We start from the raw sequence: 141932 nt of genomic DNA, 5'->3' as shown, positions 1-141932 counted from the left end.
GGATCATTTTTCCAGAACATTATTTCGCATGTGTCTTTCCTCTCCTCAGGTCGCCCCCTCCTCAATGGTTGCCCACTCTGCTCTGGTTCAAGACAAAACTCCTGACCGTCAGCTTCCCCGACTCCTACCTCTTCCCTGGTTCTTCATTTATTCAATTGTATTGATTGAGTGCTTACAGTGTACAGAACACTGTACTAAGCAGCACGGCATAGTGGATAGAGCACAGGCCTGGGAGTCAGAAGGTCATGGATTCTAATCCCGGCTCCGCCACTTGCCTGCTGTGTGGCCTCGATCAGCTCACTCCTTCCTACTTATATTGTTGGTATTTTTTTAAGCACTTACTATGTGCCAAACACTGTTCTAAATGCTGGGTAGAAACAAGGTAATCAGGTTGTCCCACACAGGGCTCACAGTCTTCATCCCCATTTTACAGATGAGATAACTGAGGAACAGAGAAATTAAGTGACACAAGGTCACACAGTGGACAAGTGGCAGAGGCAAGATTAGAACCCACGATCTCTGACTCCCAAGCCCGGGCTCTTGCCACTAAGCCACGCTGCTTCTCACCACTGCTTCATGCTACCTACAGTAGCTCCAATCCCACAGTGCCCCAGCTTGAATTCCTCCTTTCCCTCCAGAACCCACTCACTGGACCTTGTTCTCATCCCTCTCACCCATCTCTTGCTTTTTCATTTTTCAGAATGGTATTTGTTAAGCTCTTCCTATGTGCCAGGCACTGTTCGGAGCACTGACGAAGATCCAGGCTAATCAGGTTGGACAGAGACCCTGTCCCACATGGGGCTCACAGTTTGGATCCCCATTTTACAGACGAGGAACTGAGACCCAGAGAAGTGCCCACCGTCACCCGGCAGACAAGTGGTGGAGTTGGGATTAGAACTCAGGTCCTTCTGACTCCCAGGCCTGTACTCTATCCACTAGGCCATGCTGCTACTCACACCCTCTCTTCTCCCCTCCACATCTGGCAGACCCTGTTCTCCCCAAAACATGAGGCCCTTCTGAAATCCCATCTCCTCCAGAAGGCTCCTTCTGACTAATCTCTCATTTCCCCTCTCTAGTGACACTCTCACATCACCTAAGGACTTGGGCACTCACATCTTCCTCCACTCAGATCTTCCTCCCACCCCCTGTAGCACTTAGGTGAATATATCTTTTTACTCAGTTGCTTCCCTACCTGTTATCTATTTTAATGTCCATCTCCCCCTCTAATTTGTAAATTTCTTGTAAGAAGGGATTTTGTCTAATAAACCTTTGTACTCTCCCAAGTGCCCAGCAAGTGCTCTGTACAGACAGAAGGAGGAGGAGGAGGAGGAGAGGAGGAGGAGGAGGAAGAAGTGAAGGAAGAAGGAAAGAAAAAAAAGAAGAGGAGGAAGAAGAGGAAAAGAAAGAAAAGGAAAAGGAGAAAAGAAAAGGAGAAGGAGGGGAGAGGAGGAGGAGAGGGAGGAGAAGAGGGAGGGGAAAAAAAGGAGAAGGAGGAGAAGAAGAAGGAGAAGAATAGCCTAGCAGGTAGAGCACAAGCATGAGAGTCAGAGGACCTGGGTTCTAATCCCAGCTCTGCCACTTGTCTGCTGTGTGACCTTGGACAAGTTACTTACCTTCTCTGTGCCCCAGTTCCTTCACCTGCAATATGGGGATTCAATACCTGCTCTCCCTCCCGCTCAGACTATGAGCCCCATATGGAACTTGATTATCTTGTATCTACCCCAGGGTTTAGTACATTGCTCGACCCATATATTCGTTAAGTAAGCACTTAACAAATATCACAAGTAATTATTATATATTAAGCACTTACTACATACCAAGTACTATACTAAGTGCTGGGAAAGATAAAAGATGATCAGATTGGACACAGTCCCTGTCCCATATGGCACTCAGAGTCTTAGGGGGAGGGAGAACAGTTATTGAATTCCCAATAAACATTATCAATGAACAGTTCTCAATATACACTATCACTCCATCAGTGGTATCTATTGAGTGCTTAGTGTGTATGGAGCACCCAACTAAGCACTTGGGAGAGTACAGTAATAATAATTGAGGTATCTGTTAAGTGCTTATGTGCCAAGGACTGTTCTAAGCACTGGGGTGGATACAAGGTAACTGGGTTGGGTGCAGTCCCACTTGGGGCTCAGAGTCTTAATCCTCATTTTACAGATGAGGTAACTGAGGGACAGAGAAGTGAAGTGACTTGCCCAGTGTCACACAGCAGGCAGGTAACAGAGCCGGGACCAGAACCCAGGTCCTTCTAACTCCCAGGACCATGCTCTATCCATTAGGCCACACTGTCTCTCTAATGCTTTCCGTGACTAATCTCTCATCACCCGACCCCATTTCCCTTTTCTAGTGATACTCCACTGTTTCTCTAATACAGAAGAATAGGGAAGAGTAGGAATTTCTAGTCTAGACTGTCACCTCATTATGGGCAGGGAACGTTTCTGCTAATTCTGTTGTACTGTCTTCTCCCAAGCGCTTAGTACAGTCCTCTGCACATAGTAAACACATAATAAATACCATTGATTGATCGATAGAGGTCACTCAGTATTGCTTGCTAATTGATATAGGTCACTCAGTATTTCTTGACTGATGGATAGAGGTCACTCAGTATTACTTGACTGATTGATAGAGGTCACTCAGTATTGCTTGACTGATTCCTGGCCCAGCAGAGGATTCCAGTGGGGAAAGGAAGCAGCCTCAGAGAGTTTCAGAGAGTGAGGTTTCTGAGCCAGTTTTTCCCACCCCACAAGAAAGAAGTGACTGCAAGCCAAATCAGTCGACCAGTCTTGTCTTACGCCGTCGAGTCGTTTTCGACCCATAGCGACACCACGGACACATCTCTCCCAGAACGTCCCGCCTCCATCTGCCATCGTTCCGGTAGTGGATCCACAGAGTTTTCTTGGTCAAAATCCGGAAGCGGTTGACCGTCGTCCCCTTCCACGCAGTCAGCTCGAGTCTCCGCCCTCGACTCTCTCCCGTGCCACCGCTGCCCAGCACGGGGGAGTTTTGACTCGTAGCAGAAGGCCCGCCACTCGCTAGCCACCGGCCAAGCTGGGAATGGACCGGACAGGCCCCTGCTTGACTCTCCCTCCCGTAGCCGAGACTGGTAGAGGACTGGAAACTCTCCAGGTGCCACCCTGAAAGGGGCCAATCATCCAGTAGTAGGAGGGAAGTAACATAGTAATAATGCTGGTATTTGTTAAACGCTTACTGTGTGCCAAGGACTGTTCTAAGCGCTGGGGAAGATACAAGGTAATCAGGTTGTCCCAAGTAGGGCTCACAGTCTTCATCCTCATTTTGCAGATAAGGTAACTGAGGCCCAGAGAAGTGAAGTGACTTGCCCGAGGTCACGCAGCTGACAAGTAGTGGAGCGAGGATTAGAACCCATGACCTCTGACTCCCAAGCCCGGGCTCTATTCCACTAAGCCACGCCGCTGTAGTAGGGTAGAAGGAAGAGTGCTAGTAGAAATAAAAATAATAACTGTGGTATTTGTTAAGTGCTTAATATTTGCCAGGCACTGTACTAAGCACTGGGGTGGATGCAAGAAGTAATAATAGAAATAATAATAATAGTTATGGTGCTTGTTAAGCGCTTACTATGTGCCAAGAATTGTTCTGAGTGTTGGAGTAGATACAAGTTAATCAGGTTGGACACGGTCCCTGTCCCACGTGGGGCTCACAATCTTCATCCCCATTTTCCAGATGAGGTAACTGAGGCACAGAGAAGTGAAGTGACTTGTTCTAAATTAAGTGACAAGTGGCAAGAGCATCATCTGTAAGATTGTGAGCCCCACGTGGAACAGCGACAGTGTTCAACCCGATTTGCTTGGATCCAACCCAGTGCTTACTACAATGCCTGGCACATAGTATTCATTCATTTCAATAGTATTTATTGAGCGCTTACTATGTGCAGAGCACTGTACTGAGAGCTTGGAATGTACAAATCGGTAACAGATAGAGACAGTCCCTGCCCTTTGACGGGCTTACGGTCTAATCGGGGAGACGGACAGACAAGAACAATGCAATAAATAGAATCGAGGGAAGAACATCTATTAAACCAATAGCAATAAATAGAATCAAGGTGATGTACATCTCATTAACAAAATAAATAGGGTAATGAAATAGGGTCATAGTAGACTGTGAGCCCATATTGGGCAGCGGACTGTCTCTTATCTGTTGCTGAATTGTACATGCCAAGCGCTTAGTACAGTGCTCTGCACCTAGCAAGCACTCAATAAATACTATTGAATGAATGAATGTTTAACAATACCATTATTATTATTACTGAGTGCTTAGTATGTGCAGAACACTGTACTAAACTCTTGAAAGAGTACTGTGTAACCGAGCTCGTCGGGGACAGGTAATTGTCTGTTTATTTTCATAATAATAACTCTGGTATTTGTTAAGTGCTTACTATGTGTCAGGCACCGGGGGGGAATATAAGCAAATAGGGTTGGACACAGTCCCTGTCCACGGGACTCACAGTCTTAATCCCATTTTTAAAGATGAGGTAACTGAGTCCAGAGAAGTGAAGTGACTTACCCAAAGCCACACTGCAGACAAGTGCAGAGCCGGGATTAGAACCCATGACCCTCTGATTCCCACACCCATGCTCTATCCACTACGCCATGCTGCTTCCTCTAGGCAACTGTTGTAGGTCTGCACTGTTATATGTCTGTTTATTGCTGTATTGTACTCTCCCCATGCACTTAGTACAGTGTTCTGAGTGCTCAATAGATACAACTGAATGACAGAATTTGTAGACCCACATCTGTTTCACAAGTTTACAGTCTAGAGGGACTGTAGGTTACAGATGGGAGGAAGGAGAGGGGTTGAATCAATCAATCAGTTGCATTTATTGAGCGCTTACTCTAACCAGACCACTGTACTAGCTCTTGGGAGAGCACAGGCCTGGGAGCCAGGAGTCATGGGTTCTAATTCTGGCTCCGCCACCTGTCCTGTTGTGTGACCGTTGGACAAGTCACTTCACTTCTCTGGACCCAGCGACCTCATCTGAAAAATGAGGATTGAGACTGTGAGCCCCATGTGGGACAGGGACCCAATTTGCTTGTTTTCAACCCAGTGCTTAGTATAGTGCCTGGCATATAGTAAGCGCTTAACAAATACATAATTATTATTATTTTTTACAATATACAAAGAGTCCGGTTTTTACACATTCCTTGTCCATAATGAGTTCAGAATCTAGAGTTGCCATGTGTGTTAGGGTTCAAATCCACAGTCCTGTTAGAGGCAAAGCCAACCTGGAGGGAGGCCTGGGAAGGAGGCTGAGGGCAGGGGAAGCTGGGGGGGAGAGTGGAATCAGGCAAGGGCTAGAATAATAATAATAATAAAGTTGGTATTTGTTAAGTGCTTATATGTACAGAGCACTGTTCTAAGCGCTGGGGTAATACAGAGTGATAAATAAAAGGTATTTGTTAAGCACTTACTATGTGCCAAGCACTGTTCTAAGTGCTGGGGTAGACACAGGGGAATCAGGTTGTCCCACGTGAGGCTCACAGTCTTAATCCCCATTTTCCAGATGAGGGAACTGAGGCACGAGAAGTTAAGTGACTTGCCAAAGTCACAACAGCTGACAAGTGGCAGAGCCGGAATTAGAACCCATGACCTATGACTCCAAAGCCCTGGCTCTTTCCACTGAGCCACATCAGGACACTATGCATCCATAGAAACAGCAGAAGGGAAACAGTGTGACCTTGTGTAAGAGCACGGGGTTCTAATCCTTGGACCTTGGCAAGTCACAACTTCTCTGTACCTCAGATTCATCATCTGTAAAATAGGGATCAATACCTGTTCTCTCCTTCCCCTTAGACTTTGAGCCCGGGATGGAAGAGAGACCAGGTCTGATCTGAATATCTCATATCCACCAGCACTGAGCGCAGCGCTTGGTTCACGGTAAGCGCTGGACAAATATCACAATCACTGGTACTATGAGTAGTGATCATTTTTTGCAAAAGGCCTAGCCAGATATATAGTTGACCCCGCAGAGCAGAAACAAAGTCAGGCTGCCCGATAAAGTACAGCTAATGGTGATAATCGGAGTATTTGTGAAATGCTTTCTATGTGCCCGAACTGTATTAAATGCTAGGATACAAACAAGATGATCCGGTTGGACGCAGCCCCTACTCAGAGAGTGCTCACAGTGTAAGTAGAGGGAGAGCAGGTATTGAATCCCCATTTTACAGATGAGGCCACTGAGGTACCAAGAAGTTAAATGGCTGGTCCAAGCAGTAGGCAAGTAGTGGACTCTGGGATTAGAACCCAGGTCTTCTGACTCCCAAGAGCCATGCTCTTCCTCTGGACACAGTGCTGCTCACAGAAGTGAGCATGACTTTACTTGGGATAGTATGGGCGTGCTCGGGAGAAGCAGCTTGGCTTAGTGGATAGAGCATGGGCCTGGGAGTCAGAAGGACCTGGGTTCTAATCCCGGATCTACACTTGTCTGTGATCTGGGGCAAATCTTGTCACTTCATGGGCCTCAGTGACCTCACTCGTAAAATGGGGACTAAGACTGTGATCCCCATGTGGACAGGGCCTGTGTCCAACCTGATTCACTTGTATCTACCCCAGTGCTTAGAAGAGGTTTGGATCATAATAAGCGTTAGCAAGTTACATAATTCATTATTAATTATTGGAAGTAGGCACTCTGTTGAGAGATCTTCCCTCTGGATGAAGCTTGGGTACATGGACTTTGCAGTCAGATAATCGCTTGCTTAAGTCTTTCAGACTCCTCCCATCTCCTCCAAGAGGCCTTCCCAGATTAAGCCCCACTTTTCCTCATCTCCCACTCCCTTCTCCTCACCCTGACTTGTTCTTCCCCCCGACCCAGCCCACAGCTCTTATGTACACGATCTGTCATTTTATTTATTTATATTGTCTCCCCACTCTAGACTGTGAGCTCATTAAGGGGGGGGATCGTCACTTTCGTTTTTATATTGTGCTTCCCAAGCGCTTAGTAACAGTGCTCTGTACACAGTAAGCGCTTAATAAATGTGACTTACTGACTGAATGAATGCATTATTCATTCATTCATTCAATAGTATTTATTGAGCGCTACTATGTGCAGAGCACTGTACTAGCGCTTGAATGTACAAATCGGCAACAGATAGAGGCAGTCCGGCCCTCTGACGGGCTTACAGTCTTCTGATGGCAACCTGCTTCTAAACAGAAGCATTATCCTCACAGTCATCAACCCCTTCCGCTCCTTCCTCTCTTCCGTCTCTCTCTGGGCTCAGGCACAAGGAAAAAATGAGAGAACAGGAATAGAATCTGGATTTTCTAAAATATCCAAAAGAGTACATCCACACCCCTCAAAAACCTGCACTGGTGTGTCCCATTGCTTCTTGAATGAAATAAACACAGCCCTCAATGGATTTCCATCAGCTGGCTCCTCTTACCTACCTAGTCGCTTCTCCCACCACAACCCCAGCTTCACCTCCTCCTAAGCAAACCTTGATTTTACTCTTGATTTTCCCACCTCCAGCCCCGACCTGGAATGTCTTCCCTCCTTCATTCAGCCAAATCTTCTTCCTAATAAGTCCTCTTAAAAATCCCCTCCTCCAGGAGGAAGTCCATGATTCATTCCTGCAATTTACCCGTCATGCCAACTCCCCAGCCACCCCAATACTTGGGTGTTTAATCAGTTTATTTATTCAACTGGGTCTATGATTTGATTTAGTTGCCATTGTTTTTACAAGATGTTCTTCCCCTTGACTCTATTTATTGCCATTGTTCTCCGTTCTGTCCGTCTCCCCCGATTAGAACCGTAAGCCCGTCAAACCAGCAGGGACTGTCTCTATCTGTTGCCGACTTGTTCATCCCAAGCGCTTAGTAGCAGTGCTCTGCACATAGTAAGCGCTCAATAAATACTATTGAATGAATGAATGAATGAATTTGATTGATAATGATGATGCCTATTTGTCAAAAGCTTATTATGTGGTCCAGCTCTTTTCTAAACACTGGGATAGAAATAAGCTAATCAGTTTGGATGGAGTCTCTGTCCCACATTGAGCTCACAGTCTTAATCCCCATTTTACAGATGAGGTTAACTGAGGCACAAGGAAAGTAAAGTAACTTACCCAAGGTTACACAACAGACAAGTGGTGGAGCCACACCATTTTCTTCCCCTCTATTTAGACTAGGATCTGTGACCCCTTTGATATTCACTCCCCACCCCCAACCCCACAGCACTTCTGTACATCTCTTTAAATTATACCATTATAATTATTTATTCGTACTAGTGTCTGTCTCCCCTCTAGAATGGTAGCTCGTTGTGGCAAGGAACATGTCTGCTACTTCTGTTGTACTGTACTCTCCCAAGCGCTTAGTACAGAGCTCTGCACATAGCAAGCCGCTCGATAAATGCCATGTGAATTGATAGATTAATAGTCCGTAAGCCCCCACATTGTGTCGACCCCAGTTCTTAACACGGTGTTTTGACGCATAGTAGGTGTCACATAGATACACAACTATTATTATTAATTTTGAACTGTTGGGTTCTTAGGCCTCATAGAAAACCACAAGTTCCCAAGAGAGTCTTGGAGCTTGGGATTTCCATAGGGAGGGAAAGAAAATGCTATTCCTCCTCCCCTCCTGCTCCTCTCTCCCCTGGTCTTCCCCAAATAATCTAGTTTCCCAGAAAACCAACCAGACCCCAAGAGTCAGATCTTAATCCTTTCAAACAGAATTAGGTTGATCCTGTGAAGTACCAGGCAGTTTTCCTTCCAATCAAAATGGGTTTCAGTTATAGCAAGAGAGACTCAGGTTTGGTCATGGGAAGAACTTCCCAGCTATTAGGGGATAAAACACTGGAAACAGAGAAAGGGAATGGAGTCCCTGTCTCAGAAGTCTTTAGTGAAAGATGAGATGCTGGTGGTAGGAGTTGTCCAACAAGACTTGTTGAGGTCAGTCAGTCGATTGTATTTATTGAGCTCTTATTGTGGGCAGAGCACTGTACTAAACGCTTGGGAGAGCACTATATAGCAATAAACCGACACACGCCCCGCCCACAATGATGGGCAAACTTACGGTCAAGAGTCTCGGCCCCTTCGAGCCCTGAGGTTTTCTGGATTGAGCTCATCCATACTCCACTGAGGATCGACTAATCCCACTCCATCCCACCTGGGAGGCACGCATCCCCAAAGCCAAGCTCCACACATGTCCATTCCTCACACGCTGAGGCCAATGCCCTAGAGATGCAAACAGTTCACCGGGGCCCTGAGTCCTCACTCTTGCCCAGGCCTCGGTCAGGCCTGCCTCAGAGAGCATGTTCTTCAGGGTTCACTGAGGGAACTCACTTCAGGAATCCAGCCTGGAAGTCTACTCTGGAAATCCACCCCAAGTATCTGTTTCGGGATCCAGCCTGGAAATCTACTCTAGTAATCCACCCAAGTATCCACTCCAGGAATCCAGCTGAGATAGCTAATCTAGTAATCTAAACCAAGTATCACTGCAGGAATCCAGCCTGCAGTTCTAGTCTGAAAATCCACCTCAAGTATCCACTCCGGAAATTCATTCATCGTCCGCGTTTATTGAGCGCTTACTGTGTGCAGAATACTGTATTAAAGCACTCGGGAAGGAAGAAGGAAAAGTCCTCTGACTCTCAGGCCCGGGCTCTTTCTATTGGGCCCCTTACTTCACTTCCTGCTGTGTGAGCTTGGATAAGTCACTTCACTTTTCTGTGCCTCAGTTTTCTTCTTCCGTAAAAGGGAGATTATAACCCTGTTTCTCCTTCCCGCGTTAGATGATTGCTTCATGTGGAATGGGGATTGCGTCGGACCTGATCATCTCGTATCTGCTCCGGTGCTTTAGTACAGCGCTTGGCATGTAACAGGCGCTTAATAAACTACCACCCTAGTCATTATTATAATCACTGAGACCCTGAGAATGGACTGCCAGCTGGTTCTCAGCCCAGCCCAGGTGCTTAGTGTAGTGCTTAGCATCCAGGAAGCACTCCATTAATACCACTGGTTGATGGATTTGAGCAGCTGGAGCGGCTGCTGTCTTCCTGTCCCTGTGCTGGACAAGCAGCTTGGCTCAGGGGAAAGAGCACAGGCTTGGGAGTCAGAGATCATGGGTTTGAATCCTAGTAAGCGCTTAACAAATACCCAACACTATTATCATTATTCATGGCTTAGCACAGGGCTTGGCATATAATAATGTTGGTATTTGCTGAGCGCTTACTATGTGCCGAGCCCTGTTCTAAGCGCTGGAGTAGATACAAGATCATCGGCTTGTCCCACGTGAGGCTCCCAGTCTTCATCCGCCATTCGACAGATGAGGTAACTGAGTGAAGTGACTGGCGCACAGTCACACAGCTGACAAGTGGCAGAGCCGGGATGGCAAAGCACTAAGTAAAATGTCACACGTAATGAGTGTAAATATGAGCATGAGAGAGAAAGAGAGAGTGTGTCTGTGTGTGTGTCTGTGGTGTGTCTCTGTGTGTGTCTCTGTGTGTGTGTCTGTGTGTGTGTCTGTGTGTGTCTGTGTGTGTGTCTGTGTGTGTCTGTGTGTGTCTGTGTGTAACAGAGACCTCTGGTGGCCAGAAAGATTAGAAGTGGCTAAACAACTCTACAGCGGCGCCACTCCACTGACCTGTGGGGATCCAGGGTCAAACACAGTGTCGGAGAGAAAGAATAACAATATGATCATAACTCTGGTATTCGTTAAGCGCTTACTACGTGCCAGGCACTCACTAAGCACTGGGGTGGATACAAGCCAGTCGGGCTGGTCCCAGTCCCCGTTCCCGCGTGGGGCTCTGAGTCTTAATCCCTGTCTTACAGATGAGGTAACGAGGCACAGAGGAGTGAAGTGACTTGGCCAAGGCCACCCAGAAGACAAGCCCGGAGAGCCGGGGCTAGAACCCATGACCCTCTGGCTCAACGCCCGGGCTCTGGCCGCTACGCGCGAAACCCAGATGGCCCCGTTCGCCTTGAAGGGAGTTAGATGTGGAAGATCTCTCAAGGTTGAGTGGTGTTAACTGGGCATTTCTCTGCCAGTCCTAGCGGGGCCGTGCAGACGTTGGGCCACCCAGGGGGTTGGGCGGGGGTCAGCCAGCCACCTACTCGTTTCCTTTGACTACGCGTTGGCTAGCCGGCCCAATTTCCCCAGATGCGTGCTCTCTCTCACCCTTTTCCTCTCTCCCCCCTTCCCTTGGTCCCTGACCTCCACCTCCCTCTCCTGCAGACACCCACCCCAGAGGGTGACCCTGAGCATGGAGAGTGGGGAAGATGAGTGTCTAGAAGGGGGTGAGGGCTACCCACTCTCAGTGCCTCAGTGTCCCCTTGTCTTCTGGATGGCCTTGGATAAGTCACTTCTCTGCCTCATTTACCTCATCTATTAAATGGGGATTAAGACTAAGAGCCCCATGCGGGACAGGGACTGTGTCCAACTCGATTTGCTTGTATCCACCCCAGGGCTTAGTGCAAAGAGTTATTCCTGTCCTTGGACATTAGACGGAGGGAGTTCCACACTCCCTGCTCTCCCAGTAGACCGGGGAACCCCAGTGACCAATCAAGGACCCGGGACTGGAGGACTTTTTAGATCCTACCGGCTGACGTGCCGGATGTATTAAAGTCCCGGCTCCAAAAGTCCATAGAATCCCATAACCTTAAGGGCTTTGAGAGGTCCATCGGGTCCAGCCCCCTGCCCTGAGCCAGTGAAGACAAACCGATTCTTTCCTCCTTAAAGATCTAAGGTGTGGGGACCCTAGACTGTAAGCTCGTTGCGGACAGGGAAACGTGTCTACCAACTCTGTTATGATAACAATGATGGTATTTGTTAGGCACTATGTGCCAAGCACTGTTCTTAGCGCTGATAATTGTGCTTAGTACAATAGAGCAATATTACAAGTGTTAGTAAGTGCTCTGCACACCGTAAGTGCTCAAACAATAGGATCAGTCGATCGATAGATTGTATATCATACTGTTCCAGTAATCCCACCCGACCCGGACTAGCAGAAAGTTCTTCCCTATGCCCAACCAAAAGCTTCAGGTTCATTTCCCTCTTGCTCGGGATGTGGAGAGTAAATGATCGGCAATCCTCGGTCTGTGAGTCCCATAATGGGACAGAGACTGCTGAACCGATTATCTTCCGTCTTCCGTAGTGCTCGGCGCACAGTGAGCGCTATCAAACACCCCAGTCGTTACTACTCAATCAGTGGTATTCTATTGAGCACATACTCTGTGCAGAACCCTGTACCGCGCAGCACTCGGGAAATGTGATCCTGTCATTCCCCACGCTCAGCCTTCTCTTCTCCAGGCTCCCTTCTTCTCAGAAGACCTATATTCCATTCTTTCCATCATTTTCATCTGCTCTCCTCTGAAATTCTTAACTGTTGCTATTGGGGTGATCAAAAAACTGGAATTAGGATTCTGTTAAGGGTTGAGTCCAATGCAGAACAAAGACGGGGATTTACTTTCTGGCTCTTGCACATCTGGAGAAGCAGCGTGGCGCAGTGGAAAGAGCATGGGCTTTGGAGTCAGGGCTCATGAGTTCAAATCCCAGCTCTGCCACTTGTCAGCTGTGTGACTGTGGGCGAGTCACTTAACTTCTCCGTGCCTCAGTTCCCTCATCTGTAAAATGGGGATTAAGACTGTGAGCCCCACGTGGGACAACCTGATTCCCCTGTGTTTACCCCAGCGTTTAGAACAGTGCTCTGCACATAGTAAGCGCTTAACAAATACCAACATTATTATTATTATTATCTTATTTCTCTCGGTTCATCCCAGGATCACATTGGCTTTTCAGTGTGGCCAAATATCATCAACACACTTTCAGCTTGCGGTCCGCTCTGTCTCCCCCATTAAACTGTAAGTTCGTTGTGGGCAGGGAACGGGTCTACCAATCTGTTGAATTGTACTCTCCCAAGCACTTAGCACAGCGCTCTGCATACAGTTAAGCACTCAATAAATACCACTGTTTGATGGATTGCCGCCCAGGTGATTTTTTTTTTTAACCATACCTAACTAGCCTTGCCTCCATCCAGTTCCTGTGCTTCATATTTCTTTCCTAATGGTACCACTTTCCCATGGCCCTATTAATTCTGGGTTTTTTTTATTTTTTAAATGATATTTGTTAAGCTCTTACTATGTGTCAGGCACTGTTCTAAGCGCTGGGGTAGATACAAATCAATCAGATCAGACACAGTCCCGCATGGGGTTCACGGTCTAAGTAGGAGGGAGAGCAGGAATTGGTTGTAAAGGAATGTTTCCTTCTGTGCCTGGATCACTCATAAAAATAATAATAATGGTACTTGTTAAGAGCTCTCTATGTGCCGAGCACTGGTTCTAAGCACTGGGGTAGATATGAGTTAATCAGGTTGGACACAGTCCCCTGTCCCAGATCGGGCTCACACTCTTAATCCCTATTTTTTACAGATGAAGTAACTGAGGCACAGAGAAGTTAATTGACTTGCCCTAGGTCACACAGTAAGACATGTGGTGGAGTTGGGAATGTCCTGGGAATCAGTCATCACTCAGGAGAGGCAACCCACAGACTGTTGGGAGAGAAGGGAAAGAAGTCGGGGAAGACTCCAGACACTTGGGTTTGTATAGACTGAGGAGAGTAATAATAATAACAATAATAACTGTCATATTTGTTAAGTGCTTAGAATGCACCAGGCACTGTACTAAGCACTGTGGGGGAATACAAGCAAATCAGGCTGGACACAATCCCTGTCCCACATGCTCACAGTTTTAATCCCCATTTTACAAATGAAGTACCTGAGGCACAGAGAAGTGAAGCGACTTGTCCAAGGCCACACAGCAGACAAGCGGCAGACCCGGGATTAGAAGGTTTCCTCCCGGACTTGCTCCCCATTGGCATTCCCACTCTCTAGCCCCTAACTGACCTGTAAAGCCCGGAAGCGAGGGTCTCACCGGCCGGACCCTGGGAAATTTTTGTCCCAAATCTGCTCTGAATCTTATTCAGAGTAGCAGCAGCGTGGCTCAGTAGAAAGAGCCCGGGCTTGGGAGTCAGAGGTCATGGGTTCTAATCCCGGCTCTGCCACTTGCCAGCTGTGTGACTTTGAGCAAGTCACTTCACTTCTCTGTGCCTCAGTTACCTCATCTGTAAAATGGGGATTAAAACTGTGAGCCCCACATGGGACAACCTGATCACCTTGTATTCCCCCAGAGCTTAGAACAGTGCTTTGCACATAGTAAGCACTTAACAAATGCCACCATTATTATCTCTGCTCAGCTTAGGGTCACCTGCCTCCTGGATGAACACGCACTCAGTTCTTCGGTCCCGCTCACTGGTAAAGAATCTCAGGTCTTTACAGACCACTAGTAAAAAACAGATCGGGCTCCAGGAGAGACCGTTGTACCGCACCCTTCCCCTCAAGAGGGAACCCCCAGGATGACCATTCATTCAATAGCATTTATTGAGCGCTTACTATGTGCAGAGCACTGTACTAAGCGCTTGGAATGTACAAATCGGTAACAGATAGAGACAGTCCCTGCCCTTTGACGGGCTTACAGTATCCGGGGGTCTTGAACCCGGCTTTGCCTGTCCCCTACATCTCCGGGCGAGACGATGAGGTGTGGAGTCGGAAGCCCCAGCGTAGTTTAGGATGAAGGATCCCCTCTCTTGCTTCTCTCTTGCCCACGTAACCCATCACTGTCTCCCGGGAGGAGATGCGAATTGTCTGGCACACTATTCCGCACAAGTCCACGGGTCCCTGAACTGGTAAAGCCTCCAGGGCGACTTTCCTCCGACTCCTGGCATCGGGGTAGGAATTCACCAACCCCCATCCATTCGGGTGATAGAAAAGCTGACTCTTCCAAGGGGGATTTTTCTCCCCGTGCCTTCACCTCGTAGCTTCCTCAGCATCTTTCCAAGCGCTTAATACAGTGAGTAAGCGCTCAGTAAATACGATTGAACCAACGAATCCTACAGAGGGAAGGCGTGTGGACCCATCTCTCTGATCAATCGATCGATCAATTAACGCTGAGAAGCAGTGTTGGCTTAGTGGAAAGAGCCCGGGCTTGGGAGTCAGAGGATGTGGGTTCTAATGCCGGCTCAGCCACTTGTCTGCTGGGTGACCTTGGGCAAGCCACTTAACTTCTCTGTGCCTCAGTGACCTCATCTGTAAAATGGGGATTAAGACTTTGAGTTTCTTTTGGGACAATCTGATTACCTTGTATCTACCCCAGCACTTAGAACAGTGCTTGGCACATAGTAAGCGCTTAACAAATGCCATAATAAAAATAAAAATCGATCAGTGGTGTTTATTGAGCACTGACTGTGTGCAGAGCACTGCCCTAAGAGCTTGGGAGAGCACAACATCACAGAGTTGGTAGACATGCTCCCTGCCCACACCAGATCCCAAATCTTCCAGGTGACCCTCAGCAGAATGTCCGGCGCTGCTTCTTCCACAGTGCCCTTTCAACCCCTCGCCCTCCATGTTTTGCCTCCACGGGAGGATGGGGCAGGGCCAATTTTCCCATAGAGAGGGTCAGGGAACCGGATTCAAGTCTCTCTGCTGTCTCTCGTATCTGCCCCGAAGTGCATAATGCTGGATTCCGAGCTGCCCCTGACAGGCGAGGGGAGATTTGGGGTGACCCCCTTCCCAGGGGGAGGAGACTGTCTGACAGGCTGTGCTTTTAATAATAATAATGATGATGATTATGGCATTTCTTAAATGCTTCCTAGGTGCCGGAGACTGTACTAAGCGCTGGGGTAGATACAAGCAAATCGGGTAGGACACGGTCCCTGTCCCACGTGGAGCTCACAGTCTCAGTCCCCATTTTACAGATGAGGGTACTGAGGTCCAGAGAAGTAAAGTGACTTGCCCAAGGTCACACAGCAGACAAGTGCCTGCTGTCCGACCCAATTATCTTGTATCTACCCCAGCACTTAGAACAGTGCCTGCCACATAGTAAGAGCTTAACGAAAACCATAGTTATTGTTATAAGTGGCAGAGCTGGGATGAGAACCCATAACCTTTGTGAGCATTCGATCCCCTGACCCGGCCTCTTCCAGGACGGTCTCCCATTCCACCTTTCGTGTCCCATCCCGTCCCCTCCCCAACGCACCTGCTTCCCTTCTCTCCCTCCCTGCCCATCGTACGGCCAGCTCCTTGGCATCGTCGGCAGACTGACAGTTATCCCCCTTCCGATCTGGGCAGAGAGAGCCAACAGCTCTCTCCAGGGCCACCCCCAATTAACTCCCCAAAGCCCCCCATCATCTTGCCGGTTTTCACCCTCTCTGCCCAGTTTGATGCCTACCCTCCCCGCCCATCGCCCAGCTCAGAGCAGATGCCCCTTGGGCACAGACCCGTCCGAGCCTGCCTGCTCACCTCGGCTCGTTGCGGGAGGGGAACGTGTCCGTTATATCAGCGTGGCTTAGCGGAAAGAGCCCGGGCCTGGGAGCCAGAGGCCGTGGGTTCTCAACCCGGCTCCGCCACTTGTCTGCTTTGTGACCTTGGGTAAGCCACTTAACTTCCCTGTGCCTCAGTCACCTCATCTGTAAAATGGGGATTAAGACCGTGAGCCCCACGTGGGACAACCTGATGACCTTTATCTACCAGCGTGGCTCAGTGGAAAGAGCCCGGGCTTGGGAGTCAGAGGTCATGGGTTGGAATCCCGGCTCTGCCACTTGGCAGCTGTGTGACTGTGGGCGAGTCACTTCACTTCTCTGGGCCTCAGTTACCTCATCTGTAAAATGGGGATTAACTGTGAGCCTCACATGGGATGACCGGATTCCCCTGTACCTACCCCAGCACTTAGAACAGTGCTCTGCACATAGTAAGCGCTTAACCAATACCAACATTACCCCAGCGCTTAGAACAGTGCTTCACAGATACCATCATTATTATTATAATATCGGAGTCTCCCGAGTGCTTAGGATAGGGCTCTGCCTGCGGTAAGCGCTCGGTAAAAGCCACTGACTGACCTCAAACACCTGCTCCACAGTCCGTCCTCCTCCACTGGGCAGCCCACCCCTCTCAGCAGGTGGCAGAGCGCTCCTGGGGCCGCCGATCCACGCCGGTGGACCAAGACGGACGGCCGCAGCCGCCTCCGACCCCCCCACCTCCCGTCCCCTGCCTTCAGCGGCCCAAGCCGGGCTCTCTTTCCTCCACCCGATCCCCTTGATCGTGGTATCTGTTTAAACTCTTACTATGTGCCGGGCACGGGGATGGACCCAAGCAAATCGAGTTGGACCCAGTCCCCGTCCCACGCGGGGCTCACCGTCCCGATCCCCCTTTTCCAGCTGAGGTCGACCGAGGCCCAGAGAAGCGACTCGCCGGAGGTCACCCAGCCGACGAGCGGCGGAGCCGGGGTCAGGATCCCTGACCTTCCGAGGCCCGGTCCCTCGCTCCGTCCACTAGGCCAGGCTGCTCCTCTGCCTCCCTCCCCCCCCCCCCCGGCATCCCTACCCGTCCGGCCCCATCCTCGGCCCTTCGGCTCTCTCCTCTCCTACTTACGGGCTCGAGCTCTGGCTTGGATCTCAGAGGCGATGAGGAGAACCGAAAAGCCCAACAGAAAGGACACTTCTCTCAGTTCAGCGATCATGCTTCCGTCCGACGGAGGCCGGGGGGACGAAGGAAGAGAAAAAGAAGAGGAGAGGGTGGGGGGGGGGAGAAGAGGCTGGGGCAGCAGCAAACTGGATGGCAGCAGTAGTAAGAGCCGCAGCAGAGAAAGCGTGCGAACACCCCCACCCACACAAACACACACACACACACCCGCTGTGTGTATGACACACTCATCCACATGCTCTGTCTAATTTGTACTTGGCCGCCGAGCGCCCAGAGGCGGTTTGTTTTACTTTCATCCGAGGCGCCTCCTTTAGGGAAAGTGAAGAACTTTGTTTATTGTTAGCCAAGGAAAAAAAAAAAGTTTTACATCCCACTTTTTTTTTTTCTTCCTGGTTTCTCGAAATTCCTTGGGGCTTCTCTGGATGGGGAGGCCGGAGGGACCCAAAGTGCGGGGCGCCGAAACGGTTTAACCCCTTCCTCCCTCCTTTTTCCTCCCGAGTGGACAATTTGCAGGGCGGCGGGAGAGGCTGAGGTGAGACTCTCCTGGGAGGGAGTTGTGGGATCCCTTTCTCATAAAAGAGAGGGGACTTTTTCAGCGCTGACTGTAATAACGGCTGTGGTACTTGTTAAACGCTTACCATGTGCCAAGCACTGGTCTAAGCACCGGGCTAGATCTTCGCTCCCCGCCCCACAGCGCTTCTGTATATATCTGTAATTTTATTTATTTGTACTGATGACTGTTTACCCGTATTGATGTCTGTCTCCCGCCACCTCCCGCGCTGCAGACTGTGAGCTTGCTGTGGGCAGGGATCGTCTCTCTTCGTAGCCGTACTGTACTTTCTAAACCCTTAGTACAGTGCCCTGCACAAAGTAAGCGCTCGATAATACAAATGAATGAGCAAATAAGCGTGACTGAAAGTTAAACAGGTTGGTCACAGTCCCTTACCTACGTGGGGCTCACAGTCTTAATCCCCCTTTTTTACAGATGAGGTAACTGAGGTCCAGAGAGGTGAAGTGACTTGTCCAAGGTCCCACAGCAGACAAGTGGTGGAGCCAGGATTAGAACCCATGACTTTCTGACTTCAGGCCCGTGCTCTATCCACTACACCATGCTGCTTCTCTATGTGCCAAGCACTGTTCTAGGCACTGGGGTAGATAGAAGTTAATCGAGTTCGACGCAGTCCCCGTCCCACATGGGGCTCACACTCTTAATTCCCATTTTACAGATGAGGTAACCGAGGCCCAGAGAAGTGAAGTGACTTGCCCACAGTAGATGTGGCAGAGCCAGAATTAGGATCCAGGTCCTTCTGACTCCCAGGGCCGGGCTCTAGCCACTAAGCCGTGCTGCTTCTCACTAAGCCAACGCTGCTTTCTCTGGAGGGATTTAATGGCCAGAGAGATTCTCATCGGCGTGGGGAATAGTAGGGGCCGTCTAGCGTGAAGGCAGGGGAACGGTTGAGACGATTCTTCCACCTTGAAGAGCCTTTATTTCCAGGGTCTCCCCTTTATCCCGCCCTCTCTCTGTAATGCATCTTTCTGTTTTCCCTTTTCTAGTTGTATCTTCTTCTTGCCTCTCTGAGCTGGGTTGGCTCAGGTCCTGCACTGCTGGGAAAGCCCTCCCCACCTGCATTCAGCAATCACAACCGAGAGCCGCCCCCCACATCAAAGTCTCCTACGACCCCAGCTCCTTCAGAGGGCTTTCGTCACTGATTTTCTGTCCCCGAGACTCCCTTCCTCTACAATCCCTACCCCACATATTCCCCAACACCCCCTCACCCACCCACCATACACAGACACACACACACACTGTGAGTAGAGTCATTAATATTCATTCATTCAATAGTATTTATCGAGAGCTTACTATGTGCAGAGCACTGGACTAAGAGCTTGGATGTACAATTCGGCAGATACAGACCATCCCCGCCCAATGACGGGCTCACAGTCTAATTGGCAGAGACAGACGGCAGAGCAAAGTAGAACAAAACAAAAACAAGACAACTTTATCACAATAAATAGAATCAAGGGGATGTACACCTCATTAACAGAATAAATAGGGTAATAAATAATATATACAAATTAGCAGAGTGCTGAGGGAAGGGGAAGCGGGGAAGGGGGAGGAGCAGAGGGTGGAGAGGGAGCAGAGGGAAAAGGGGGCTCAGTCTGGGAAGGCCTCTTGGAAGAGGTGAGCTCTCAGTAGGGCTTTGAAGAGGGGAAGAGAGTTAGTTTGGCGAACATGAGGAGATCACCAAATGTATTTTTCACACTGTACTAAGTGTTTGGGAGAGTACAAGCAACGTGGCTTAATGGATAGAGCCTGGTCCTGGGACGCAAAGGGACTCTAATCCCAACTCCATCACTTTTCTGCTGCGTGAGCTTGGGCAAATCATTTCGCATATCTGGGCCTCAGTCACCTCATCTGTAAAATGGGGATAAGAGTGTGAGCCCCGTGTGAGACATGGACTGTGTCCAACCTGATTATCTTGTATCTACTCCAGTGCTTAGTAGAATGCTTGGCACTTAACAAATACCATAACTATCATTATAATACAACAGAGTTGGTAGACACATTCCCTGCATACAATCATATTTATTGCGCATTTACTATGGGCAGAGCACTGTACTAAGTGCTTGGGAAGCAGCAGGGTAGAGTGGATAGAGCACGGGCTTGAGTCAAGGGGTCTTGAGTTCTAGTCCCAGTTCCTCCACTTGTCTGCTGTGTGGATTTGGCCAGGTCACTTCACTTCTCTGTGCCTCAATTCCCTCATATGTAACACGGGGACTAACACTTTGAGCCCTAGGCGGGACAGGGACCGTGTCCAACCCGATTTGCTTGTATCCAGTCCCATTATCTACCCCAGTGCTTAGTACAGTGCCTAGCACATAATAAGTGCTTAACAGATGACGTACTTATTATTATTATCATTATTGGTAAAGGACAATATAATAATATAACAGCCAGATTCTCTGCCCACAACAAGCTTAGTCTAGAGGAGGAGAAGGCTACAGTTTAGTAGTCAGAGCAAGGAGGAGACCTCATCTCTGTCCTCAAGGCAGATCAGACGTGGCTCAGTGGAAAGAGCATGGGCTTAGGAGTCAGAGGTCATGGGTTCTAATCCCGGCTCCGTCAGCTGTGTGACTTTGGGCAAGTCACTTAACTTCTCGGTGCCTCCGTTCCCTCATCTGTAAAATGGGGATTGACTGTGAGCCCCACATGGGACAACCTCATTACCCTGTATCTACCCCAGTGCTTAGAACAGTGCTCTGCACATAGTAAGCGCTTAACAAATACCAACATTATTATTATCAGCCTCAGCCCCCAGACACAGGAGAAATAGAAAACACAAATAAAACAGACTAAGAACAGGTTAGGCTGTAAGCTCTTTGCAGGCAGGGAATGTGTCTGCTAATTCTGTTGGATTGTGCTCTCCTGGTGCTTAGAACAGTGCTCTGCACGTAGTAAGCACTCAATAAATACCATTGATTGATTGATTGGTAATAAAGTGGAATTTACATAGTTTAGCTCACATTATTGTTAGTCATATTACATTCTGATCACTCTAAGTCTGTGCTTCACCAAATTAAACTGTGAGCCCCATTTGGGAGTGGCGCTGTGTGTTTGTTCATCTTCCTGTATTTGCCCCAGCACTTAGTAAGAGTGCTTTGCACATCGTTAGTGATAATAATAATAATAATGGTATTTTTTAAGTACTAACTGTATGTCAAGCACTGTTCTAAGCGCTGGGGTAGATACAAACTAATCAGGGTGGACATAGTCCCTGTCCCACATGATGATGATGATGATGATGTTGGTATTTGTTAAGTACTTACTATGTGCCGAGCACTGTTCTAAGCGCTGGGGTAGATACAAAGCAATCAGGTTGTCCCACTTGGGGCTCACAGTCTTAATCCCCATTTTACAGATGAGGTAACTGAGGCACCAAGAAGTTAAGTGACTTGCCCAAAGTCACACAGCTGACAGGTGACGGAGCCGGGATTAGAACCCATAACCTCTAACTCCTAAGCCCAGGCTCTTTCTACTGAGTCATACTGCTTCTCTGGGGCTCACAGTCTTAATCCCCATTTTACAGATTAGGTAACTGAGGCTATGAGAATAATAATAATAATAATATTTGTTAAGTGCTTACTTTCTGCCAAGCACTGTTCTAAGAACAGGGGTAGATACAAGGTAATCAGGTTGTCCCACATCGGGCTCACAACCTTAATCCTCATTTTACAGATGAGGTAACTGAGGCACAGAGAAATGAAGTGGATTACACAAGGTCACAGAGCAGACAAGTGAAGGAGCCGGGATTTGAACCCACGTCCTCTGATTCCCAAGCCGGTCCTCTTTCCACTAGGCCAGTGAAGTGACTTGCCCCAGTTTACACAGCAGTTGAGTGGCAGAGCTGGGATTGGAACCTAGGTCCTTGGTAATAACACTTACACACTACTGAATAATAATAATAGTAATTTTGGTATTTGTTAAGCACTTACTATGTGCCAAGGACTGTTCTAAGAGCTGGGGTAGATACAAGGTAATCAGGTCAGGCACAGTCCCTGCCCCACATGGGGCTCACTGTCTTAATTCCCATATTACAGATGAGGTAACTGAGGCACAGAGAAGTGAAGTGACTTGCCCAAGGTCACACAACAGGCACGTGGCAGAACTGGGATTGGAAACCACGTCCTCTGACTTCCAGGCCCGTGCTCTTTCCACCCTGCTTCTCGCTCCTTCTGAATCATTTTACTCAAACAGCCTGGCCGGGAGGAGTACAAGGCTGGGATTCAGAAGATCGGGGCTTAGACCTGGCTCCTCCACTCATTTGTTGCGTTACCCTGGGCAAGTCACTTAACTCTCTGTGCCTCATTTGTAAAATGGGGATTAAGACTGTGACTTGGGGAGACATGGATTGTGTTCAACCCAACTATCTTGAATCTCCCCCACCGTTAGTGCAGGGCCTGATGCATAGTAGTGCTTAACAAATACCATAAAATATACTCTTACAAATGTATAGACAATTGCTAAAGGGGGAGCTGGAGTAATTAAAGTGATCGGAGTCTCGCGGAGTTAACCGGGGAAGACTTTCTGGAGAAAGAAGGCCATTAACAGAATTTAAAAGAAAGGAGGGTCAAGTTTTGACAAAGAGAAGGAGCAGAGCATGTTTAGTAGCATGGGGTAGTGGGACAGTGAGCCGAGTGGTTTTGGTGGGTGCTTGGGCACAGGTACAGAAGGGGCTGAGGGATGAGGTCAATCGGTCGATCGTCTTTATTGAGCGCTTACTATGAGCACTGTACTAAGCACTTGGGAGAGTACAATACAACAGAGTAGGAAGACATGATCCCTGCCCCAAAGAGCTTATACTCTAGAGAGGAAGGACAGTCATTAAAATAAATTATGGCTACGTACATAAGTGCTGTGGGGCTGAGGAAGGGGTAAATAATCAACTGATGGTATTTATTGAGCACTTACTGTGTGCAGAGCACTGTATTAAGCGCTTGGGAGAGAATAATACAACAGAGTTGGTAGACGTGTTCCCTGCCCACAACCTGTTTACAGTCTAGAGGGAAATAAAGGTTACAAATCCAAGTTGAGAGTGATGAAACAGAGAGGAGCAGTAGTGGATAGAGCCAAAAGGATCAGGGTTCTAATCCTGGCTCTGCCACTTGTCTGCTATCTGGCCACGGGCAAGTCACTTAACTTCTCAGTGCCTCAATTACCTCATCTGTAAAATGGGATTAAGATTGTGAGCTCCACGTGGGACAGGGACTGTGTCCAATCTGATTTACTTGTATCCACCCCTACTGCAATTCTTTTTTCATCAGAGGGTCCATTCCAACATCTCTCTATTTAAGGCTCTTATTCACTAGTGAATTTAGTATAATTAGTGAAACAGCATGGCCTAGTGTGAAGCAGCATGGATATCTAGCAGATAGAACTTGGACCTGGGAACCAGAAGGGCCTGGAACCTGGAACCTGGACCTGGAAGCGCTTGGAACAATGCCTGGCACATAGTAAGCGCTTAACAAATACCACAGTTATTCGGTAATGGCATCCCGCTGTTAGGCTTGGGCTAGGGAATTTTATTTCCACTCCTGGCAAGCGGTCATTCTCTCACCCATCTGTTTACCCCAGGTGAGCCAGAAATGAGGGCTTATTGGGGGAAGACTTCTTGGAGGAGATGGGGTTTTAATAAGTCTCTATTTAAAGGTACCTGGGGGTCTCTGGGTGGGAGCTTTGTCCTGGTTAAAACGATGAGCCAGGCCCATATCGGCTCTTTACGGGCCTTGAATTTTGAGCAGAGCTCAGCTGGGACTTTAGCATGGCTGCTGTTGGTCACCTCCCTTCCGAAGCCCTAGACCAGCTCCTGTCCAGGCATGAGGCAGGGAGCCTCTTGGGCCCGAAGGACGGCGGGAGACCGGATGCTTGGTCAGTCAGTCAGTCAGCTGTATTGATTGAGCGCTTACTGTGTGCAGAGCACTGTACTAAGCGCTTGGATTGTACAAATCGGTAACAGAAAGAGACAGTCCCTGCCCTTCGATGGGCTTACAGTCTAATCGACTGTACTAAGCGCTTGGGAGAGCACAATATAACAGACGCATTCCCTGCAGAAGGGAGTTGAAGAAAAGGAAAAGAGGGCTTAGTCAGGGAAGGCCTCACGGAAGAGATGCACTTTCAGTAAGGTTTTGAAGGTGGGGAGAGGAATTGTCTGTTGGATATAATAATAATAATAATAATGTTGATATTTGTTATGCGTTTACAATGTGCAGAGCACTGGTCTAAGTGCTGGGGTAGATACGGGGTCATCAGGTTGCCCCACGTGAGGCTCACAGTCTTAATCCCCATTTTACAGATGAGATAACGGAGGCACAGAGAAGTGAAGTGACTTGCCCACAGTCACACAGCTGACAAGTGGCAGAGCAGGGATTCGAACCCATGACCTCTGACTCCCAAGCCCGTGCTCTTTCCACTGAGCTACGCTGTTTCACATATGAGGAGGGAAGGTGTTCCAGGCCAGAGTCAAGACGTGGGTGAGAGGTCGGCAGTGAGATAGACGAAATCACTTGGAGACATTGGTCGGGTCCCCGTCAACTAAGGCCAAGATCTCTTGTGCAGTGCCCATGGGCCTGGCAGCCTTGGCTACTTACTGTTGGAGATCATAAGCTTGCTGTGGGCAGGGAATGTGTCTGTTAATTGTTATATTGTACTCTCTCGAGTGCGTAGTACAATGCTCTGCATATAGTAAGCGCTCAATAAGTGCGATTGAATGAATGAATGAATGAATGAATTTATGAATGAATAGGCTCCTCTTCTGCTGTGCCTCAAGGGAGATCAGGACCCGTGCCTTGAGAAGTACCGTGACCTAGAGGAAGGACTATGGGCCTGAAAGTCAAGAAACCTGCCTCTGGCCTGGAACACCCTTCCTCCTCAAATCCAACAATTACTCTCCCCACTTCTGAAGTCTTATGGAAGGTACATCTCCTCCAAGAGGCCTTCCCTGACTAGGCCTCCCTACTTTCAACTTCTCCCACTCCCTTCTGCGTCCCCCTGACTTGCTCCCTTTATTCATCCCCCCGCTCAGCCCCACAGCACTTACGTATATCCCTGCAATTTATTTGTGTGTATTGATACTGTCTCCCCCCATTAGACGTTCGTTGTGGGCAGGGAAGGTGTCTGTTTATTGTTGTACTGAATTCTCCCCAGGGCTTAGTACAGGGCTCTGCACACAGTAAGTGCTCAATAAATTTGATTGATTGATTGACTGATTAAGCACCATTGAGAGTACAATACAACAATAAAAAGACACATTCCTTGCCCACAATGAGTTTACAGTCTAGAGGGCCTTCTCTCCCATTCTTTTTTTAACGGCATGTGTTAAGCACTTACTATCTGCCAGGCTCTGTACTAAGCGCTGAAGTAGATACAAGATAGATAATCATGTTGGACATGACCCTTTCCTTTATGGTATCTGTTACACGCTTCCTACGTGCCAGGCACTGTACTGAGTGATGGTGTAGATACAAGCCCGCCAGGCACGGTCTTACTCCCCCTTTTACAGAGGAGGTATCTGAGGCCTAGAGAAGCTAAGTGACTTGCCCAAGGTCATGCAGCAGACAACTCGAGGTGGCAGGATTAGTACCCAGGTCCTTCTGCCTCCTGGGTCCAGGTTCTACCCACTAGGCCACACTGCTTCACTTCCTCCCCTCCACTGGTCCCAAATGAGCTTCATTCCCTGTGGTGGCTTCCAATTGCCCCATCCTTCAGGGTGATTCTAATTTTGCCTCTGCGGTTCGTTAACCTCCAGGTTGAGGCCGTCCTGAACTCTGGGGAGAACCCTGGGGCCAGAAGTTTGAGACACTTGGGTGCCCAGCTGCCATGCAGGATCATTCTCTCAATCATTTATTCGATCATATCTATTAAGCGCTCACTGTGTGCAGAGCACTTGGGAAAGTACAGTACAGCAATAAACAGTGATATTCTCCACCCACGACGAACTACGAGTCTAGAGGGGGGAAGACAGACATCAATGCAAATAAATAAAATGACAGACATACACATAAGAGCTTTTGGCCTGGAAGAGGAGGGATGAGCAACGAGAGCAAGTCAGGGCGATGCAGAAGCGAGTGGGAGATGAGGACAAGCGGGGCGTAGTCCGGGAAGGCCTCTTGGAGGAGATGGATCTTAAATAAGGCTCTGAGGTGGGGGAGAGTGGTTGTCTGTGGGATTTGAGGAGGGAGGGAGTTTCAGGTGAGAATCGGACGTGGGCCAGGGATCGACAACGGGACAGGGGAGAACGAGGCCCAGTGAGGAGGTGAGCGGCGGCAGAGGTGCGGAGTGTGCGGGTTGGGCTGGAGAAGGAGAGAAGGGAGGTGAGGTAGGAGGGGGTGAGGGGATGGACAGCTTTGAATCCAAGAGTGAGGAGTTTTTGTTTCATGCGAAGGTGGATGGGCAACCACTGGAGGCACTCCCTCATTCTGACCACTGAGGGGAGGAAGTGCCAAGTGAATGCCTTTTTCCAGGTACCGGATCAACCATCTTCTTCATTATAATTGTGATAATAATAATAATAATTAATAACAGTGTTGGTATTTGTTAAGCCCTTATTATGTGCTGAGCACCATTCTAAGTGCTGGGGAGGATACAGGGTAATCAGGTTGCCCCACATGAGGCTCACAGTCTTAATCCCCCTTTTCCAGATGAGGTCATTGAGGCACCGAGAAGTGAAGTGACGTCCCAAAGTCACACAGCTGACAGCTGGTGGAGCCGGGATTAGACCGCACAACCTCTGACTCCTAAGACAGTGCTCTTTCCCCTGAGCCACACTGCTTAAGCACTATTTATGTGCCAGGAACTGCGGTGGGGGGGGGGGGCGGGCAGAGCAAGCAAATCAGATTGGACACAGTCCTTGTCCCACGTGGGGCTTACAGTCTTCATCCCCATTTTCCAGATGAGGTAACTGAAGCACAGAGAAGTGAAGTGACTTGCCCAAGGTCACATAGCAAATAAGTGGCAGAGCCGGGATTAAAACCTTGACCCTCTGACTCTAAGACAGGTGCTCTATCCACCACACCATGTGACCATGTGATGTTTGTTCACCCCTCACTGTGTGCCAAGTGCTGGGATAAGCTCTGGGAGCGGAGGGACATACAATTCAAACAGATCAGACAGTCCCTGTCCCACATGGGCTCATAATTTAAGGAGGAGGGAAGGAGGAAGAACAGGTAGTTAGTTAATCCCCATTTCACAAATAATGATAATAATGATGATCATAATTGTGGTATTTTTTATTCGTTTATTCATTCAATTGTATTTATTGAACGCTTACTGTGTGCAGAGCTCTAAGTGCTTGGAAAGTACAATTCGGCAACAGAAAGAGACAATCCCTACCCAACAACGGGCTCACAGTCTAGAAAGCGGTGACTATGTGTCAAGCACTGTTCTAAGGGCTGGGGCAGGTGGATTCAAGTTAATCAAGTTGGACAAAATCCCTGTTCCACATGGGGCTCACAGTTTTAATACCCATTTTATAGATGAAGTAACTGAGCCACGGAGAAGTGAAGTGTCTTGCCAAAAGTCACAGAGCAGACAAGTGGCGGAGTCGGGATTAGGACCCAGATCCTTCTGACTCCCAGGCCTGTGATCTTTCCACTAGGCCACACTGAGGAAACCAATCAATTAATGGCATTTATTGAGCACTTACTGCACGCAGAGCAATGTCTTAAGAGATTGAAAGAGTACCATAGAGTTAGTGGACACAATTCATGCCCCCGAGGAATTTACACTGAGGCCCGGAGAAGCTGTGACTTTTCCAAGATCATGCAGCAGGCAAGGAGGGGGAATTGGAATTAGAACCCAGGTCTGATGGCTGCCAATCCTGGGCTCTTTCCATTAGGCCATGCTGCTTCTCAACCAGACCCGTGTTTAGTGACTTTTTGCTCCATGCAGAGCACTATATTAAGCACTGGTGAGAGTTTGTTTGAGTAAAAAATACCAATTTTTTTTCAGAGGTATTTTTTAAGTGCTTATTCTATGTCAGGTACTGTTCTAAGTGCTGGAGTAGATACAAGGTAATCAGGTTGGACACAGTCCCTGTCTCACATGGTGCGTGGCTTCGTGGAAAGACCCCGGGCTTGGGAGTCAGAGGTCATGGGGTCTAATCCCGGCTCCTCCACTTATCAACTGTGTGACTTTGGGCGAGTCACTTACCTTCTCTGTGCCTCAGTTACCTCATCTGTAAAATGGGAGTAAGACTGTAAACCCCATGTGGGACAACCTGATTACCTTGTACTGCCCCCCCCCAGCACTTAGAACAGTGCTTTGCACATAGTAAGCATTTAACAAATGCCACCATTATTATTCTAATCCCAGATCTGTCACTTGCCTGCTATATGACCTTGGATAAGTTCCTTAAAATCGCCGGTCCTCAGTTACCTCATCTGTAAAATGGGGATTAAGGCTTGAACCGCTTTTGGGACAGGGACTGTGTCCAACCTAATTGTCTGACTGTCTGATCTGCCCGAGCACGTAGAATGGTGCCTGACTCATCATAAGTGCTTAACAAATACCATAAGAATACCGTTGAGAAGCAGCGTGGCTCAGTGGAAAGAGCCCAGGCTTGGGAGGCAGAGGTCATGGGTTCTAATCCCGGTTCAGCCGCTTGTCAGTCGGGTGACTTTGGGCTAGTCACTTAACTTCTCTGTGCCTCAGTTACCTCATTTGTAAAATGGGGATTAAAACTGCAAGCCCCACGTGGGACAACCTGATCACCTTGTATCCCCCCAGGGCTTAGAACAGTGCTTGGCACTTAGTAAGCACTTAACAAATATCACCATTATTATTATTATAAAAAAAATAGTTTGGCTGTGACTGGACTCTAGATGACCGCTGCAGCAGCACTCGGAGGACTTTATTCATTCATTCATTCAATCATATTTATTGAGCACTTTCTGTGTGCAGAGCACAGTACTAAGCGCTTGGAATGAACAGTTTGGCAACAGAGACCATCCCTATCCAACAAGGGGCTCACAGACTAGAATGGGGGAGACAGACAACAAAACGGTACAAGTACACAGGCATCAATACCATCAATATGATAGAATTATAAATATATACACCATTAATAAAATAAATAGAATAATAAATATGTACATATATACACAAGTGCTGTGGGACGGGGAGGGGAGTAGAGCAGAGGGAGGGAGTTGGGGCAATGGGGTGGGGAGGGAGGAGCAGAGGGAAAGGGGGGCTCAGTCTGGGAAGGCCTCCTGGAGGAGGTGAGCTCTCAGTAGGGCTTTGAAGAGGGGAAGAGAGTTAGTTAGGTGGAGGTGAGGAGGGAGGGCGTTCCAGGACAGCGGGAGGACGTGGGCCAGGCGTCGACGGCGGGATAGGAGAGAACGGGGGACGGTGAGGAGGTGAGCGGCAGCAGAGGAGCAGAGTGTGCAGGCTGGGATGGCGAAGGAGAGAAGGGAGGTGAGGCAGGAGGGGGCGAGGGGATGGACAGCTATGAAGCCAAGAGCGAGGACTTTTTGTTTCATGCGAAGGATGAGAGGCAACCACTGGAGATTTTTGAGGAGGGGGGTGACATGCCCAGAGCGTTTCTGTAGAAAGATAATCTGGGCAGCGGAATGAAGAATAGACTGAAACGGGGAGCGACAGGAGGTTGGGAGATCAGAAAGGATGCTGATGCATTAATCCAGTCAGACCCCTTTACCTCCGAAAGACTCTGAGCTTGGTTTTTTTGTAGTCATGTTATTTCATCTTTCCTAGAAGAAAAGGCACAGACCTAGGAGTCAGAGATCCTGGGTTCTAATCCTGACTCTGCCAATTTTCTGGATTAGAACCCAGGTCCTCTGGCTCCCAGGCTCATGCTTTATCCACTAGGCCACATGGCTTCCCACTCTTTTTCCTTTTTAATGGTATTTGTTAAGTACTTAATATGTGCCAGGCACTGTGGCTTACTGGAAAGAGCCCGGCTTTGGGAGTCAGAAGTCATGGGTTCTCATCCCAGCTCTGCCACTTGTCAGCTGTGTGGCCTTGGTCAAGCCACTTAGCTTCTCTGCGACTCAGTTACCTCATCTGTAAAATGGGGATTAAGACTTTGAGCTCCATGTGGGACAACCTGACTACCTTGTATCTAGCCAGCCCTTAGAACAGTGCTTGGCACATAGTAAGCGCTTAACAAATACCACTATTATTATTATGCAAGACAATCAGGTTGTACACAGTCCTTGTCCTACATGGGGCTCACAGTCTTAAAATCTATTTTACTAATGAGATAACTGAGGCCAAGAGAAGTGAAGTGACTTTGCCCAAGGTCATACAGCAGACAAGAGACAGAGCTGGGATTAGAACCCAGGTTCTTCTGACCTCCAGGCCCGTGCTCTCCACAGACGGGGTCTGAAGATCTGAGAAAGACTGGTATTTGTTCCAATCCCGGGTCTGCCACAACAGAAGTACCTATTCTCCTTCCTACTTAAACTGTGAGCTTCACGTGGGACAGGGACTTGTGTCCAGCCTGATTAGTTTAGTACAGTGCTTGGCACAATAAAATTTGCTTGACAAATACAACCAATAATTATTAACAGTGTGGCCTAGTGAAAGAACATAGCTTGGAGGACTTGGGTTCTAATCCTAGCTCTGCCACTTGCCTGCTGTTTGACCTTAGGCAAGTCATTTAATTTCCCTGGGCCTCGGTTTTCTCCTTGGTAAACTGGGGATTAAATACATGCTCTTCCTCCCTCTTAGAGTGTGAGCCCCATGTGGGACGGAGATTGTATCTGAACGGATTACCCTGTGTCCACTTCAGTGCTTAAACTATGTTTGTCATATAGCAAGTGCTTAATAAATAATGTCATCGTTATTGTTATTATTATTATTCCCATCAATCACATTTATTAAGCACTTTACTAAGCGCTTGGGAGAGTACAGTACAACAGAGTTGGTAGACACAGTCCCTGCCCACAGCGTGCTTACAGTCTAGAGGGGGAGATAGACAATAATATAGAGGAATAAATTACAGATGTGTATGGAAGTATCGTGGGACTGAGGAACAAAAGGGAGCAAATCAGGATGATGCAGAAGGGAGTGGGAAAAGAGGAAATGAGGGCTTAGTCCCGGAAGGCCACTTGGAGGAGATGTGCCTTCAATAAGATTTTGAAGGTGGGGAGAGTAATTTTCTATTGGATATGAAGAGGGAGGGTGTTCCAGGCCAGAGGTAGGATGTGGGCAAGAGGTTGGCAGTGAGATAGATGTGATTGGGGTACAGTGAGTAGGCATTAGAGGAATGAAGTGTGTGGGTTGGGTGGGAGAAGGAGAATAATGAGGTAGGAGGAGGCAAGGTGATCGAGTGCTTTAAAGCAGATGGTAAGGAGTTTCTGATTAATAGCGAGGTGGATAGGCAACCATTGGAAGTTCTGGTGGAGTGGGGAAACATGGCCAGAACATTTTTGTAGAAAAATGATCCCGGCAACAGAGTGAAGTATGGCTGGAGTGGGGACAGACAGGGAGGTCAACAAGGAGGCTGATATGGTAATCAAGGTGGGATAGGGTAAGTGGTTGGATTAAGGTGATAGCAGTTTGGATAGAGAGGAAAGGATGGATTTTAGGGATTTTGTGAAGGTAGAACTGAAAGGATTTAGTGACAGACTGAATCTGTGGATCTACAGTGACAAGAAAATCACGGGGACGACAGGGTTTGGGTGAGAAGATAAGGAGTTCAGTTTTGGACATGTTAAGCTTGAGGTGTCAACAGGACATCCAAGTGAAGGCGTCTTGATGGCAGGGGGAAATGTGAGACTGCAGAGAGGGAGAGAGATCAGCGCTGGAGAATCATCCACATTCATTCATTCATTCAATTATACTTTTGAGCATTTACTATGTGCAGAGCACTGTACTAAGCACTTGGAATGAACAATTTGGCAACAGATAGAGACAATCCCTGCCCAACAATGGGCTCATAGTCTAAAAGGGGGGAGACAGACAACAAAACAAAACAGAACAAAACAAAACAAGTAGTCTGGCATCAATATCATCAAGATAAATAGAATCATAGATATATACACATCATTAACAAAATAGAGTAATAGAGAATATATACAAATATGCACAAGTGCTGAGGGGTGGGGAAGGGAGAAGAGCAGAGGGTGGGAAAAGGGGGAATGGGGAGGGGAGGAGGAGAAGAGGGAAAGGGAGAGCTCAGTCTGGGAAGGCCTTCTGGAGGAGGTGAGCTCTCAGTAGGCCTTTGAAGAGGGGAAGAGAGTTAGTTTGGCGGATGTGAGGCGGGAGGACATTCCAAGTCAGAGGTAGGCGATTAACTGTGAGCCTCATGTGGGACAACCTGATTACCCTATATCTATCCCAGCGCTTAGAACAGTGCTCTGCACATAGTAAGCGCTTAACAAGTACCAACATTATTATTGAAGCAGCATGGCTCAGTGGAAAGAGCCTGGGCTTCGGAGTCAGAGGTCATGGTTTCGACTGCCAGCTCCGACACTTGTCAGCTGTGTGACTGTGGGCAAGTCACTTAACTTCTCTGTGCCTCAGTTACCTCATCTGGAAAATGGGGATTAACTGTGAGCCTCACATGGGACAACCTGATTACCCTGTATCTACCCCAGCGCTTAGAACAGTGCTCTGCACATAGTAAGCGCTTAACAAATACCAACATTATTATTATTATTATTATGTGGGCCAAGGGACGGCGGCGGGACAGGCAAGAACGAGGCACTTTGAGGAGATTAGTTGCAGCAGAGAGTGGAGTGTGTGGTCTGGGCTGGAGAAGGAGAGAAGGGAGGTGAGGTAGGAGGCGACAAGGGGATGGACAGCTTTGAAGCCAAGAGTGAGGAGTTTTTGTTTCTTGCGAAGGTTGATAGGCAACCACTGGAGGTTTTTGAGGAGGGGAGTGGCGTGCCCGGAGAGTTTCTGTAGAAAGATGATCCGGGCAGCGGAATGAAGAATAGACTGGAGAAGGGAAAGACAGAAGGATGGGAGATCAGAGAGGAGTCTGGCACAATAATCCGGTGGGGATATTATGAGCGCTTGTACCAGCACGGTAGCAGTTTGGATAGAGAGGAAAGGGCGGATCTTGGTGATATTGTGAAGGTGGGACCGGCAGGTGTTGGTGACGGATTGGATGTGTGGGGTGAATGAGAGAGCAGAGACAAGGATGACACCGAGGTTGCGAGCCTTTGATAGGAGAAGGTGGTGCCGTCCACAGTGACGGGGACGTCAGGGAGAGGACAGGGTTTGGGAGGGAAGATAAGGAGCTCAGTCTGGATCCACATAGAGGTGGTAGTTGGAACCATGGGAGCGAATGAATTCTCCAAGGGAATGGGTGTAGATAGAGAATAAGTGGACCCAGAACTGAACCTTGAGGGACCCCCACAGTTAGAGGGTGGGTGGCAGAGGAGGAGCCTGCGAAAGAGACTGAGATTGAATGTCCAGAGAGACAGGAGAACCAAGAGACGACAGTGTCAGTGAAACTAAGGTTGGATGATGTTTGCAGGAGAAAGGGGTAGTCCACTGTGTCAGAGACAACCGAGAGGTCGAGGAGGATTAGGATGGAGTAGAGGCTGTTGGATTTGGCCAGCAGAAGATCATTTGTGACCTTTGAGAGGGCGGTTTCAGTGGAGTGAAGGGGATGAAAGCCAGATTGCAGGAGGTCAAGGGGAGAATTGGAGGAGAACTTGAGGTGACAGGTGTAGATAATGTGCTCAAGGAATTTGAAAAGGAATGGCAGGTGGGAGACAAGGAGATAACTGGAAGGAGCTGGGGGGTCTGAGGAGGGTTAACTTTACCTACTATTCCTTTAGACTGAAGACAAAGTCCATCTCCTCCTGGAAACTTTTCCTCATTAAGAACTACAGATTCAATTCATCTCCTTCAGTGGTGTGCATACATATAAATGTTTCTGCCTACAGCTATATTCATTTTGGGTGATTCGTTCACTTGTTTGGCTTCGTCTAGATTACAAAGTGCCATTCATTCATTCATTCAATAATATTTATTGAGCACTTACTGTGTGCAGAGCACTGTACTAAGCGCTTGGAATGTACCGTTCAGCAACAGATAGAGACAATCCCTGCCCATTGACGGGCTCACAGTCTAATCGGGGGGAGACGGACAGCAGAGCAAAACAGAACAAAACAAAAACAAGACCACATTATCACGATAAATAGAATCAAGGGGATGTACACCTCATTAACAAAATTAATAGGGTAATAAATAATTTATACAAATGAGCCCAGTGCTGAGGGGAGGGAAAGGGGGAAGGGAAGGAGCAGAGGGTGAAGAGGGAGCACAGTACTTAGCACTGGGGTGGAGACAAGCAAATTGCTTTGGACACAGTCCCTGTCCCACATGATAATAATAATAATAATAATGTTGGTATTTGTTAAGTGCTTACTATGTGCCGAGCACTGTTCTAAGCGCTGGGTAGATAGAGGGCAATCAGGTTGTCCCTCAGGGGGCTCACAGTCTTAATCCCCATTTTACAGATGAGAAAACTGAGGCACTGAGAAGTGAAGTGACTTGCCCAAAGTCACACAGCTGACAGGTGGCGGATCCGGGATTAGAACCCATGACCTCTGACTCCCAAGCCCGGGCTCTTTCCACTGAGCCACGCTGCTTCCCACATGGGGCTCATAGTCTTCATCCCCATTTTACAGATGAGGTAACTGAAGCCCAGAGAAATAAAGTGATTTGCCCAAGGTCACACAGCAGATAAGTGATGGACCCAGGATTATTATTATTGTTGTTATACAATTGAGGTATTTGTTAAGTGTTTACTATGTGCGAGGCACTGTGTATTAAGCACTAGCATAGATACAAGATAATCGAGTTGGACACAGTCCCTGTCCCACAGGGAACTCCCAGTTTTCACCCCCATTTTATAGATGAGGTAACTGAGGCCCAGAGAAGTGAAATGACTTGCCCAAGGTCACACAGCAAACAAGTGGGGGAGCTGAGATTAGAGGCCAGGTCCTTCTGACTCCCAGGCCCACGCTCTGTCCACTAAGCCACACTGCTTCTCTAGCAAAAGGTATTTCAGTAGTGGTCACGGACCTCCTACAATTTCCACAACATTAGAAAACTTTTGGTTGTGACTGGAAACCACCCCTGAACAACTAATAAGCGTAGCCCAGTGGAAAGAGCATGGGCTTGAGAGTCAGAGGTCATGGGTTCTAATCCCGGCTCTGCCACTTGTCAGCTATGTGACTTTGGGCTAGTCACTTAATTTCTCTGTGCCTCAGTTACATCATCTGTAAAATGGGGATTAACACTGTGAGCCCCACGTGGGACAACCTGATCACCTTGTATCCCCCAAGCAATTAGAACAGTGCTTTGCACATAGTAAGCGCTTAACAAATGCCATCATCATTATTATTATTAAGTCCATGTAAACTGTTCTTTCAAGTTTTGCCTTTATATGTTCAAACCCTCCTCATGGAACACCCCAGCAATCAATTGATGCTATTTATTGAGTGTTTACTATGTGCAGAGCACCATACTAAGTGCTTGGGACAGTATAGCCTAGTGGACAGAGCATGGATAATATTAGTAATCACTGGCAAAAAGCCACACTCACCCCTGGCTTTGGTTGAACAAATCTAGGAAGTTCTTTGAAACAGTTTTTTAAAATTCCGTTTATCAAGCACTTACTCTGTTCTAGGCACTGTACTAAGTGGAGATGGGGCTCAGTCTTAATCCCCATTTTACAGGCGAGGTAACGGAGGCACAGAAAAGTTAAGTGACTTGCCTAGGGTCACACAGAAGATGAGCAGCAGAGCCAGTATTAGAACCAAGGCCTCTGACTCCCAGACCCATGACCTTTCCATTACATGGAGCTGCTTCCCCTCCTTATTCCAACCAATCAATCAATCATCATATTTGTCGTGCCCTAACTTTGTGCTGACCACTGTACTAAGCGCATGGAAGAGCTCAATGTAACCCAAATTAGAAGTGAACAAATTTGGGACGTGGCATTCTGAATTCGTTCATTCACTCAATCGTATTTATTGAGCACTTACTGGGTGCAGAGCACTGTACTAAACCCTTGGAAAGTACAAGAATATCGGCACAGGTCTGAAGATGAAACAGTCATCGGAATGCCAACCTCTGGGATGAACAGAGATTGCCCAAAGAATCCTTAAAGATGTGCCCAAGACAGGTTAACCTTAGTTGGATCAAGCAGACTGATGGTGCAGCATGGCCTATGGAGAGAGGGAAAAATCTGGCTTCTTCACTAAGCATTGAGGAGAAAGATGTCTTGAAAAAAATAAATACCTCCTCAGAACCACCTCCTCCTCATCTTAAGGGTCCCTTCAGCTCTGATTTTTCAAGCTCCCCTGGCTTGCTCTTAGATTTGGTCTTTCCACCTGGGAGGGATCAGTATTGGGTTTTTGAAGAGTTGGAATTCAAGTCATCTATGAGCGAACTGACAAGACAGCATCACCGGGAGAAGCAGCGTGACTTCGTGGAAAGATCCCGGGCTTGGGAGTCAGAGGTCGTGGGTTCTAATCCCGGCTCTGCCACTTATCAGCTGTGTGACTTTGGGCAAATCACTTAACTTCTCTGGGCCTCAATTACCTCATCTATTAAATGGGGATTAAGACTGTGAGGTCTATGGGGGACAATCTCTTTACCTTGTATCTACCCTGGTGCTTAGAACAGTGCTTGGCACATAGTATGCGCTTAACAAATACCATCATCATCAACACCAACATTGAGGTCCTGGAATACAGAGAGCTCAAAAACAGTGACGCTATACTCATGGTGACACCGCTTCGTTGGGTGGTTCATGGGAGTATAATGGATGATAACCGGATATCTGCTAACTGCTCTATGTCTGAAGTGAAACAGAGCAGGAGGGAGGGCTGAACTTTAACTTTTCAAGTCACAATTAAGTGCAGTCTCAAACAATGTGGGAAAGGCCAGGTGTCTTGCGAGATTCATTTTAATTCATTCAGTTTTATTGAGCGCTTACTATATGCAAAGCACTATACTCAGCTCTTGGGAGAGAACAATACATCAACAAACAGACACATTCCCTGCCCACAACCAACAAGCTCACAGTCTAGAGGGGGACATTAATATACACAAATAAATTAATTAATCATTCATCCAATCGTATTTATTGAGTGCTTACTATGTGCAGAGCACTGTACTAAGCGCTTGGAAAGTACAATTCAGCAACAGATAGAGACAATCCCTACCCAACAACAGGCTCACAGTCTACAAGGGGGGAGACAGACAACAAAACAAAATGACTAGACAGGCATCAGTAGTATTAAAATAAATAGAATTAGATATATACCCATCATTAATAAAATATATACACAAGTATACATATATTCACAAGTGCTGTGGGGCAGGGAGGGGGGTAAAGCAGAGGGAGGGAGGCAGAGGGAGGGAGTAGGGGCGATAGGGATGGGAGAAGGAGCAGAGGAAAAGGGGGGCTCAGTCTGGGAAGGCCTCCTGGAGGAGGTGAGTTTCCAGTAGGGCTTTGAAGAGGGGAAGAGAGTTAGTTTGGCGGATGTGAGGAGGGAGGGCGTTCAGGCCAGAGGTAGGATGTGGGCCAGAGGTCGACGGCTGGAGAGGCGAAAACGAGGCCCAGCGAGGAGGTGAGCGGCGGCTGAGGAGCGGAGCGTGCGGGCTGGGCGGGAGGAGGAGAGAAGGGAGGTGAGGTCGGAGGGGGCGAGGGGATGGACAGCTTTGAAGCCAAGGGTGAGGAGTTTTTGCTTCATGCGGAGGTTGATAAGCAACCACTGGAGGTTTTTGAGGTGGGGGGTGACCTGCCCAGAGTGTTTCTGTAGAAAGAGAATCCCGGCAGCAGAGTGAAGTATAGTCTGAAGTGGGGAGAGACAGGAGGTTGGAGATCAGAAAGGAGGCTGATGCAATAATCCAGTTGGGATAGGATGAGTGACCATATTAATAAGGTAGTGGTTTGGATGGAGAGGAAAGTGCGGATCTTGGCGATGTTGTGAAGGTGGGACCGCCAGGTTTTGGTGACAGATTGGATATGTGAGGTGAATAAGAGAGCAGAGTCAAGGATGACACCAAGGTTTCAGGCTTGTAAGACAGGAAGGATGGAAGAGCCGTCCACAGTGACGGGAAAGTCAGGGAGAGGACGGGGTTTCGGAGGGAAGATATACACATATGTGCTGTGGGGATGGGAGGGAGGATGAATGAAGGGAGCAAGTCAGGGTGATGCGGAAGGGAGTGGGAGAAGAGGAGAGGGGGGCTTAGTCAGAGAAGACTTCTTGGAGGAGATGAGCCTTCAAAAAGGCTTTGAAGTGTGTCAAGGTAGAGTGAGAAGATTAGCATTAGAGGAACGAAGTGTGCGGGCTGGGTTGTAGGAGGAGAGTAGCGAATTGAGGTAGGAGGGTAACAACAGCAGTCAGGCCAATATGGTGGGTAACAGTCGGAAGAGGGGTGGTTCTGTGTCTGTTATATTGTTATATTGTACTCTCCCAAGCACTTAGTACAGTGCTTTCCACACAATAGGCACTCAATAAATCCAATTGATCGACTGACTGACTGACTGACCCTCCCGGAGCCCAGATACCCGGAAGATCAGGAAATCCTAAGCCCAAAGCTACTGACCAGAGCTACAGGTGTGATACTCCCTACAGAAAAAAACATACTCTTTAGGACCACACAGTGTGGAACAGAGTTAAGTTCCCATGTAGGCCTCTCCGGTCACACTCAGGTTTTTGATGGAATTGTCCTCAATGATGTCATTCTGGAAAACAAAACACAACTGAAATATATTTTCACACACATAGGTGTACAATTATGTTTTCAAGTTAACAGGTTGCTGCTGTTCTTAATTTCCTGAAATGTTTGTTACTTTTTTAAGTGATGTGACCTGTCGGTGTCTATGTGGATGGAAAGAATTTCTACAGAAGGTTTTCCTCTTAATTAAAAAACATTTTGGGTTTGCCTGTCTTCCCCACTAACTGTAAACTCCTTCAGGGCTTCACTCCCAAAATCTTATAACACTGCTCCACCCACAGCAGGAGCCCCCAAAAAACTATTTATCAAGGAATGTGTCTGCGAATCCTGTTCTTTTGCACTCTCATAAATGCTTAGTAGTAACCACTTAATAAATACCATTGATTGATTGATAATAACCCAATGGTTGTCACTCTATGTCCACATCAAACAGAAACTCACCAGTGGCTTTAGGGCTCTCAATCAACTCCCTCCCTCCTACCTAAGCTTGCTTCTCTCTCGTTACCACCCAGTTCACACCCAACCTATTTACTGTGCCTCGATCTCATCACTCTCACCACTGACCACTTGCTTACACCCTCCCTCCTTTCTGAAACTCCTTCCCCCCTAATATCCTAGGGACCGGCATGGCCTAGTGGCAAGAGCACGGGCTTGGGAGTCAGAGGTCATGGGTTCTAATCCCGACTCCACCACTTGTCTGCGGTGTGACCTTGGGATTAAACGTGTGAGCCCCATGTGGGACAGGGACTGTGTCCAACCTGATTACTGTATAGCTGTCCCAGTGTTTAAAACACTGCTTGTCACATTGGAAGCACTTAAATACTTTAATGATTATAATTAATATTACCACCACCCCCAACTTCAGAGTCCTACTAAAATTATGTCTTTAGATTGTATTCATTCATTCAAGTGCCTACCAACTCCTTTGTAAAAGCAGTGTGGCTCAGTGGAAAGAGCACGGGCTTAGGAGTCAGAGGTCATGGGTTCTAATTCCGGCTCTGCCACCTGTCACCTCTGGGCAAGTCACTTCACTTCTCGGTGCCTCAGTTACCCCATTTGTAAAATGGGGATTAAAACTGTGAGCCTCACGTGGGACAACCTGATTGCCCTGTATCTACCCCAGTGCTTAGAACAGTGCTCGGCACATAGTAAGCGCTTAACAAATACCAACATTATTATTATTATTATTATTTGTACTGTACTCTCCTAAGGGCTTAGTACAGTGCTCTATTCACAGTAACTGCTCAATAAATACCACTGATTCATTGGTATTTCCTCCAGGAAACCTTCCCTGGCAAACCTCTCACCTCCCCGCCCTCTTCTCCCTCCCTTCTGTGCTACCTAGCACAGCGTAGCGGATGGAGCCCGGGCCTGGGAGTCAGAAGGTCATGGATTCTAATCCCAGCACTGCCCCTTGTATGCTGTGACCTTGGGCAAGTCACTTCACTTCCCTGTGCCTCAGTCACCTCATCTGTAAAATGGGAATTGAGACTGTGAGCCCTAAGAGGGACAGGGACCGTGTCCAACTCGATTTGCTTGTAACCACCCCAGCACTTGAGGCAGTGCCTGGCACATAGTAAGTGCTTAACAAATACCATTATCATTATTATTACCTCTTTGTTTTAGGCTGTATTCCACAAGTCCTTAGATATGTACCCACCTGTCTCCACAGCCCTTATGTTCCTATCCATATATTCGAGTGCTTCCCCTACCTGGAATTTATTTCAATATCTGTCTTTCCTCTAGACAGTAAGCTCCTTGTAGGCAGGAATTTTTGTAGGCAGGAATTTTGTCTATCAACTCTATTATACTCCCCACACACAGTGGTCTACGCAGAATAAGCGCTCAATAAATACCACTTTTTTTTTTTTTTGCACTACAGTAGATACAAGCTGATCAGGTTAGACACAGTCCATGCCCCACATAGGGCTCACAGCCTTAATCCCCCTTTTACAGATGAGTTAACTGAGGCCCAAAGAAGTGAAGTCACCTGCCCCAGGTCACATAGCACACAAGTATTGGAGCAGGGATTAGAACCCAGGTACGTGCTCTACCCCATAGGCTAAACTCCTTGGCCGTTTAGCTGGTTAATCTTAACTCGTGGTCATCATCATCACCGTCAGTGGTATTTATTGAGTGCTTACTGTGTACTGAGTCCTGTGCTAGGACAAGAGTTGGCAGCCACGTTTCCCTGCCCGTAACGAGTTTACAGTCTAATTAGTCCACGGAGCTGAGCCGCAGGATGGAGAGGACAATCATCCATTCAATCGTATTTATTAAGCACTTACTGTGTGCAGAGCACTGTATGAAGCCCTTGGGAGAGTACATACAGACACATTCCCTGCTCACAACGAGCTTTCTGGAGGTGGAGGGAGAGGGGAGACAAACAATACAAATAAATAAATTACAGATATGTACATAAGTGCTGTGGGGCTGAAAGTGGGGAAGAACCAAGGGAGCGAGTCAGGGTAACACAGAAGGGAGTGGGAGAAGAGGAAAGGAGGGGCTTAGCTTGGAAAGGCCTCATGGAGGAGATGGGCCTTCAATAAGCCTTTGAAGGTGGTGAAAGGAGTTCACTGTGTGATTAGAGGAGGGAGGGTGTTCCAGGCCAGTGGTAGGACATGAGAGAGGGGTCATCGCCGAGACTGAGGTACAGTGAGAAGGTTGGCATTAGAGGAGTGAAGTGTGCAGGCTGGGCTGTAGAAGGAGAGAAGAAAGGTGAGGTAGGAGGGGGCAAGGTGATGGACTGCTTTAAAGCCCGTGGTGAGGAGTTTTTGTTTGCTGCGGAGGTAGGTGGGCAACCCCTGGAGATTTTTGAGGAGCGGGGTAACATGGCTTCTTCCCTATGGCCTTCAAACATGCCCATATCTCCTCCATCCTAAAAAAACCCTCCCTTGACCCCACAGCCCCCTCCAGTTATCACCCCATCTCCCTCCTACCTTTCCTCTCCAGACTCCTGGAACAAGTTGTTGCTGCCTCAAATTCCTCTCCTCCAATTCTCCTGGACCCCCTCCAATCTGGCTTCGCCCCCTCCACTCCACCGAAACTGCCCTCTCAAAGATCACCCATGACCTCCTTTTTGCCAAATCCAACGGTCCCTACTCCATCCTCATCCTCCTTGACCTCTTAGCTGCCTTTTACACTGTGGACCATCCCCTTCTCCTCAACACGTTATCCAACCTTAGCTTCACGGACTCCATCCTCTCCTGGTTCTCCTCTTATCTCTCTGGCCATTCATTCTCGGTCTCCTTCGCAGGCTCCTCCTCCCCCTCCCATATCATAACTGTCGGGGTTCCTCAAGGGTCAGTTCTTGGCCCCCTTCTGTTCTCCATCTACACTCCCTTGGTGAACTCATTCACTCCCACGGCTTCAACTGTCATCTCCACACAGATGACACCCAAATCTATATCTCCTCTCCTAATTCTCTCTCCCTCCCTCCAGGCTCTCATCTCCTCCTGCCTTCAGGACATCTCTACTTGGATAAACTCCTGCCACCTCAAACTCAACATGTCAAAAACAGAGCTCCTTATCTTCCCTCCAAGCCCTGCCCTCTCCCAAACTTTTCCGTCACTGTAGATGGCAAAACTATCCTTCCCGTCTCACAAGCCTGGAACCTTGCTGTCATCCTTCCCTCCGCTCATTTAAAGCACACATCCAATCTGTTACCAACACCCGCCGGTCTCACCTTCACAACATCTCCAAGATCCGCCCTTTCCTCTCCATCCAAAGCGCTACCTTGTAAGTACAATCTCTCATCCTTATTATGACTGCCAGGAGTCCTTCCCAGACTAAACCCCACTTTTCCTCAGCTCCCTTTCCCTTCTGCGTCACCATGACTCACTCCCTTTGCTCTTCCCCCCTCCCTCCACCCTACAGATATATGTATATATCTCTAATTTTATTTATTTATATTGATGTCTGTTTACTTGTATTGATATCTGTCTCTCTCCCACCCCTCAGACTATGAGACGGTTGTAGGCAGGGATTGTCCCTCTTTATTTGCTGTATTTTGCTTTCCAAGCACATAGTAGATGCTCAATAAATACAATTGAATGAATGTCCTGAACGTTTTTGTAATAAAAGGATCTGGGCAGCAGCAGAGTGAAGCATGGAGTGGGGAATCATAACAGGGTTGGGCCTTCATAGGACGTTGTGGAGGGGTGGCAGGATGACTCATGAATATTCATGAGTCAATCCACCCTGCCCCCTCTTCCACCCAGTGGTTGGGGGCTGCCCAGAGGCTAGGCTTAACCAATCAATCCATCACACTTAATAATAATAATAATAATAATAATAGTAATGGCATTTGTTAAGTGCTTACTACGTGCAAAGCACTGTTCTAAGCGCTGGAGGGGATAACAAGGTAATCAGGTTGTCCCACTTATTGAGCACTTACTACGTGCCGAGTAATAATAGTAGTGAATGGCCTTTGTTATGCGCTTACTATGTGCCCTGCACTGTTCTAAACACTGGAGTGGATGCACGCAAATGGGGTTGGACGCAGTCCCTGTCCTACGTGCGGCTCACGATCTTTATTCCCATTTTACAGATGAGATCACTGAGGCATAGAGAATTTATTCATTCATTCATTTATTCAATAGTATTTATTGAGCATTCATTCAATCGTATTTATTAAGAGCTTACTGTGTTCAGAGCACTGTACTCCGCACTTGGAAAGTACAGTATTTACTGTGTGCTGAGTACTGAACTAAGTGCTTGGGAAAGTACAATGCAATAATAAACAGTGGCATTCCCTGCTCACAGTGAGCTCACAGATAAAGGGGGAGGAGACAAACATCAATACAAATAAATAAAATAGATATGGACATAAGCTTTGTGAGGCTGGGAGGGGACGGGAAAAGCAAAGGGAGCAAGTCAGGGTGACTTAGAGGGAGTAGGAGGTGAGGAAAAGTGGGGCTTAGTCTGGGAAAGCCTCTTGAAGGGAGAGAATAATAATAATAATAATGGTATTTGTTAAGCACTTACTATGTGCCAAGCACTGTTCTAAGCACTGGGGTAGATCCAAGGTAATGAGGTTGTCCCACGTGGGGCTCACAGTCTTAATCCCCATTTTAAAGATGAGGTAACCGAGGCACAGAGAAGTTAAGTGACTTGTGCAAAATCACCCAGCTGATAAATTGCGGAGGCGGCATTAGAACCCACGACCTCTACTCCCAAGCTCGTGCTCTTTCCACTAAGCCAGGCTGCTTCTTTGAAGTGACTTGCCCAAGGTCACACAGCAGACAGGTGGCAGAGCCGGGATTAGAATCCAGGTACTTCTGACTCCCAGGCCCTGGGTTTTTTCCACCAGGCCAATGCAGTAGAGTTGATAGACACGTCCCCTGTCCACAGAAAGCTTTCAGTCTAGAGGGAGACAGACATTAATTTAAATACACAGTTTCCAGATATGGTCATAAATGCTGTGGGCTGGGATCTGGGATTAAAAAAAAAGGGACGAAGCCAGGGTGGCACAGAAGGGAGTGGGAGAAGAGGAAATGAGGGCTAAGTCAGGGAAGGCTCCTTCGAGGAGATGTGCCTTCGATGAGGCTCGGGCCGCCCTTTTGGTCTCCTCACAAATCCGCGCTGCCCATTGGCCTCCTCATAAATATGTTCCACTAGTCGTCCTTCTCATGAATTTGTACTGCTTGGGACATACCTCTCCTCCCTTCTCTCTTTCTACCGCCCACCTCCTCACCGTCCCTCAGTCTCGCCTATCCCGCCGTCGACCCCCGGGCCACATCCTCCCGAGGTCCCGGAACGCCCTCCCTCCTCACCTCCGCCAAAGTGATTCTCTTCCCCTCTTCAAAACCCTACTTAAAACTCACCTCCTCCAAGAGGCCTTCCCAGCCTGAGCTCCTCTTCTCCCTCTACTCCCTCTACCGCCCCCCTTCACCTCTCCGCAGCTAAAGCCTCATTTTCCCCTTTTCCCTCTGCTCCTCCCCCTCTCCCTTCCCATCCCCTCAGCACTGTACTCGTCCGCTCAACTGTATATATTTCCATTACCCTATTTATTTTGTTAATGAAATGTACATCGCCTCGATTCTATTTAGTCGCCATTGTTTTTTACGAGATGTTCTTCCCCTCGACTCTATTTATCGCCATCGTTCTCGTCCGTCCGTCTCCCCCGATTAGACCGTAAGCCCGTCAAACGGCAGGGACTGTCTCTATCTGTTGCCGACTTGTTCATTCCAAGCGCTTAGGACAGTGCTTTGCACATAGTAAGCGCTCAATAAATACTATTGAATGAACATAGCCCCTTCTCCTGGAAACCTTACCAACCTTGGCTTCACTGACACTGTCCTCCCCTGCTTCTCCTCTTATCTCTCTGGCAGCTCATTCTCCTTTGTGGACTTATTCAATAGTATTTATTGAGCGCTTACTATGTGCGGAGCACAAAGTGGACTTCTCCTCTGCCTCCCACTTCTAACTGTCGTGGGTCCCTCAAGGTTCAGTTCTGGATTCTCCTCTATTCTCCATCTTCACCCACTCCCTTAGAGTACTTATTTGCTCCCATAGCTTCAACTACTACATTTTGTCTTTGGCCTGGAACACCCTCCCTCTTCTAATCCAACTGATAATTACTCTCCCCTGCTTCAAAGCCTTATTGAAGGCCCAGCTCCTCCAAGAGGCCTTCCCTGACTAAGCCCCCCTTTTTCCTCCTCTCCCACTTGCTCCCTTTATTCTTCCCCCTTCCCAGTCCCAAAGCACTTAAATACATCCTCTGCTCCTCCTCCCCTCCCCATCTCCCCTACTCCCTTCCTCTGCTCTACCCCGTCCCCGCCCCATAGCACTTGTGTATATATGTATACTTATGTATATAGTTTATTAATGATGTCTATATATCTATAATTCTATTTATTTATTTTGATACTATCGATGCCTGCCTACTTGTTTTGTTGTCTGTCTCCCCTCTTCAAGACGGTGAGCCCATTGTTGGGTAGGGATTGTCTCTATCTGTTGCCGAATTGTACTTTCCAAGCGCTTAGTACAGTGCCCCCTTCACCTCTCCTCAGCTAAACCCTCTTCTCCCCCCTTTCCCTCTGCTCCTCCCCTTCTCCCGTCCCATCCCCTCAGCACCGTACTCATCCGCTCAACTGTATATATGAGCATGGCACAGTGGAAAGAGCACGGGCTTTGGAGTCAGGGCTCATGAGTTCGAATCCCAGCTCTGCCACTTGTCAGCTGTGTGACTGTGGGCAAGTCACTTAACTTCTCTGTGCCTCAGTTCCCTCATCTGTAAAATGGGGATTAAGATTGTGAGCACCACGTGGGAGAACCTCATTCCCCTCTGTTTACCCCAGCGCTTAGAACAGTGCTCTGCACATAGTAAGTGCTTAACAAATACCAACATTACTATTATTATTATATATCTTCATCACCCTATTTATTTTGTTTAATGAGATGTACATCACCCTGATTCTATTTATTTGCTATTTTTTTAATGAGATGTTCTTCCCCTTGACTCTATTTATTGCCATTGTTCTTGTCTGCCCGTCTCCCCCGATTAGACCGTAAGCCCATCAAAGGGCAGGGATTGTATCTGTTGCCGATTTGTCCATTCCAAGCACTTAGTCCAGTGCTCTGCACATAATAAGCACTCAATAAATACTATTGAATGAATGAATGCTCCACACGCAGTAAGCGCTCAGTAAATACGAGTGAATATCTGTAATTTTATTTATTTGTATTAATGTCTGTCTCTCCCCTCTCATTATTACAATCATAATAATGGTATCTGTTCAGTGCTTACTATGTGCCAGGCACTCTACTAAGCACTGGGATGGAAGCAAGCAAATTGGGATGGACAAAGTGCCCATCCCACGTGGGGCTCACAGTCTCGACCTTCATTTGACCAATGAAGTAACTGAGGCCCAGAGAAGTGAAGTGACTTGTCCAAGGTCACGGAGTAGACAGGTGGCAGAGCCAACATTAGAACCCATGACCATTGATTTCCAGGCCCGTGCTTCATCCACTAATAATAATAGTGGTATTTGTAAAGCGCTTACTATGTGCTAGACACTGTACCAAGCGCTGGGGTAGATACAGGGTAATTGGGTTGGACACAGGGCTCACTACACCACGCTGCTTCCCAAGGCTGCTCTGGAATATGAGCTCGTTGTGGGCAGGGAATGTCACTGTTTATTGTACTGGAAAAGCAGCATGGCGTAGTGGCTGGAGCAAGGGACTGAGAGTCAGAAGGTTATGGGTTCTAATCCCCACTTCTCCACTTGTCAGCTGTGTGACCTTGGGCAAGCATGGGCTTGGGAGTCGGAGGTCATGGGTTCTAATCCCAGCTCCGCCACTTATCAGCTGTGTGACTTTGGGCAAGTCACTTCACTTCTCTGTGCCTCAGTTACCTCATCTGTAAAATGGGGATTAAGACTGTGAGCCCCACGTGGGACAACCTGATTCCCCTGTGTCCAGCCCAGCGCTTAGAACAGGGCTCTGCACATAGCGTTTAACAAATACCAACATTATTATTCTCTGGGCCTCAGTGACCTCATCTGGAAAATGGGGAATAAGACCGTGACCGTGACACCGACGGGGACTGTGTCCGACCTGATGACCGTGCCCTACCCCACGTAGTATATGTGCCATTTACTTGGCACATAGTAAGAGCTCAACTAATGCCGTCATCGTCATCATCATATTATTATTAAATGAATGAACGACTGATTGAATGAATTGGTCGGTCTCCTCAGAAATACGTCCCGCCTGGAGGGTCGGCCTCCTTATTGAATATGTGGCGCCCTTTCGGCCTCCTCATGAATATGTAGCTCCTCTTCGGTCCTCTCATGAATATGGCGCCTGTTTCGGCCCCCTCATGAATATGTGGCACCCTTTCATCTCCCTCATGAATATGGAGCCAGTTCAGCCTCTTCATGAATATGGTGCCCGTTCGGCCCCCCCTCATGAATATGGAGCCCGTTCGGCCTCTTTATGAAGATGTGGTGCACGTTCGGCTCCCTCATGAATATGTGGCTCCCTTTCGGCCCCCTCATGAATATGGCGCCCGTTCGGCCTCTTCATGAATATGTGATACCCGTTCGGCCCCCTCATAAATATGGAGCCTGTTCCTCCTCTTCGTGAATATGTGGCTCCCGTTCGGCCCCCTTATAAATATGGCGTCAGTTCGGCCCCCTCATGAAGATGGCGCCCGTTCGGCCTCCTTATGAATATGTGGCTCCCTTTCGGCCCCCTCCTGAACCTGGCGCACCCGTTCAGTCCCCTCATGAATATGTGATACCCGTTCGGCCCCCTCATAAATATGGAGCCAGTTCGGCCTCTTCGTGAATATGTGGCGCCCGTTCGGCCTCCTCATGAATATGTGGCTCCCGTTCGGCCCCCTCATAAATATGGCGTCAGTTGGGCCCCCTCATGAATATGGCGCCCGTTCGCTCCCCTCATAAATATGGAGCCAGTTCGGCCTCTTCGTGAATATGTGGCGCCCGTTCGGCCTCCTCCTGAATATGTGGCTCCCGTTCGGCTCCCTCATGAATATGGCTCCCGTTCGGCCCCCTCATGAATATGGCTTTCGTTTGGTCCCCTCATAAATACTGCTCCCGTTCGGCCCCCTCATAAATAAGGCGCCCGTTCGGCCCCCTCATAAATATGGCGCCGGTTCGGCCCCTCCCCATAAATATGGCGCCGGTTCGGCCCCCCTCCATGAATATGGCCTAGGTTCGTCCCCCTCATGAATATGGCCTAGGTTCGTCCCCCTCATAAATATGGCGTCCGTTCGTCCTCTTCATGAATATTTATGGTCCCCCACCACCCCCAACGGCCTGTCCCTTCAAAGGGGGAAGAAGATGGCGGCGGCGGCGTTGAGGCGGCGGGGCGGGCGGCGGGCCCGCGGGGAGGCGGCGGCGGCGCTGGGGCGGCGGCAGCGGCGGCGGCGGCCGGGGGAGGAGGAGGAGGAGGAGGAAGGCGGCTGCCCCGGCTGCCTGGGGGTGGCGGCGGAGCGGGCGGCCATGGGCTGTGGTGCGGGCGGGCGCGGGTCCGGGGCGGGGGCCGGGGCGTCGGCGGCCTGCCCTCTGTGCCGGCCGTGGGCCCGCCGCCGCCGCGCCCAGGCCCCGCTCGGCCCGCCCCAACGCCGCCGCCGCCCGCCACCGCCACCGCGACCCCCGGACCAGGCCCGCCCCGGACCCCACGGCAACGCCGCCGACGGGCCCGGACCCCCGCCCCCAGCCCACAGACAGCCCGCAGACCAAGGTGACGCTTTTTCGCCTCCTTCTCCCTCCTCCTCCCCGACCTCCTCCCCGAGGGGCGGGAGGGAGGGAGGGAGGGCGGCCCAGAGCCCCGCTTCTGCCCCGGGGAGACAGGAGGGCAGCACCGGACTAAGGGGGAGAGAGGTTTGGAGTCGGGGCCGGGGACCCCTCTTTTCCCCTCCCCTCTCATGCTGGAGTCCCCTCCCCTCCCCTCTCCTCCCATCACATGCTGGGATCCCCCCTCTTCCCCTCCCATCACATGCTGGGATCCCCCCTCTTCCCCTCCCATCACATGCTGGGATCCCCCCCTCTTCCCCTCCCATCACATGCTGGGATCCCCCCCTCTTCCCCTCCCATCACATGCTGGGGTCCCCCCGTTCCCCTCCCATCACATGCTGGGGTCCCCCCGTTCCCCTCCCATCACATGCTGGGGTCCCCCCGTTCCCCTCCCATCACATGCTGAGATCCCCTCGTTCCCCTCCCATCACATGCTGGGATCCCCCCTCTTCCCCTCCCATCACATGCTGGGGTCCCCCGTTCCCCTCCCATCACATGCTGGGATCCCCCCTCTTCCTCTGCCATCACATTGCCGAGGTCCCCCCTCTTCCCCTCCCCTCTCCCGCAGGGTTCTCCCATCTTCCCCTCCCCTCACATACCGGGGTCCCCCCTTTTCCCCCTCACATGGCAGGGTCCCCCCCTTCCCCTCCCCTCACAAGCTGGTCGCCTCTCTTTTCCCCTCACATGTTGGGGTCCTCCCCCCTTCCCCCCTGACCGTCCGGCCGCCCCCGTGGAGCAGGCCGCGGCTCCAGGAGAGCACGAGGTTGTGGAGATCAGTGGGCCCGGGGCAGGAGAACCTCCACTCTCTGAGCTCCCTGTGGGCCCGGGACGTGTTCGCCGACTCTCTGGAACGCTCAGTAGAGTGCTCTTGCAAGTAGTAGCGCTCAGTCAAGGCCACTGTTGATGACTTCGAAGTGTGGCCCAAAGTTGGCCAAAGCGGGAGGCCCTCATCCCAAATGCAGGCATCATTTCGCCTCCCAGGAGACATGTGGCATCAGGGTTAGCCGGGGGGACGGTCAACCTGAGCCTCAGCGGGCTGGGCATGTTGGGATCTCAGGAATGTGGGAATTTCCCCTCAGGGGGATCCTTTGCACCCCTCGTTCCCTCCCTCCACCTCCCATTCCCCGTGCAGCCCCTGAAAACTGCACATTCCAGAATTCAAAGTTCTGTTTTGCTCCAAGCTGTCATTGACACCTGTCGTCATCTTTAGACCACATACTACTACTACTGTTGGTTTTTGTGAAGCGCTTACTATGTGCAGAGCACTGTTCTAAGCGCTGGGGTAGATACAGGGTCATCAGGTTGTCCCACGTGAGGCTCACAGTCTTCATCCCCATTTTACAGAGGTAGTAACTGAGGCCCAGAGAAGTTAAGTGACTTGCCCACAGTCACCCAGCTGACGGGTGGCAGAGGTGGGATTTGAACCCATGACCTCGGACTCCCAAGCCCGTGCTCTTTCCACTGAGCCGCACATATGGAATTCTTGGGGGTCTGGAGGGTCGGGCTCACCTGCCTCAGTGGGAGACCCTTGACCACCTTTCTGCCCTGATATTTTTCTTTTCTTATGTCAGGATCTAGTACTCAAAACCTGGCTGGTCGTCACCCCGTAGGTATCCTGCCACTTACTCTATTTTTTCCCTTTTTGTCTTTAAGCGCTTACTATCTGCAGACTCTGTACTGAGCGCTGGGATCGATGCAAGATAAGGTGGATGCATTCCCTGCCCCTCGTGGGGCTCACTCTCAATCCCATTTTAATAATAATGTTGGTATTTGTTAAGCGCTTACTATGTGCAGAGCACTGTTCTAAGCGCTGGGGTAGACACAGGGGAATCAGGTTGTCCCACGTGGGGCTCACGGTCTTCATCCCCATTTTACAGATGAGGGAACTGAGGCCCAGTGAAGTGACTTGCCCACAGTCACACAGCTGACAAGTGGCAGAGCTGGGATTCGAACTCATGACCTCTGACTCCAAAGCCCGTGCTCTTTCCACTGAGCCATGCTGCTTCTCTAATCTACACCAGAAAGATGCTCAGTAAATAGGCCACCTTCCAGCCATCAGCTGAGTTGAAATGGATCTGTAGCTGGGTTGCCGGAGGTCGTATAGAACATAAACAAGGTGTAGGTGGGTGAGGGATTTCAGAAAGCCTCTTGTTTCCTTCTGAACCCTATTATTTGTTAAGTGCAATAACCCGAACAATAGCTGATTTGATGCCAAGCGTTGTTATCTTACCTGTCGGTCCAACTTAAGTAGCAGCAAGGATGGAAAGAGAAATTTTCAGAAGGGGTAATAGATTTACAGACCCACGGATCAAGAAAATGTAGATCCAGGCACCAAAGGAAATGATTTTTTAAGGATTTTCTCCACGTTACTTTCTTGGAGTTACATGTCGGTCAATCCATGGTGATTATTGACTGCTTACCGTGTTTAGAGCGCTGTACTAAGTACTTGGAAGAGTACGGTATAATCGAGTCGGTGACCTTTTTTTAGTGGGGAATATAAAAATCAATCCATAAGTACTGTGTCAACTTATTTTGGTGAGCGGGAAGTTAAAGAAGAATTAGCCTTTAAAATAACTCGTCCTCATTGAAGTTTTTGGCCAGTAGAGGTTTGTAGTATTGTAGTGTACAAGGCAAGATAGAGCCTATATGAATATTTAGTTTAGGACTGTTGATGTAAACTTTAGGGATGCTATTATATTTCCCCAAGTTTAAACGCTGTGGTGTGTAAACAGGTACGGGAAGTTCCGACGTGAAGGAATCTATTGCTTCCCAACCCGGCAGCGCATGACCTTTTCAACCTTTTTGGATTCAGAGCCGGGCCATCTTTTTGGTGCTGTATGTAATCGTTGAACGCGAATGGGTCCTAAATGGATGGAATCGATCAGTCGTCAACTCTAATGATAGCATTTATTAAGCGCTTACTATGTGCGAAGCACTGTTCTAAGCGCTGGGAGGAGGCAAGGTGATCGTGGGGCTCACCGTCTTCATCCCCAATTTACAGGTGGGGTAACTGAGGCACAGAGAAGTGAAGCGACTTGCCCAAGGTCACACAGCAGACAAGTGGCAGAGGTGGGATTAGAACCCACGACCTCTGACTCCCAAGCCCGGGCTCTTTCCACCAAGCCACGCTGCTTCTCTAAATACCCGAGAGCTTCTAAAATTAGCGGGCTCACTCTTTCCCCGCACTCCCTTTATCCGGTAGGAGCTTCGGTTTTGAAAAACGAAAGGGGTTTCCTTATACCGAGCATTTCTTTTCCAGTCCCCGTTGAAGTCTTGTTAGGGGTTATAGCTCACTTTGTGGGCTATATAATAATAATGTTGGTATTTGTGAAGCGCTTACTATGTGCCGAGCACTGTTCTAAGCGCTGGGGTAGACACAGGGGAATCAGGTTGTCCCACTTGGGGCTCACAGTCTTAATCCCCATTTTACAGATGAGGGAACTGAGGCACCGAGAAGTGAAGCGACTTGCCCAAAGTCACAAAGCTGACAAGTGGCCGAGCTGGGATTCGAACCCATGACCTCTGACTCCAAAGCCCGGGCTCTTTCCACTGAGCCACGCTGCTTCTCTATATAAATATATTATTTTGATATAGATGTATGTGTCGCCTGTATACTTAAATCTGTCACCTGATGCACTTTGATTTTCACCCCACCCCCACAGCACTTGTGTACTTATCCATCTTTAATTTATTTTAATGTCCTACTCCTTCGTGGGCAGGGTTTGTGTCTACTTACTCTATCGTAGTGCACTCTCCCAAGCGCTTAGTACAGCACTGTGCATACAGTAAGTGGCATAATGGATAGAGCGTGGGCCTGGGAGTCAGAAGGTCATGGGCTTGGCCAGTTGTCTGTGTGGCCTTGGATAAGTCACTACACTTCTCTGGGCCTCAGTTGCCTCATCTGTAAAATGGGGATTAAGACTGTGAGCCCCGTGCGGGACAGGGACTGTGTCCGACCCGATTTGCTAGTATCCACCCCGGCGTGGCTCAGTGGAAAGCGCCTGGACTTGGGAGTCAGAGGTCATGGGTTCGAATCCCTCCCCTGCCACTTGTCAGCTGTGTGACTGTGGGCAGGTCACTTCACTTCTCTGGGCCTCAGTTACCTCATCTGTAAAATGGGGATTAACTGTTAGCCTCACGTGGGACAACCTGATGACCCTGTATCCACTCCAGCGCTTAGAACAGTGCTCTGCGCATAGTAAGCGCTTAACAAATACCAACATTATTATTATTCCACTGTCTGGCACATAGGGCTTAATACCACAATTATTGTTGTTGTGATTACATACCACTGATTGATTGAGGTTCTGAATGGGATCAAATTGGTTTGAGTGTGAAAGGGCAGGAATTTCCTAAGGGTGGAAGAATCTAAAAAATAAAAAGTGACTCAACAATAACCTTGATGACACACACAAACACACCAGGATTTTAGGAGTGTCTCTTTGGGCTATCCCAGAACAGGAAACTTTTGACTTGTATTTGCACATTCTCTCTAAATTTGTGGGGCCCCCACCTCACTTGCATTCCCTAAACTAAATGATAAATACATCATCAATCAGTAGTATTTAATCAGCACGGCCTAGGGGATAGAGCACCGGGCTGGGCCTCAGAAGGGTCTGGGTTCTTATCCCACTTCTTCCACTTGTCTGCTCTTTGACCTTGGGCAAGTCACTTCATTTCTCTGAGCCTCAGTTCCCTCATCTGTAAGATAATGCTAATTGTGGCATTTTTGCAGCGCTTACGATGTGCCAGGCACTGTACTAAGCGCTGGGTTGGATACAGGCAAATCAGATTGGACACAGCCCCTCTCCCGCGTGGGGGTCAGTGTATCGATCCCCCAGATGAGGGAACTGAGGCACAGAGAAATGAAGTGGCTTACCCAAGGTCACGCCACAGACAGGTAGCAGAGCCGGGATTAGAACCCACGTCCTCTGACTCCCAAGCCCGTGCTCTTTCCACTAAGCCGATAGGGTAGGGTAAATCCATACGCACAGAAGTGCTTCGGATGGTTGCGGATGCACAAGGGAAAAGGTGGTGCAGAAGTAATCCCGGAGATGGGTGGTGACTTGAGGGGAATCGAATCGTTCAACTTTGTTAAAATATTAAGATACTTGATTTTGTTTTGCTCCCCGAATAGGCCGGTTTGCAACTGTAACAATGATAACGACTCACCTTCCAAACCAGTCGTTCTCCATCACGTTGTGAAGAACTTCATTTTGATGAGATTACTTGGTTTTTGTCTCTGATTCTTAAATCGTTGTCTAAGCCTTCTATGCGCAGAAATAGCTGGTCGTCTTATGTAAGTCTTCAGAGTGAGTGGAAAAACTACTTGTTTTGTGTATGCGCACGGGCAGTTGAATGGTAAAATGCTAGGTAATTGTATTGCAAGCTGTTTTTTCATTCATTCAGTCGTTGATTGAGCGCTTACTGAGTGCAGAACACTTGACTAAGCGCTGGGAAAGTACAATTCAGCAATGAAGAGAGACTGTCCCTGCCCACACTGGGCTTGCCGTCTAGAAGCAGAGAGACAGACATCAGAACAATTAAACGGGCATCAGTATAAATGAATAGAAGTATAGATATATACACATCAAAACAAGTAAACAATCAACATAAATAGAATTATAGATATATACATATATACATAAGTGCTGTGGAGCGTGGAAGGGGTATGTTGTTATTTAAGTGCTTACTATGTGCAGGGCACTGTTCTAAGCGGTGGGGTAGATACAGGGTAATCAGGTTTTCCCACATGAGGCTCACAGTCTTCATCCCCATTTTACAGATGAGGGAACTGAGGCATAGAGAAGTGAAGTTATTATTGTTGGTATTTGTTAAGCGCTTACTATGTGCCGAGCACTGTTCTAAGCGCTGGGGTAGACACAGGGGAATCAGGTTGTCCCACGTGGGGCTCACAGTCTTAATCCCCATTTTACAGATGAGGGAACTGAGGCACAGAGAAGCTAAGTGACTTGCCCAAAGTCACACAGCAGACAAGTGGCCGAGCCAGGATACGAACCCATGAACTCTGACTCCAGAGCCTGTGCTCTTTCCACTGAGCCACGCTTGACTTGCCCACAGTCACACAGCTGCCAAGTGGCAGAGCCAGGATTCAAACCCATGACCTCGGACTCCCAAGCCGGTGCTCTTTCCACTGAAGAGCAAAGGGAGTGAGTCGAGGTGAAATGGAAGGAAGCGGGGACTTAGTCTCTGCCTTCCAACAAGCATCTCTTAAGAGTAAGGCAAATTTCCAGAAGTATGTAGGGTGAAACTGATTTAAAAATCATTATTTGCAAATTTCTTGAAAAAATGGGTTTAAAAAGCTATACCCTGTCTTTTTCTGGATTGACTGCTTTGTGTTGGGTTGTTTTTCTTTTTAATTAGAGATTTTGAGATTTAGAATTTTAGTATTAGATTTTTTGTGTGTGTGTTTTCACCTAGGGAATCCTCTTCAAGCCAGATGAAGAGGCACTTCTATAATTGTACCATACTTGAGTAAGCATTTGCTTCTTTCAGGCCAAGAATTTTGTTTTCATTGGTCACATGTGCATTTCATTTTCATAGCTCTCTGTGTGGATTGTGAAGCCAACATGCACGGATTCCTTCATCCTTGCCACTTGTCCGTTGCGTGTCCTAGGGCAAACCTCTTCACTTCTCTGTGTCTCAGTTATCTCATCTGTAGAATGGGGATTGAGACAGTGAGTCCCATGTGGGCCCAAAACTATGTCTGACCTGATTACTTTGTATCTACTCCAGCGCTTAGAACAATGCCTGGCGCACAGTGATTAACAAATACAATAAAATCATTAAAAGTTGCAGACTCCTTTGCTCACCAGTTGGGTTCTAAAATGTTTGGTAGACTATTTTTTTAAACCAGCAACTGTTTAAATGATGATGATGATGTTGGTATTTGTTAAGCGCTTACTATGTGCAGAGCACTGTTCTAAGCGCTGGGTAGATAGAGGGCAACCAGATTGTCCCTCAGGGGGCTCACAGTCTTAATCCCCATTTTACAGAGAGGTGACTGAGGCCCGGAGAAGTGAAGTGACTTGCCCACAGTCACACAGCTGACAAGTGGCAGGGGAGGGATTCGAACCCATGACCTCTGACTCCCAAGCCTGGGCTCTTTCCACTGCGCCACGCTGTTTAAAGGTGTAGTCCTAAAGACATATTAAGATCATGGAGGATTTCAATAAATGGATTTCCCAGGGAGCCATGTAGGGAAATAGCATAATCCAAAACATCAATTTCTGACTGATCACATTGTGTGGCCTAGTTGATAGAGCTCGGACCTAGGAGTCAGAAGGTCCTGAGTTCTAATCCCAGCTCGGTCACTTGTCAGGTGTGGGTCCTTGGGCACAGTCACTTAACTTCTCTGGGCCTCAGTTCCCTCGTCTGTAAAATGGGATTTGAGACTGTGAGCCCTGTCCACGGTTGGACAGGCACCGTGTCCAACCCAATTATCATATTTAGCCCAGCACTTAGAACAGTGCCTGGCACATAGTAAGCACATAACACATATTGTTATTACTATTATTATTACACAGTTGGAACTCTAGCCCACAACTAATTTTAATTATTAGTATTATGATTATCATAAAGTGCCATCAAGTCGTTTCCGATTCATAGCGACTCCCTGGATGTATTTTCTCCAGAAAGTCGTGTCCTCTGCCATAATCTGCAGCCTTTCTAACGGTTCTTCCGTTATCGTTGTTATGGTCTCTATCCATCTAGCTGCCGATCTGCCTCATCCACGTTTTCCCTGGACTTTTCCTAGCATCAGTGTCTTCTCCAGAGAATTAGCCGTCCCGATTATGTGTCCAAAATATGCTAATCTGAGTCGTCATTTGGCCTTCCAAGGACCACTTTGGTTTAATTTGCTCCAAAATCCATTTGTTTGTTTTTTGGGCAGTTCACGGTATTTGCTTAGTACAGTGCTCTTGCATACAGTAAACGCTCAATAAATACGATTGAATGAATGAATGAATTTGCAAAAGCATTCTCCAACACCACATTTCAAAAGAATCAACGTTCTTTCTATCCTTTCTTTCACTGTCCAGCTTTCGCATTCGGACATTGTCACTGGAAACACCATAGAGTTGACAATTTTTATTTTGGGGGCGACTGTTACATCAGCACATTTCATGACTCTTTCCAGGCTCTTCTTAGCAAGTCTTCCTAACATTAATCTTGGGCATATTTCTTGGCTACTAATTCCTTTTTATTATTGATTATCGATCCCTGGAGAGAGAAATTGTCCACAGTTTCAGTCATCTCTCCCTCTGCTGCAAATGTGTTAAAACTTCCAGTTGTCATGATCTTTGTTTTCCTGACATTCAAATATAGGCCCATCTTTTTGCTCTGTTCCTTAAACTTGAGTCTCTGCCGTTGTCTTTGACCAGCATTTTGATCATCTGATCAATTGCCTTTGACTTTTTCCCATGACACTGCTGCCCAGCACAGGTAAATCAACTTTGTCTGACGCTAACGCTTAGACGACGCTTAGACGTTAACGGTTACCCTAGCGAGAGTGTCTCTCAATGGCATAGCTCAAAGGCGCGTTGGCGTACGCAAACTCTCCTGCCATGGTAAGGCATCAGTTCATAGGAGAGAACTAATTTTAAACAGTAAATTAAACATTCACTCTGTCATCTTAGTAAGAAAGTAGATCATGTACACTTTTACTGAGCCCCAAATTACTGCTGCCATTTGCTTCTCTTAATGGGAAAGAAAATGAAAAACTATTGAATGCTCGCATATCTAAGTTACTGGGAGTTAAACTATATAACTCTACGTAACCATCTAGATTTATCCCCTAGAGTGTGAGCTCATTGTGGGCAGGAAATGTCACTGTTTATTGTTGTATTGCACTTCCCCAAGGGCTTAGTAGAGTGCTTGGCACACAGTAAGCACTTAATTAATACGATCGAATGAGTGAATGAATGAGTGAGGAGCAGCGTGGCCTAGCGGTTACAGCATTGGCCTGGGAGTCAGAAGGACCTGGGTTCGAATCCCAGCTTCGCCACTTGTCTGCTGGATGACCGTGGGAAAGTCACTTCATTTCTCTGTGCCTCAGTTCCCTCATCTGTAAAATGGGGATTGAGACTGTGAGCCGCAGGTGGGACATGGGACTGTGTCCAACCTTGTGCTTCATACAGTGCCTGGTACGTAGTAAGTACTTAAGCAGATACCATTAAAAAAAGACCGGGGTGGGGTTGGGGGGGGGAAATTGTGTGGAATATCCCACAAAACCCTTGCCAAATGCTCTTTTTGTGCAGTTTTTCCAAACACTGCCCATATGATGGTTTGGAAGATAAAGTTCCTTGTGGGGAGGAAACATGTCTACCAACTCTCTTTTGTTGTATCGTAGTAGAGAAGCAGCATGGCATATTGGATAGGGCACAGGCTTGGGAGTCAGAAGGTCATGGATCCTAATTCTGCTCCATCACTTGTCTGCTGTGTGACCTTAGGCAAGCCCCTCCACCTCTCTGCTCCTCTGTTACCTCATCTGAAAAATGGGGGTTGAGACCGTGAGCCCCACATGGGACAGCGACAGTGTCCAACCTGATTTGCGATTTGCTTTTCTCCACCCCAGCGCTTAATACAGTGCCTGGCAAATGTAAGCACTTAACAAATACCATAATTATTATTATTGTCCACTTCCAAGTGCTTAGCACAGTGCTCTCCACACAGTAAGTGCCCAGTAAATACGATCGATTGTAGAACTCTTACTCTTCCTAGGCAATTTTATTATGCTAATTACACTATCTACACCGCTCTGCTGCCTGGATGATTTTTCTAAAAAAAATTAGTACCTGTCTCCCCACTCCTCAAGAACCTCCAATGATTGCCCATTCACCTCCTCATCAAACCTAACCGTTGGCTTTAAAGCACCCAATCATCTGTCCCTTCCTACCTTACCTCCCTGATTTCCGCCTCCTACTAATAATGGTATTTTTTTTTAAGCGCTTAGAGTTTCCCAGGCACTGTACTAAGCGCCGGGGTGGACAGAAGCATATTGGGTTGGACACAGTCCTTGTCTAATTGTCATGATGCCTGTCTGCTTCTTTTGTTGTCTCTCTCCCCCCTTCTGGACTGCGAGCCCCTTGTTGGGTAGGGATTGTCTCTATCTGTTGCCGAACTGTACTTTCCAAGTGCTTAGTACAGTGCTCTGCACACAGTAAGCGCTCAATAAATACGATGGAATGAATGAATGAACTCAAGGCCTTCTCTAAGAGGCCTTCCCCGATTCAGGCCTCTTTTCCCTTATTCCCTGTACACTTGGATCTGTGCCCTTTACGCACTTAATATTCACCCCACCCACTGCACTTTTATCCCTATCTGTCATCGATTTATTTATATGAATGTCCGTCTCCCCCTTCTAGACCGTAAGCTCCTTGTGGGCAGGGAACAGGCCTGTAGACTCTGTTGAATCGTACTCCCCGAAGCGCTTTGCGCAGTGCCGTGCACACCGTAAATGCTCGATAAATACCATTGATTGATTACAAAACAGTAGATAGGGAGACACAGCCCCCACCCACAAGAAGTGTACAGATTAGCGGGGAAGACAGACATTAAAAATTACAGATAGATATGCCCATAAATTCTGTCGGGGGTGAAAAAGCTCATAAGAGTACAGATCCACGTCGATAATCAACACAAAAGGGAGAGCAAGTAGGGGAAATGAGGACTAAGTCAGGGAAGGTTTCTTGGAGGAGGTGTGATTTTTAGGAGGGGTTTGAAGGCCTGGAGGACTGGAAGATATGAAGGAGAAAGGAGTTCCAGGCCAGAGGGAGAACACGGACAAAAGGTTGGCGGCGAGACAGATGAGATCGAAGCACACAGTGAGTCGGTGGGCGTTAGAGGAGTGAAATGTGCGGGCTGTATTCATTTGTTCATTCAGTGGTATTTATTGAGCGCTTACTGTGTGCAGAGCACTGTACTAAAATGCCTGGAAAGTACAATTCGGCAACAGATAGAGACAATCCCTACCCAACAACGGGTTCACAATGAATTGTACATCGCCTTGATTCTATTTAGTTGCCATTGTTTTTACGAGATGTTCTTCCCCTCGACTCTATTTATCGCCATCGTTCTCGTCCGCCCATCTCCCCCGATTAGACCGTAAGCCCGTCAGACGGCAGGGACTGTCTCTATCTGTTGCCGACTTGTTCATCCCAAGCGCTTAGTACAGTGCTCTGCAAGCGCTCAATAAATACTATTGAATGAATGAAAGTCTAGAAGGGGGGAGACAGACAGCAAAACCAGTAGACAGGCCTCAATTCCATCAAAACAGATAAATACAATTATAGGTATATATGCATCAGTAATAAATAGAGAAATATGTACAAATATGCCCAAGGGCTGTGTGGGCACAGAGGGTAGAGCAGAAAGAGGGAGTCGGGGCGATGGGGAGGGGAGGAGGAGCAGAGGAAAGGGGGGGCACAGTCTGGGAAGGCCTCCTGGAGGAGGTGAGCTTTGAAGAGGGGAAGAAAGCTAGCCAAGTAAGGTAGGAGGGGTGAAGTGGTTAAACGCCATAAGTAATCTCCACCGATCCCCTGCCTTCTTTGATATTAGGGAAGAGTAAGATATTAGGGAAGTTAGGACCCAGTTACATGTCCACTTTTTCTAACAGTGGCCTAGTGGAAAGAGCACGGGCCTAGGAGAGGATCTGAGTTCTAAGCCTGGTTCGGCCACTTGTCTGCTGTATGACAGAGGACAAGTCACTTCATTTCCCGGTGCCTCGGTGTCTTCATCTGTAGAATGGAGATTCACATCCCTTCCCCACCCCGCCCCCCGCGTTTCTTTAGATTCCAGCACTGCTCCCCCAGTTTTCTCGTAACATGGGAGGGTTGTGATTTAGCACTGCCCCGTGTTAAGGAAAGATCTGTGTAGAGGTCATGGGTTCAAATCCCGGCTCCGCCACTTGTCAACTGTGTGACTTTGGGCAAGTCAGTTAACTTCTCTGTGCCTCAGTTACTCCATATGTAAAATGGGGATGAAGATTGTGAGCCCCACGTGGGACACCCTGATCACCTTGTATCCTCCCCAGCGCTTAGAACAGTGCTTTGCACATAGTAAGCGCTTAACAAATGCCATCATTATTATTATTATTACCCTCTCCCCCATGCCCCTCTTCCCCCCGGTGTCCTATGCCACACACGTGTTCAACTGTGCTTGGCACATAGTAAGCGCTTAATGAATACCATTATTATTTTGACACTACATTGTTGGAAGAATGTTCCCTCTTTTTCCACCGTCACGTTCCTTTCATTGCATGTAGTAGCAACACAGTCTTCTGGCAGAACCGGGTGGTCCACTAAAGATTTAAAGTTGCAGGTCACGGAAATGTGTTTCTTACACCTCTTAATAATTCTTTCGAAGCAGCGTGGCTCAGTGGCAAGAGCCCGGGCTTGGGAGTCGGAGGTCATGGGTTCGAATCCCGGCTCCGCCACCTGTCAGCTGGGTGACTGTGGGCAAGTCACTTCACTTCTCTGGGCCTCAGCTACCTCATCTGCAAAATGGGAATGAAGACTGTGAACCTCACGTGGGGCAACCTGATTACCCTCTATCCCGGCACTTAGAACACTGCTCTGCACATAATAAGCGCTTAACAAATACCAACATTATTATTATTAATATAACAGCACTGTTTCAGGTTAAGGCTAGATAGAGCGGGTAAGAATTGTTTTTGCCCCAAGTAGAACTCGACATATTGGCATTGGTGGAAAAAATTCTGGCAGCCTCATTTCCGTAGAACCTGGAATAACAATCAGTCAATAGATGGTATTTATTGAGCACTTATTATGTGCAGGGCTCTGTACTAAATGCTTGGGGGAGTAAAGTATGATAGAGTTGGTAGACACATTCTCATCACAAATACTATAAAAAAAAGAAACAGGTGACTTTGGTGGATAAACTGTACCAAAATAGGAAACGCTACCAGTGTCTGTCCAGATGAGTAATAAATTCAAATTTGTTTTCAGTAACCAGATTCAGTATACAGCTCTTATTTCCCCCGAGATGACACTCTAACCTCGTGAACTACATTGCTTGCAAACTCTCAGATGAAAAAGTAGAATTTCCCCTTTGGATTTCACAAACCATCTTTGAGGTTCCGTTTCATTGTCCGGGTTTTGGTAGCGCCGATCGGGGTGGGGGGGCAGAAAAAACCCCAAAAAACATTCTGCTTTTTCACCAGACTGAGTTTTAACGATAACTCGAGCGTCTGAGAACTGAGTTGTTGTGATGTTGTCCTGATGTTGTCCAGTGGCTTTAGAGCAGGGACACAAGAAGTGCAGAATAAACAGAGAAGCAGCTAGTGCAGGCCACTGGATTCTCATAAATTCTCCGCAATGTTGACAACAGGTCCTTCACCTCACATGAAGTTTTTGTGGTTCCTCTATCTTGCCGGAAACTAGTGCATTGTTCCTGTGGATTAGTAAAATCAGTACTAATCTTCATACTACCCTCCCCACCCCATTTTTTCCCCCCACTCTAGCCGCCCTTAGGCTAGTGACTGCTAATTCTCTCAACCTACCACCTGAAATATTATTTTTGTGCTCTTTAGATTTTTGCTCTGAGCTACTGCAAAGAAAACTAGAGATCACAGTCAAAGAGTTGCGGAGAGGGAAATTCCATATGTTGGTTATGTAGGGGTGGGGAGCGAATACATTTATAGGACTAAGATATTAGGGAAGTTAGGACTCAGTTACATGTCCACTTTTTCTAATAGTGGCCTAGTGGAAAGAGCACGGGCCTAGGAGAGGATCTGAGTTCTAAGCCTGGTTTGGCCACTCGTCTGCTGTGTGACACAGGACAAGTCACTTCATTTCCCGGTGCCTCAGTTTCCTCATCTGTACAATGGGGATTCAGACCCTGAGACCCTTCTTTGACCCTGAGCTTCTTGGGGAAGGGGAGCAGTGTCCAATCTGATTATTTTGTCTCTACTCCAGTACTTAGTACAGTGCTTGACACATTGAAAGCTCTTAATAAATACGATTATTATGCTTAGCTAGAACAGCCTGTGTTTTGCTGATGGGAAATCCTGGGATTAGTCAAGTTACTCTACAGCATCATAATTTTACAGGATCTAATAGGATTTGTTTAGGTATGATAAAGAAAAAAGTATCGTGGCCTTTTAGATAGGCAGCTAGCTTTTTATAAATCTGCAAGTGTTTAATAGAAACAATTGTGCTTTTACAGAGTAGGTGGATATTTCTTGTGATTCCCCTAAAGGAGGCATTTTGAAATAGTCAATGATCTTGGCTAAGCAGCAGCCTATAGAATGTTGAAAAAAGTGAAGGGCAAATTATTATTAATGGGGACATTCATTACGACAAGGGGAGTTTTGTAAAAAATACATAAATGAATGAATAAATGGCATATCCCAGTTTAGTTTAGAAAGCTGGTGAAAAGCAAGTGGTAGAAAATGTAATGAGGGGGATAGGAAGCCAGGGAAAATGAGTAATAGCTGCAGTTTGCCTATTCAGGTATAACTTCATATATACCCGATAGCACTGAGGAAATAACTGGGTTATTTTCATGAATATTCACAATTCAAGCTTCGAGAATTGCCAGTGATTTCGATGGGGAGAAAACAGAAGACTGTGGATACAGGCAGCCCTAGAGGAGATTTAGAGTCAGTCGATGAATCAAGTGCTAACTGTGTGCATAGCACTGTACTAAGCGCTTGAGAGAGCACGATATAACAATACAGCAGAGTCGGTAGGCACGTTCCCTGCTTACGGTCTAAACCATTCAGGATAGACGGCTGGTGTGTTTGGTTTTTATTTTTTAAGATCTTCAGGGATGAGGATTCTAAAACCTTCTCTCCTCCTGTTCTCTCTCTTTCCCTTGAAGCCTTGGATGCAGTGGCAGAATGAAAATAATGCTAAGGGCATGGAGAGAGAAGGAAATGTTCAAATATGAGCTAGGAAACAAGTTTCCAGAGTGCACTGGGAGGGTTGCGGACTCACAGGCAAATAGCTTGGGAAGCAGCATGGTTTAGTGAAAAGAGCAGTAAGAGGACCTGGGTTCTAATGCCGGCTCCACCACTTGTCTGCTGTGTGAGCGTGAGCAAATCACTCAACTTCTCTGTGCCTTCGTTTCTTCAACTGTAAAATAGGGATTCAATACCTGTGCTCCCTCCTACTTAGACAGTGAGTCCCATATGGGACAAGGACTGTGTTTAACCTGACTAACTTGTAGTCACCCCAGCGCTTAGTTCAGTGCCTGACACATAGTAATCACTTAACAAATGCCATTATTATTATTATTATTCTCATCTACCTGGTTAGTTGGGGTTGACTAAGGACGGAAGCAAACCTTTAGGCCACAGATGTTCTCACTCTTAAGTAAGACAAAAATAATTTTTAGAGGTGAACTTAAATCTCATTTTTTAAGAAATAACCAGTCTAAGTAGCCTTGGCCACGAATTGCTTCAGTTAGAGGAATAAAATAACATAAGGAGTCTTTTCTTAATAATTGTGATATTTGTTAAGCGCTTACTATGTGCCAGGCACTGTACTAAGCGCCGGGGTGGAGACGAGCAAATCAGGTTGGACACAGTCCCTGTCCCATGAGGGGGTCACAGTCTTGTCAAAGGAAGAGAGATGGATTAGAGCCATTTGAGACCCTTTAACTCTTTTGCCCCAGAAGAACTGTCTGCCCGAACTGTAGCAAACTTGGCTAGTTTCCCGTTGATCTTATTATTCGCATGCTAACTCTTCAGTACCTCACATGGAAAGAAAACAAATTCATACTCTCAGATGGCTGCTGCAGTGACAGGTACCTTTTATTAGAATTTTGGGAAACTATTTTGTGTATTGCTCTGAGAAACCTCTTATAATGACAAGGAAAGGTACTTTAATGATCAAGCCTCTTGCATAGCTTTGCAGTAAGTGTAAAATGAATATTTCACCTTATCTTTGCCCTAGTAAATAAACACACAGCTGGGAGGGGAATTGGTATTCTTTACTGCTTGCCCAGAATAAATTGTGCTAGTCCTGGGTGGCTGACAGTAATCCAGCTGTCCTTGTGACTTTCTCCCCTTCTAGACCGTAAGCTCGGTGTGGGCAGGAAGTTTGTCGATTTATTGTTATATTGTACTCTTCCAAACGCTTAGTACAATGCTCTGCACACAGTAATCGCTCCGTAAATAATGGCCCTTTTGCTTCCCATGAATAATAATAATGATGGTATTTAAGTGCTTACTATATGCCAAGCACCTCTCAATTATCCACACTGATGGAGCAAGGAGGTGGGGTGGATAACACAAACCACTAGGTTAAAAAGCAAGCAAACCAACCAACCAGAAGAGGTAACTTGGCATCCAGGTAGGGATGAGGGAAGGTAGCCCCGTGGTAGGTTTGGCCAGTGGAGTGGGTGGTCCTGGGCCAGTGGAAATGAAGAGAGAGCCCCCATTATAAACTATAATCTGTAGCACTGGAAAAGTTTGAATGGATCGTAAGCTTTCAACTGACAAGAGCTAAAAATCAATCAAAAGATTGACCCAAGGTACATGTTCTCTCTCTCTCTCATTCTCACTCTCTCACGCATTCAATCAATAGTATTTATTGAGTGCTTACTATGTGCAGAGCACTGTACTAAGCACTTGAAACTATGTGCAGAGCACTGTTCTAAGCGCTGGGGTAGATACAGGGTAATCAGGTTGTCCCACGTGAGGTTGTCCCACGTTAATCCCCATTTTACAGATGAGGGAACTGAGGCCCAGAGAAGTGAAGTGACTTGCCCACAGTCACCTAGCTGACAAGGGGCAGAGCTGGGATTCGAACTCATGACCTCTGACTCCCAAGCCCGGGCTCTTTCCACTGAGCCACGCTGCTTCTCTACACACCCACACACACCTCCAAGACGCACATCTTTGGTTCCATTATTATTGCTAGTATTATTAATTATTACTATTAAAAAGATGAGAACTCTAATGGGCAGGGAACCTGTCTACTGTTTCTGTTATCGTAGACTCTCTCAAGCGTTTTGTACAGTGCTCTGTACATAGCTCGCTCTGGGCCGCGATCGTGTCCATTTATGGTTCTGTGGTGATAATAATAATAATGTTTGTATTTAAGTGCTTACTATGTGCAGAGCACTGTTCTAAGCGCTGGGATAGGTACAAGGTAATCAGGTTGTCCCACGTGGGGCTCACAGTTAATCCCCATTTTACAGATGAGGTCACTGAGGCCCAGAGAAGTTAAGTGAGTTGCCCAGTCACACAGCTGACAAGTGGCAGAGCCGTGATTCGGACCCATGACCTCTGACTTCCAAGCCCTTGCTCTTTCCACTGAGCCACGTTGCTTCTTGGTGCTCTCCCAAGCACTCAGTGGAGTGCTCTGTGCACGGTGTGCGCTCAGTAAATGCGATTGAATGGACGCAGCGCAAGCGCTCAAAAAATGGCTCCGACCAACTGAACGAGGTGGGTGCCAGCCACCGGCTCCTGTCAGCCCGGCCCGTGGCAGGAAGCGGGATGGGAAACGGTCAGGGAAAACGTCCTCGAAGGAAGCAGCATCTTGGGGCTCCCAATTCCAGCTGTGCTCAATCCCAAGATCCCGCCGTCCGTCCACCCGGGCGGCAGTGGACGGACCTTGCCGTAGTTTCACTTTCCTTCTGCTGCTATTAGTGTTCTGCATCGAGGATAACTCATTCATTCATTCTTTCAGTCGTATTTATCGCGTGCTTATTGTGTGCAGGGCACTGTACTAAGCGCTTGGGAAGTATAATACAGCGACAGAGAGAGACAGTCCCTGCCCACAACAGGCTCATAGTCTAAAGGTGGAGAGACAAACATCAAAGGAAGTAAACAGACATCAATATAAATAAATATGTACTTATATACACAGAAGTGCTGTGAGGTGCAGGGAAAGAGCAAAGGGAGCGAGTCGTGATGACGCGGAAGGGAGGGGGAACTGAGGAAAAGCAGGGCTTAGTCTGGGAAGGCGTCTTGGAGGAGGTGTGCCGTCAGTAGGGCTTTGAAGGGAGGAAGAGTGATTAACTCCCTCAGAGAGTGTCTGTGAGTTTCCAGAAGAGGAGAGATTCCCCTCCCAAAAGACATTTTGAGGGCAAGCCAAATTCACTCATCAGTGGTATTTATTGAGCATTTACTGTGGGCAGAGCTCTGTACTGAGCGCTTGGGTGAATACAATAATAATAATTATGGGACTTGTTAAGCGCTTACTATGTGCCAAGCAGTGGGTTAGATACAAGTCAATCCGATTGGATGCAGTCCGTGTCCCACGTGGGGCTCACAATCCTAATCCCCATTTTATGGATGAGGGAACTGAGGCTCAGGGAAGTGAAGTGACTTGCCCGAGGTCACACAGCAGACAAGCGGCAGAGCCGGGGTTCAACAAACCTCCCTACTAATTATGGGACTCGTTAAGCGCTTACCGTGTGCCAAGCAGTGGGTTAGATACAAGTCAGTCCGATTGGATGCAGTCCGTGTCCCACGTGGGGTTCACAGTCTTCTTCCCCATTTTACAGGTGAGGTAACTGAGGCCCAGAGAAGTGAAGTGACTTGCCCGAAGTCACACAGCAGACAAGCGGCAGAGCCGGGGTTCAGCAAACTTCCCTACACTCATCTATCCAGAGTTTTCCTCCTACCCCCGAAACATACACAGCCCTGCATATGAACTCAGCTCACACAGTGTGGCTCAGGGGAAAGAGCAGGGGCCTGGGAGTCAGAGGACCTGGATTCTAATCCCAGTTCTGCCACTTGTCTGCTGTGGGACCTTGGGCAAGCCACTTAACTTCTCTGGGCCTCAGTTACCTCACCTGTAAAATGGGGAAGAAGACTGTGAACCCCACGTGGGACAACCTGAGTTCTTTGTATTTACCTCAGCGCTTAGAACGGTGCTTGGCACATAGTAAATGCTAAGTAAATACCAAAATTATAATTGTTGTATCTTTTGCCCTCTACCCCCCCAACATGTATGTATGCACGCACTCTTCACAGGTGTACCTAGATATCTTCCTCCCCCTGTCCACCAACTGACAGGAAACTGCGGCAGGGACACGCAGAATTTTGATTTCAGGGACCCAAAAACACACCCACCTTCACAGAGGCTCAGGAGTGATAGGGAGAACAGAACAGCAGTGTGGCCTAGTGGATAGAGCATACGTCTGGGAGTCAGGAGGACCTGGGTTCTAATCCTGGCTCTCCCCCGTTTGTGCTGGGTGACCTTGAGCAAGTCATTTCACTTTTCTTTGCCTCAGTTCCCTCATCTGTAAAACGAGGATTAAGACTGTGAGCTCCATGTAGGACAAGGACTGTGTCCAACCTGATTTGCTTGAATCCATCCCAACCTGACTTTGTCCAAGCTGACTAGCTTGTATCTACCCTGGTATTTTTTTAATGGCATTTGTTAAGCGCTTATTATGTGCAAAGCACTGTTCTAAGCGCCGGGGGAGGATACAAGGTGATCAGGTTGTCCCATGTGGGGCTCACAGTCTTCATCTCCATTTTACAGATGAGGGAACCGAGGCACAGAGAAGTGAAGTGACTTGCCCTATGTCACACAGCTGACAAGTGGCTGAACCGGGATTTGAACCCATGACCTCTGACTCCGAAGCCCGGGCTCTTTCCACTGAGCTATGCTGCTTCTCTACTTAGTACACTACCTGGCACATAGTAAGCGCTTAACGAGAGAGAGACACCCCACAGTCCCCCCAAGCATGCAGAAGGAAAGCAACAAGAATGTCAGGCGGAAAACAGGCCTATGTTGGAGAATGGAAAATTTCATGGTTTATGTAATAGTGTTCAAAAATCAGCCTTTTTTTGGCAGGAGTGGAGAGGAGGGCGGGGCAAATGTTATATTTAACACCCATCTGTGAAATCTGCACATTTTAAAGAGTCACGACAAAATAAGGTTAAATCCGGGTGGTTGGTCAGTATTTTTTCCATATTTTGTAAGAAAAGAAACTGAGATCCCCCCAAGAGCTAAGAGCGTTTTTGATCCGAAGCTTCAAATCCCGACTTGGAAGCGTTCTCCCTGGACCCTCTAGAAGTGTTCTCTTTTGTGCAGATGAGATGGGCGTGGATGCCTTGACAGTGCCCGTGTGCCCCTGGGCCTTTGGTGCCAGTCACACAGAAGTTGGGGTTTGTTTTTGTAATAACCTGTTTAGCACACCTCAGCCTGAAGCCTTTTGGGAAAGACCATTGTCTAATACGTCAGACGGCTTTTCCCACCACCATCGATCTATTTATTGAGCGCTTACTGTGTGCGGAGCACTGGACTGAGCACTTGGGAGGGAACAGTGAGAAGCAGCATGGCCCGAGGTTGGGCCTGGGAGGCAGAAGGACCTGGGTTCTAGTCTCAGCTCCACCATTTGTCTACTGAGACACCTTGGGCAAGTCACTTCACTTCTCTGGGCCTCAGTTACCTCATCTGGAAAATGGGGATTGAGACCGTGAGCCCCACGTGGGACAGGGACTGTGTCCAACCTGATAACCTCGTATCTATCTCAGCGCTTAGAACAGTGTCTGGCACATAGTAAGCACGAGAGGGAGAGAGAGAAATAAAAAGAGAGAAAGGAGGAGGGTGGGAGAAAACAATATAACAGTTGGTAGGCACATTCATTCATTGATTCAATAGTATTTATTGAGCGCTTACTATGTGCAGAGCACTACTAAGCGCTTGGAATGTACAAATCGGTAACAGATGGAGACAGTCCCTGCCCTTTGATGGGCTTACAGTCTAATCGGGGGAGAGAGGCAGACAACAACAATGGCAATAAATAGAATCAAGGTGATGTACATCTCATTAACAAAATAAGTAAGGTAATGAAAATATATACATATATTGAGTGGATGAGTACAGTGCTGAGGGGAGGGGAAGGGAGAAGGGGAGGAGCAGAGGGAAAGTGGGGAAAAGAGGGCTTAGCTGAGGGGAGGTGGAGGGGTAGTGGGGGAGCAGAGGGAACAGAGGGAAAAGGGGAAGCTCAGTCTGGGAAGGCCTCTTGGAGGAGGTGAGCTCTCAGTAGGGCTTTGAAGGGGGGAAGAGAGTTAGTTTGGCGGAGGTGAGGAGGGAGGGCCTTCCAGAACCGCGGGAGGACGCGGCCCGGGGGTCGACGGTGGGATCGGCGAGAACGGGGGACGGCGAGGAGGTGGGCGGCAGAGGAGCGGAGCTTGCGGGGTGGGCATTGGAAAGAGAGAAGGGAGGAGAGGAAGGAGGGGGCAAGGGGATGGAGAGCCTTGAAGCACATTCTCTGCCCACAAGGAGTTTACAGTCTAATAATAATAATGATGGTATTTGTTAGAGTGGAAAGCACTGCTCTAAGCGCTAAGGGTAATCAGGGTGTCCCACCTAGGGCTCACATACTTCATCCCCGTTTTGCAGATGAGGCAACTGAGGCCCAGAGAAGTGACGTGACTTGCCCAAAGTCACCCAGCTGACAAGTGGCGGAGGTGTGATTAGAACCCACGGCCTCTGACTCCCAACCCAGGGCTCTTTCCCCTAAGCCACGCTGCTTCTCCTCAGTCTGGACGATGACACACGCGGGACCGTCACGTATCCAGTGAGAGGCTTTCCAATTAAGCAGGATCCCGGTCAGAGTACAGGCATGGGGGAAGTAGAGTCATCTAAAAACCGTCACAGTTTAGTCACCTCGGAACATAAAAGTAGGCCCTTAACTGCCTGAAGCAGTTTCTAACGTCCACCCCTCTTGGGCCACCGAAGGGTAAGTGGTTGTTTCTCTGTTTTGGGAATACAAGAGTGTTTGTGGAGTGCGTGTCCGTGTTTGGTGTGTGTGATGCGGAGCACCCGTCGTATCTAAGCAAGGTTTCGGGCGCTTAAACCACAGTTTCCTCTTTTTTTTTTCTGAAGCACAGCAAGCGGTGACCTGTACTCTCGCTAAGGAAGACTGGGACGGGGGCTTACTGTAGGGGGAAGGGAGCCAGTTGAGATGAGAGGAAAGTAAAGTCACCGGCTCTTTTAAAACCAGAAACAATAAATGTGGGGACCGCGTAGTCATCGGCGTTATCGTTGGTTGAACTACGCATCTGTCGCAGAGGGGAATTTGGAGGTAGGGTACCATAACAGCTCTGATTTCAAACCACAGAATGATTTTTCTCTGTATTCCTCCCCCACCCCCTGATCTATTTCTTGGTTGATGGTTTTGGAGGTGTGGACTACCAGTATATCTATATTTTTTAATAAAAATGTAATATTTCAATCTCATAGAATATATTGCACTTCAAAGCTGGAAGCTACCTTGGGGAGGTGTCCTGGTCCAGCCCTCATTCATTCATTCAGTAGTATTTATCGAGCGCTTACTATGTGCAGAGTACTAAGTGCTTGGAAAGTACAATTCAGCAACAAATAGAGACAGTCCCTGCCCACAACAGGCTCACGGCCTAGAAGAGGGAGGCAGACAACAAAAGAAAACAAGTAGACAGGCATCACTACCCTCGAAACCATCCCGATCATAGGCCTGGGAGTCCTCGGAGTTCTGATCCCGGCTCTGCCAGTTCCTGACTGCGTGACCTGGGGCAAATCACTTCACTTCTCTATGCCTCAGTTTCCTCAACTGTAAAATTGGGCATCAAATCCTCCTCCCTCCTACTTAGACTGGGAGCCCTCACGTGAGACAGGAACTGTGTCTGACCTGATAACCGTGTACCTACCCCAACGCTTAGGACAGTGCTCGGTACATAGTAATTCTTAACAAATACCATTCAAAATAAAAAATGCTCAGGTAGTTTTGTAGTCTTTCCTTAAAGATCTCCAGGGATGGAGATTGAGCATTTTGTTCTCATCTTAGACGATAAGCTCCTTGTAGGCAGAGACTGTGTCTTTCAGCTCTACTATATTGTTCTCTCCCGAGGACCCCATGTAGTGCTTGGCATACAGTAAGCTCTCCATAAAGACCATTAATTGCTGGATTAAAAAAAAAATTCAGAGCTACACATTTTTCGCAGGAAGATTTTGAAACTTTTTATGGAAAGATTATTAACACAGTTGATGCTAAGTACCATGAAGCTAAGAGTAGCTGGGCCTCTCCCAGGAGAAAATAGTGTGTTCGCTTTGGTATAGAGCATTTCTGTGATTTGGGACCCTGAGGTGACTTGGTTTAGAACAGAGGATAATAAAGGGCTGAAATGGGTTTGGAAATTGAGTCCATTTTTTTGCCTTTGAGTACTCAGATCCTGGTTTTTCTGTTGACTCTTTTCTTCTTTAAGAGCCACTTGAGAGTTTCAAAGTGGTTTGCAGTTCTTAAAGTTCTGGGTCCCACACCCAAAGTTCAGACTGTGACACAGCCATATCCTGTTGGAGCCTGGTGATCTTGAATATTGACATTGCATTTTGTAATATCAGAACACTTAGGTATGATTAGGCAGCCACCCCGTGAGGCAGGTGATTATCATACCTGAACAAATCAATCCCGAAGTCACCATTATTAGAACAGAATGTGTGACTCCTGTCTTAAGCTTCCTTCGGAGGGAAGGCTGAAATTTCTTGCAAGATTCCTAAGGGAAGCTTGAGCTTTTAATATGTTATGGGGCCTGGTGATTTGGGTCGCCCATTGTCCTCTAGACCCTCTCGCTCAAGCCTTTCTTCCCCCTCCAAGCTGTGCTCCAAACTTCCTCTTTTTAATGGTTTCTATTAATAATAATGATGGTATTTCTGAAGTGCTGACTATCTGCCAAGCACTGTGCTAAGCACTGGGGTAGATACAAGTTAGGCTGTCCCACGTGGGGCTTAAAGTCGTAATCCCCATTTTACAGATGAGGTAACTGAAGCCCGGAGAAGTTAAGTGGCTTGCCCAAGGTCACACTTAGAGCCCATGTCCTCTGACTCCCAAGCTCTTTCCACTAAGCCATGCTGTTTCTCGAAGTGCTAAGTGCTTTCATTCGTTCAGTCGTATTCGTTGAGCATATACTGTGTGCAGAGCACTGTCCCACGTGCTTGGAAGAGTACAATACATCATTAAACAGCTACATTCCCTGCCCACAGTGAGCGCTTTCTGTGGGCTAAGCGCTGGGGTAGACGCAAGCTAATCGTGTGGGACACGGTCCCTGTCCCACACTGGACTCGGAGTCTTCATCCCCATTTTACGAATGAGGTAACAGGTCCGGGGAAGTCGAGTGACTTGCTCAAGGCCACACGGCCGAGAAGTGGCGGAGCTGCGTTTAGTACGCAGGTCACTCCTCTGCCATCCTGCTTCCAAAGACACCAGCCCACACTGCTCGAAGTCAAGCCATCACTCACCCAAACCAGTAGCCGGTGTCTGGCAGTTGTCCTTCCCTGTAAATCCCTTCGCTCTATGATGTGCTTGCAAAATGAGATGGCTAGAATACTTCCTTTTTTCAATCCCTTCTTAAATTTTATTGCGTCTAGTGTTGTTGCCTTGGCATTTATTTTCTCTGCCCCGTGAAGAGTTTAATTTTACTTTGAGCTCTATGTTGGACAGGAACTGTGCTCAACGAGATTGTCTCGTCTACCCCTGGGCCTGGAACATAGCATGCATTTAACGAATACCACAATTAATTAAAATCTTCTTGAGCCCGGGAACTATCTCTGTTCTTTAATATGTGATAATTAATAATTAATTGTGGTATTTAAGTGCTTACTGTGTCAAGCACTGTTCTAAGTAGGGAACCTGTCTACTAATTCTATTGTATTATACTCACCCAAGCACTTAGTACATCGATCTGCACGTAGTAAGCGTTCAGAAAATACCGTCGATTTGATTTTAAGCCCTGGGGTAAATACAAGTTAATCAGGTCAGCGCAGTCCCTGTACCAGATGGGGCTCATCTTCGAAGTAGGAGGGAGAGCAGGTATTAAATCGTCATTTTACCGTTGAGAAAGCCAAGGCCCAGAGAATGAAGTGACTTGTACAAGGTCACACAGCAGGCAAGTGGCGGAGCTGTGTTTAGAACCCAGGTCCTTTGACTTTCAAGCCTGGGCTCTTAACACTAAGATCACACTTTGTCATGTATTCTTCAGCTGTCTACTACAGTGCAGTGCCATCTGAGTGCACAATAAACAGGTAGTGACTGATATTCACTAATTCGGCCTCATCAGAGCCAGCAGTACTCACTTTTTTATGGTATTTAAGTCCTTACTACATGCTAGGCATTGTACTTTGTCTCTATCTGTTGCCAGATTGTACATTCCAAGTGCTTAGTACAGTGCTCTGCACATAGTAAGCGCTCAATAAATACTATTGAATGAATTTGCTAAGCGCTTACTATGTGCAAAGCACTGTTCTAAGCGCTGGGTAGATATAGGATAAGCAGATTGGACACAGTCCATGTCCCATAAGGGGCTCACAATCTTAACTCCCATTTTACAGATGAGGGAACTGAGGCACACAGAAGTAAAGTGACTTACACAGCACTCAAGTGGTGGAGTCTGGATTAGAACTCAGGTCCTCCGACTCCCAGACCTGTGCTCTTTCCACAAAGCACCCAGCTTGCCAACTTGCGTTCAACTTCCTGGTATACTTAGCGAGAGAAAATCTTTCTTTCCCACTGCAGAACACCGTAGAGGAGCATTCATAAACAAAAATATGGAGTAGACACCATATTCATTCAATCGTATTTATTGAGCGCTTACTGTGTGCAGAGCACTGTACTAAGCGCTTGACCCAAACAGACCCAAACCTTCTTTACCAAGCTGCCAATTCTGTATTTATATACCAGCTATGGCTAATTTTGTTAAGCTCCTAGTACATGTGGGAGGTCACTGACTTCCAAGCCAGTTTAAGGACACACCTTCTTTAATGGAAATTCATTCATCCGTTCAGTAGTATTTATTGAGCGCTTACGATGTGCAGAGCACTGTACTAAGCGCTTGGAACGGACAATTCGGCCACAGATAGAGACAATCCCTGCCCAGTAACGGGCTCACAGTGTAAACGGGGGAGAGCAAAACAGAACAAAATAACATCTTCAAGATAAATAGAATCGGAAATCAAGATTGTGCCGAAGAATAAACCATAAAATATGGGAAAGGCAAGTATCGAACTCTGCTTTTTTTTCCTTTTGGAAATTTCTAGAACACAACAGTTTGGTTTGGGGTTGTTGGTTTTTTTGTTTGATCACTGGGATCAGACTGGCAAGAACCAGAAAAAAAAAATAGCTTTAATTTGGGGCTTTGGGTCATGGAACATTCTGTCCCCAGAAACGCCGTTTAGTTCTGACATCAACACGTTCAGGAGATGATGCGAAACGGCCAGTTTGCCCGGGTGATTGATCCCCCAAATCCCAAACAAGCTAGAAACCATCCAGCTCCGTCACATCCACTTGATCGTGCCCCTGTCCCACAGAGAGGATGAGGGAGATTTCCCTTTTCATATTTCTGGTTTTGTTGTCATTGGCCCAGGACCACGTGGTGACAGAGGACAGAAAAGTACAAAGACCCGGGAGTCACCAAGACCAGAAATGATGGGTACACTCTTCCTCCGTTAATTGTGTTTATGGTTAATAAATGTTCCTCTCACCTTAGCCTCTGGGCACGCGCCCGTAACTTTTCCCCAGAACTCACTGGGGAAGCATTTCTCAGGACCGTAGAGCAGCGGCGTGGTGTAGTAGATAGAGAGAGCACGGGCCCGGGAGTCCGAAGGTTATGGGTTCTAAAACCAGCTCCACCACTTGTCTGCCGGGTGACCTCGGTCAAGTCACGTCACTGAGGCACAGAGAAGCGAACTCTTCTGCAAAATGGGGATTGAGACTTGGAGCCCCACAGGGGACGGGGGCTGTGTCCAACTTGAGGTGCTGGGGTGGATACTTAGTGCCTGGCACGTAGTAAGTGCTTAACAAATACGACAATTATTAGGAACGGCGGTAGGTTGTGTGGTTCAGGATGGTGTCTTTTTGGCACTCAAATCCCCATTCCCTTCTGGGCCTTGGGCATTTGAATTTTGAACTGAAAGCCCACCTCGGCTTCTGATGGTCAGCGAGCCTGGACTTTTAAAGACCACCCACTGAAACTTTACGCAGCACTCTCAACTAATCAGTGGTATTTTTTCGCGGCATTTATTAAGCGCTTACTCCGTGTCGAACACTGTCCCGAGAGCTGGGGGAGGTAGAGAAGCAGCGTGGCTCAATGGAAAGAGCACAGGCTTGGGAGTCAGAGGTCATGGGTTCGAATCCCTGCTCTGCCACTTGTCAGCTGTGTGACTGTGGGCAAGTCACTTCACTTCTCTGTGCCTCAGTTCCCTCATCTGTCAAATGGGGATTAAGACTGTGAGTCTCACGTGGGACAACCTGATGACCCTGTATCTACCCCAGCGCTTAGAACAGTGCTCTGCACACAGTAAGCGCTTAACAAATACCAACATTGTTATTACTTGTCCCACGTGGGGCTCCCAGTCTACGTGGGAAGGAGAACAGGTATCCCCATTTTCCAGTTGAGGAAACTGCGGCATAGAGAATTAAGTGACTTGGCCAAGCTCACTCAGCAAGCGGTTGGCAGAGCCGGGATTAGAACCCAGATCCGTCTGGCTCCTGGGCACTTACTATGTGCAGATCACTGTAGTAAACAGCAGAGATGGTAGGCACGTTCCCCGTCCACAAAGAACTAACACTGTAGAGTGGAAGACAAACACTCATATAAATAAATTTAAGATTATGTACTTAAGTGCTCTGGGGCTGAGGATGGAGTGGATATCAGGTGCCTTTAGGGTCCAGATGCATAGAGAGAAATGAGGGAAGAGGTAAGTGTTTTGAGTGCCTGGACTTGGGAGTCAGAGGTCATGGGTTCGAATCCCTGCTCTGCCACTTGTCAGCTATGTGACTGTGGGCAAGTCACTTAACTTCTCTGGGCCTCTGTTACCTCATCTGTAAAATGGGGATTAACTGTGGGCCTCACGTGGGACAACCTGATTACCCTGTATCTACCCCAGCGCTTAGAACAGTGCTCTGCACGTAGTAAGCGCTTAACAAATACCAACATTATTATTATAAGGTATCAAAAGATGGTATCTGTAATTTATTTATATTGTCCGTCTCCCCCTCTAGACTGTGAGTTCACTGTGGGCAGGGAATGTGTCTGTTGTTCTAGTGTACTCTCTCAAGCGCTCAGTACAGTGCTTTACACACGGTAAGTGCTCGATAAATACGGTGGAATGAATGATGGGTGTCAGAGGTTGGGGTAGGTTTTGAGAGGAGGTGAGAGATCACTTCTCGAGATACTTCTGGGAAAACTTTGGAGGAGGGAGAGACTGGAGCAGGGGGAATTTTAGGGAGATCCCACCTGTTGGTTTCAGTTTTCTCAATAAAAGTACATGGCCAGGTCATTGGAGGAAGGAAATCGCGGTCTAGATGGGTGGGAAAACGGGAAGTGTGAGGGGGGAGATTGTCATCATCATCGCCAGTGGTATTTATTGAGAATTTCATATATGCAGAGCGCCGTACTAAGCACTTGGGAGAATTTAATGTTTGGGCCAGGTGGCGTGGGCAAGGGACAGGAGGGTCAAGGATGGAAAAGAATCGTTGTCGGGCCGAGGAAAGGGCCGGATTAAAGCAGGTGAGGATGCAATAAATGAAATGAGATCAGCCCCGTGTTTGGATTTCCGCCAGCGGCACTCCTCCGCTTTTGCAAAGGAGTGGAGAAGGTGAATTGTGGAGATGATCCAGAGATGTGGGTTAGTGATAGTACGAGACCAGCGGTGGGACAGAGGAGGAAGAGAGTTGGGTTCAATGGAGAAGGTGGTGTTGAGGGTGTCTATTTGTGCATCAGCATTAATCATTCGATCAGTTGTATCACTGATATCTTACTATGTGTAGAACACTGTACCGCTTGGGAGAGTTCAAGAGAGGTACTCTTCTCTTGTACTGGGAAGCAGCGTGGCTCAGCGGAAAAGAGCCCGGGCTTGGGAGTCAGAGGTCATGAGTTCGAATCCCAGCTCTGCCACTTAGCTGTGTGACTGTGGGCAAGTCACTTAACTTCTCTGTGCCTCAGTTCCCTCATCTGTAAAATGGGGATGAAGATTGTGAGCCTCATGTGGGACAACCTGATTACCCTGTGTCTACCCCAGCGCTTAGAACAGTGCTCTGCACATAGTAAGCGCTTAACAAATACCAACATTATTAGTAGTAGTAGTAACAAAGCATGACATAGTCGATAGAGCACCTGCCTGGGAGTCAGAAGGTCATGGGTTCTAATTCTGGCTCCGCCACTTGTCTGCTGTGACCTTCGTTTCACGTCTCTGTGCCTCAGTTACCTCATCTGTAAAATGGGGACAGAGACTGTATCCAACTTGATTTGCTTCTATCCACCCCAGTGGTTAGTACAGTGCTTGGCACATAGTAACTGCTTAATACACGCCACAGTTTTCTTATTATTATTAAATGGGGCATGACAATTTTAGACAATTGGAGGGGGTCAAGAGATCAGAGGTCCCTTGGGGGAGCAGGACAGATTTGTGGGGAGTGGGTGTTTGGAAGAGTAAAGGAGGTTGGCGGTCTGATAGAGGGATTTCAGAGTGAGACAAGGACTGTGTCCAACCCAATTTGCTTGTCTACCCCAGGGCTTAGTACAGTGTCTGGCACATAGTAAGTGCTTAACAAATACCACATTTAAAAAAAATCATTATTATATGCACCTTCCATAGGGGTTGCCCAAGCAGTTCACCGCCACGTGACCCACTGAAGGCACTCATCCTCGAAACTCCGAGTGTGTCTGTTAATTGTTCTGTCGAACTCTCCCAAGCGCTTAGTACAGTGCCGGTCGCCCAGTAAGTGCCCAATAAATGCGACTGATTGAAAAGGTGTTCCTAGTCAGAATTAATTGAGAGGCGCCAAATTTAAAGAGAGGGGAAGCAGGCTTCGGTGAACCCGAGTTTTTGGCTGAAATGCTGGAGAACATTAAGTCCTGAATACTCTCTCAGAATCTCTTCCTAGAATCGGACTTTTCCCCCACGAGGGCAGTGGAAGCGCAAACAAACCAACAGAGTTTCATCAGCTCTTCTTGAAGGCGGCAATTAATGTAAAGGAATCGTTTTGAACCCCTGATGTTGACTAGACAGGGAGGGAATTCATCTTTCCGTCCATAATATTCGAGCAACCAGTGCTTGGAAAGCACAATACTGCTTGGAAGGAAGAACAGAACAGGATCCCTCCTTCAGGTTTGACATAATGGGCAAAGACGCCCCTTGAAAAGGGCATGACATCTTCTCTTGGAATAATAACTTCAGCACCTCCCCGTTGCCTCTCTGCCAGGGATTACGATTACATTTAGTCCCGCCTCCCAAATTGAGCTGCTGCTTTTTTTTTCTTTTAATATGTTATCTAAGTCGGTATTTGTATTTGTTAAGCGCTTATTATGTGCAGAGCACTGTTCTAAGCCCTGGGGTAGACACAGGGGAATCCTTGACCTCTCTGCTGCCTTTGACACTGTCGACCATCCCCTCCTCCTCCATACCTTATCTCACCTCGGCTTCACGGACTCTGTCCTCTCCCGGTTCTCCTCTTACCTCTCTGGCCGGTCATTCTCGGTCTCCTTCGCCGGCGCCTCCTCCCCCTCCCATCCTTTAACTGTTGGAGTTCCTCAAGGGTCAGTTCTCGGCCCTCTTCCGTTCTCCATTTACACTCACTCCCTCGTTGAACTCATCCGCTCTCACGGCTTTGACTACCATCTCTACGCAGATGACACGCGGATCTACATCTCCGCCCCTGTCCTCTCCCCCTCCCTTCGGGCTCGCATCTCCTCCCGCCTCCGGGACGTCTCCACCTGGATGTCGGCCCGCCACCTAAAACTCAACGTGAGCGAGACTGAGCTCCTCATCTTCCCTCCCAAGCCCGGTCCGCTCCCAGACTTCTCCATCACCATGGATGGCACGACCATCCTTCCCGTCCCGCAGGCCCGCGATCTCGGTGTCATCCTTGACTCGTCTCTCTCGTTCACCCCACACATCCTATCCGTTACCGAGACCTGCCGGTTTCACCTCTACAATATCGCCAAGATCCGCCCTTTCCTCTCCACCCAGATGGCTACCTTACTGTTACGGGCTCTCGTTATATCCCGGCTAGACTACCGTGTCAGCCTTCTCTCTGACCTCCCTTCCTCCTCTCTCGCCCCGCTCCGGTCTATTCTTCACTCCGCTGCCCGGCTCATCTTCCCGCAGAAACGATCTGGGCCTGTCACTCCCCTTCTTAAACAACTCCAGTGGTTGCCTATCGACCTCCGCTCCAAACAAAAACTCCTCACTCTAGGCTTCGAGGCTCTCCATCACCTCGCCCCTTCCCACCTCTCCTCCCTTCTCTCTTTCTACCGCCCACCCCGCACGCTCCGCTCCTCCGCCGCCCACCTCCTCACCGTCCCTCGGTCTCGCCCATCCCGCCGTCGACCCCCGGGTCACGTCCTCCCGCAGTCCCGGAACGCCCTCCTCACCTCCGCCAAACTGATTCTCTTTCCCTCTTCAAAACCCTACTTAAAACTCACCTTCTCCGAGAGGCGTTCCCAGACTGAGCTCCTCTTCTCCCTCTACTCCCTCTGCCATCCCCCCTTCACCTCTCCGCAGCTTAACCCTCTTTTTCCCCTTTTCCCTCTGCTCCTCCACCTCTCCCTTCCCATCCCCACAGCACCGTACTCGTCCGCTCTACTGTATATATTTTCGTTACCCTATTTATTTTGTTAATGAATTGTACATCGCCTCGATTCTATTTAGTTGCCATTGTTTTTACGAGATGTTCTTCCCCTCGACTCTATTCGTCGCCATCGTTCTTGTCCGTCCGTCTCCCCCAATCAGACCGTAAGCCCGTCAAACGGCAGGGACTGTCTCTATCTGTTGCCGACTTGTTCATCCCAAGCGCTTAGTACAGTGCTCTGCACATAGTAAGCGCTCAATAAATACTATTGAATGAATGAATGAAAGGTTGTCCCACGTGGGGCTCACAGTCTTCATCCCCATTTTACAGATGAGGGAACTGAGGCACAGAGAAGTGAAGTGACTTGCCCACGGTCACACAGCTGACAAGTGGCAGAGCCGGGATGCGAACCCATGACCTCTGACTCCAAAGCCTGTGCTCTTTCCACTGAGCCACGCTGCTTCTCTGAGTGCCTACATTGTGCCAGGCACTGCACTAAACACTATGGTAGATAGTAGTTTCCTCAGCTGTAAATTGGGGATTCAGACTCTCAGCAACTCGAGGGGACAGGAACTGTCTGACCTGATTGATGATGATGATAATAATAATAATGTTGGTATTTGTTAAGCGCTTACTATGTGCAGAACACTGTTCTGAGCGCTGTAGACATAGGGTAATCAGGTGGTCCCATGCGAGGCTCACAGTCTTAATCACCATTTTACAGATGAGGTAACTGAGGCACAGAGAAGTTTGTTAAGCGATTACTGTGTGCCAAGCACTCTTTTAAGCACTGGGGTAGATAGAAGGTAATCAGGTTATCCCACGTAGGGCTCACAGTCTTCATCCCCATTTTACAGATGAGGTCACTGAGGCACAGAGATGTTAAGGCTTGCCCAAGGTCACACAGCTGACAAGCGGCAGAGCTGGGATTATCACCCACGACCTCGGTCTCCCAAGCCCCAGCTCTTTCCACTTAGCCACGCTGATTGATTTATAGCTGTTCTAAAGCTTAGATCAGTACTTGACACATAACAAGTGCTTAACAATGCTATTTAAAAAAAGGAAAATAGCTGACAGTTTAGAATGCACATGCATGATTTCCATTTTTTTTCCACCACATCTACGATCTCAGGCAGTGGCCAGAGCACAGGACTGGAAGTCAAGAGACTGGTTCTGATCCCGGCTCCACCACTTGCTCTGTGACCTTGGACAAGTCACTTCTCTGGGCCTCAGCGTTCTCTTCTGCAAAATGGGAATTAAATATCTCTTCTCCATCCTCTCAGGCTGAGTCCTGTATGGGATGGAATCCGTGTCGGATTAACTTAGATCAACCCCAGTGTTTAACAGAGTGCTTGGCAGATAGTTCTAAGCAAATACCGTGAAATGTTATTGAATTTATCCATCTCTCGGTTCACCTGGCTAATCAGGGTGGGTTGATTTGCCCTTTCTAAACTAGATGGGAATATTAGAGGTCATAGTTAATAGTTCTGCTTTTTTTAAATTGAGAGCTAAAGACTTTTTATGGCATTTAAGTGCTTACTATGTGCCAGGCACTGTTCTATGTTCTAGGGTGGATACAAGCTAATCAGGTTGGACACAGTCCCCGTCCCATCGTGGGGCTCACATTCAGCATGGCCTAGGGGATAGAACACGGGCCCGGGAGTCAGAAGGACCTGGGTTCTAATCCTGGCTGTGTCTGCTGTGTGACCTTGGGAAAGAAACTTTACTTCTCTGTGCCTCAGTTCCCTCACCTATAAAATAAATAAATAAATGAGAATTAAGACCGTAAGCCCAATGTGGGACAGGAACTGTGTCCATCCTGTTTGTCTTGTACCTACCCCAGCGCTTAGTAGGGTGCCTGGCACATAGTAAGTGCTTAACAAATACCACAGTTATTATTATTATAGATTATGGAGATTGTTATTATTATTAACAATAATATCAATCTCCATTCTACAGATGAGGTAACAGAGGCAAAAAGGAAGTGAAGTGACTTGCCCATGGTTGTACAGCAAGCAAGTGGCAGAGCTGGGATTAGAATACAGGTCCTTCTGACTCCCAGGCCCTTGCTCTTGCCACTAATAGTAATAATAATTGTGGTATTTATTAAGAGATTACTATGTGCCAGGCACTGTACTAACCACGTGGATATAAACCAATCGGGTCAGACGCACGCAGTCACTGTCCCATGTGGGGCTCACGGTCTCAATCCCCATTTTACGGATGAGGTAACAGAGGCACAGAGAAGTAAAGTGACTTGCCCGAGACTACACAGCAAGCGAGTGGCGGAGCTTTCATTAGAACCCATGACCTTCTGACTTCCAGGCCCGGGCTTCATCCACCATGCCAGGTATCTGACCTGATTTGTCTTGTACCTTCCCCGGTGCTTAGAACAGTACTGGACACATAGTAAGCGCTTAACAAGTATCACTTTTGTTATTATTATTTTTTACATTTTGACTTTCTGGGTCTTCAACTGGGATCCAGCGCTTAGAACAGTGCTCTGCACATCGTAAGCGCTTAACAAATACCAACATCATTATTTGGGGTGAGATTCTTCAATCTGATTTGCCTGCCGTTGGAATGCACATAAAAGATAATCACGAGAGACTCTTTTCATAGAAGTGGTTGAAGGATGATCGAAGTGGTTGGCCACCTAAAACAGAAAGGGACTAAGCAGTCTCCAGTTCACTAAACTCTTAGTTTCTGTTCACCGCGATCGGTCAGATGCGTGTAATCTCTGCGTCTTCTACATTCCTCGAGTGTTACGGTGATCGCGGTAAAAGCCTCACCTTCCTCGAATTACCAACCTAGCTAAAAATGGAGATACAAAGCTTGCTGCAAAGCTGAGAAATACCAAAATAAATATTGACCTACCTGGAGAGGAAACAGCATTTTTCCGTTGTTAGTTAAGCGCTTACTATGTGCCAGGCACTGTACTAAGCCCTGGGGTAGGTGCAAGATAATCAGGTCGGACACAGTGCGGGTCTCACATGGGGCTCACGGTCTTAATCCCCATTTTCCAGACGAGGTGACTGAGGCACAGAGAAATAAATTCGATTAGACTGTAAGCCCGTCAAAGGGCGGGGACTGTCTCTATCTGTTACCGATTTGTCCATTCCAAGCGCTAGTACGGTGCTCTGCACATAGTAAGCGCTCAATAAATACTATTCAATGAATAAAGTGACTTGCCCAAGGCCACAACGCAGACAAGTGGTGGAGCCGGAATTAGAACCCAGGTCCTCTGACTCTTAGTAGACAAATAGAATGATGACTTTATTTAGGCTATTGAAATGGAGCATGTTTAAAAATATTTTCATATTCAGGAACAGACAGAAAGCACTGTGAAAAGAGGCTGCCCTTTTTTTTATTTTACGAGTCTTTCTAGGACTGCTTTTCCAGCAGTTGCACAGCGTTCACGATTTCCTTATCTGCGGCAGTGTGGCGGATGCAGCGAGTGAAATCTGAACCGTTAGAACGCTCGTGGAGAATAACATTAAAATAATTGGGATTTCAAAGATGATGTGCCCCCAAGTGAAAACTCCAGTACAAAAAGTCTCTACAAGTGGCTCCCCAAGTTCAAAGCCAGGGCTCCCGTCTCCCTGGAAGATGGTTCCATTAAAGTTTGCTCTTTTTTTTCCTCCCTCCAGAGTTTATATTCAGAGCACCAATTAAATTAAGCAAGCCAGGGGAACTGCGTGAGGAATATGAAAGCCAGCTCAGAAAGGTACAGTATTCATTTTAATCGTAAGTGTCTCTATCTCTCCCTCCCCTCCCACCCCCACAGTGACTTTGAATGCTCCCCGTAATGTTTGCTTAACCCCCTGGGGAATTCAGGGTGATGATTTCCTTTTTCATAGCAGACGGCTTCATCTAAAGTACTTTTCTCTCATTTCAGACTAGGTTAGAGTAGGTTTCTTGGAAATGCAAATAGCTTAAAGTTTGGCACTGAAAGATGAAAAATTACGTATTACTGGCGGTGCCGTTTGGCTAACGGATTCAACAGTGGAGTGTGCTAAGTGTTTTGTTTTAAGCTGGATAAGGTCCACTCAGAACGTGTGTCTGGAGCCATCCCTATTGGTGCGTCCTTCTACGAGGATAATTACAGATAAAAGATCGGGATAATTACAGATAAAAGATGGGGTAACGTGAGAGTCTCCGATTTGGGGATTTCTGCCGGCAGGGATGTGACAACAGAATTTCCTGGTTACAGAGATTCGTGTATTTGGACAGCTGGGAAATATTTCCAATTGAGGTCCCGGTGGAGATTTTAGAAAGTCTTTAATGTTGAAGGGAGGGTTGGTAGGTGATTCTGGTGGTGATGACTGTAAGCTCCCTCTAGATTATCAGCACCCTCTAGACTTTAAGCTCTTTGTGGACAGGGAATGTGTCTGTTATTGCTATATTGTGCTCTCCCCAGCACTTAGTACAGTGCTTTGCGTGCAGTAAGTACGTAGTAAATTCGAATGAATGAGTGAATTCAGTGGTTTTTTAGAGGGTGAGTAAATGCCCTCCCTTTGATTGCCAAGTGAGGGCATTTCACATTGGGGTCATCATTAGATATCAGGAAAAACAGCCCTGTTAAAAATGTCGCCGATCACAGTGTGTAGGATTAATGTGAGTCTTGGTAAATATATTACCGAACGGTCCTTGAAATAGTTTGGGAGGACTCCTTTTTATTTTGGGCACTTCTTTCTAGTTTTTATCTAAAGGGGACAACCCTGGAGAATGAGTCTGTGTGGCAGGATTTTGTTTCCGGAGCTTACATAGCTGAAGACCCAAAATATTGATTTGAGTCCTCCTGGCCAACGAGAATCTGACTGTGTGTGAGGCCCCTTTGGCCTCAATCCTGCCTGTGAGTCAAACACGACAGGTACCAGCTGCTCTCAGAGAGTTGATTCTGCTCCAAAAAGTGAACCATTCACACCCCAGGAGGGGCAGGTCCGTTATTTCTGTTGTTAAAAGCTTGTCCTTGAGTACATTGGGAGAGGGAAAAAAAAACCCAATCCATTAGGCAGAAAAATATCCCGAATTTTACTAAGTTCTGAATGCTCTAAGTGGAGAAATGTACAACGTGCCTTACTTAAGAATAAGAATTGGACGTATTTTAAGTGCGTGCGTATGTGTGTGTGTTTTTCTTGCTCTTCTCTCCACCCCTTCCTGTAAATCACTGAAATCACTGAGAAGCTTGAAGGAGGAAGCATTCTTTTGCATTTCATTTCTGGATTTCTCTTATCTTCCTGTTTTCTATGGGGAGGAAAGGCGAAGCTGTTTTTCAATATTCAGCAGTTTGGGTCTGCACTGGTGTTCTTGCTGTCGATTCCTTGGCCCGATCTCTTCTTTCTCTGTTCTCCCTGGGCATCCCCTCTCTTCTCTTCCCCCACCCCGGTGTTCGAACCTTTTCAACGTGAAAGTGCCAGCTGTTCTCTGCAAGCGAGCCAGAGTAATCAAATGTGATTAAGCTGTGTAGCTGATAAGCGGATGATCTAATTTAGCTCGGCTAATAGGGTAATAGCGCATTGTTTTAAAATGTGCCGCAGCTTAGAACCATAAGCTCCCGGGTCCGATGCGCCCTGAATCCGCGCCGACGTCTTTTCTCAACTTGTGAAATGCTCGGGATTTCAAAAATGCCAGTATCTTGATCATCCTCACCATCATCCTTTTCCAGAAGAAAGACAAGGAGAGTTGTCCGTAGGAAATGATCCTAGCGTCTCGCCAGCGATGCGATCAGTTGATGGTATTTATTAATAATAATAATAATGATGATGGTATTTGTTAAGCACTTACTATGTGCCAAGCACTGTTCTAAGCTGTGGGGGAGATACAGGGTAATCAGGTTGTCCCACGTGGGGCTCGCAGTCTTAATCCCCATTTGGCAGATGAGGGAACTGAGGCACAGAGAAGTGAAATGACTTGCCCAAAGCCGGGTTTAGAACCCACGACTTCTGACTCCCAAGATCGTGCTCTTTCCAATAGCCACGCTGCTTCTCCAGCACTTAGTATGGGCAGAGCACTCTACTGAGCGCTTGGGAGAGTATATTATAATCGAATTAGCAGACACGTTCCCTGCCCGTAACGAGCGTTCAGTCTAGGGGACCCAGAGTCTTCCGGGACCAGCCCTGAAAAAATGGTGGTATTTGTTAAGCGCTTACTATGTGCAAAGCACTGTTCTAAGCGCTGGGGGATACAAGGTGATGAGGTTGTCCCACGTGGGGCTCACAGTTTTAATCCCCATTTTACAGATGAGGTAACTGAGACACCGAGAAGTGAAGTGACTTGCCCAGAGTCACACAGCTGGCAAGCGGCGGAGCCGGGATTAGAACCCATGACCTCTGACTCCCAAGCCTGGGCTCTTTCCACTGAGCCACTCTACTTCTCAGTGGGCTTGGTAGCCACTCGCTCCCAAAATGGCACTGTGGCCCAGTGAGCGTAGTCTTAAGTCAGACCAGATAATAATAATAATGGTATTTAATACCGTGTGCCAGACACCGCATTAAGCACTGGGGTGGATACAGAGATTCAGGAGAAATCCCGGCGCTACTAAAATGGCTCAGCTGCCCCAGAAAGTTTATCAGGATCCAAAGATTACTTCGTGGTATGACGGGCAGCGGCCGCGGCCGATCCTGGCTCTGTCACTAGCGGAGTTGAGTAGGGCAGTGGAGAAGGTATTCACTCTTGCGTGGGTTCAACCTGTCGCGTCTGCCAGATTTGGGGGATTCAAAGCCGAGGTCAGAACATCTTTCCCTCTGCTCAGAGAAACTCTTTCAAGTCAGCAGGACAAGAGCAGCAGGATCAGCGTGAAGCAGCGTGGCTCAGTGGAAAGAGCCTGGGCTTCGGAGCCGGAGGTCATGAGTTCGACTCCCGGCTCTGCCACGTGTCAGCTGTGTGACTGTGGGCAAGTCACTTAACTTCTCTGTGCCTCAGTTACCTCATCTGGAAAATGGGGATGAAGACTGTGAGCCTCACGTGGGACAACCTGATTACCCTGTGTCTACCCCAGCGCTTAGAACAGTGCTCTGCACATAGTAAGCGCTTAACAAATGCCAACATTATTAACATTATTATCAGAGGTCCTCGAATCAAACTGGACGGCCTACTGACCGTTGACCCCTCGAAAAAGCTCACACGCGTTAAGCGCTCAATAAATACGATTGAATGAACTGACGCGCATGTGAGGACGTAAATGATGGTCAATCTCTCTTCCAACTCAGCGAAAGGAATTTGCCCGATCCCCACATTTGGCTAGCTGTTTAGACAGACAAGAGAGAAGCAGCGTGGCTCAGTGGAAAGAGCACGGGCTTGGGAGTCAGAGGTCATGGGTTCGAATCCCGGCTCCGCCACTTGTCAGCTGTGAGACTTTGGGCAACTCACTTCACTTCTCTGGACCTCAGTTCCCTCATCTGTAAAATGGGGATGAAGACTGTGAGCCCCATGAGGGACAACCTGATCACCTTGTATCCCCCCAGCACTTAGAACACTGTTTTGCATGTAGTAAGCGCTTAACAAATACCAACATTATTAAGGGGCTGCACCAGAAACACAGCGTTTAATGCGGTGACAGAGTTCAGGCTAAATCAGAGGAGCAGCGTTAGAGAAGCAGCATGGCGCAGTGGAAAGAGCCCGGGCTTGGGAGTCAGAGTTCATGGGTTTGAATCCCGGCTCCGCCGCTTGCCAGCTGTGTGACTTTGGGCAAGTCACTTAACTTCTCTGTGCCTCAGTTACCTCATCTGTAAAATGGGGATTGAAACTGTGAGCCCCATGTGGGACAACCTGATCACCTTGCTTCCCCCAGCGCTTAGAACAGTGCTTTGCACATAGTAAGCGCTTAACAAATACGACCATTTTTTTTTTATTTTTTAATGGATAGAGCGTGGACCTGGGAGTCGGAAGGTCACGAGTTCTTATCCCATCTCTGCCACTTGTCTGCTGAGTGACCTTAGGCAAGTCACCTCACTTCATGGAGCCTCGGTGACCTCATCGGGAAAAAGGGGATTGAGACTGTGAGCCCCACATGAGACAGGGACCATGTCCAACCCCATTTGCTTTTACCCACCCCAGTGCTTATTATAGTGCCTGGCACAAAACCGGGAGCCCGCTATTGGGTAGGGATTGTCTCTATCTGTTGCCGACTAGTACTTTCCAAACGCTTAGTACAGTGTTCTGCACACAGTAAGTGCTCAATAAATACGATTGAATGAATGAATATCACAATTATTGAGAAGCAGCATGGTGTAGTGGGTAGAGCACAGGCCTGGGAGTCAGAAGGTCATGGGTTCTAATCCCGGCTCCAAGACATCTGCTCTGTGACCTTGGGCAAGTCACTTCGCTTCTCTGTGCCTCAATTACCTCATCTGAAAAAGGAGGATTTAAGACTGGGAGCTCCACATGGGGCAACCTGATTACCTCGTATCTCCCCAGAGCTTAGTACAGTGCTTGGCACATAATAAGCGCTAAACAAAAGCCACCATCCTTATTCAACTAGTGAGGCGGCGTATTCTCCAGTAGTACAAGATTAGATTAAAAGGAGAAGAGCGAATCACTGTGTGCTATGGAAGGCTTACTGGGAGGGGATTGTACCTGAGGAGCCGGAAGATGGACAGAGCAACTGGAAGAGAAGCAGCGTTGCCCAGTAGATAGAGCATGGGCCTGGGAGTCATAAAGACCTGGATTCTAATTCCAGCTCTGTCACATGGCCGCCGTGTAACCTTGGGCAAGTCACTTCTCTGTGCCTCAGTTCCCTCCCCTGTAAAACGGGGATTAAGACTGTGGTCCCTCTTGTGGGGCAGGGAATGTGTCCCACCCCATTATCTTGTATCTACCCCAGCACTTAGTGTCTGGCACATAGTAAGTGCTTAACAAACGCCCCAATTATTATTATTATCTTTATTAACACCCAACCTTCTCTGTGGATGTGAAAGAGAAGCAGCATGACCTAATGGAAAGAGCATGGGCCTGAGAGTCAGAGGACCTGAGTTCTAATCTTGGCTCTCCCTCTTGTCTGCTCTGTGACCGTGGGCGGCTCACTTCGCTTCTCTGGGCCTGTTACCTCATCTGGAAAATGGGGATTAAAATTGTGAGCTCCATGTGGGACATAGATTAGGTCCACCCTCATTGCTCATATCTGCCCTAGCGGTTAGTACAGTGCCTTGGTACATAGTGAGTGCTTAACGAATATCTTAAAAAAAAAACAAAAACCAAAAAACTTGGATTTACCACAAGCAGTGGAAAAGCAGTTCTTTCATCGCTACCTATTAGCCATACTCACTCAAATCACATACCACAGGTTTCTGAAAAACATACATTCATTCATTCAATAGTATTTACTGAGCGCTTACTATGTGCAGAGCACTGTACTAAGCGTTTGGAATGTACAAAAACCAGTTCATTCACCCTGATTAAAGCCCAGCTTATTACCTCCCACCCTCGTTGAGGCAGCGTGTGAGGGAAGTGGACACTGCCATAGCCACTGAATAGGGAGCGGAAGCAGGGAAGGACCCAGAAATAAGGTCAGAGGGGTTATTTTAAAGACACGATGCTCTGACGCCTCCAAAAACAGAGTGTGGTTGGAAGCCAGCAACAGAATAATAATAATGATAACTGTGGTATTTGTTAAGCGCTTACTACGTGCCAGGCACTGTTCTAAGCGCTGGGGCGGATGCAAGCAAATCGGGTTGGACGCAGTCCCTGTCCCAACTGGGGCTTACGATTTAATAGGTGAGATGACTGAGGCCCAGAGAAGCAAAGTGACTTGCCCAAGGCCACACAGCAGACAAGTGGTGGAGTCGGGATTACAACCCATGATTAGACAGAGCACCAGTCAGTCGATCAGTCGTATTTGAGTGCTTACTGTGTGCAGATCACTGTACTAAGCGCTTGGGAGAGGACAATATAACAGTCATTCCCTGTCCACAGTGAGCTTACGGTCTTAAAGGGACTGGCATTCAGAGTGTGAAATGGAGCGAGAAGATTGGAAAGCCGAGTGAAAAATAAATACCAGGCCCGGGCACTCTGGATAGCAAGACCTGTAACCCAGCAAGGGGAAAACTTTGCCCGCACTTAGTGTAGAAAGGATCGCCCACCCCTCACCAGTCTTACCAGCCACCTGCCAACCGTGATCAAAAATCTCACCATCAGTAGTATTAGCGAACCTCAAAGGGCAGCTACACCTAGAATGTATTGTTTCCTAGTTGAATACTGTGATGAATGGACAACTGTAGGTTTTTTGGGGTGCCACAATTTAGGACTTGAAAATGTCCCCTCTACAAGCCTTCTGACCTACGCTGCTCTTGTTTGATTTATTTGTAGACTCTCGGTATCTCTTGGAGTCGAACGGAGTGTAGCGTTTTAGCGAAACGCTGCCCTTACTCTGACAGAATTGGCTACGTCGAGTCAGCTTTAAGCTCTTCCTTGGAGAAGTCAACAGTTAAACTGGCTTTATCATTTTAGTCTGAGCCGCCGATCCTATATTAATCGTGGATTTACACTATCTGCTGTGTGTTTTCATCAGATGGTTGCATTTTGCCACGCATCCCTACCTTTCGTCAGTATCTCAGCCGAAACAGTCGGATGGAGGTTCGTGTGTATGAGCCTCCTCTCATCCTCTCCCTTCCTCCTCCTCCCCATTCTCACCTCATCTCCCTCTTTCCCCTTCTCTTCCCCGTCTGTCTCTGTGTAAGTCCTTTTTCATCGAGAGGCATCTCTCTCCGGATGTTATCCGTCAGGGACCGCCCACTTTTGGCATGTGCCGACATGTAGCTTTCCAGTAGTACACATAATACCATGCATTATAGCATTATAGCAGGTCTTTAAGAGCACACGAAACTTGAACAAATCTTTGGAGGGACAAGAAGATCTTCGACAGGTGAGTTGACTGCCTTTTATTGGAAATAGATTTTAACTTTCGTTTCCAGCGCATTAGAAAGTCGTTAGAAATATGAATTCCTTGCTTTTTCAAACTTAAAGAGGGGCAGGCTGGTTTGAAGGGGACCTTTAAAGACTGAAGAAGTTTCACAGGCTTTCGGGGTACTGTGACACTGAGTTGATTTGATTATCCCAAGGGTTATTTCTATAGTGTTCCCTTTCCAGCCCCCGTCCCACGTGCCTCTTTAGCAGTTTATGTGTTAGGTGATAAATTTAAGCGACCGTGAAGTAAATCGAATCGCAGAAGAAGGGGAGAGGCCGTATCAAATGAGCAGCGGCTGTCCCTTGCGAGGCTTTTAAATCGGATAGCGTAGGGCAAGCTTCAGATTCATTCACTAGTATTTGAGTGCTTACTATGTGCAGAGCACTGAACTGAGCGCTTGGACTGTACAATTTGGCAACAGAGACAATCCCTGCCCAATGAAGGGCTTACAGTCTAATCAGGGGACACAGAAGGACAACAACAAGACAACATAATCACAATAAATAGAATCAAGGGGATGTACACCTCATTAACAAAATAAATAGGGTAGTAAAAATATATAGAGATGAGCAGAGTGCTGAGGGGAGGGGAATGGAGAGGGGGAGGAGCGGAAGGAAAGGGGGCTTAGCTGAGGGGAGGTGGGGGGGGGGAAGGAACAGAGCACTGTTCTCAGCGCTGGGGTAGATACAAGGTAATCAGGTTGTCCCACGTGAGGCTCACAGTCTTCATCCCCATTTTACAGATGAGGTAACCGAGGCCCAGAGAAGTGAAGTGACTTGCCCACAGTCGCACAGCTGACAGGTGGCAGAGCCGGGATTCGAACCCATGACTTCTGACTCCCAAGCCCAGGCTCTTTCCACTGAGCCACGCTGCTTTTCTGATTACTAGTTCAAATGTAACTAGTCGAAGCGATCTGATTATTTTCAAGTTCGAAGATATTTCTTAACCAGATCATTGCCAAATATGAAACTGAACGCTTGTTTTAAGTCCGGTGAATCCACATCTCTCAAGGCCAAAAGCTTCTCCCTAAAAGTGATTTAAAAATGTGGAGGTTGCCACCTGCATAGAGCAGACATTGCTCCCCTACCCCCATAGAGCCCAATTTATTCTCAGGAAGTAAATTTAGTCATAGGGAGAATTGGGTGCATTATAGAAAAAAAAAATCAGCAATAAAATTTCCAAATTTCCATCTGGCCAGCTCCAGCCAAATCTCGATTGAACAGAAATCTGATTTCTGGAGAGCCTCTTTTCTGTGCTCATCAGAATTGTCCTTAAATTGTCTGGGGCCTGGTCTCATTTTCCTGTCCATATTGCTCTGAGGTTTAACTTCTCTTTTTTTTAAAGGGCATGATTTGTCTCGAAATATCCAGTAGTGAAAAGTGGAATGAGAAAGCAGTAAAGTGGGTGTCTGCTCCTAGCGGAACAGGCGATTCTTGTTATTTGATCAAGTATATCTTATTTTTTTCTTCCACTTATATGGCAAAATAAAGCGGAGCCTTCTGCTCTAGGGGAGCGCTCTTTAGTTAAAGCCCAGTCTTCCCATAAATTCCTTCCTTCACCTCTGACTGGCAAGGGTCAATGTAGGTGGAGAGGGATTTTTTTTTTCCTCCTTCAAAATTGGGGATGCCTCTCATCTGGCAATGTAGTTCCCTTTTCTGTTGAGGCTGCAGGAAACTTCTTTGGCCAGCAGCCTAACCTAGAGCCATCTTGATGATGAAGAAGCCACCTTTCAGTAGAGTGGATGGGCGGCCGGGAAGATTGCCCTTTAGACTGTATGCTTATTGTGCACAGGGAATGTGTCTACTAAATAATAATTATTACTATTAGAGAAGCAACGTGGCTCAGTGGAAAGAGCACGGGCTTGGGAGTCAGAGGTCGTGGCTTCGAATCCCAGCTCGGCCACTTGTCTGTTCTGTGACCTTGGGCAAGTCAATTCACTTCTCTGGGCCTCAGTTCCCTCATCTGTAAAATGGGGATTAAGACTGTGAGCCCCACATGGGACGACCCGATAACCTTGTATCTCCCCCAGGGCTTAGAACAATACTTGGCACCCCAGTGAGTGCTTAATAAATACCATCATTATTATTGTTATGGTACTTGTTAAGTGCTTAGTAGGTGCCAAGCACTGTTCTAAGCACTGGGATAGGTACTAGAGAAGCAGCGTGGCTCAGTGGAAAGAGCATGGGCTTTGGAGTCAGAGGTCATGAGTTCGAATCCCAACTCTGCCACTTGTCAGCTGTGTGACTGTGGACAAGTCACTTCACTTCTCTGTGCCTCAGTTCCCTCATCTGTAAAATGGGGATGAAGACTGTGAGCCCCACATGGGAGAACCTGATTCCCCTGTGTCTACTCCAGCGCTTAGAACAGTGCTCTGCACATAGTAAGCGCTTAACAAATACCAACATCCCCGATTAGACCGTAAGCCCGTCAAACGGCAGGGACTGTCTCTGTTGCCGACTGGTTCATTCCAAGCGCTTAGTACAGTGCTCTGCACATAATAAGCGCTCAATAAATACTATTGAATGAATGAATGAATGAATGAATGAATGAATACAAGTTGATCAGTTTTGGATGCAGTCCCTGTCCCACATGGAGCTCATACTCTTAATCCCCATTTTCCAGATGAGGTAACTGAGGCCGCAAGAAGTGAAGTGACTTGCCCAAGGTGACACAGCGGATGTGTGGCAGAACCGGAACTAGAACCCAGGTCCTTCTGACTCCCAGGCCCATGCTTTATCCATGAGCCGTGCTGCAAAATAACGCTTGTAGTGTTCCAAGTGCTTAGTACAGTGCTCAGTTCCCTCACCTGAAAAATGAACATGAAGACTGTGAGCCCTGTGAGGGCAGGGACTGCATCCCACCTGATGATCTTGATTCTACCCCAGCACTTAGAACAGTGCCTAGCACACAGTAAGTACCTAACAAATACCACAATTATTATTATTAGTGGATAGAGCACAGGCCTGGAGTCCCAGCTCCCCGGCTTATGTGCTGTGGACTCTGGACAAGTCACTTCACTTCTCTCAGTTTCCTCATCCGTAAAATGGGTATTAAATCCTACTGCCTTCCACCTAGACTGTGAGCCCCAGTTGGGACAAAGACTGTGTCCTTGGTAACTTGGTAGTTTTGTGTCTATTCCAGGGCTAGGACAATACTTGGCATATAGTGAGTGTTTAACAAATACCTTAATAATAATCTTTTACCTCCCCCAGCACTTAGTACAGTGCCCGGCACATAGTAATCTCCTCCAAGAGGCCTTCCCTGACTAAGCCTTCCTTCCTCTTCTCCCACTCCCTTCTGGGTTGCCCTGACTTGTTCCCTTTATTCGTCATCCCTTCCCAGCCCCACAACATTTATGTACATATCTGAACATATCTGTAATTTATTTATATTAATGTCTCTCTCCCCTTCTAGACTGTAAGCTCGTTGTGGGCAGGGAATGTGTCTGTGTTTATACTGTACTCTCTCGAGCGCTCAGTCCGGTGTTTTGCTCCAATTTATTGAGCGCTTACTAGGTACCTGTCAATACCATAAAAAAAAAAGGGAGATGTTTCTGGTTACGTATTAAGTTTTACCACCACAAGAAATGCTGTACATCAAGTGACGATGCACACGATCCATTAAATAAGACGTTATGCTGTGCTTCTTTAGTAAAAAAAGTTCCATCCTCTTTAAGTGAGTCTTTGTGTCCTCTTTTGAGTCCAGAGGCAGGATCACTGCTCTGACATTTAAGCTTTGTAATAATAATAGTAATTGTGGTATTTGTTAAGCGCTTACTGTGTGCCGAGCACTGTTCTAAGCGCTGGGGTAGATACAGGGTAATCAGGTTGTCCCACGTGGGGCTCACAGTGTTAATCCCCATTTTACAGATGAGGTAACCGAGGCCCAGAGAAGTGAAGTGACTTGCCCACAGTCGCACAGCTGACAGGTGGCAGAGCCGGGATTCGAACCCATGACTTCTGACTCCCAAGCCCAGGCTCTTGTCACTAAGTCACGCTGCTTGTACTCTGCCTCCTGGTGGCTCCGCATCACAGCCCCATTCCTGGGAGCTGGTCAGTACTTAATCAGTTAATTAATAATAGTATTTGTTAAGCACTTAGTTTGTGTCAAGCACTGTTCTAAGCGCTGGGGTAGACACAAGGTAATCCGGTTGGACACAGTCCCTGTCCCACGTGGGGCTCACAGTCTTCATCCCCGTTTTACAGATGAGGTAATAATAATAATAATGTTGGTATTTAAGCGCTTACTATGTACAGAGCACTGTTCTAAGCCCTGGGGTAGATGCAGGGTAATCAGGTTGTCCCACGTGGGGCTCACAGTCTTCACCCCCATTTTCCAGATGAGGGAACTGAGGCACAGAGAAGCGAAGTGACTTGCCCACAGTCACACGGCCGAGAGGTGGCAGAGCAGGGATTCAAACCCGTGACCTCTGACTCCCAAGCCCGGGCTCTTTCCCCTGAGCCATGGTACCTGAGGGCCAGAGAAGTGAAGGGACTTATCCAAGGTCACAACAGCAGACAAGTGGCGGAGCCAGGATTAGAACCTTCCGACTCCCAGGCCCATGCTTGCAAGCGCTTAGGACAGTGCTCTGGACACAGTAAGCGCTCAATAAATATGACTGAATAAATCGAATGCATGCTCTAGCCACTAATAATAATAATAACGTTGGTATTTATTAAGCGCTTACCATGTGCAGAGCACTGTTCTAAGCACTGGGGTAGATACAGGGTAATCAGGTTGTCCCACGGGAGGCTCACAGTTAATCCCCATTTTACAGATGAGGTAACTGAGGCCCAGAGAAGTGAAGTGACTCGCCCACAGTCCCACAGCTGACAAGTGGCAGAGCCGGGGATTCGAACCCGTGACCTCTGACTCCCAAGCCCGGGCGCTTTCCACTGAGCCACGCTGCTTCTCGCAGGCCCTTGTTGGGTTCTCGGAGAATCTTCCCATTCTCTCGGAGCTGCCTCTCTGCCCTTTTGACTCGCACTAGGTGAAAGTGAACCTCTGAAGGCGCTAAATAACGGGAAGGCTACGCCAGAGCTTTGGGGCGCTCCCGGGATGTGGGGGGACCGGTTGGCAGCCCCGCACCTGGCAAGGGGCAGTGCCCGTCCGCCCGCGGAGGACACGAGGCCGTCTGGGCCGGCGTCGTCACTCCCTGCAAGGCAGGGGGCTGGGGAAGGCCAGCAACGAGGCGACCGGGCAGAGGTCGTCGGGACGTCGTACTGATCTGCCGTTCTTGAATGGCGACGGTTTCAGTGGCGGTGGAAACGGAGGTCCGCTCGCCGAGAAAAGAGGATCCTGTCCGCTGGGGCTCCCTCCGGGCTCGCATCTCCTCCCGGCGTCAGGACGCGTCCACCTGGACGTCCACCCGCCCCCTAATAGGGGTTAGACACGAGGGGCATCTGGGCCAGCCTGTCCCAACCAGCAGCGTGGCTCAGTGGGAAGAGCCCGGGCTTGGGAATCGGAGGTCGTGGGTTCGAATTCCGCCGCCGCCACTGGTCAGCTGTGTGACCTTGGGCAAGTCGCTTCACTTCTCTGGGCCTCGGTGACCTCATCTGTAAAATGGGGATCAAGACTGGGAGCTCTAAGTGGGACAACCTTGTATCTATCCCAGTGCTTAAAACAGTGCTTGGCACATAGTAAGCGCTTAACAAATACCATCAGCATCATCACCAGCACGGGCTTTGTTTATGGTATTTAAGTGCATAATAATGATAATTATGGTATTTGTTAAGCGCTTACCCTGTGCCTGGCACTGTATTAAGCGCCGGGGTGGATAGAAGCAAATAGGGATGTTCAAAGTCTTGGCTCTGCCACTTGTCAGCTGTGTGACTGTGGGCAAGTCACATAACTTCTCTGTACCTCAGTTACCTCTTCTGGAAAATGAGGATTAAGACTGTGAGCCTCACGTGGGGCGACCTGATTACCCTGTATCTACCCCAACACTGAGAACAGTGTTCTGCACATAGTAAGCGCTTAACAAATACCAACATTATTATTATTATTATTATTATTATTATTAATCCCCATTTTACAGATTAGAGAAGTGAGGTGACTACTTCCTCGAGGTCGCACAACAGACGGGTGGCAGAACTGGGATTAAAACCCACGACCTTCTGACTTCCAGGCACATTCTCTGCCCACGACGCCATGCTGGCATTCTCCTTCCCTCTCTCATATGCGCCCATGACTCTCTGATTCTGCCCGTCTTCCCTCTCAGGCTTTCATAAGAAGCAGCGAAGACTAGGGGGTAGAGCACGGGCCTGGGAATCAGAAGGAGCTGGGTTCTAATCCAGGCACTGCCACTTGTCAGCTGTGTACCTTGGGGCAAGTCACTTCACTTCTCTGTGCCTCAGTTCCCTCATCTGTAAAATGGGGATGAAGATGAACCCAGGTGGGTTAACCTGATTACCTTATATCTACCCCAGGGCTTAGAGCAGTGCTTGGCACATAGTAAGCGCTTTACAAATACCATCATCATCATCAATATTAGTGTTATGATTATTCCCTAGGCCTCAGGTACCTCATCTGGAAAATGGGGAGTAATGGAATGAAAAATAATGGAAAATGGTGAGCCCCACAGGGGACAGGGACCGAGTCCAACCCGATTAGCTTGGGTCTACCCCAGCGTGTAGTACAGTGCCTGTCGCGTAGTAAGCACTTAACAAATGTCACGAAAAATAAAAATCCTCAAGCTCAAGGCAGGGGGAGAATGTCGGTGTGGTCATCTGAAATCCTCCCTCGTCCACCACTAATGGACTCGGACCTTAAGCTTATGCCGTTGCCGAGATGCCGGACTGTGCATCAGTGGGAGAATTCTTCCCCGTCTCCCCTTCTTCCTTTTCCGGCTCGGGGTTCGGTTAGGGAGAGACAAAAATAAAACCGGAGAAAACTGACAAGCGGAGAGAGAACGAGAGGGAAAAGATGCAGAACAGCAAGATGAAAAAAAGGGTGATGAGAACATCCGTGAAAATGAAAGGAAGGGAAAGGAGAAAACAAGGAAATAGAGCACACCCGGTTCTCTAATAATAGTAGTTATGGTATTTGTTAAGTGCTTACTATGTGCAGAGCACTGTTCTAAGCGCTGCGGTAAATACACGATAATGAGATTATCCCACGTGGGGCTCACATTTTTTAATTCCCATTTTTGCAGATGAGGTAACTGAGGCACAGAGAAGTTAAGTGACTTGTCCAAGGTCTATAACCTCAAGGACTGCTCTTGTGCGGTGCTGAGTACATGTACACAAGCAGGATCCTTGATTGTGTGAAACCAGGTGGGCTAATGTTGTCAGAAAACTAAAATTCCCTAATTCTCTAATTGCGTGCTAGCCAAAACGCAAAAAACATTGGAAATACGTTATGGCAGAGCTGGGTGGTAATGATAACTGTAATAATAATAATGATGGTATTTGTTAAGCGCGTACTGTGTGCCAAGCACTGTTCTAAACGCTGGGGGGGATACAAGGTAATCAGGTTGTCCCACATGGGGTTCACAGACTTAATCCCCATTTTACAGATGAGGGAACTGAGGCACAGAGAAGTGAAGTGACTTGCCCACAGTCACAGAGCTGACAGGAGGCGGAGCCGGGATTCGTACCCGTGACTTCGGACTCCCAAGCCCAGGCTGTTTATTTAAGTGCTTACTATGTGCCAGGCACTGCACTACACTCTGGTTTAGACACGAGATGATCAGGTCAGACGCAGTCCGTGGCTTAGTGGATAGAGCCCAGGCCTGGGAGTCAGCAGGACCTTAGTTCTAATCCCGGCTCCACCACCTGTCTGCTGTGTGACCTTGGGGGAGACACATCACTTCTCTGGGCCTCAGTTATCTTATCTGTAAAGTGTGGGAGTGAGAGCCCCATGTGGGACAACCTGATTACCTTGTATCTACCCCAGCGCTTAGAATAGTGCTTGACACATAGTGTTTAACAAATACCACGACTTCCAATCAGTCATATAAACAACGGAGTTGGTAGATGTGTTCCCTGCCCACAATGAGCGTCCAGTCCCCGAGGTTGGGAAAGCAGATATTGAATCCCTATTTTACAAATTAAGTTACTGAGACACACAGCAGACCCGGCAGAACCCGGGATTGGAACGCAGGGCCCCGGACTCCAAATCCTTGGCTCTCTCCTTAGGGCCACCCTGCTTCTAGTGGAGAAACAGAGAGAAACCGGGAGTAAAATGTAAAGTTTGTGCATAGACCAGTTAATAATTAGGTGAGCAGACCTGCTTGCAGAATTTGGGGCTCTTGGTTTAAGGTCCATCCCACCACCGAGGCCTTCCCGGATTAAGCCCCCCTTTTCCTCATCTCTCACTCCCTTCTGCATCACCCTGACTTGCTCCCTTTGCTCATCCCCCCTCCCGGCCCCACAGCACTTACGTCCATATCTGTCATTTTATTTATATTGATGCTTGTCTCCCTCACCCTAGACTGTAAGTTCCTTTTGGGCAGGGAACGTGACTGTTTATTGTTGGGTAATACTCACCCGAACGCTTAGTACAGCGCTCTGCACACGGTAAGCGCTCGACAGATACGATCGAATGAGTGGTCCCGGATGTTCTTTGGGTCATGGGTTCTTGTAGATCTGACGTGGAGCCAAGCGAATCGGGTTGGACCCAGTCCCTGTCCCACGTGGGGCTCACGGTCTTCATCCCATTATATAGGTGAAAGAACTGAGGCCCAGATGGATTTGTTTTTCCGGTAAAGGTGATGGACTGTGGTGGGCCTTCCCCACTTTTGCACCCATTTCCCCTGTAACCAACAGAGGCTGCCATACGAAAATGTCGGCAGAGGTTTGGCCGCACAGTCTTGGGAGGCAAAGAACAAAATACGTCCGTGTGTCAGAGTGCCAACTTTTCATTTCGAGCATGAAGGTGAAAAGGAGTCAGGGATTGTAGACTGGGGGGGGTGAGGAAGCCTGGGAGGAAACAGGTTCCAAAGAGCAAATGGGCAAAAAACCAATAACAATAATAATAATGATAATCATGATAGCAGTAATGATATTCATTAATCACTTACTGTGTGGCAACTACTGTGCTAAGCGCTGGGGTAGATTCAGGCTAATCAGGTTGGACACAGTCCCCGATCCACATGGGGCCCACAGTCTCAACCCCATTTTCCAGATGAGGTGACTGAGGCCCAGAGAAGGGAAGTGAATTGCCCAAAGTTACACGGCAGACAGGTGGTAGAACTGGGATTAGAACCCACATCCTCTGACTCTCAAGCTCGTGCTCTTGCCGCTAGACCATGTTGCGAAGCACTTGAGTGAGTACAATACGCCAGAATTAATGGTCGCGTTCCCTGCCCATAACGTTTGCATACGGTGGACCATCATCCTATCTAGGGAAGGTCCTTTATTTTACTAGATAATAATAATAATGTTGGTATTTGTTAAAATGCTTACTTTGTGCAGAGCACTGTTCTAAGCGGTGGGGTAGATAAAGGGTAATCAGGTTGTCCCACATGAGGCTCACAGTTAATCCCCATTTTACAGATGAGGTAACTGAGGCACAGAGAAGTGAAGTGACTTGCCCACAGTCACACAGCTGACAAGTGGCAGAGCTGGGATTCGAACCCATGACCTCTGTGAATCAAGACGATCCACCCACCATTTTAATTCGTCAATTTCCCAGTGGATCTTCTCCTACTCGGTGATAGTCCAAGCCAGTCAGTCAGTCATTCATATTTATTAAGCACTTACTGGTGCACAGCACTCTACTAAGCGTTTGGGGGAGTACAAAAGAACAATATATTCATTCAGTTGTTCACGTGTGCACAGCTAAGTGCTTACATTCTCTGCCCACGTGCTTTTACTGTCTCTCGGGGGCAAGGGGGGACAGACATTAGTATGAATAAATAAATTACGTGTATGTCCTTAAAGGCTTTGGGGCTGGGAGGGGGGATGAATAAAGGGAGCAAGTCAGGGTGACACAGAAGGGATGGGAGAAGAGGAAAGGAGGGCTTAGGGAAGGCCTCTCGGAGGAGGTGGGCTTTCACTAAGACTTTAAAGGGAGAGAGAGTAACGGTCAGCTCACACCTTGCTCAGCTCCTACCTTAGGGGAAAAAAATATGCTTCCCATCCCCCTAAGCAAAGTGAGTATTGTCGTGGTCAGTAATGACTGAGTAACTGCATTATTTAAGGCTCTGTACACAGAAAACACTCAATAAAGGGAAGGGAAGGTTAAGTGTCACATCGGTTGCCATCTGAAATCTTAAAGAAATATGGTAGCAGAATCTTAGGGGGATCCAGGTATGAGGTAATGTCGTGGCAAAACAAAATTGTCTTTGACTTTTCCAAAGCGGAGCATAGCCAAATTCATCTTTACCCAAACAGAACATTTGGAGGTGGCAGGTTCGACTAGCCGGGCGTCCCTTTTTTGTTGGAGAAGGAACTGGAGTTATTGCAGTTCTTTGCTCACTTTGCCCACTGGGTGCTCGGTACAGTGCTTTGCACACAGTAAGCACTCAGTAAATTCGATCGAATGACTTGAAGATTCATGTGGAGAACACAGTCTTAGACATTTTCCGCCAGGCAGATATCACATGCCTGGGCACGTCCAACAATCAGTGGTATTTATTGAGCGCTTACCGTGTGCAGAGCGGGGACGGATCCCACCCAAGTAGCCCTACGGAGAAGTCCAGATGGTCTGCTGTTCGGAAATCTTAGAGTAGCTACTAAAATAGATTCCCCCAAAAAAGTCTGGCGCTTAACCAGCCCATCAGCGGAGATGAGGCTCCTTCAACGTGCTGCTTTTAACGTGACTGATTCTGCTGGCCCGGGCTAGGTTGTTTTTTTTTTCTTCGGTGTTAAAGGTACAATGTTGACTTGTTTTTCTTCCCCGTCACAAGGCTCAGGGGACGATCTGGATGGTCCTTTCGGGAGTCGCTCTCTAAAGAGCAGTAATAGTAATACTGATAATAATTGTGGAATTAAACATGACTGATCCTGCTGGCCTGGGGTAGGCCTTTTTCTCGTCAGGGTTAAATGTAAAATGGCGACACGCTAGATGGGCCTTTCGTGACTGCTTGCTAGGGAGCAGTAAATAATAATAATAGTAATAATAACACAGATGATAATCGTGATATTTAATGTGACTGATCTGGCCCAGGCTAGGCTTTTTCTCATCCGTGCTAAATGTACAATGTTGACTGGTATTCTCTATCGTACCCACACCTCGGGGGACACCTCTGGATGGTGCTTTCGTGAGTTGCTCTTTAAGGAGCGGTAATAATGAGCGCCTAGTACAGCGCCTTGCACATAGTAAGCGTTTACCAAATGCCATAATTATTATTATATTAATAATGATAATTAGTGGTGTTTACCAATGATCTGTTAAACGGGAGGCGATCCAGTCTTTGCTATTGCCTGAGAGACCCAGAAAGGGTCTGACCTCTTGAATACCGGCAAGATTTACTTATTTATTTTTTAATGGTATTTGTTAAGCTAAGTGGTCTAGGGGATAGCTCACGAGCCTGGGAGTCAGAAGGACATTGGTTCTAATCCCAGCTCTGCCACTCGTCTGCCGTGTGACCTTGGTCAAGTCGTTTCTCTGTGTCTCAGTTCCTTCATCTGTAAATGGGGAATAAGACTGAGCCCCATGTGGGACAGGGACTGCATCCAACCTGACAAGCTTTTATCCATCCCAGTGCTTAGTACAGTGCCTGGCACATAGTAAACAGAACAAATATCATAAAAAAAAAACCCTCAAAACCCTGCCTACTATGTGCTAGGTACTGTAGTAAGCACTGAGGTAGATAGAAGCTAATCAGGTTGGACACAGTCCCCGACCCAAGTGGGGCTCACGGTCTTAATCCTCATTTTACAGATGAAACTGAGACACAGGGAAGTGAAGTGAACTTGTTCAAGGTCACACGGCAGATAAGCGGTGGAGCGGGATTAGAACTCAGGGCCGTGCCCTGTCCATTAGGCCACATGGCTTCCCTGAGGTGAGAACCTCAGAGAGTCAGGCCTTCGGCTCATCTGCTTTCAGTGAATCGGTCAATCAATGAATCGTATTTTCTGAGCACTTACTGGGCTGAGAGCGCTGTTCTAAGCGCTTGGGAGAGTCCGGTATAACAGATTTGGTAGACATGTGCCCTGGCCACAGATGGTTGTGGGTCCGCTCCTAGAAAAGCCCCGGGCCCTTATATTTGGAGCTCTAGGGCTGTTTGGCTGCTGGTACTGAGTCGTCTTTCTGAAGCAGGGGGAAAGAAGGAATGTTTTCTACTCTTTATGCCTCTCTGGATGTATTAATATAGTTGTTTTTTGATTTGTCCTTCGTCTCTTGATGTGGTGGTATAGGATCGTTCAGGCATGTGAAGCGGGTAGATTTCAGAGCACAGTTAGGCATTAGTTTGGCTGAGGGCAGCCGTTAAAGGGAGTTGATTTAAACGCAGCTCTACATTTAATATCGGGCCTGGAAAAGCCCGTAGCCCACCCAACATGCGATGCCTCCTCCCTACATTTCTCGAAAGAAGATAATTTTAAGCCTTGACCGTTCTCTCTCTTGTGTGTTTTTGCCTTTTTAGTTGAGGGAAGAAAAGGTTCAAGAAGAAAGAGCACCTGACGATCTAATCCACAAGTTGTTGCTGGAGGATATGGAAGCGGGGAAGAGAAAAATGGAAGAACAGCAGAAAAATGAGCCACTTACCTTGAAAGCGAATCAAGAATGCGTAAGTGAGGAATGCATTTTTGGATTGAACGTGTCAGGCGCTAGCATCCGTGATAGAACGTATTTGAGATCAGCCCATCTGCTGCACTTCTGAGCCTGGAAACGGCTCGGTGCAGCATGGATTTTTTTTTTCTTTTAAATTGTACTCGCTAAGTGCTTACTATAGGCCAGTACTGAGAGCTAGGGTAGGTACAAGCTAATCGGGTTGGACCGAGTCCGTGTCCCACGTGGGGTTCACAGTGTTGACCCCCATTTTACAGATGATGCAGCAGAGACACAGAGAAGTAATGTAACTCGCCCAAGGTCACACAGCAGACAAGTGGTGGAACTGGGATTACAGCCCTGGTCATCTGACTCCCGGGCCCGTGCTTTTCCCATTAGGCCACACTGCTTCTTTTGAGACAGAAAAATAGGCGAAATGAAAGGTCTGGTAAAACAGAACCCGTGAGGAAGTCGTATGGGAAATCTGGAGAAAGTCAGAGGGGGACGGAGGATTTGCTTGGCAGTCTTCAGGGGAGTCGAAGGTGTCCCAGTCTACGCTGGCCTGGAGTCAGTCCCCGTCAGTCACTCGCCTTTGTAAATAGTGGATTTTAACCTCTCTGACTCTTTTTACAGTATTTGTTAAGCGCTTACTATGTGCCGGGCACTATACTAAGTGCTGAGGTAGATACAAGCTAATCAGGTTGAACACAGTCCATGTCCCATATTGGGTTTACAGGTAATCTCCATTTTATTCATTCATTCAATAGTATTTATTGAGTGCTTACTATGTGCAGAGCACTGTCCTAAGCGCTTGGAATGTACAAATCGGCAACAGATAGAGACAGTCCCTGCCCTTTGACGGGCTTACGGTCTAATCGGGGGAGACGGACAGACGAGAACAATGGCAATAAATAGAGTCGAGGGGAAGAACATCTCGTAAAAACAATGGCAATAAATAGAATCAAGGTGATGTACATCTCATTAACAAAATAAATAGGGTAATAAAAATATATACAAATGAGGGGACGAGCACAGTGCTGAGGGGAGGGGAAGGGAGAGGGGGAGGAGCAGAGGGAAAGGGGGAGAAAAGGGAGCTTAGCTGAGGGGAGGTGAAGGGGGGTAGGGAGGCAGCAGAGGGAAAAGGGGAAGCTCAGTCTGGGAAGGCCTCTTGGAGGAGGTGAGCTCTCAGTAGGGCTTTGAAGAGGGGAAGAGAATTAGTTTGGTGGAGGTGAGGAGGGAGGGCATTCCAGGACAGCGGGAGGATGATTTTACAAACAAGGTAACTGAGGCAGAGAGAAATATAATGACTTGCCCAAGGTCACACTGTAGACAAGCAGCAGAGTGGGGATTAGAGCTCATGTCCTCTGATTCCCAGGCCCATTCTCTTTCCACTAGGCCACACGGCTTCTCATTCATTCATTCGTATTTATTGAGCGCTTACTGTGTGCAGAGCACTGTACTAAGCGCTTGGAAAGTACAATTCGGCAACAGAGACAATCCCTGCCCAACAGTGGGCTCACAGTCTAGAAGGGGGAGACAGACAACAAAACAAAACATGTAGGCGTCACTGCCATCAAAATAGACAAATAGAGCCATAGATAAATGCACCTCATTAATAAAATAAATATGTTCAAATATATTCAAGTGCTGTGGGGAGGAGAAGGGGGTAGAGCAGAGGGAGGGAGTAGGGGTGATGGAGAGGGGAGGAGGGGCAGGGGGAAAGGGAGGGCTCAATCTCGTCAAGACTTGACGAGGCCTTACCCATTTGACGAAATGGCACATTAAGTGTCCGGAAAGGAAGGGGGACGGTAGGATTAAGAAGGAGATTTCATCCACCTCTGCTGGAATGATGCTTCTGGCCAAGTGACCATGTCCAGCTTCCCACCCTGCTGGCAGCTTCTCAGGAAACCACTAGGGATGGTGGTTTGGGTTCTGTGGCACAAAGGCAACATCGAGGCTGCCGTGAAACTCGGTCGGGCCCTTAGGGATGACAGGCAGGATCGGCTCACGTTTGTCTGAGCGGCTTCCGTACTCAAGCCCTGATGGCAACACGGCTGAAGCAGAGGGTTTTTCTGCATCTGCTGCCGCAAGGCCAGTCAATCAGTCAATCACTCAGTGGTCCATTTTTGTAGAAAAAATGATCCGGGCAACAGAGTGAAGTACGGACCGGAGCAGGGAGAGGCGGGAGGCTGGAAGGTCAGCAACGGGGCTCGTGCTGTAATCAAGGCGGGATAGGATAAGGGCTCGCATTAATACGTCAAGGACAGGGAACATGTCTACCAGCTCTTTTATTGTACTCTTCCAAGCGCTCAATACAGCGCCGTGCCCACGGTGAACGCTCAGTAAGTTTGAGTGATCGATTAATATGGTAGCAGTTTGGATGAAAAGGAAAGGGTAGATTTTAGCGATGAGGTGAAGGTTGAACCGACAGGATCCGGTGACAGATTGAAAGTGAGGATGGTGATATCGGTACTTCACTCTGCCGACCAGTTGCAACAAAACCGTTGAGCCGGTATTTCCACACTCCTCAAGAACCTCCAGTGGTTGCCCGTCCACTTTTTTTTTTAATGGTATTTGTTAAGCGCTTACTCTGTGCCAGGCACTGTTCTGAGCGCTGGGACTGATACGAGAAAATCAGGTTGGACCCAGTCCTTGTCCCACATGGGGCAATGGCAGTAGATTCAAGCTTATCAGGTTGGACACAGTCCCTATCCTACATGGGGCTCACTGGCTCAGTGGAAAGAGCACGGGCATGGGAGTTGGAGGACCTGGGTTTGAATCCGGACTCTGCTACTTGGCAGCTGGGTGACTGTGGGCAAATCACTTCACTTCTCGGTGCCTCAGTTACCTCCTCTGTAAAATGGGGATTAAGACTGTGAGCCTCACATGGGACGACCTGATTACCCTGTATCTCCCCCAGCGCTTAGAACAGTGCTCTGCACATAGTAAGCGCTTAACAAATACCAACATCATTATTATTATTATTAAAGTGACTGAGGCCCTTAGAAGTGAGGTGACTTGCCCAGAGTCACACATACACAGTGAAGCCAGAATTAAAACTCAGGTCCTTCTGTCTCCCAGGCCTGGGCTCTATCCATTAGGCCACGCTCCTTCCACTTCTGCATCCAACAGAAACTACTTACTGTTTCCTATTGCAACCCAGCCCACACACCTCACTCATCTATTGCTATCCTCCTCACGGTACCTCAATGTCGTCTTATCGCGCCTTCGACCCCACGCCCTCACCCTCCCTCTGGCCTGGAACACCCTCCCTCTTCATGTCTGACAGATGATCACTCTCTCCACCTTCAAAAGCACATTAAAAGCACATCTCCTCCAAAAGGGCTTCCTTGGCTAAGTCCTCATTTCCTCTTCTCTAACTCCCTTCTGCATCACCCACGCATTCGGCTTCGCACCCTGTATTTGACTCTCCCTCAGCTCCTCAGCACTCATGTACATGTCCATAATTCATGTATTTATATTAATGTTTGTCTCCCCCTCTAGGCTGTAAGCTTATTATGGATAGGGAATGTGTCTACCAACTCCATTATGTTGTAATCTCCCAAGCACTTAGTACAGTGCTCTGCACACAATAAGCGCTCAATAAATACGACTGACTGATACCGTCAGCGGTGTTGGGAAAGTTGGAAGGAAGAATAGGTTTAGTAGGGAATATCAGTTCAGTTCCTACCTCATTGAATTTAAGATGTCTATAGGTCATTCATGTGGGGATATCCTGGAGACCGGAGGAAATCGTCATAATAATAATTATGGTGTTAATCCTTTACCATGTGCCGGGCACTGTACTAAGCGCTGGGGTGAATGCAAGCCGATCGGGTTGGACTCAGTCCCTGTCCCACGAGGGGCTCACACTCTCGATCCCCATTTTACAGATGAGGTAACTGAGACCCAGAGAAGTGAAGTGACTTGCCCAAGGTCACACAGCAGACAAGAAGTGGAGCTAGGATTAGAACCCATGACCTTCTGACTCCCAGGCCCGTGCTCTAGCCACCACGCCATGCTGCTGCTCAGTGCAAGACTATTAAGCAGGAAAGAGGTGGAGAATGGTGAGGTAGGTAGATTTGGATGTCATCCACGTAGAGGTGATAGTTGAAGCCCTATAGACTGGTGAATTGTCCTAAAGAATGTGTTTAGAGAGAGATGAATGAAGGGCTCTGAGCTGCGCCTTGGAGGATAACCCCAGTTGAAGAATGAGACGAGGTAGGCAAATCAGTTAAAGAAATCAAAGTGAAAGAGTCCGAGAGATAGGAAGAGAACCAGGGAAGAATCATGTTAGGTGAAACTAAGGCCCAAGAAATTCACTCATTCAGTCGTATTTATTGAGCGCTACTGCGTGCAGAGCACTGTACTAAGAGCTTGGAAAGTACATTTCGGCAACAGAGACAACCCCTACCCAACAACGGGCTCACAGTCTAGAAGGGGAAGAGAGACAACAAAGCAAGTAGACAGGCATGAAGTCGAGAAGAAGGGAGTGGTCCAGAAGGTTGAAGACCACCTAAAGGTCAAAGATGATGAAGAGAGAGAGGAGCCCAGTAATCTCAACCAAAAGGAGGTCATCAGTGACCTTGGACAGCAGGGTTTCAGTAAAGAGGAGGGAGGAAAAAAAGTATCGCAGAGGATCAACACTAGCGTCCGTATTGAGAAGAGAAGGCAGTGGAAGTGTACAGCCTATTCAGGAAGTCTGGACAGGAACGGAAGGAGGTAGATGGGGCAGATGTGGTGGGGTTGAGAGAAGATTTTTCTCTTAGGGGACACCTGAGCACACTTGAAGACAGGGGAAGAAGCCAGAAGAGAGTGAAAGATCGAAGACGGTCGGAAGGGAGGGAGCAAAATGCTTTTGCAAAGTGAGGGGATGGGGTCTGTAACCCAGATAGAGGAGTTGGATTTTAAGACCCAGTGGGTGACCGCCTCTTGAGCGACAGCTGGGAAGAAGGCAAATGAGACATTGAGGAGTGAGGATGGCCTCTGTGGAAGTAGGCGTACGATGGCCTCCATCTTGGCGAGTCTCCTTGGGTGGGAGAGGGAGGAGGTGAAGGAACTGGGGCCTTCATGAGGGAGGTGAATGTCTGGAATGGTCACTGGGGCGGTCAGTGCGGGAGTCAGTGAAGGAAGTGTGGTAGGTTGTGGAGCAGATCGGGGAAGAGTGAGGTGGTGGAGGTCAGCCTGGTTTTTGGATTTCTGCCTACCACACTTAGCTGCCGTGAATGCGTGAGGGAAGGAGGTAGACTCTGGTGATCTGGGACTGGAGTTTGGTAATGGGGGAAAATGGCCATCCTTTGTTTTCTATCTTTTAGCCAATTTTTCCTCAGTAACAGCAGCCCCTCTCATCCCACAATCCACCTTATTCAGACTTTGGTGTGGAACAGCGTCGCTGATTTTTTTCCTCTAATCCAAATCTGTTTAGCTCACGGCTTCCCCTCTATATTAACGAGGAATTATTTCCTTTTACAAAACTGTGTTTCCTTTCCCGCAGCAGCTTGTGTAGCTAAGTGCTCCTTGACCCTAGAGTTTATCTTAGCTTCTACCAATCAATCAGTGGTATTGATTGAGTGCTTACTAGGTGCAGAGCTCTGTAATAAGCACTTGGGAGACTCCAGTCAGCAGAGTTGGGAGACAAGTTCCCAGAAGTGAATTTTGAATCACTGGGGTCTAGATACGCGAGGCTTTGCAGTAGTGTAATTTTGTTCGCCAAGCCCATCAGATCAGTTGAAGTTCATTTCGAAAACAGCATTCGCAGGTCTAATAGAAGATACTTCATTTCCCTTAACCAAGCCTGCAGTTCAGTTGAAAAACATTCCTCAGGGAGCGGGACGTGTGGTCCCGCAAGATTTTTCTAAGCCGATTTAAGCTTGTAGAGAAGTGCTTGCTTTAGGTGTAAAATTGTGTTTAGTGTCGTTGGGGGAATTTGGCAGACAGTTCCTTCGTAACATTATTTATTGAACCTTGTGGGCATTGCACAGCACTGGGTTCCATTTTAAGAACTGATCGCCATCACCTGTTAGATGTGTTATTTATTATTAACAGTAATAATGGTATTTGTTAAGCGCTTACAATGTGCCAAGGACTGTTCTGAGCGCTGATAATACTGGTGTTTGTTAAGCATTTACTATCTGCCAAGCACTTTTCTAAACACTGGGGTAGATACAAGGTAATCAGGTTGTCCCAAATGAGGCTCGTGGTCTTAATCCCCAGTTTTAATAATAATAATAATAATGTTGGTATTTGTTAAGCGCTTACTATGTGCTGAGCACTGTTCTAAGCGCTGGGGTAGACATAGGGGAATCAGGTTGTCCCACGTGGGGCTCACAGTCTTAATCCCCATTTTACAGATGAGGGAACTGAGGCACAGAGAAGTTAAGTGACTTGCCCACAGTCACACAGCCGACAAGTGGCAGAGCTGGGATTCGAACTCATGAGCCCTGACTCCAAAGCCCGTGCTCTTTCCACTGAGCGACGCTGCCTCTCTCTTTTACAGATGAGGTAACTGAGGCACAGAGAAGATAAGTGACTTGCCGGGATTAGAACCCATGACCTCTAACTCCCAAGCCTGGGCTCTTTTCATTTAGCCAGATGAGAGATTGGGGGATTCTTTAGTTTGGCACCTCCGGATTTGGTTCTCGGATCAGCGTGGTAAAAACGATATCTATTTACCTCAGTTTGTTCAGTTCACTTAAATGGAACATTTTAATAAATGGATAGTTGTAACCAGATTTATTTAACCTTGGGACCTATTGAGATCCTTAAGTATTTTGGTTTATCGCTCATTGTTTCTGTAAATTTTGCAGAGGTGTAATAATAATAATGGTACTTGTTACACGCTTACTATGTGTCAACCACTGTTCTAAGCACTGGGCTGGATCCAAGTTAATCAGGTTGGACACAGTCCCTGACCCACATGGGGCTCACAGACTCAATCCCTGTTTTACAGAGGAGGTAACCGAGGCCCAGAGAAGTGATGTGACTTGCCCAAGGTCACCCAGCAGACAAGTGGCAGAGCAGGGATTAGAACCCAGGTCCTCCTGACTCCCAGGCCCGTGTAGAAAGGAGTTTTAGTTTTCACTGAATGGATAAGTGGAGCAGGGACTGAAGAACGCCCTTTGGCACGGCCTCTCGGCCCAGCACTCAGCGGAGCACCAAAGCCTTTCACCCCCAAAGAGTTGGGACGAGCTACCTTGCCCAGCTCCCAGCCCTAGGGTGTGGTGGAGAGGGTGGATGGGTTGGGGAAGGGGTTCTGACCAGCACCGCTGTTTCTTCATTGCGGATGGATGGTCCGGCGTAACCGAGCGTTCCCTTAGAGAAAAGGCCAGGGGGGATGGATTCCGGGCGGGCGAGGGAGCGGCGACCCCATACTGCAGGCTGACCCACAGACGTACACTACCTTCCCACACCAGCGGGCAAAGAGCCCCGGGTGGGGAGGGACACGCACCCCACGTTGAGGAACGCGAAGAAACGCTACTTGGTGGAGTCCTTACGAATGGGAGGTTCGGTTACCCTGCGGCCTGTCGACCTGGCTCTGCGGACCTCCAGGGTAACGGCGGGCGGTTTTCTGCGGGCACCCGAAATGGACGTTGTTTCCCTTGCTGTTCCTCCTCAGTGTCCCGAGCGTCTCTCGGATTCAGAGAACGAAGAACCGCCCCACGGCAAGGCAGTCCACCGATCGGCATTCGTGTCCAAGAGCAACACCTATTCCTTAACTTTCCTGACAGGGTAAGAGATCGGGATCGAATTCCTTCGGGGGGAGTTCACCACATTCTCCACGCTTTGGCCGAGTCCCGTGTGCGACGTCTGTCGCCTTCTTCTTTCCGCCTGCCTCTCTTCCCGTTTTTATTGTATGCTGTCTCCCCCACCTCCTCATTTCTGCCCTTTAGGCAGTTCCTTTCTGCTTGGCCTCTGTAGTTATCCTTTTTCTCTTCTCTTGACTCCTATTCTTCCCGTCCCGAAACTTCCCCGATATCCTCTATCTTTTTCTCCTCGCCCCCCCTCAGATTATCATCTCTCGTTCCTGTTGATGGTTCCTCTTGCCTTGGCTTTGTGTCCCCATCTTCATCCCCTTCCTTCAGGCTGCCCTCCATCCCTTGTCTTTGATCACCCTGTTGCCTGTGACCCTCTCACCCCATCCCACCTGGAGGTCTGTAGCAGAACCAACTGGAGGCAGGCCCCAGTTTCTAGGCAGAAGGAGGTTAAGAATACCATTTTTACTCACATAATTGCCTCCTCTTCAGAATTTCCTCACCCTCATTTTTTGAGGAGAATATAAAAGGGTTTTCGGGGTTTTTTGGTAGCACATAACTATAAGCATTGGCAGCATCATGCACAGGAGTAGGAAAAGGAGATGGGTTAGAAATGATAACATAGCGGAGATCGGCTTTGTGTTTTTTAATGATATTTAAGCACTTACTATGTGGAGACACTGTACTAAGCTCTGGGGTAGATACAAGATATTCAGGGTATACACAGTCTATGCCTCACATGGGGCTCACACTCCTAATCCCCATTTTACTGGTGAGGGAACTGAGGCACAGAGAAGTGACTTGCCCACGGTCTCACAGCAAAATGGCGGGGCCAGGATTAGAACCCAGGTCCTTCTGACTCCCAGGCCTGTGCTCTCTCCACTAGGTCACGCGGCTTCTTGCAGGGAGGGGTTAATTCTTGGAGTGTCTATTGTAGGCAGCCCTTGGGGGAGTACAAGTGTCCTCTTTCCATTCTCTCCCTTCTCCTATCCTTTCCTTCTTTTTTCCCCTTTTTTCCTCCTCCCTTTTTTGCTCGACTTAATTCTAATATCACCCCATTTTATAGTCCCACCCCTGTTGTAATGTTACAAAAATTATGCAAAAACGTGGGACAGTTATCCAAGTTCACATAGTAGCCTCCATCCCCTTTTTTTAATGGTACTTGTTAAGCTCTTACTATGTGCCCGGCACTGGATTAAGCTCTGGGGTGGATATAAGCAAATCAGGTGGGACACAGTCCCTGCCCCGCATGGGGCTCACAGTAAGAGTGTTTCTGTTTTTTGTTAAATCATACTCTCCCAAGCACCACTTAGTACAGTGCTCTTCTCCCCAGCAAACGCTCAATAAATGCAATTGAATGAATGAATTAAATCCCCATTTAACAGATGATGTAAATGAGGCTTAGCATAGTGAAGTGACTTGGCCGAGGTCACACAGCAGAGAAGGATTAGAACCCAGGGCTCTCTGACTGCCAGGCCCGTGCTCTGTCCTCTTGTCCACTCTGTATCTCAATAATTTTTTTTTTACCATTTAATAGTGATACTAGTCTCCTACCCTCTGGCCTCACAAGGACAGGCACAGGTGGAAGACCATCTGGCCACAGCTTCCGTCTCATTATGGTGCTATAATACAGAGATGCTCTGCCAGCGTCAGATAGCTTCTCTGTCCGCAAAGCCCGGTGACCGTAATACAGTTCTGCGCCCCACGGTGCCGGAGAAGCAGCACGGCCTAGCGGGTAGAGCACGGGCCTGGAAGTCAGGTGGATCTGAGTTTGAATCCCGGCTCTGCCACTTGTCTGCTGTGTGACCTTGGACAGGTTGCTTAACTTATCTGCGCCTCAGTTACCTCATCTGTAAAATGGGGATAAAGACTGGGAGCCCCAGGTGGGACCTGGACCGTGTCCAATCTGATTAATTTGTTTCTACCCCAGCGCTTAGCACGACACCCGGCATGAAGTAAGTGCTTAACAAATACCAGTAACGAAAACAACAGTAACAATCACCTTTGCTCTGAGCCACAGAAGCAGAGTGGCCCAATGGAAAGGGCCGGGGCCTGGGAGTCAGAGCACCGGGGTTCATTCATTCAATCAATCATATTTATTGAACACTTACTGTGTGCAGAGCAGTGTACTAAGCGCTTGGAAAGTACAATTCGGCAACAAATAGAGACAATCCCTACCCAACAACGGGCTCACAGTCTAGAAGGGGGGGACACAGACAACGAAACAAGTAGACGGGCATCAGTAGCATCAGAATAGATAAATAGAATTATTGATCTATACACATCATTAATAAAATAGAGTAATAAATATGTACAATATATACAAGTGCTGTGGGGAGGGGAGGGGGGGTAGAGCAGAGGGAAGGAGTCGGGCCGATGGGAAGGGGAGGAGGAGCAGAGGGAAAGGGGGGCTCGGTCTGGAAAGGCTTCCTGGAGGAGGTGAGCTTTCAGTAGGGCTTTGAAGGGGAAAGAGATGTGAGGAGGAAGGGCATTCCAAGCCAGAGGTAGGACGTGGGCCAGGGGTCGAGAACGAGGCCCAGTGAGGAGGTGAGAGACGGTAGAGGAGCGGAGTGTGCGGGCTGGGCTGGAGGAGGAGAGAAGGGAGGTGAGGTAGGAGGGGACAAGGGGATGGACAGCTTTGAAGCCAGAGTGAGGAGTTTTTGCTTCTCCCTTTTGCTTCTTTTGTTCTAATCCCAGCTCCACCACTTGTCTGCTGAATGACGTGGGGCAAGTCACTTCACTTCTCTCGGCCTCAGTTCCCTCATCTGTAAAATGGGGATTAAGACTGTGAGCCCTTTGTGGGACAGAGACTGAGTCCAACCCAACTGTTTTGTGCCTACCCCAGCGTTTATGCCTGGTGCATAGTAAGTGCTTAACAAATACCATTAAAAAAAAAAAAGCAACAACACTGTCCTAAGTGCTTGAGGACATAAGGTAGAAGCAAAAAAGTACCAAATTGCCAATTGACAAAAATGGCAGACTTCCAACAGGAAAAAGAACATGGATATTAATCTAATGACATTCATTCAATAGTATTTATTGAGCGCTTACTATGTGCAGAGCACTGTACTAAGCACTTGGAATGTACAGTTCGGCAACAGATAGAGACCATCCCTGCCCAATGACGGGCTCACAGTCTAATCATCCTGTCCTGCCTTGATTACTGCACCAGCCTCCTTGCTGACCTCCCTGCCTCCTGCCTGTCCCCACTCCAGTCCATCCTCCATTCTGCTGGCCAGATCACTTTTCTACAAAAATGTTGAGTCCGTGTTTCCCCGCTCTCAGGCGGCTCCGATGGTCACCCATCCACCTCCATATCAAACAGAAACTCCTCACCCTCGGCTTTAAAGCAGTCAATCACCTTGCCCCCTCCCACCTCCCCTCACTATCCTCCTAATACATCCCAGCTTGCACACTTCGCTCCTCTAATGCCAGCCTACCCACTGTTCCTCGACCTCGTCTACCTTTTGCCCACATCCCGCCTCTGGTCTGGAACCCCTTCCTTCTTCATATCCGGCAGACAGTTACACTCCCTTCCTTCAGAGCCTTATTGAAGGCACATCTCCAAGGGGCCTTCCCTGACTTAAGTCCTCTTTTCCTTTTCTTCCACTCCCTTCTGGGTCCTCCTGACTTGCTCCTTTTATTCATCCCCCCTCCCAGCCCCACGGCATTTATCTGTAATTTATTTATATTAACGTCTGTTTCCCCCTCTAGACTGTAAACTTCTTCACAGTCCCACCCAAATCCTGTCCTAGCCCTGACTTTCCCATCACTGTAGAGAGCACCACCATCCTCCCCGTCTCACTAGCCCGAAACCTTGACGTTGTCCTCGACTCATCTTTCAATCCACATATTCAACCTGACACCACCTCCTGTCGCTTCACCCTTCACGACATCATTAAAATCCGCCCTTTCCTCTCTATCCAGACTGTTATCACGTTAATCCAAGCATTTATCTTATCCCACATTGATTGTTGCATCAGCCTCTTCACTGACCTCCCTGCCTCCTGTCTCTCCCCACTCCAGAACTTATTTCAGTCTGCCACCCGCATCATTTTTCTACAATAAAAGTCCAGCCCGTGTTTCCCCGTTCCACGAGAACTTCCAGAGATTGCCCGTCCACCTCCACATCAAAGAAATTCCTTTCCATGGGCTTTTAAGCACTTAATCACCTTGCCCCCTCCTACCTTACCTCCCTGATTTCCTACTTCAACCCAGTCCAGTCTTCCCCGCTCCTACCTCACCTTGCTGCTCTTCTCCTACAACGCAGCCCGCACACTTCGCTCCTGTAATGCCAACCTTCTCACTCTTGTTCATCTCACCGCCGACCTCTCTCCCACGTCCTGCCTCTGGACTGGAATGCCCTCCCTCTTTATGTCCAACAGAAAATCGCCATCCCCACCTTCAAAGCCTTATTAAAAGCACATCTCTCCCATGAGGAATTTCCTAAGTCCTCGTTTCCTCTTCTCCCACTCCCTCCTGTGTCTTGGATTTGCACCCTTTACTCACCCCTCCCTCGGCCACACACCCATTGATTCGCATCAATGTCCATCTCCCCCTCTAGCCTGTAAGCTTGTTAATTCATTCAGTCGTATTTATTGAGCACTTACTAGGTGAAGAGCACTGTACTAAGTGCTTGGAATGTACAATTCGGCAACAGAGAGACAACCCCTGCCCAATGACGGGCTCACAGTCTAAACAGGGGACACAGACAACAAAACAAAACAAGTAGTAGTATTGTGAGCAGGGAACGTGTCTACCAGCATCGTTATATTGTCCTCTCCCAAGTGCTTAGCACCGTACTCTGCACACAGTAAGCACTCAATAAATATGACCGACAAAGATGAAAGGAAGCAAATAAATCAACTTAAATACGCATGAGCACGAAGGGGAGTTGATGGACTGGTAGGACTAGAGAAGTGGGGATTTATTGGAGTGATTCTGGCCTCCCTCAGGAAGGGTCCCTCTTCTGAGGACCAAATCTCTGATCCACACACAGGACAGGAGAGTGAACCTGGAGGTTTTTCTCTCTAATATCGCCCTCTGCCCTACCCATTTTCCTTTCCCTCATTCATTCATCCGTAATAATTATGGTACTGCCTGTTCACTTGTTTTGCTGTCTCCCCCTTCTAGACTGTGAGCCCACTGTGGGCAGGGATTGTCTCTCTTTGTTGCCGAATTGTACTTTCCAAGCTCTTAGTGTGTTCTGCACACAGTAAATGCCCATTAAATATGATTGAATGAATTATGGCATTTATGAGACACTTACTCTGGGTCAAACACTATTAAAAACACTGCGGCAGAGGCAAATTAATCAGGTCAGACACAGGCTCATAGTCCAAGTAGGAAGAAGGACGGGTATTGAATCCCCTTTTTTACAGGTGAGGAAACTGAAGCACGGAGGAGTTAAGTGACTTGCCCAAGGTCACACATCAGACAAGTGCCTTCCGGGTCCGTGTTCTATTCATTCATTGTGCATGCTGAGGACAGAACAGGGACTAGGCAGTTGGGAGCCTATTCTGAAAATGAAAGATGTGGGTCCTGTCCTCAGCAATCTTAACATCCCGACTCCACCCCGTACGTGCTGGGTGGTCTCGGGCAAGTCGCTTCACTTCTCTGTGCCTCAGTTCCCTCATCCACACAATGGGGATTCAAAACCTGTTCTCCCTCCTACTTAGATTGTGAGTCCTAAGTGGGGCCCGATTATGTAGTATCTACCCCAGCGTGTAGTACAGTGCTTGACACATAGTAAATGCCTAAGCATTCTTAACAAATGCATAACAAAATGTCTGTCTCTCCCTCTAGACTGCAAGCCCGTTGTGGGCAGGGAATATGTCTGTTGTTATGTTGAACTCTCCCAAGTGCTCAGTACAGTGCTGTGCACATAGTGCTCAATAAATCTGATTGATTGAACAGATAGTGCAGTTATTATAATCTAATAGGGAACCCTCCCCGAGACACGACAGCACATTCCTATTGGTATCAATGAGCAAACTGCCAGACATAATAATTAATTTTGTATTAATTTTACAGTACTGCCAGGCACTGTACTAAGCACTGAACCTAGTTTGTACCCACATGTGGCTCAAGAGAGTCATCTTTGCATAAACATATGGATCCTATTCAGCAGTTCTAATCCCAGCTCTGCCATATGTCTGTTGCGTGACCTTAGGCAAATCACTTAACTTCTCTATGCCTCAGTTACCGCATCTGTAAAATGGGGATCGAGACTGTGAGCCCCACAAGGGATATGAACTGTGTCCCACCTGATTACCCTGTATCTACCCCAGCACTTAGAACATTGCTTGGCACATAGTAAGTGCGTAATAAGTAAGTGCAAATACTACTTTTATTATTATTTAGACATAAATCCCATGGACCATTTCTTTTAATGGTATTTCTTAAGCGCTTACTATATGAAAGCTCTGTACTAACCCCTGGCGTAGATACAAGCTGATCAGGTGAACACAGTCCATGACATTCATTCATTCAGTCGTATTTATTGAGCACTTACTAGTTGAAGAGCACTGTACTAGGCGCTCGGAATGTACAATTCGGCAACAGAGACAATCCCTGCCCAACAACGGGTTCACGGTCTAAACGGGGGAGACAGACGACAAAACAAATAGTCTGGCATGGGGCTCACAGTCCCCATCCCCGTTCGACAGAAGAGGCAGCTGAGGCACAGAAAAGTGAAGTCACCTGCCTAAGGACACACAGTAGACAAGTGGTTGAGCCAGGATTAGAACCCAGGTCCTCCTGACCCTGAAGCCCAGGCTCTAACCATTAGTTATGCTTCTTCTCTGTGTTCAATCACATCGTCCACCATAAAGCCCGTGTGGAAGGACGGAGAGCACCGTCTTCCCCGGGGCCACTTGTTGACAAATAGAACTTGAGACTGTTTCCTCTCTCTAACTTGAACTTGGAAAAGAAAGCATAGGTGCAGAGGTGGGGTTTTTTGTGTTGTTTTTGTTTTTTGATACAGTATTCTCCTTTCTGAGTGTATTTTCCCTTCTCGAGGGACTGGAACAAAATTCTTCTCTGTGGGCAAAACATCCATGGTATAGTGGATAGAGCATGGGACTGGGAATCAGAAGGCCGGGGGTTCTAATCCCAGCTCTGCCAGTTGTCTGCTGTGTGACCTTGGGCAAGTCACTTCAATTCTCCGGGCCTCAGGGACATCATCTGTAAAATGGGGATTGAGACTGTGAGCCTGATAGGGGACAGGGACTACGTCCAACCCAATTTGCTTGGATCCACCCCACTGCTTAGTACAGTACCTGGCACACAGTAAGCGCCTAATAAATATCACAATAATTATTTTTATTTTTCATGTTTGATTTGCGTTCCCATCCCCTCCTGTCCCCATTTCTGCTTCCACCGTTGACCTCATTAGCTCAAAGAATTGAGCATTGACTGTATTGATTCTTATTGGAATGCTTGTTCAGAATTTTCCTATCGGTAAATGCTCCTAAAATCCAGCGCACATTTCAGAATAACATGAATCTCCTGTTTCCTTAAGCACCCAAGAGTGTGCCGGGTTACTAATGTGATGATTGGTGCAGAGAATAGGATGCCCTTTTTAGAAAATATCTCACTGACAACATTTGGGACTTGGGATGGGAAGGTTAATTTTGATAACAGTGTGTTCTCTTTGCATTGTTGTCTAGTGAACACACTTTATTCCTTTTGTAAGAAAAATAAATAGATTTATTCCAGACTGCGCTCTGGAAACAAAACAGTTGAGGTCTTTTAGCATGAAAGGAGCAGAAAAATAGATTGCGAAAAGCCCAGCATATTTGTTTTTGGAAAGGTCCATGTTTCCCCTGTTACAGAGTCTTTTCCTCTTCAGATCCTCCCTTGAAGATATTTCTCTAAAAAAGAGAGATCCAGTGTCATTTTCTGTTTTTGTACGGTTGGATTATCATCTCCCTCTGCTTTGCTCATCGTTGTAGGTGTTTTTCCATTCCTTAAATGTAATGGCTATAGAAGGGAAGATGTGGTTGCCATTTGGAAAGCAGAGGATCTGTGAAATCCCCTTTTCTCTTTCACAAGATTCGAGCCAGACCATGTCCCCCAGCTGCTCTACACGGTCCCTGCCCAGAAAACAGATGTGAAGTGAACTGAACTGGAGCAACCCCAAGTGAGAGAAGCAAACAGCACCCTAAGGAGAATCCTAAGCAACTGCTGGCATTCCGTTGTGGGCAGGGAAAGTGTCTACCGACTCTAGCGCCCGATCCTCTCCCAAGCACTTAGGACGGTGCTCTGCATGCGGGAAGCACTCGATACAAACCATTTGTTGATTTGTTTGACCCCTCGCAAAAGCTATGACACACTGGTGTGCAGCTCTCCAATCTAGACTGGAGGTTTGTTGTGGGCAGGGAATCTTGTTAGATTATACCCTCCCAGGCGCTTAGTGTCAACAGCAAGGGCTCAGTCGATTCCACGCCCTCCCTCCTCAGATTCCACAGGCAATTACTCTTCCCCTTCGCTCCCCACCCACCTTCAAAGCCTTATTGAAAGTACATCTCCTCCAAGAGGCCTTCCCTGACTAAGCCCCCCGTTCCTATTCTCTCATCCCTTCTGCGTCGCCCTGTCTCACTCCCTTTGTTCATTCCCCTCGCACCCCGCAGCCTCACAGCTCTTATGTCCATATCCATCATTTATTTATTTCTATTAATATCTGTCTCCCCCTCTAGACTGCAAGCTCATTGTGGGTGGGGAATGCATCCTTTTATCGTTACACTGAACCCCCCCCCCAAGCACTTAGTAGAGGGCTTTGCATACAGCGCTCAATAAATAGGATTGAAAGGATCGAATGAATCAGTCAGTGTGATCGACATCCTGACAACCTGAAGCCGAAGGCCCCTGGGTCCGAGGCAGAACCTCTGCCCGTGTTTTCGGCCCCAGACCGACCGAGCGGCTTCTAAGGAGGACGGGGTGGTGGGAGGAGCGGCAAAACCTAGGTCGACAAGAAGTTAATGACCCAGACGCCACACCCTGGTTTTCCGGACGTGGCTCAGCATTCCGTTTTCTTGAATTGCATCCCTTGGCCCTCAGGGGCGTGGCCGTGTTCCGTTCCCCCTGCCCACTACCCGTCCACTGGCCTGGCAAGTGGGCAGAAGGAGGCACTCCCCATTAGCCTCTCACTGAAACCGCATGGCCCTTCTGCGATTAGTGAATGCATTCCTGCCCGGAGTTGGGTAGAGCGTCTCAGCCCGCCCAAGCGCTGCCCTGGACCTTCCTGCTCATCAGGCCTGCGCAGCTCTCACTAGGCCAGACTCTGGGTCCGTGCGGGGCAGGGAGGGGAGGGGGAGACTGCAGAAATCGCTTTATCTCTGTCTCTCACTCCCTCTGTCACCTCTGAGACTATCTCTGTCTCCTTTTCTCTCTCTCTCACTCCATCTCTCTGTCTCTCACTCTCACCCCTGAGATTGTGAGGCCATGGCGTAGTGGATAGAGCACATATCTGAGACGTCAGATGGTTTGGGATTCTAATTCCACTTCTCTTCTCTGTGCCTCAGTTACCTCATCTGAGGATTATGGTATTCGTGAAGCGGTTACATGTGCCAGGCGCTGGACTAAGCGCTGGGGTGGATACAAGCAAATCGGGTGGGACACCGTCCCTGTCCCAAGTAGGGCTCACGGTCTCAATCCTCATTTTCCAGATGAGGGAACTGAGGCCCAGAGAAGCGAAGTGACTTGCTTCACACAGCAGATAAGTGGTGGAGCTGGGATTAGAACCCATGACCTTCTGGCTCCCAGGCCCGTGCTCTATCCACTACACCATGCTGCTTCTCTACTTTTCATCTATTAAATGGGGATTGAGACTGTGAACCCCAAGAGGGATAGGGACTGTATCCTACCCGATTTGCTCGTGTTCATCCCAGCACTCAGTATGGTGCCTGGCACATAGTAAGGGCATAACAAATACCACTATTATTATTATTGTTATGAGGTGATGGAGCAGGAATACCAATAATAGTAATAATTAATAGTTGTGGTATTGGTTGAGCACATACTTTGTACCAGGCACTATACTAAGCACTGGGATCGATACAAAATAATCAGATTGGACACAGTCCCTGTTCCTCAAAGGGCTCAATCTTCATCCTCCTTTTACAGATGAGGTACCTGAGGCCCAGAGAAGTGAAGTGACTTGCGCAAGGTCGCACAGCAGACAAATGGCAAAGCCAGGATTTTAACCCAGGTCCTCCTGACTCCCAGGCCCGTGCTCTGTCCACTAGGCCTCGCTGCTTCCTGAGAGATTCCCCTCCTCTTCATCCCCCTCCCCTCCATCCTTCCATCTCCCCTTCTCTCCCACCCCAGGAGGTCCGGTAGGGGTTGCAAGGCGGGAAGAGATCGTGACCGTAGACGCCCCCGGAAAGGCATTGGTGAACGGAGGGCGTCCTGAGAGAAGAGCATCTCTGTTGAGCTGGAAAAGATGGTACAGTGGGCGCTTGCTGCTTAGGTTCCAATTAGGCTCCCTTCCCATCCCTCCTCTCACCAGTCAGTCTGTGGTCCGTGCTGAGCGCTTACTGTGTGCTGAGCACTGTAGTAAGATCTTGGGAGAGCACAGTGTGTCAGATTTGGTAGCCACGTGCCCTGCCCACGAGGACCTTAAGGAGGATCTTATTCCCTCCTACTGAGACGAGGAGCCCCATATGGGACAAGGACTGTGTCCTACCTGAAGCAGCATGGCTCAGTGAAGCAGCGTGGCTCAGTGGAAAGAGCACGGGCTTTGGAGTCAGGGCTCATGAGTTCGAATCCCAGCTCTGCCACTTGTCGGCTGTGTGACTGTGGGCAAGTCACTTCACTTCTCTGGGCCTCAGTTCCCTCATCTGGAAAATGGGGATTAAGACTGTGAGCCCCACGTGGGACAACCTGATTCCCCTATGTCTACCCCAGCGCTTAGAACAGTGCTCTGCACATAGTAAGCGCTTAACAAATACCAACATTATTATTATTATTATTAACTTGAATCTACCCCAGTGTTTAGAACAGTGTCTGGCACAAAGTCAGTGCTTCACAAGTACCGTTATTATTATTACTGTAGACGGTAAGCTCGCTGTGGGCGGGGAACGTGTCTACCAATCCTGGTTTATTGTACTCTCCCAAGTGCTTAATGCAGTGCTTTGCTCCCAGTCAATACGATTGATTGTTATTATTGAAACCGCCAACATTCCCTCCTTTCTCAAGGGATGGTGCAAAAATATTCAGCTTCTGCTATCGGACAGTTTCTGACCTTGAGGTGGAATGAATCCAGGAGGATCCCACTGGATCGGAAATGGGTCCAGGCTTCCCTCTTGGGAAAATAGGTTCAGTCCTGCTCTGTTTGGAGACCAGAGAGTTCTTTTTTTTATTTTAATGGTATTTAAGTGCTTCCTAAGTGCACTTTATTAGTCGCTTACTAGACTGTACTAGACCACCCTCCACCTTGCGTTCTTTGTGAGTAGGGAATGTGTCTACCAACTCTATTATATTGTACTTTCCCAAGTGCTCAGTACAGTGACCCGGCACACTGTAAGCACTCAGTAAATACCATGAATTGATTATTCTGTGCCAGGCAGTGTACTAAGCACTGGGGGAGGTGCAAGCTAATCAGGTTGGACACAGTCCATGTCCCACGTGGGGCTCATAATCTTCATCCCCATTTTACGGGTGAGGTAACTGAGGCCCGGGTAAGTGAAGTGACTTACCCAAGGTCACACAGGAGATAAGCGGCGGAGCCGGAATGAGAACCTAGGTCCTTCTGACTCCCAAACCCCAGCTGTATTCACCGGACCACACTGTTTCTCTTGTTACTCGTCCTGGGGAGTTATTTTGGTGTTTAAAACTTCTAAATCAAATCGCTCTCTTCTTCCTCTACCAAGTCAGGTTTGGTGACTGGTGTTCCCATCCAGCTATGAACCCTCTTGGTGGCTGTTGATTTTCCTGCCTGTCTGTTGAACCCTTGCCGAGACTGGAATTTGCCTTTGCGTCCCGAACGGCTTTTTGGAAACCTTTCGTTGGGACTCCTCTATCTTGTCTATAGCCTTTGGTCTCTACAGGCTAGAAGAATAAAATACTAGAGCCCTCGTTTCATGTAGATCAGCCGCCTCCTCCCGTTGCCATTGTTTGTGAGCAGATGTGCCTCCGACCAAGGTGATTCTCCGGAATCATTTCATCTTCCGTTAGTGGAAATTGCAACCGGCCCCTTTCTTTCCTTAGAGCCACGCTTTCTTCGGAGAAGCAGCGTGGCCTTGTGGATAGAGCGTGGGCCTGGGAGGCAGAGGACTTGGGTCCTAATCCCAGCTCCCCCGCCTCGAGCAAGTCACTTGGCATCTCTGGGCCTCAGTTACCTCAGCTCTAAAATGGGGATTAAAGTTGCAAGCCCCATGTGGGACAAGGATGGTATCCAACCTGGGGATTCCGATACCTGTTCTCCCTTGTCCTTAGACCGTGAACCTCATCTGATTAACTTGTATTCATTCATTCAGTCGTAGTTGAGAAGCAGCGTGGCTCAGTGGAAAGAGCCCGGGCTTGGGAGTCAGAGGTCATGGGTTCTAATCCCCGCTCTGCTACTTGTCTGCTGTGTGACTTTGAGCAAGTCATTTCACTTCCCTGTGTCTGTTACCTCATCTGTAAAATGGAGATTAAGAGTGTGAGCCCCATGTGGGACAACCTGATTACCTTGCATCTCCCCAGTGCTTAGAACAGTGCTTGGCACTTAGATGGCAAAATACCATCATTATTATTATTGTTTATTGAGTGGTTACTGTGCGTACAGCTCTGTACTAAGCTGTGTCGGGAAAGTACAACGCAGCAATAGAAACAGTCCCCCCAGCGCTTAGTACAGCGGCTGACACAGAGGAAGCGCTTAACGAATGCCGTGAAAGGAAAAGAGAGGGAGATTCCTCGCTCGGGCGCGCGTTTTGATTAAACATTTTATGGTCCTCTAGGGCGGTGATTTTATTGGTGAGGAGGATGGGGTCGAGACCTGACAGCGATATGAAAATGGGAAGGAACGACTCGTGCCACAGCCTGTTGCGGGCAGGGAACTTGTCTGCCCTTTCTGTCGTATTGTACTCACTCAAGCGCTTAGTACATTGCTCGGCACATGGTGAGCGTTCAATAAATCCCATTGATTGACTGATGGCGCCCTCCAGAGGACGGCTGGAGTCTGGGCTGCGGGGTGGAGCTTCGGTTCGGAGTTCTTCCGCGATCCCACAGACCGGTTTCTGCCGCTGGTGTCGTTCCAAAGGAGGGAAGGAGCCTCAGTCGTAGCTGGTAAGATAGTCAACCACGAAACGGGGGTTTATTGAGTGCTCGCTGTGCGCCCGGCATTCGTTCATTTGATCGTATTTATTGAGCACTTACTGCGTGCGGAGCACTGTATAAGCGCTTGGGAGAGCGCAGTACAACAGAGTCAGGAGGCAGCATCCCAGTGGCTGGCCTAGATGGCAGAGCACAGGGACTTGGGAGTCAAGAGACCTGGGTTCTCATCCCAGCTCTGCCTCCTGACTTGTCCTCTCTGTTCAGGCCATGTTTCCCGATTCCTCCAGTGGTTGCCCACCCGCCTCCACATCGAACAGAAACTCCTCACCGTCGGCTTTAAAGCAGTCACTTTCCTCCCTCCTACCTCACCTCGCTGCTCTCTTACTGCAACCTCAGCCTGCACACGTCGCCCCCCAATGCCAACCTTCTCACTGGGCCTCCATCTCGTCGCTGTAGCCGCCGACCTCCCGCCCACGTCCCGCCGCTGGCCTGGAGCACCCTTCCTCCTTATATGTGACAGAAAATGACTCTCCCCACCGTCAAAGCCTTATTAAGGGCCCATCTCCTCCAAGAGGCCTTCCCTGACTAAGCCCTCCTCTCCTCTTCTCCCACTCCCTTCTGCGTAGCCCTGACTTGCTCCCTTTATGCATCCCCCGCTTCCAGCCCCACAGCACTTATGTACACATTCATAATTTATTTATATTAATGTCCGTCTCCCCCTCTAGACTTTGAGCTCAATGTGGGCAGGAACTATGTTGTTATTATGTTGTCCTCTCCCAAGCACTTAGTACAGTGTTCTGCATACAGTAAACCCTCAATAAATACTACTGGCTGACTGACTCTGTGCTTCAGTGGCCTCACCGATAAGGTGGGGATAAGATAAGCATGAAGTGTAGGGGGGGGGGTAGAGTCCGGACCTGTGACTGATATGATCGTGGGTTCTAATCCCGGCTCTGCCACTTGTCTGCTTTGTGACCTTAGGAAAGTCACTTCACTTCTCCATGCCTCAGTTACCTCATCTGTAAAATGGGGATCAAGACTGAGCCCTATGTGGGACAGGGACGGTGACCAACCCAATTATCCTGTATCTACCCCGGTGCTTAGACCAGTGCCTCGCACATAGTAAGTGCTTAAAAATACCGTAATTATCATGATTATCATTGTTATAATTACCAAGGATCTAGTCCTGAAGGACCACTTATGGTCCCGTCTCTACTCACTCTCCGGGGTTGTTGCCCACTCATTCACCGGTTGGCGGCAATGGCCGGCCAGTCTGCCAGTCACTCGTATTTACTGAGCATTTACCGTGTGCAGAGCAAGGTACTAAGCGCTTGGAAGAGCACAAGAAAACACCTCTCTGTACTCTGAATTTACCGGTCATTTATCTGAACCGGGAACGGTAAGTGCCGGAACGCTTTTTAATGTTTACCTGTTTTGTCCCCCCACCCCCCCACCAGTTTTCCAGGCGGTAAAATCTAACGGTGCCTTTTGTCGCTTGCTTTTTTTATCTCTCTGATTAGGAACCTCCATTCCAAAATGGAGAGGAGTCAGAGTTGCAATGACACGGTTCCAGAGAGAGCAAAGAGTCGGCTGAAGCGTCCGCCCACCAACAAAACGAAGGTACTTCTCCCCCGAGAGATACCGAGAGAGGGGGCCCGCCGTCTGTCCGTAGCCATTCTCGGGGGCGGGGCGGGAGAGAGGGGAGAGCAGACGAGGGAGCAGTTCGCTATCCTCCAGCATTCCCGGATGAGACTTGGGAGTTTTTTCCTTTTCAAAGGCGGAGGATTTTAATAATGGGTGAAAGTTAAAAGTGGATCACAACTTATATGCCGGGACTTCAGGTGTTCCACAACTGTCAGACGAGGCTTTAGAGCAAGGGTGGGCGGTTATTTTGACCCAGAGACCACTTCCGGCTTTCCGTAAGTGTCCGCGAGTCACTAGTAAAGGGGAGGCGGAGGATTAGGCCACGAAAGTGTGACTTAGGGCCCCCCGACTTGCGGTGCGATGGGCAGTTACCCGGCGGATCCGCGACTACCGGGCGGGAGCCTCCTCGGACTGACGCGAGGGGTTCTTGGTCTCCCCGGCTCGCGGGGGTCTGGAGCGGTTCTGAACCTCTTCTGGTCCTGAGGGTCTCGGGAAAGCCAAGAAGTCCAGGGCCTCTCCCCGCAAGAATCACAGATTTGGGGATACTTGGGGTGATTATATAGGGCATCGGTTAAGCGCTTTACTCTGTGTCGAGCACCGTTCGAAGCGCCGGGGTAGATGAAAGGTAATCAGGTTGGACACGGTCCCCGTCCCACATGGGCCCACAGGGTTCTCGGCCAAGCCTCCCCCGATCCGTGAAATGGTGTCCCAACTCCCCCATCCCTAATTTATAAAGATAATGACTACTTACTTAGTAACGGCTCATAATATCACACTTATCGATTGATTGATCAGTGAGGTTGCCGCTGATAGGAGTAGTGTCTTCCAGGGGGTGGGAAGGGGCCCGTGATGCTGGAATACTTCTCCCCATGGATGCTCTTTCTCTCTATGTCTCTCCCTCCCCCCCCATCTCTTCCTCTCTCCCTCCTTTCCTCGCCTACTCCCTCTCCCTCTCTTTTCTCTACCCCCCTTTCCCTCCCTCTTCACCCCCCATCCTCCTCCCCCTCCTCATCTCCTTCCCACCCTCCTCTTCCATGCCCCCCCCCCCGCCGCCATCTTCCCTTTCCCTCCCTCTCTCTCGGCACCCAGTCGATACACTTTCCCACTCTCCGCCCTCCTTCGGATTTTTAGCGCCAGACGGTCTTTTGCGGTCCCAAGGCCGAGCTCGCTCCGGCTATAGGTTGCCCCGTCTCCCTTCCAGGTGACGTCGGCGACCCCGGGGTCCAACCCCCTGGCGGGGGTCCTGCTGTCCACCCAGAACAACCGCTGCCTCTCGGCTCCCGACCTGGCGGCCGAAAAGCGCCCGCCTCTGGGCTCGCTGTCGTCACTGTCCACCCTGCACAAGCCCGAGCGTTCGGTCAGCCCGGAGAGCAACGACAGCATCTCCGAGGAGCTCAACCATTTCAAGCCCATCGTCTGCTCCCCGTGCACCCCTCCCAAGCGGCTCCCCGACGGCCGGGTGCTCAGTCCCCTCATCATCAAGTCCACGCCCAGGAACCTCAGCCGGACCCTCCAGAAGCAGACCACCTACGAGGCCAGCCCCCGAATCCTCAAGAAGTGGGAGCAGATCTTTCAAGAGCGCCAGATCAAAAAGACCCTCTCCAAAGCCACCCTGACCTCCTCCCTGGCCCCCGAGCCGGGAGACGACCCCTCGGCCCCCGACGCCCCCCGGCCCGAACCCCCGGGGGGCCGCCTCTTCCCCGCCGCCGGCCAAGCCGGGGAGGGGAGGGGAAGCGCCGAGACCCCGCCGGGCCCCGGGCCCGCGGGGCCCCGGGCGAGGGCCGACGGACCGGCGGCGAGGAGCCGGGGGCCCGAGGCCCCGGGGCCGGACGGATCGGGCCCGGACCCCGGGATCCCCACCGCGAAGATGGCGGGGGTCGGCTCGGGCCCGCCCGAGAACGACCCGCCGGGCCCGGTCGTCAAGACCCCGGCCAAAAAGCAGGCGCCGGCCCTGAACCCCTTCGAGCTGCCCTTCCTGCCCAACGGGGCCCGCGAGGCCGGGGAGAGCCTGGGCGGCGAGGCCCTCTCCCTCCCCCCGCCCCCGCGCCGGGGCTGCAAGAGGCACTGTAAGACCAAGCACCTGGAGCAGAACGGCTCCCTGAAGAAACTGAGGCAGGCCTCCGGCGAGGCCCCGCCCCCCGGCGTGGACCGCAGGCTCCGCCAGGAGGAGGAAGACAGGCAGCTGGCCCTCCAGCTGCAGCGCCTCTACGACCACGAGCGCCGGACGATCAGCAGCAGCAGCAGCAGGCGGAAAGGGACCGCCGACCAGTACCTCCTACGACCCAAGAGCTCCACGGGGGCCAAGTAGCTCTTCGGGGGCCGCGGGGCCTCGTTTCTAGTGGACGCTAGGGTTGTCGGGTGATGCGCGGGAAGGACGGTGTTTCCTCTCTTTTTACAAAAAAAAAAAAAAACCCACAAAAAAAACCCGACAGAGAAAACATTCATCTTCAGCACCTCAGATCCGGTCCCGAGGAATCTGGTGCCGGGGCCTCCGGTTGGGCTGTCGCGGTAGAAAGGGACCCTCCCCGCCCCCACCTCCACCCCCGAGTCCAAATGGGTAAGAAGCGTTTCACATCCTAGGGAAAGCCCCTTCCTCCCCCACTCCCCCAGAGGGAGTTAGGGAAGGAGGGAGGGCCTAAGTGCCGAGGCCCTTCTTCGGGGGGCCGTCCCCGAGACCCCGAAGTCCAAGAGCGACCGCTGCTCCGAGACCCCCTAGAAATCGAAAGAGAAAATGTTTGGGGAGGACGCACCCCCCCCCCACCCAACACCCCAACCCCGTCAAGTTGCTAGCCTGTTCGTCTCTTCGGGCGGCCTAGCGGTTGAATGCCAAAAACCCGGCCAGCCCACAAAAATATCTTCTCCTCCCGTCATCCATCCGCCCTGGGCTCTCTGTTTTGCACATCGCGAATAGAAAAGGGAAAAAAATCAAACTGGCGTCGGTCCATCGTGACTTGCCCACAGTCACCCGATTTGAACCGTAGAAAGAAAGATAGAGACGTTCCGTGGGAGGCCTTTTTTTTAAAGAGGAAAAAAACCCAAAAACATCGAGCCGACTGCGCCCCGGAAGAAAGGTCGATGCTCTTTAGACCCCTGGCCCTTCTGGGGTTCGATCAGCACCGATTTCCCCTTCCTGGAGGCAGTAGCTACTCAGGCTGGCTAAGCAACGCAACTGGGGTTTTTCTTTCCCTAACCTCTCTCCGAGGCAGCTCTCGGTGCGGATTTTGAAGATCTGGTGTCAGGTGGTTCCCGAGTCAGTGTGTGCAAACCGGAGAGGGGCCGGCCGGTCTGGTAGCCGACCCCCAGGGTCCCGGGAAGCCCCCCGCCCCCTTTCCGGATAAAGCCACCGCTTTCTGCCCTTCGGGTATCTCTGGTCTTGCCGTCGCAAACGTCAGCATGTGTCCTTCCCCGTCCCGTCCCCCACCCCGTGACAACCAGAAATGCACTTTTCTCCCCCTTCTCCCCACGACACCTTTTTAAAGAATCCGGGAACGCTTTTTTGGTTGTTGCTGAATCTCGTTTGGGGAGCGGGGCGAAAAGAGATGAATATATTTTACTTGATAAATCTATATATTTTAAATATCTCCCCCAGTCAGCATTTTGGTGATTAAAAAAAAAAACAAAAATACGCCGTAGACGTGGCGACGGTCGTCGACCCCTCGGCCTCGGCCCGGCGCCCTGGGTTCACCTCGAGGATCCGGTTTAGGCTTAAGGAGCGGCGCGTGGATATCCCCGGGCTCTTCCTCACCTTGGGCGAGGCCGAGCAGCCTTTGTTCCCGAAGGAACTCCCAGTCTACCCGGCCGGTTCGGCCGGGAGGGGAGTTAGGAGGTTTGGAGACTCAACCGAGGATTCGTCTACATTTTAGAATAGTCTCGGTTGCCCTTAGGAGCCCAGGCCCGACGGGTTCCCTTACGGAACATCTTTCTCTCTCTCCCGGCTTTTCTGTGGGGAAGATTCTTCAGAGGCGAGTGGCTGTCCGGAACGCAGCTCCTTCCAAACACGAAGTGAAAGGTGAAGGCCGCTGAGTGGAAATGGAAGGGAACGTGTTTTCGGGGCGCCGGTGCGACCTGACTCGGTAGGGTTTTCTGATCCTCGTGAGTAGGTGTCTTTCGGAGGGTTCTTTTTAATTATTTTTAGGTGGAAAAAAAGGGACGTCCGGGTAACGTGGAGCCATCTCGGATTGGCCTCAGCCCCTCCCGGTGGGATGACTTGCTGATTGTAGATACCGGCAAAGGAGGCCTCGGGGCAGCTTGGCGTGGCCTCGAATAAGCCGGCGCTTTCGGTCTTGCTTGGGGCCCGACTCCCCTCCCATCTTGTCCCATCTCGGAGTCTGTCGCGGACTCCTGTCGGCAGCTGGACGTTTTAGTATTTTTTGGCGGAGGGATGAGGCCTTGGTTTCAGGAGCCAAAGTTCCCTGCCCGTCCCTTCTGAAAACGGGCCCCAGAGGGGAAATGCCCTCCAGCTCGGGGAGCCTCGTAACGTAGCGTCGTAGCCAAAAGACTCGACCGGGAAGCCATCCCCTCGTCGCGCCGGTGGAGTCGGTGGCGAAAGATGTGCTGCTAAAGTCTCTGAATGTATCCGCGGGCTGACGGTTTCGGGCGGGGGGCCGCCCTGGGGGAAGAAGGTCCGTTTATTTCTCGGGAGCCAACTCGGTGGGTGTCCGGCAGGGACGCGTGCCTATTTCCTAAGTGCTTTTTCTGGTAAAGAGTCTGCTTTCCCTTTCCACCCCAGCTGGAAACCCCCATTGCTGACCCCCCGCCACCTCCCCCGGGCACGGTTTTCCGGCCACGCCCCCGGCCCAGGCCGGTCAAAACGCCGACTGGATCGAGCTGCTCGGGGTCAAGAACGGCCCTCTCCGTTGGCCGCCGCTCCGGGTTTAGTGACCTTCGAGGTGACTGCAGAAGCAGCGTGGCCTAGTAGAGCAGAGGCTTAGGGGTCGAGGACCTGGGTTCCGGTCCCGGCTCCGGCGCCTGTCTGCCGTGTGTGACCTCGGGCGAGTCGCTTCGCTTCTCTGGGCCTCAGGTACCTCATCTGGAAAACGGGGGTTAAAGACCTGGAGCCCTATGTGGGACGGGGACTGCGTCCGACCTGATCGGCTTGTATCTACCCCGGCGCTTAGCACGGTGCCCGACACAGATTAAGCGTTTAGCGGGGAAATAGGAAAAGAAAGAAAACCTGCAGATCCGTTCATCCGGAAACCTCACTTCAGCCAGCGGCGTTCTCCGCGGGCCTCCCGAGAAGCGACGACACGGAGATTTGAGTTTCGCTACGGTGGTTCCTTGGCCAACTGGCAGGTGGAGGTGCTGAACGGCAGCACCGGGAGATGGTTTGGGTCAGTGAGGGGGACGTCAATCGATTGTTTTCCTTGAGCACTCACCGTGGGCAGAGCACCGTACTAAGCGCTTGGGAGAATATAAAACCGTAGTGCCGACCCGATCCCCTCCTTTGGGGAACTTGCTTCTAGAGAAGAAGTAAGAGGCCGGTGACCCCTAAACTCGATCGGCGTTTCCGTTTATCCCTCCCCGGTTCCCCCAGATGATGAAGAGTTGGTGGTGATTACGAATCTTTGTCCTTCAAGGGGTTAGAAGATCTCGATTTGCCAAAGGAGAGGGTGGTTTAATTTTGTTTTTTTTAAGGTATGCATTAAGCACTTACTACGTGCCAGGGACTGCACCGAGCGCCGGCGTAGGTACGGATTGATGAGGTCGGACACGGTCGGTGTCCCACGTGGGGCTCGCGGTCGTTAGCCCCAGTTTACAGATGAGGTGACCGAGGCCCAGCGAAGTGACTTGCCCCAGGTCACGCAACAGAACCGTGGCAGAGCGGGGATTAGAACCCAGGTCCTTCGGACTCCCAGGCCCCGGGCTCCATCCGCGAGGCCGCGCCGCTTCTCCCCTCTTGAAACTCATCCCCCGAGCCCTCCCTGATCATGGACAAGATGGACCAAAATTCCCTCCACTCCCCCCTGTCCTCCCCCCCCCCCCACCCAGCGTGGAACAACCAAAACCACTCTAGCTGTCGGGGGAGCGGTTGAAACGGTTCGTAGGATTTCTGGCGGGGAGAGCCAGAGGAGCGGGCCGAAGGGTTTGGTAACCGACGGTCGATTCTGCCAAAGATGACTCTTGTTGAAACACAAAAATGGAGGGGAAGCCTCTGAGGCCAGGTCTCCCCCGAGCACATCCCGACGCGGGCCCGCCGTCTCGGCTCTCCCTCCCCGCGGGGATTAGTGGAGAAGAGCCGCTGGGGAAGCGTCCCTCTGGCTTTTGAGCCCTCGGGCCCCCCTCGGCATCCCGTTCCGGGAACCGGTCCGCCGGGCCCGGCGTTTTCGTCGGCTTCCTCTCGTTTTCGAGGGGAAGGGAGACGAAAGGGGCCGCCGGGCCCGGGCTCCCGCCGACTTCTGGAGAGGGACGGGGGCGGGTCCCAAGCAGGTCACGCGGGCGGCGGTCCGCCCGGCCCGGCCCGTTCCCCGGGAGGCGGCGGCGGGACCCCCGGGAGACCGCAGCCCGGGCTCTCGGTCGGGTCTATAAGTTTGCATCAAACTTTATTTTTCTCCCCCCACGTCTCTTGAAAAACACTGCAGCGCATAAAATAACAGGTAGAGAATAGATATTCACTATGCAAAAGAAAGAAAATTCTTTTAACTAATGACAACTAATGGATTTTATGTATGCCTGTTTACTATCGACTGTTTAAACAAATATAGATGTTGCTTCGGTTTGGTTTTTGGGGGTTTTTTTTCGGAATATGCGGAAAGCCAGTTGTGTGTTTATTTGGCTGGAAGCTCCGCGAGCCGCACCGGGACGGGAAAGAAATCGGGGGGCGTCAGGGGAGGGAATTTGGGGGGAAAGACAGAAAGAACCCCTACCCTGTCCGCTGGTGCTGGGGAGGGGTGGGCCGGGGCAATAATAATAATCTTGGTATTTGTTAAGCGCTTACTATGTGCAGAGCACTGTTCTAAGCGCTGGGGTAGATACAGGGTCATCACGTTGTCCCACGTGAGGCTCACAGTTAATCCCTATTTTCCAGATGAGGTTACTGAGGCCCAGAGAAGTGAAGCGACTTGCCCACGGTCACATAGCTGACAAATGGCAGAGCCGGGATTAGAACCCATGACCTCTGACTCCCAAACCCGGGCTCTTTCCACTGAGCCACGCTGCTGCTCTAATGACTGTGGTACTTAAGCCTTTACTGTGTGCCAAGCACTGTTCTAAGCACTAGGGTAGATACAAGGTAATCAGATTGTCCCACGTGGGGCTCACGGTCTCAGTCCCCATTTTACAGATGAGATAACTGAGGCACAGAGCAGTGAAGTGACTTGCCCACGGTCGCATAGCAGACCGGTGGCAAAACCGGGATTAGAACCCATGACCTGTGACTCCCAAGCCCGGGCTCTTGCCACTAGGCCGTGCTGGTCCAAAGAGATAATCGTTCCGCCCGATCCATCGATAGTATTTATTGAGCACTTACCGTGTGCAGAGCACTGTACTAAGCGCTGGAGAAAGTTCCGGAGTCTGTAGGACACGATCCTTGCCCCCACAGAATTTGCAGTCCTCCGCGGTCCGTTGTTTCCGAGACCGCGACCAGTGGGGAGGGGAGAAGACCGAGGAACTAATTAGGCTGAAGAGTGCTGTACTCAATCAGTGGTATACTGCGTGCAGAGCGCTGTACCGAGCACTTAGGAACGTACGGTAGAATCGGTAAATGCTTTTCCTGCCCACAGTGAGCTTACAGCCAATCAGTGGTATTTATGGAGCGCTGACCCTACTCAGAGCAGCAGCGTGGCTCAGTGGAAGGAGGACGCACGGGCTTTGGAGTCAGAGGTCATGAGTTCGAATCCCAGCTCTGCCACTTGTCAGCTGTGTGACTGTGGGCGAGTCGCTTCACTTCTCTGGGCCTCAGTTCCCTCATCTGGAAAACGGGGATGAAGACCGTGAGCCCCACGTGGGACAACCTGATTCCCCTATGTCTACCCCAGCGCATAGAACAGTGCTCTGCACATAGTAAGCGCTTAACAAACACCAACATTATCATTATTATTATTCTAAAACCACTTGGGATTACAATACAACAGTAGAACAGAGTTGGTAGACACATTCCCTGCCGAACTTACAGTCCAGGTGGAATGTCTATTATAATAATAATGATGGTATTTATTAAGTGCTTACTATGTGCCAAGCACTGTTCTAAGCACTGGGGGAGATACAGGGTAATGAGGTTATCCCGTGTGGGGCTCCCAGTCTTAACCCCCATTTTACAGACGAGGGAGCCGAGGCACAGAGAAGTGAAGTGACTGGCCCGGGGTCACACAGCAGACACGGGGCGGAGCCGGGATTAGAACCCACGACCTCTGACTGGAGCCCGGGCTCTTGCCGCTAAGGATCGGGGAAAGGAGGTAGGGGTCGGAGTGTGGACCAGATTGTTTCTGTGCCTTTCTCGCCCACCCCACCACGCCCCGCCCGGCCCCCCCACTTCCTCCCCGAGATGCCGTCCCGTGGCAGCCCCCCTCCCCATGGCCGTCCCCGCCTTGGAAACTCATCCCCGTCCCCAACCGATTGGCAGTGATGGTAGCACGGCGCTCCCCCTTCCCCAGGTGGTATTTATGGCGCGCCCACTCGGCGCGGCGCGCCGTACCGACCGCTCGTCGACGGGAACGGAGGGGTTCGCGCGAGAAACCCCCCCGGGGGTCAGCCTGGCCGCAGGGTGAACGCCGGCCGCCCTCTCAACCGCTCCGGCTCCTTTAGCGGACTCTCCCGGGCACTTAGTACGGTGCCCCGTGCGTAGGAAGCGCTCAGCAAATACCACGGGCTGATGGACTTCTCTGACCCGACACCCCTAAGGGCTTCGCAAGCCAGGCTCGCGGCCCAGGGAGCCGGTGGGGGAGGACGTAGGCTCTGCCCGCTTAAGGAGCGGCTGGGGTGGAGTCCTACGTGGGGGGATGATGATGACACAAATGATGGCATTTATTGAGTGCTTCCCACCCTGCCAAGCACCGTAGTAAGCACTGGGATAGCGACAGGTAATCAAGGTGGACACAGTCCCCTTCCCACTTGGGATTCACGGTCTAGGTGGGAGTAGGATTTAACCCTCATCCGAGCCGGTCGTATTTACCGAGATCTTACTGTGTGCAGAGCGCTGTCCTAAGCGCTCGGGAGGGTCCAGTCGAACGTTACGGCAGGTACGCTCCCTGCCCGCGAGGAGCTGACAGAGGAGGAAATTGAGGCCCAGGGGAATTAAGAGACTTGCCCAAGGTCTCACGGCAGACGAGTTCATTAAATCGTATTCATGGAGCACTTACTGTGTGCAGAGCACCGAACTGAGCGCTTGGGAGAGTACAGTCTAACAGTGCAACCGACACATTGCCCACACTGAGCTTACAGATGAGGAAAACGGAGGTCCAGAGGAATTGAGGGATTTGCCCAACGCCTCAGCAGACGAGTTTGTTCAGTCTTATTTACTCAGCGCTTACCGTGGGCAGAGCACTGTACTAAGCGCTTGAGAGAGTACGACGCGACAATAAACAGACACGTTCCCTCACCGCAACGAGGCGGGATTTAGAACCCAGGTCCTCTGACTCCCAGGCCCGTGCTCTTTCCACTAGGCCACACTGCTCCTCTGGTTTCCACAGTCCCTCCTTAGGGGACAAGGCGGGCCGGCGAGACTCTCTCCCGGGCCGCCGCTGCCCAGAACGGTGAGTTTCGACTCGCGGCAGACGGCCCGCCGCTCGCTAGCCGCCGGCCGAGCCGGGAATGGAACGGACGGGCCTCCGCTCGACTCTCCCTCCCGTAGCCGAGACCGGTAGGGGACTGGAAACTCTCCTGGTGCCACCCTGAGAGGAGTCTCTAACGCTATTACAAAGGTATTTGTTAAGTGAATGAATGAATGTTGGTATTTAAGCGCTTCCTATGTGCAGAGCACTGTTCTAAGCGCCGGGGGAGATACAGGCTCACGGTCTTCATCCCCATTTTCCAGATGAGGGAACTGAGGCCCAGAGAAGTGAAGTGACTCGCCCACAGTCACACAGCTGACAAGTGGCGGAGCAGGGATTCGAACCCATGACCTCTGACTCCCAAGCCCGGGCTCTTTCCACTGAGCCACGCTGCTTCTTACTATGCGTCAAGCACGCTTCTAAGCTCCGGGGTAATCAGGTCGGACGCAGTCCCTGTCCCGCATGGGGCTCCCAGCCCAAGGGGAGGAGAAGGCGTATTGAATCCCCGATTTCAGATGAGGAAGGTGAGGCACGGAGAATAATCATAATAATAATTGTGGTATTCGTTAAGCGCTTACTGTTGTGTCAAGCACCGCTCTCAGCGCTGGGATAGATCCAAGCTGATCGGGTTGGACGCGATCCCCGCCCCACATGGGGCTCAGAGTCTTAATCCCCATTTTACGGAGGAGGGAACTGAGGCACAGAGAGGTCCAGTGACCTGCCTGAGTTCCCACAGCCCTAGGCCCCGAGGTAGATCAGGTTGGAACAGTCCCGGTCTCATCTGGGACTCACAGTCTAAGCGAGAGCAGGATTTAATCCCCATTTTCCGGATGAGGAACCTGAGGCAGAGAGCCATCAAGTGACTTGCTCGAGGTCACACAGCAAGCGGACCACCGGTAGAGCCAGGACTAGAAATCCAGGTCTCTGACACCTAGGTCCATGCGCTTGTCCGACCCCATTTGCTTAGAACCGTCCCGGCGCTTCATTCGGTAGTATTCATCGAGCGCTTACTATGTGCCGAGCACCGTACTAAGCGTTTAGCACTGTACTCTACAGTGCCCGGCACATAGTAAGTGCTTAACGGATATCGCAACTATTATTTCCACTACAGCGGGTCGCTTCTCGATAAGGCTTGGGGCCCCGGGCAGCTATCGAGGCCTTGCCTGACACTGGTAGGAGGGAGGGGAGATTGTCGGGCACATCGAGCGCTTAGTACAGTGCTCTGCACATAGCGAGTGCTCGACAGATGCTATAAATGGCCTGGGGCATGCCTGGGGCCATCTGCTGTTTCGTCTGGATGCCCAGACTTGGATGAGGGAGGTTGGGACAGCAACCCCCGTCTTCTACCCTCCCTCTCCCTCCTCCTCTTCCTCCTCCTCCTCCTCCTCTTCCTCCTCTTCTCCCTCCTCCTCTTCCTCCTCTTCTCCCTCCTCCTCCTCCTCTTCCTCCTCTTCTCCCTCCTCCTCTTCCTCCTCTTCCTCCTCTTCTCCCTCCTCCTCTTCTCCCTCCTCCTCTTCCTCTTCTCCCTCCTCCTCTTCCTCCTCCTCCTCCTCCTTTTCCTCCTCTTCTCCCTCCTCCTCCCCCTCCCCACCGAGAGAAAATAAAAGTACTACTGAGAGCTAAAGAACCCTAACTGCTCCAGGTAATGCTCACTCTTCTCCCTGTCTTGGTAGCCTTGCGGATCAGCAGAAATAATGACCCAGCTCCATCAATCGGGGTATTTACAGAGCGCTTACTGTGTGCAGAGCGCTGTAGTAAGCACTTAGGGAGGGCTTTCCCAGCCCGCCCTCCCCCTCGAGACAGGACGTTGGATGAAATCGGCAGTTTTTACCATCAGCCTGACCTAAAAAGGCAGCGTGGCTTAGCGGTAAGAGCCCGGGCTTGGGAGTTAGAGGTTGTGGGTTCTAATCCCGGCTCTGCCACTTATCAGCTGGGTGACTTTGGGCAAGTCACTTCTCTGTGCCTCAGTTCCCTCATCTGTAAAATGTGAATTAAGACTGTGAGCCCCACATGGGGCAACCTGATCGTCTTGCCCAGCGCTTAGAACAGTGCCTGGCACATAGTTTTGGGTTTTTTGTTTTTTTCTGAAGCAGTGTGGCTTGGGAGTCAGAGGTTGTGGGTTCTAATCCCGCCTCCGCCACTTGTCAGCTGGGTGACTTCGGGCGAGTCACTTCGCTTCTCTGTGCCTCGATCGCCTCGTCTGTCAAATGGGGATTAAGACTGTGAGCCCCACGTGGGACAACCTGATGACCTTGTATCAACCCCAGCGCTTCAAACAATGCTTGGCACATAATAAGCGCTTAACAAACACCATCATCATTGTTATAAAACGTTTCTCGATTTAAGCAGGCGGCTAGTGCCAGCTTGCTCATCCGTTAGAGGGAAAGGAAATGGGCCCCGGTGACCCGCTCCCAGATGAGATTCCTCCCGTCGGTGCCGCCCTGCCCCCGTTTTGACCTTGTTTCCTGGTGTCCGAGCACGTCGACCTGCGGTAGAGGTCGGGGTGCTCAGCCTGGAGATCTCAGCCCGCCGGCCCGTCCGGAGAGCTGTCGTGGAACTGGAATTACAGAAGGAGAACCCCTGCTGCAGACGTCTGCCCCACGGGAAACTGGCCGGTCCATCAGTCGGTGAGTCGATCGTATTTACAGAGCGCTTACTGTGTGCGGATAATAATGATTACTATGGTTAAGCGCTTACTATGTTCATTCAATAGTATTTATTGAGTGCTTGCTATGTGCGAGCACTGTACTAAGCGCTTGGAATGTACTATGTGCCGGGCACTGCACTACGAGCCGGGGTGGATCCGAGCAAATGGGGTCGGACACAGTCCCTGTCCCACGTGGGGCTGAGAGTCTCAATCCTCATTTTACGGAGGAGGTAACTGAGGCCCAGAGAAGTGAAGTGACTTGCCCGACGTTCATACAGCAGGCAAGTGGCAGAGCGGGGGTTAGAACCCGTGACCTTCTGTCTGCCGGGCCCGGGCTGTAGCCACTGGGCCACGCAGAACAGTGGACTAAGCGCTCGGGAGCGTCAAATAGAGCAATATAACAGACACATTCCGTGCTCACGACGAGTCGATCCACGGACGGGGGCGAGGGGAGTTGGGACCGGCTCCGGGAGCCGAGGCCGGTCGCAGGGCGTTAGAAGGAACGTCCCTAGCCACAGAGATGGCCGCCCCGACCCATCACCGGGTCCGTTCCTCCTGGTGTCTGGGTTCCCCTGCCGGGGACGGGATCACAGGCTGACCCAGTGCTGGTGGTACCTGTAGTCTTAATAATTATTATTATTAAAGAGCCCGGGCTTGGGAATCAGAGGTCATGGGTTTGAATCCCGGATCTGCCACTTGTCAGCTGGGTGACTCTGGGCAAGTCGCTTTACCTCTCTGCACCTCAGTGACCTCATCTGTAAAATGGGGATGAAGACTGTGAGCCTCACATGGGACCTGATGACCCTGTATCTGCCCCAGGGCTTAGAACAGTGCTCTGCACATGGTAAGCACTTAACAAATACCAACATTATTATTATTATTATTATTAATAATGGTATTTGTTAAGCACTTACTATGTGCCAGTCACTGTTGGAAGCTCTGCGATGGAAACAAGCAAATCGCGTTGGACACAGTCCCTGTCCTGCGTGGGGCTGCTCACAGCCTCGATTCCTATTTTACAGATGAGGGAACTGAGGCACAGAGAAATTAAGTGATCTGCGCAAGGTCACACAGCAGACAAGTGGTGGAGTCGGGATAAGAACCCATCCCCTTCTGATTCCGAGGCCCTTGCTGTATCCACTACACCACGCTGCCTCTCTAGTCTTATGCTGAGGCTTCGGAAACGGGGGCAGAATTTAAGAATGGTACTCTCCCAAGCGCTTAGTGCAGGACTTTGCATACAATATTATTATTATTAAGTGCCATCAAGTCATTTCCAATTCACAGCGACTCCATGGATCTTCTTCCTCCAGAACGTCCCGTCGTCTGCCGTAATCCGCAACCTTTCTAGCGGTTCTTCCGTTATCATTAGGGTGTCTGTCCGTCTAGCTGTCGGTCTGCCTCTTCCTCATTTTCCCTGGACTCTTCCTAGTCTTCTCCAGAGAATCTCCTGATTGTGTCCAAAATATGCAAATCAAGTCAAATCATTTGGCCTTCCAGAAACCACTTTGGTTTAATTTGCTCCAAAATCCATTTGTTTGCTTTTCGGGCAATCCAAGGTATTCACAAAAGCCTTCTCCGACACCACATTTCACTCTGTGCACGGTAAGCGCGCGGTAAATACGATCGAATGAAGGAGCGGATGAATGAATGAATGAAAGATTACGGTCCCGGCCTCGGCCTTGCCGGCAGACCTACGTTTCCCTTTGGATGCAGATCTTGGTCTGAGGCCGGTGTGCTCGTTGTGGGCAGGAATGTGTCTATCTGTTATCATGTGGTATTCTCCCAAGCACTTAGTTCAGTGCTTTGCACACCTCAAGCGCTCAATAAGGACAACAGTGAACGAATGGGGCCGGACCCTCTTAGACTTCATGGCTTTTGACCGCCTTTGAATTTCCGATCATAACCTCCCGAAGAATAAGCCTAAGACGTCCACTGCGCCGGAGGAGCCGGGGCCGGTAAAAACCGGGACCGTAGGAGAGTGTCAGGAGCCCAGGGCTCTTCCCAGCCGGGCCACCCCGGGCCTGCTTCACTTGTGAAGGGGAGGGAGACCGAGGCAGCACGAGAGTCCCGGCTGACACCGAAGCTCCTCCTCACAAGCTGGCAAGAAGCCGTTGGGTCTCCCCCACCCCCAGATTGTGGCTCATTCCTGCCCACAACGAGCTCACCGGCCTCAGACCAAGATCTGCATCCAAAGGCAAACCTAGGTCGGCTGGCAAGGCCAGAGCCGGGATCGTATTTCATCCATTCGTTCACTCATTCATTCATTCATTCATTCGTATTTATGGAGTGCTTACTGTGCGCAAAGTGAAATGTGGTGTCGGAGAAGGCTTTTGCGAATACCACGGGCTGCCCGAAAATCAAACAGATGGATTTTGGAGCAAATTAAACCAAAGTGAACTTCAGAAGGCCAAATGACTTAGAGTAGCATATTTTGGACACTGAAAACTGGTCCTCAGACGGCGCGGATGTGTGCGAGCTCCTTGTGGAGCGGGGAATGGATCTGTTTATTGCTATACTCTCCCAAGTGCTTAGGACAGTGCTCTGCACACAATGAGCGCTCAATAAATACGACTGAATGACTGTGTGTGGGCAAGGGGGGAGGGAGATGTATCTGGGTGCTGATAAACTCCTGTTTGGGATTTTTCTGACAAAGGAGAGCTAGAGAGGAAACTTTTTCCGTGCCCATCGATAGTAAGGCCCAGGAGAGGGTCACAGCCACCGGCTAGTGAGTAGCGGCTCCTGGCCGGCATATCTCAGTCAGGGGAGGGGGGACATTCATTCAATCGGTTGTATTTATTGAGTGCTTATTGTG

At 49.0% G+C, this 141932-nt stretch overlaps 1 protein-coding gene across 1 annotated transcript; it reads left to right on the top strand.

Annotated features, from left to right (window-relative positions):
* The first annotated feature begins 48709 nt into the window (after positions 1 to 48709).
* RNF169 (ring finger protein 169) lies at positions 48710 to 131707 on the top strand. The gene is made up of 7 exons (XM_039914725.1): positions 48710 to 48950; positions 84205 to 84281; positions 103990 to 104133; positions 111730 to 111842; positions 126643 to 126742; positions 127968 to 128437; positions 128546 to 131707. Exons 1-7 carry the CDS (start codon positions 48710 to 48712, stop codon positions 129072 to 129074), a joined length of 1674 nt encoding a protein of 557 aa, XP_039770659.1. The 3' UTR covers positions 129075 to 131707.
* The last annotated feature ends 10225 nt before the right edge of the window (positions 131708 to 141932 follow it).

The sequence above is a fragment of the Ornithorhynchus anatinus genome, chromosome 2, assembly GCF_004115215.2.
Source record: "Ornithorhynchus anatinus isolate Pmale09 chromosome 2, mOrnAna1.pri.v4, whole genome shotgun sequence".
In the NCBI taxonomy this organism is placed as follows: Eukaryota; Metazoa; Chordata; class Mammalia; order Monotremata; family Ornithorhynchidae; genus Ornithorhynchus; species Ornithorhynchus anatinus.
Note: the sequence above shows the minus strand (reverse complement) of the source record. Positions and strands in the feature narration are given on the sequence as shown.

What these genes read in the sequence shown, in the direction of transcription:
- RNF169 (XM_039914725.1), top strand. Translation starts at nt 48,710, where the DNA reads ATGGGCTGTGGTGCGGGCGGGCGCGGGTCCGGGGCGGGGGCCGGGGCG. An exon ending in ATGAAAGCCAGCTCAGAAAG is followed by an intron (nt 84,282 to 103,989) that starts GTACAGTATTCA and finishes TTGCCTTTTTAG; the next exon opens with TTGAGGGAAGAAAAGGTTCA. An exon ending in TCGGCCCCCGACGCCCCCCG is followed by an intron (nt 128,438 to 128,545) that starts GCCCGAACCCCC and finishes GCCCCGGGCGAG; the next exon opens with GGCCGACGGACCGGCGGCGA.